This window comes from Aedes aegypti, chromosome 1 (genome assembly GCF_002204515.2).
Source record: "Aedes aegypti strain LVP_AGWG chromosome 1, AaegL5.0 Primary Assembly, whole genome shotgun sequence".
NCBI lineage: Eukaryota > Metazoa > Arthropoda > Insecta > Diptera > Culicidae > Aedes > Aedes aegypti.
This window is the reverse complement of record NC_035107.1, coordinates 211,901,344-212,034,954: the sequence shown is the minus strand read 5'-3', so window position 1 is coordinate 212,034,954 and position 133,611 is coordinate 211,901,344. Positions and strand designations below refer to the sequence as shown.

General features: G+C 38.8%; 3 protein-coding genes and 2 non-coding genes across 5 annotated transcripts; 2 read left to right on the top strand and 3 right to left on the bottom strand.

Moving 5' to 3' along the window:
* Nucleotides 1–28,720: 28,720 nt before the first annotated feature.
* Nucleotides 28,721–65,686, top strand: LOC5565239. Its single transcript, XM_001649530.2, has 3 exons — nt 28,721–29,228; nt 56,275–56,626; nt 64,680–65,686. The coding sequence occupies exons 1-3, from the start codon at nt 28,915–28,917 to the stop codon at nt 65,544–65,546; spliced, it is 1,533 nt and encodes a 510-aa protein (XP_001649580.2). The 5' UTR covers nt 28,721–28,914; the 3' UTR covers nt 65,547–65,686.
* Trnay-gua lies at nt 37,156–37,250 on the bottom strand. The gene is made up of 2 exons: nt 37,214–37,250; nt 37,156–37,191 (listed from the first exon to the last, which is right to left on the bottom strand). It is a non-coding gene; the product is annotated as a tRNA-Tyr (tRNA).
* Trnak-uuu lies at nt 56,117–56,189 on the bottom strand. The gene has a single exon. It is a non-coding gene; the product is annotated as a tRNA-Lys (tRNA).
* Nucleotides 65,602–81,840, bottom strand: LOC5565238 (TGF-beta-activated kinase 1 and MAP3K7-binding protein 1). The gene is made up of 4 exons (XM_001649528.2): nt 81,647–81,840; nt 81,502–81,570; nt 71,142–72,242; nt 65,602–65,812 (listed from the first exon to the last, which is right to left on the bottom strand). Exons 1-4 carry the CDS (start codon nt 81,763–81,765, stop codon nt 65,683–65,685), a joined length of 1,419 nt encoding a protein of 472 aa, XP_001649578.2. The 5' UTR covers nt 81,766–81,840; the 3' UTR covers nt 65,602–65,682.
* A 256-nt stretch (nt 81,841–82,096) lies between these two features.
* LOC5568723 (BTB/POZ domain-containing protein 7) lies at nt 82,097–133,206 on the top strand. The gene is made up of 3 exons (XM_021857474.1): nt 82,097–82,930; nt 128,752–131,650; nt 131,715–133,206. The coding sequence occupies exons 2-3, from the start codon at nt 128,786–128,788 to the stop codon at nt 132,036–132,038; spliced, it is 3,189 nt and encodes a 1,062-aa protein (XP_021713166.1). The 5' UTR covers nt 82,097–82,930; nt 128,752–128,785; the 3' UTR covers nt 132,039–133,206.
* Nucleotides 133,207–133,611: the final 405 nt, after the last annotated feature.

The window sequence follows — 133,611 nt, the reverse complement described above, 5'->3', positions numbered from 1 at the left end:
CATGCTCCATTTTTGGCACCCCCTCGATTTTAGCAACAAAATGGATCCGTTTTTGGCAACATTTTTGAATACCATTAAAATTTGTATTTTTTTTTTTAATATTTTCGTGTCTGTTGCTTTACTCATTTGAATAAAAGGTCAATTCCACACCAATTTCATTCCAGAGCTCCATTTTTGTCGATATTCCCCGAAATCTCAAGAACTACTAAGGGCTCCTGTATGTGCTTATTTACTTCGGGATGGTCATTGGTCTTGCATTCGCAACGTTTGATGAGGCCAATAATCTCCACTAGTATCTCAACTAGACACCATTTTTTTTTCTTAGGCATTCATACTGAGTGACCAGCCCACTTGAGCATACTGACAGGTAATACATTAAAAAAACACTTTTCTTCATATTTGGAACAGCTTGTTTTAGCACAGTACAGACCAGGGTTGTTAACGTTAATCAACGATAAACGCCGTTAACGTTGATTATGCTCTGGATCAACGTCAACGTCGTTGCGTTAATTTTCATGGTTGTTAGCGTCAACTTTAACGTGTTTGCGTTGAATCAACGTCAACGATCACCGCTAACCCAAGCGTTGATTTTATGTTCATACAGATTCTCTGAGAAAGTTTCGAAACTTCAATAAACAACACGTTTCTATGCTGACGCCCCGTATCCATGGAAAATTGATTAAAAAAATCTAAGTTCACTGTGCAGATCAATTTTGGTCAGCCTCTTTGAACGTCAGTTTGTGATTGCTTGGGAGAACTTTTACAAATTGCAAAGATTTTTTTAGCAATATTGTATCCGTATTAAGACCTCTCGCTGCCCAGCAATCCACAACAATAGGCTGAAATCGTTGCCAGAAAGCGGCTTTCTTTGCCTCCAGCCAGCACACGGTGTCCTTTTTTACTAATCCAAAAACCAAATGTTTCTGAGTGACCGCCTCCAGGATTCTCATTTTCAAATACAAGTTGCCATAATACCCTAAGTTAGGGTCCCTAATATACCATAGCAGACAAAAGTTTTCATTGCAATCGAAAGTGGCAATGGTCGTAGAGCAAATTTTCCCACTTCCGAGATTGTGGAGCTCTATTATAAACAGCATTTTCCATCAAATCTGACTAAGAGAAAGTCAGTTATCATTCCATAAAACCTGCAATGAGATCAAGCTTTTTTTGCTTCGTTTGTGAGCATGGCATGTTTCAGTGTCTCGTTTATTTTTTTTCGGATCTTCAAATCGTTAACGTTAGAAATAACGAAGTCGTTGACGTTGAATTAACGCTGTACGTTAACGTTATCGTTAAATTGTTTTTCAACGCAATCAACGCAAGCTTCGTTAATCGTTACAGGTTAACGTCAACGAATTAACGAAACGGCGTTAATCGTTGATTAACGTTAACAACCCTGGTACAGACATAAGAGAAACAAAAATTAAATAACTCACACAGAGCTATAACCACAAATTCCATCTCAACTTTTTGGCTCACTGTTTTTATTATTATGGCACTGTATATATTGCGTACCTATCTATAAAAACACACCGCAGTAATAGATATAAAACCAGCAAAATGTCGTGTATCACAACATTTAAGGTATTTCATTAAATAGATTGCGTTATTCTAGAGAATTGCAAAAGTGTCAATATATAATCAATGAAAAGAGTGCATATTTTACTACATTCTATATTAGTTTTTAGGAATTCCACCGGTACCATGACAAATGCGAACACAGTCCAAACTACACATTATTCTCAATTATTTCATTCAAGCTTGCGATAAAAGCGATTGACAGTGTTTTAACATTTTGTCTGTGGTATTGATCTTTCTGCGTCAACTATTTAAAGCTACGTTCCCTCTTTGTTAGAGATTTTGTAAAACGTTAGATTCATTAAGATTCGATCCAGAATTCTATACAAGATTTTTCATCCAGGATACGGGTCTGAACATAATCAAAATGCTTCTTACGAGCTGGATCTTTGAGAATCCTTTGGGGATTCTCGGTTCTCCGGTGACTTTTCAGATGTTTTAGCGGATTCTTGAGGATATCTGCAGATTTGTAGCAGACACTGAGGTTTTCTGGAAGGTTCCTGAGAATGTATACCGTGACCTGCTCTAATACCGTGCATTTGGGAATTATGTGGATTTCTAGCATATTATATTATTTATTTTTCTAAATGATTGTCACAAACGTTAGCACATTAAGTAGTATTTAGAAAGCCATGACAAACTTGAACTAAAGTTGCACACACAAACAAACAAAAATAATGTTAGAATGTAATCGCCTGGTGCCAACACACGCTATTAGGGCACGGTTGCTTGTGTTCCAAATACCGTGTTTCAGTTATAATTCCAAAATGGCGAAGTGAAATATATATTTTATTTCCCGAATCAATCATGCAAACCTCAATACGTTGTTTGATACAAAAGTTTTATTTTTGATGCGCTTCGTTTGTTCAATTGAGAGATGTTTTAAAATGTGACCCGACAGTCAGGGTCAGATGCACGGTATTTGGAACACTGGTATGTTTAACAACACCAATTGTAACTATGGTTAAAATTTTCAAAATGGTTCAAATCATATTTTTTATGCAAAGTATATAAAACGGTCTACTGTATAAAACATGAAAGACTTGAAAATAATCATACGTTATTTTTATTTGATCGATTGAAACTTGAGTTTTTTTAACCTCACGGTAAGAGCATGTCACGGTACTTGATTATTGGGGATTATGTCCAAAATTTGTTGATTCCTAATAAATTATTTAGAGTGCTAGGGTGTCCTGTAATTTTCTAGCGGATTTCTAGTAATATTTTGAGCATTTCTGGCGAAATCTTGGGGATTTTGAAAGGGTTTCTATAGAAATTAGAGTGCAAGTGGTAGCCTAATAATAATTAACTTTTGAAAATTTTCATTGGAGACTTGAGAATTTTCAGCAATATTACAGCGGAATCCAAAGATGCTAATTCATAGTAAAATCCTTAGCGGGATCCCGAGGATAATAGGCGAGATCCTACGGATTCAAAGCGAGATGCTTCTGAGCCCTAGCGTTTCCTGTTTCATATAAAATTTCTGTTGATCTCACAAGGTAAATGTAGAACATATATCAAGCTCAATTAGAACTCATTTCAAGTAAAAATGATATTCTACAAAATTACAAGCCGCATTTATGGATCACCTCATGATTATGTTTGTTTATGTTTGCCCTTTTGACTGCAGACAATTATTCATTATGAAATGCTTTACTTCAACAGAAACGTAAATTAAAGGAGCAATTCTAATCAGTGCGCATCGTACCTTCGTGCTGTGCGTACACGAATTCTCTCTGCTCTTGGAAGTTTTCTCAAAAACTACCTAAAGCAATAAAACAGTACTTTTCAGTGCTATATAAACAGTACTTTTCAGTGCTAAAATTAAAAACGGTACTTTTCAGTGCTACTAAAACAGTTTTTTTCAGTACTATTTTCTACTATTGATCCCTTTACGATCCTTGTTTGGACCCATGCCTTCGATTTTTCGTTGGACCCGTTGGCGAAAGCTAGCGGTGGTAATCCTTCTTGGACACCGTCTTGGGAAAAAACCTCTCGAAGGTCACGTCTTCTTTCGTTTATTAACTAAACATGGTATCAACAACAAACAAAAGGAAGGGTGAATCTCTGAATTCACAACTTGCTTCCAAAAAAGTGGGATTTATAACTGTCACTAAACGTGGCAAGAATGGAAGAAAGGACGTTTCTCCGGAATGCGAACTTTCTTCCAAGGGAGAAATGAATAATTGTATCGAAATGAGCAATCAGTTCGATGCTCTAGACAAATTTTCCGAACACCAAATCGAAGCAGCCTCTTGCCCAGGCTCTTTGATTCAAGTGAGGAAGCAAAGAGTGCCGCCTATCGTGGTCAGTTGTTCCGAATTTGCGGGATTTAGGCAGGAGATCTTGAACTCCATTAGGGGAATCAAGGTTTCCTTCCAAATCGCAAAGAAAGGAGACTGTCGCGTTTTGCCGGAAACTCTTAAAGATCGTGAACTTCTTCTCAAACATCTTGAAGAGAAGAAGCACAATTTTTTTACTTATGACGACAAAACTGAACGTTTGTTCAAAGTCGTCTTGAAAGGTCTCTCAAGTGACTATAAGTCACCTGAAGAGATCAAAAATGGAATAAATGATTTACTTGGATTTTCCCCAGTCCAAGTAATCATTATGAAAAAGAGAACCCAATCTGGCATTGTTCGGAAAGGGCTTTCTCAAGAATATTATTTAGTTCACTTTAACAAAAAAGAACTAAATAATATTAAAGCTTTAGAAAAAGCAAAACTTATGTTCGATGTCCGTGTGACATGAAATTACCAGAACCCCACTCAGTGCCGTCGGTGCCAAAATTGGGGTCATGGTACAAAAAATTGTCGCATGGATTCTAAATGCATGATTTGCGGAGATTCTTCTTACGCCAAGGACGTCTGTCCAGTGCAGGAAGATACCGATAAATTCTTTTGCGTCAATTGCAAGGGAAATCATAAGTCCAATTATTGGTCTTGCCCTTCGCGCAATAGAGTCATTGAGGCTCGTGCCAGGCAGATGAAAGATAATATCCGTTACGATAACGGTCGTTTCCGCAATTTTCCTGGTAGAGTATCGAACAATGCTCATTTTTCAGTTAACGATCGCTTGATCATGAATCATACCCATCAGGAAGATCATAATCATGCTCATTCACAAACTAATTTTAATCCGACGGGTAGCCGTTCGAATCTTTCAATTTCGAATGTATCTACCCACGGTAAATCCTTTGCCGATATCGTAGCAGGAAATTTGAACTCCTCCCCTGTTCGATCCGTGGGTACCCATTCTACTTGTTTCAAATCAAATGGAAAAAACCCTACCGCCACAGGTAATTCCGCTTCTTCGTCTACCGGAAATTCTAATGGGAAATCACATGACATGTCTGCCTCTGATTTTAATTTTCTAACTGAACAATTGAATCTAATGATTGATGTAATGTTCAAAGCCACCACTACGACTGAAGCAGTCCAAGTAGGTGTAAAATTTACAAATCAAATTGTTATTGGATTACGTTTTTCTAATGGATCCAAATAATAATTTAAATATTTTAAATTGGAATGCTCGTTCTCTGAGTGGTAAAGAGGACGAGCTGTTTAATTTTCTTACGGTTAATAACGTGCATATAGCAGTGATTACCGAAACTTATTTAAAACCTGGATCCAAACTAAAAAAAGATCCTAACTTTTTTGTTTATCGTAATGATCGACTTGATGGGGCATGTGGGGGAGTTGCAATCATCATTCATAGGCGTATAAAACATCAACTGTTTTCGTCATTTGAAACTAAAGTTTTTGAAACTTTAGGTGTTTCTGTTGAAACACAGTTTGGTAAATATACTTTCATAGCTGCCTATTTGCCTTTTCAATGCTCTGGACAGCAAGTTAATTTGCTCCAAACTGACTTGAGAAAATTGACTCACAATAATTCAATTTTTTTTGTCATTGGTGACTTTAATGCCAAACATCGGTCATGGAATAATTCTCAAAGTAATTCCAACTGCAGAATTTTATTTGATGAGTGCTCTTCAGGATATTTCTCAATTAAATACCCTGATAGCCCCACATGTTTTTCCACTTCTAGAAATCCATCTACGATTGATTTGGTCTTAACCGACTCTAGTCATCTTTGTAGCCAACTGATTACTCATGCTGATTTTGATTCTGATCATGTCCCTGTTACATTTCAAATATCCCAAGAAGCGATTCTAAATCCTATCAGCTCCACTTTCAATTATTTACGAGCCGACTGGAATATATATAAAACGTATGTTGACTCTAATCCTGATGTTAACATTTCTTTAGAAACTAAACTTGATATTGACAATGCTCTTGAAACTTTAACAAATTCCATTGTTGAAGCCCGGAGCATTGCAATTCCAAAATGTGAAGTAAAATTTGAATCCGTGATTATAGACGATGATCTTAAACTCTTGATCCGTCTTAAAAACGTGAGGAGAAGGCAATTTCAACGCACTCGCGATCCTGCTATGAAAATTATATGGCAGGATTTGCAGAAAGAAATCAAGAAACGTTTTGCTCAATTAAGAAACAAAAATTTTGAAAATAAAATTTCTCAATTGGACCCTGGCTCTAAGCCCTTTTGGAAATTATCTAAAATCTTGAAAAAACCTCAGAAGCCTATACCGGCATTGAAAGAGGAAAACAAATTATTACTAACTAATTGCGAAAAAGCTCAAAAACTTGCTATGCAGTTTGAAAGTGCGCACAATTTTAATTTAGGACTTACTAGTCCAATTGAAAATGAAGTTACTCAGCAGTTCGAAAATATTCTCAATCAAGAGAACGTTTTCGAAAATGCCTGGGAGACTGACTTGGAAGAAGTGAGAACTATTATTAAAAAATTCAAAAATATGAAAGCTCCTGGCGATGATGGAATTTTCTACATCCTCATCAAGAAACTTCCAGAAAGTAGCTTATCATTTTTAGTTGATATATTTAACAAATGTTTTCAATTAGCATATTTTCCTGACAAATGGACAAATGGTTGTTCCAATTTTAAAACCAGACAAAAATCCTGCAGAAGCTTCTAGCTATCGTCCAATCAGTTTGCTTTCCTCCATCAGTAAACTTTTTGAAAAGGTTATTTTGAACAGAATGATGGCCCACATCAACGAAAATTCAATTTTTGCCAATGAACAGTTCGGATTCCGCCATGGACATTCGACCACTCATCAACTTTTACGTGTAACAAATTTGATCCGTTCCAACAAATCTGAAGGCTATTCTACTGGTCTTGCTCTTCTAGACATAGAAAAAGCATTCGACAGTGTTTGGCATGAAGGTTTGATTGTAAAATTGAAAAACTTTAATTTTCCAACATACATTGTTAGAATAATTCAAAGTTATCTGTCAAATCGTACACTTCAGGTAAATTATCAGAACTCCAGATTTGAAAGACTTCCTGTAAGAGCTGATATTCCCCAAGGCAGCATTTTGGGACCAATATTATACAATATTTTCACATCTGACTTACCTGAGTTACCTCAGGGATTTCAAAAATCTTTTGTGTTTATTCCACGACTGGCGTGAGGGGAGAATAGTCGTCTCACTTTGAGTGAGCGATTCCGACACTCGAATGCAGTGAGAATGGTCACTATGGATGAACTCAAGTGAACTCTCGCTGTATTCCGAGAGTCGGTGTATATCGACTGTGGTCGTTGTTTCGTGACTTTTCCATCCCGACGAGAGTCGTAACGTCCTGGCCTATCGACTGGCTAAGTAATGGATGTGAAGAAGTAAGTTTCATTCAAATTATTGGAATTCAGGCATGTGCCTTACCAAGTAGGTAAATCTATTGGGGTAATCTCTTCTCTTCTTCTTTCTAACGCTACGTCCCAAATGGGACAGAGCCTGCGTCTCAGCTTAGTGTTCTTAAGAGCACTTTCACAGTTATCAACTGAAAGCTTTCTTTCCCAATTGATCATTTTTTATGTGTATTTCTTGTGGCAAGCATGAAGATATGCTATGCCCTGGAATCCTGTTGTTGACCGGTGCATATTTACCGCTACGGCTATCTGGACCCCGCACTTTTCTCATCCCGTTTACTTGATTCTTATGAGAGAATGACATTGGGGATCATTAAAAAATGACGTAGATCATTTAGGGCATGGGGTGATTTACGAAAGTGTGACAGTGCGTGTATGGGATCATTCAAATATTACGTAACACAAAATTTGCCAATTTTAGACCCCTTCCCTCCCCCACGCAACAGCTTTTGTATGGAAAATGTTATTTTTTTGTGTGGATCGTAACACTATGTAAAACCCCTTGCTTTACGTAGTATTTGAACGATCCCTATTAGCAGGTGACTGATACGGCTTTCATCCTGCATGCATTTCGGCGCTTCCTCACATAGTTTTGGTACTCCGCATTTTGGTACCCACTTTCTGGTTGGTTTGCCCTAAACTTACTCCTGATTTTCGAGTAAACGTCTCATACGCTGCTAGTGCTAGATTCTGACAATTCCACATATCGCATTGAATCGTCGAATTTGACGACGCTTTTCAGTTGTTTATCATTTTTGTAATGTTTTGCACATTAGCGAGGTATCATTGAAGTCTCCTACATATGAAAACAAATGTTTTGTCCCTCCCAAAACAATGTATTTGAAGGAACTGCTTCAAAATCCAGAGCTTGAAAGTCAAATCAAATAGATTTTTCGAAAAATAGGAAATCTCGGGAGAATTATTTCACACTATTTCAAAGCTTTTGGGATTCGAGAAACACCCGGGAATTAAAAAACTGATTTTGAATGGGCACTCTAAAAATACATCGATTTTTCCAATATTTGCTGAGATATTTCAGCCTACGTTTTGACTCATTCTCACCCCCCCTCGACGGAATATCAAATCTTCAGATATTCTCACAGGATTTTACAAAGAAATACTTCAAAGATTCTTCCTCCAGTAGAGAAAGTTTAGGGTTTCTGATAGGTATCCTGAACATATGCTGTTGAATAAAAATGTTATAATATATAATCACTGTAGATATGCTCCAGTGCAAACCCTACAATTTTTGTTGTTAGGAATTCCTCATTATATTCGTAAAGAAGTTGCTACGTGAAATTTTTGAAGAAAAAGTGAAATAGATCCAAAAGTTATTGGAAATCCCCTTGCTTTGAATAATTACAATAGAGTTTCGGTAAAAATATTCAGAATGTTCTATGCGGAGGATCCTGTATGCTCCAGATATTCCTACACAGGTTGAGTTAAATCTACGATCTAGCATACACGGAGTAGTGGATTCAAATCCCATCAGAACTGTATTCTTGATCGCAAATCTACATCTCAATTCAATAATCAATCAGTTGACATTTCTAATTCTCAAGGTATTTGTTGATTAAACTGTCAATCATTTTCACCATATTTGTTATTCATATCGTAGTATTTATATTGTTTTACTTTTACCAAATATATTTCACAAATTTATATTTTTTTCTATTATTCTAGGTGTTTGAATTGAAATAAACTATTTTTATGTTACCGATGAGCATCGATTTATATTCAAATCCTTCACTGTGTAGTCGTTACTTCGTGCCAATGGAGGAGATTCACTTGAGAATTGTTAACAAAGAAGTGTTTGAAGAATATTTGCTGCCTGATCTTACTTTTAGTCAATTTGCACCAGATTATGGATGTATTGATTAAGCAAATGGCTGATTTAACACTATCCGCCGGAAGAAAAACATCCAGTGAACGCTCTATTTGACACTCATTATTCGCCTGAACGGTTGGTGTAGCTTACCCTGCAGTCTTATTAAATTCCAAAGCCAATCAAGCGTCTGACAAATTTATTAGGTATCAATCCCTGTGGAGTTATTACTAAGATTTTAAAATAATTCGAATTGAATTGAATTGAATATTTCTGTAAAAAATTACCGGAGTCGGTGATATTTTCTAAGTGTGTAAGTTTCCAGTGAATCCTTCAAAACTTCAATATTTCTTCAGGTACTTGTCCAGGAGTATTGCCAGAAATTACTTGGGAATTCAGATGTTTTTCAGTTGGCTTAAATACGCTGCGGGGCAAGAAAGGCTCTCTCCTAATTAACATTTTTTATTTATCAATGGTTTCTCATTGACACGCATTCTATATTCTGCACCAAGCTATACACTTTCAATTTTGTTTGAGCAGAAAATTCTGGAATCATTTCACAATTTGGAGATATAAATGCATTACTTATTTTATTTTACTAGAAATGGAAGGAAATGATGAGAAACGACTGTACATCGGTTCAATTTTATGAATACCAGCTAACCAACATATGTAATAAAGCTAAGACAACTATTCCAAGCATTGCTAAACGTATTTGAATTATTTCGAATAAAAAATCTCATTTCTATATACGGGGGCTCATCTTGCCTCGACTTGTAAAACAATACTTAAACCAAGTAAGTACTGAGCTTGAACACCATCGGAAAGGAAAGGAAGGGTTGGGGTAGGGTATAGGGAATTGCAGAAGACTTGACACAGTAATGCGATTAATGCTGCAAAATGTAAATGTGCTGGTAGCAACTTAATTTGGGTTTTGAAATTTGATTTGCTTATTAAAATTTGAAATAGACTGGCAATTGTACAAGTTAAGAAGAATGAACTGATCGTTTTTCTTGAATTTTATAAACAACAAAATAATAACAATATGAGAGTGATGCTGAGGGCTGCTCTTTACGATGCTTTAGGAGTTTTTGATAATGGATGAACAATACTGTAAAGAACGCAATTCAATCGATGATGACGACTTTATAAACTTTGTCTGTTTTTATCATGTGCTGATATAAAATTTTAATTGAATGCACTAACTGACAGTACTAATTTATCATATTTTTGAGCACCCTTTTCGAAGCTATTCTGTCTAGTTATCCATGTACTGTTAACAATCCTGAAATTATTCTTATTGTACAAGCTCATGCATTTTATTAATAATGATTATAATCATGCATCAGATAAGAAGGTTAGAAAGAGAGAATATAGGGACAGTGATTAGTAATGAGTTGATTATGTAATTTTGTTAGAGAACTAAACAATGTAACAGTACTAATGAGTAGCTTCAAAAGAATGATTTCACAGCATAGCTTAGCCTTTCGGATCATAAGACCGATGTATAAAAATAATTTGTTTCGAAATTGTCCGCGTGGTCTTCTATTGCCGCTGTTTGATAAGAATCAGTCATAGACATGCACACCGAATGCAAGTATAGAAAATTGATTTTATTTCATTTATTACACCCTGGCCACGATCACAGGGTTTGACGGTGCCAAAGTAGAAGGTGCACCATAATAATATTCGTTTGTGAAACATATCACCTTCCCAATACTTTGGCACACCTCTAACGGTTCATGATTTTCGTGAAACGGCTGCATTCAGGCGGAGGATCTGTTAATATGTTTCGGCATATTATCAGGTCCTCTTCGAATGGAGGGACCGCCAGGGCTCAGTAGTTACTATCATTTCGCTGAACATAAAAACTATTGCCTAGTTCTTAACACATTCATGATAAGAGTGTTCATAATGACAGTAAGTGCAGTAAAATTTATCGTAGTGGTTTTATTTTTCTACTGCAACTTTATTAATCGTAGTGCTAAATCGTAGTTTGATTAGTTTTAATTATTTAGTTATGATGGTTAGATGGTAAATGGTAACAAAAATGAATTATTATGGAAGTAGAGTGATGTAATATTGATAAAAAAATGCAGGTGTGAAAGTGAAGTAATATAATGGAAAGTATACATATATGATGTGTATTACGAAAGTTAATGAGTGATAATTGGTGATATTAGTGAAAATGTTAAAAACAAAAGTGACGACAGCAAAAGTGTGATAATTAGGTGACAGTGACTGATGAAATGAAATGGGGAATGAGGACCTTTCAATAAAACTATTTCGTTCTTCACTTCAACCAGTTTGGCAGCATTTCAAGTCTTTTCATAGTTTTATACTAGTCTGGAATACTAGACTGCAAAACTACGGCAAGGGTTGATTGCTGCTAGGGTACACAGTGACCAATTGAGCAACATTGCTTAGGAACGTCTGTGTGATGAATGTAATAGAGGCTTATAAAAGCAAATGTTGGGAAGGAGCTTAGGGCAGATTGAAAGTGCCAGTACTACCCCTATCGCTATCGACAAAAAAAAAATCATTTATTACTACAGTTAAGCTACATTGTACTTATTAAGTATTAGGTATTATTTTATGTTTGTATTACTAATATCAATAGTAAGGTTAGAATTCCCAGTGAGTGAAGAATTTTATAGTACTAGAACACTATAGAAGATCGCTGAACATTACCTAATCAGGGAATGGCTTTTTGCTCTATGATTTTAAGTAAATGCTATCCCCTGGGCTTGGAATTATATTTTCCAGGGAGCAATGATTTTAGATATTTGATCGCTGCATTTTGTAGTGTTGATAAGAGGTTGCATGAACTTCAAAACAATGGCAAAGTTTTTATTACAATCATTTTTTTATTCTGATTTAGTGATCCTATTCAAACTACTGCATAATACGGTTATCATTTATTGAAATCATGTATACTCCAGGAGCATATAAGGTGAGAAGATTACATACTGAGGGTGGGTTAGGAGCACAATCAGACCCTTGAATGTGCAATGTGGGTTAGTATATGGGAAGTGCCATTGACGGTTTGTAATCTTCAACGAGGATTTTGAGACCCAACAGGGCGCGTGCACCAGGTTGCGGATAGGAGCAAAGGGCGATCAGTAGCATCCACTTAAATAATAAGACAAAATGCCGTTCTTTGACTAGGTGATGTTATGTGATCTCCTGTGGTGTTGTAGCACTATCCCAAGTAACACAGAAAACATCTTCTCGGTCAGAGCTCCTAAAGTGATGTTATATTTAGGTCTTAAAGATAAAATCCAATACATCTTCTGTATTAAAACCGTTCTGGTGATGTTTTAGTAAAACATAACTATTCCGCAAACGTTGAAATTGTTTTTTTGCTATATTTGTTATATCTCTGTTTATATAAAGTATTTCACTCTTTGGAAAGTCTGGTCCTGATATTAATTTTTCACTTAATAAATAGAATGAAATAATCATACTAAATAAACACAAAGCAGTTTCACTGCAGTAATAAATCTGATCCATCAATTATCTAAATTTGACAAGGTTTTGGAGAAAATCAATGAGTGAAAGAACTACTTATTAAATAAGCCACATCAGCTAAGTCCATACGATCCTATAACATTTCCCCGAATACCATTACCCCGAAAACCATGACCCCGAAAGTCAATACCCCGAATGGTCAAGTACCCCGAAAACCAATACCCCGAAAACCATTACCCCGAATAGTCCGTTACCCCGAATACCATTTCCCCGAATGGACCATAACCCCGAATTTTCTTGGCACGAAAAATTGAAGATCCGACAAATGAATCCCATATACCTATTTCATAGAATTTTGATTTTCATTTGAATTCTTGTTCTTCATGTTATCAATGATTTATTATTCTTTTAATCAACATCTATTCTTCATGAGCCAAGTGAGAACCCAAATTTTACTCACAGGCGTGTACTTGATTTTATGAGAATGATTGTGTTCACAGCAATAAATCATTTATCGAACTGATGATAATGCTGACATGTTAATATTAGAGACCTTTCCCGCCCTCTTTCAAAAGCGTTATATTACAGTGGGATTCCGTGTTTGGCAACAAAGTTGAAATTTTCAGTTGCCAAAAACAGAACCGTGCCAAAATCGGAACCCAAATTTTATTTTTCAACTATTGGTTTCAAAAGCATCATTGCAATGTTAATACATCATTTTTATGGAATCATAAGGCGTTGAGACTTCGAAAAGGTTCACCTCGAAGCATTTTCCCGAAGGGTTATACTATGCTATGAATCTATAGCTCCGTAATATTAAATCTGGCAAACGGTTTTCTGGTTGCGTTTTTGCGCCTCAACGTCTTCAATTATTTTTTAGAAGCTTTATGCATAATTTTTGTATAAGAGGGCCTTGTAAAACCAATAATCGCATAAGTGACTTTTATTGAAGAACTGGACATTTTCTTAAAACTATGAGAGAAAACGAAAACAAAAATGTTTTCTTTTAAAGACGTATTTGCGAATAAAAAGCGCTGGGTATTTCAAAACGGCATGACCTTTTTTTCTAATTAAATGACCATTTAAAATCAGTTTAACTTTTGGACTTAAGCATAAAATCTGAAAAATTCGATAAGTTTTGAATTGCTCCTTCAATTTATGTTTCTGATAAAGTAATGCATTTTATAATGAATGGTTGACTGTATCAAAAGGGCAAACATAAACATGAGAAGATGCATAAATGTATTGTAATTGTCTTCTTCTTTCTGGCATTACGTCCCCACTGGGACAGAGCAAGCTTCTCAGCTTAGTGTTCTTACGAGCATTTCCACAGTTATTGACTAAGAGCTTACTGTGCCAATGACCATTTTTGCATTCGTATATCGTGTGGCAGGTACGAAGATACTCTATGCCCTAGGAAGTCGAGAAAATTTCCAACCCGAAAAGATCCTCGGCCGGTGGGATTCGAACCCACGACCCTCAGCTTGGTCTTGCTGAATAGCGTTTACCGCTACGGCTATCTGGGCCCCTAATTGTCTTGTAATTGTGTAGAATTTAATTTTTACTTGAAATAATTTTCAATTCAGCTTGATATATGTTTTACACCTGCCTTATGAAATCAACTGAAATTTACAGGATCCTGTATGAAACCTCAAGAACCTTATAGGAATCTTCAGGTTCTCATAAGAAATCTACAGAAAAAAAACGCTTGAGCTCTGAAGCATCTTGCCAAGCACCCGTAGGATCTCGCATAGAGTTCTCAGGATCTTGCTAAGGATTTTGCTATGAATTAACATCTTGGAATTCCGCTGCGATGTTGCCGTAAATTCTCAAGTCTTCCATTAAAAATTAATAAAAGTTTATTATTATTAGGCTACCACTAGCACACCTCAAATTCCTCTGGGAACCTTTTCAAAACCCTCAAGCGTTCGCCGAAAATATTAAAAATACTACTAGAAATTCACATTATCCCGCTTAAAATTTACAAGACGCCCTAGAGTTTATTAGGAATCACCAAATTTTGGACATAATCCTCCATAACCAGTCATACACTCTAACGATCTCTCAAGAAGCTCTCAGTGTCCACTTGGAATCTAATGATATCCTCATGAATTCGTTAAAATTTCTGAAAAGTCCCACAAGAATGAAGAATCCCTTAATGATTCTCCAGGGTACAGTTAGGAAACTCATAGACTCAGCTCGTAAGGAACATTTTGATGATGTTGAGACCCATATCCTTGATTAACAATTTTTTACAGAATTCTGGATCGTCTCTTAACAAATCTAACGCCTTATAGAGTCTATAGAAAAGAGAGAACGTAGCTTTAAATAGTTTACGCAGAAAGATCAATATACACACCAATACCACAGACAAAAAGTAAAAACACTCTCAGTCGTATTTATCGCACGCTTCAATGGTATTATTGAAAATAAATTGTAGTTTGGACTGTATTTGCATTTGTCATGTTATTTAATGAAATTTATAAAAAGTTATGATACACGACATTTTGCTGAACATATTTGTATCTATTATTGCGGTGTGTTTTTACATACACAATGTATATAAATCCATAATAATAAAGACAACGAGACAAAATTTATGATTGTAACTTTCTGTGAGTCATAGATTTTTCGTTGCTCTTATGTCGGTGCTGGTGCTTTGTTCGAACAAGCTGTTCCAAATCTGAAGAACAGTGTTTTTTTATTGTATCACCTACTGGCAGACTCAAGTGGGCTGGTCACTCAATATGAATGCCTATGAAAAAAGAATGGTCTTAAGTTGAGATACTGGTGGAGATTATTGGTCTCATGAAACGTTGCCTATGTATGACCAATGACCATTCTGAAGTAAATAAGCGCATATCCGAGTCCTTAGTATTTGGTGAGATTTGGGGAAACATCGACAAAAATGGAGATGTGGAATGTAATCGGTGTGGAGTTAACATGCTATTCAAGTGACTAAAGCAACAGACACGATTATTTTTACAAAAATTTACAAATTTTAATGGTATTGAAAAATTTTGCCAAAAACGGATCCATTTTGTTGCCAAAATCGGGGGGTGCCAAAATCGGAGCATGCCAAAAACGGAATCCCACTGTATTTGGTAATGCATAATTATATTTTTATATTGCTGGAGGCAATGCGAGTTCAACATATTCTAAAATGTCATTAGACTATGGTTTGAAAAATGTCAGATGAAAATATTAACTGATATTAAACTGACCACTATTTCAAAAGTACATCGCTAAAGAACAGCCTATGATAAAAGATGAAAAAATCACTGTTGAAAGCGTCAATTATTATGATGCCAACAATCACTTTGCTATTGCAACTTCCGAAAGAATAGCCGATAACTAAAAGAAGGACAAATCTCTTGTTGGAAATTGTAATACTGACAAGATGTAATACAGACAAGTAATGCAGGGGCTTATTTTCATTTATTTATTGAAGTCAGTCGATTTTTTTTACCGCTATCGCTCAAACTTCAACTCAAACGGTACAACTCGAAAGAACAGCCTATAACTCAATGAAGAGAAAATCATTGATTAAAATTTTTACACTGCCATTATACAACCTCGAAAGAACAGCCGATGATTGAAAGAATAAAAAATCACTAATAGGAATAGTAGTAGTTACTAAGCCGAAAACTTTCAGGCTCAAATTCGCGAGCTTCCTTGAAGAATTTCTTGAAGTGCATCACTGATTTTCGGGGAAGTGTCGTATTGGGGGAACTTGTTTTCGGGGTAATTTACCATTCGGGGTAATGGTTTTCGGGGTAATGTGTCATTCGGGGTAACGTTGCATTCGGGGTAATGGTTTTCGGGGTACTGGTTTTCGGGGAGATGGTTTTCGGGGTAATGGTATTCGGGGAAGTGTTATAGGACCGTCCATACATATACATATGTTGGGCATAGGGTCATGGCGAGTGTTTGATATGTATGGTAATAGTTGAATCTTATCTAATGGGGGTATTACAAAACCACGCGGATAATTTCGAAACAAATTATTCCTATACATCGGTCTCATTAACCGAAAAGCTTAGCTATGCTGTAAAACCATTTCTTAGAAAAAAAAACTTATTAGTACCGTCATGTAACAAACGTAACGCAAGAGTGGGTGTGGTTGGGCTCTACGTTACATTAATTGTTCGCGTTTGACAATGGGGACATCAAGGTCAAGATGAACCGAGGCCGGGATTCAGTTCTGTGGCACAGATCTGGAGAGTCAAAGAATCACTCAGACTGTAGACTTGGTCGGTTGGTCACTCGTTGGTGAGCAGTCCATCAGGGTTTCGACGTGAGTGGTTGTCTGGTTCTTCAGGTTTGGGCATTTGTAGGATTGAGATTTGACCTCGGTTCATCTTCATCTTAAATTGACTTCAAGGACCTTGGGAGACACGAATCATTTCTGGGGTTCAACAATAGTTATACAGGTAGTTTACTTGATTCTTTAGGCATTTGGAAGACATTGAGGATTCTAATTTCTGTAACGACAAATATCAATTAAGATATACATAATCTGACAACTAAATTTTTAATTTGGGATTATAATACAAATGACATGACAGAGTACAATAACGACATTCAACAAAACTTCAATACACTTAGTTTCGATGAATAGTTACGCAATGATTGATTGATTGCTTTACTACTTGTTTCGCTACATACATACATACAATACATACAAGGAATTTTAAACAAAATGGTAAATTTTTATATAGGTTTAACATTTTTCCCTCGGAACAGCAACTAATATCTTTCGAATGAAGCAGAAAGATTATCTCTGTGGCTTCTCTTCATTTTTATACATCCAATTTAAAAGCTGCTTCTACCCGTTGATCCACTACTGGAACACGACGGCAACTACTGGTGCAAGGGAGCAAATTTTTTGCATAAAATTAATTATTTATATGACTTTTTGATAAAAAAAGCTGAAATTTTGTAAATCGACTAAACTAGAGACGATCTATCCACCAAAAATAGCACATGTCGTTTTTATTGAAAAATGTACGTTTTATTCCATAGTCCAATCTACTGGTACATTACAACTATTGGCACCGGCACCCTAGTTACACAACTTTTGATCAGATCTGATACGTTAAAATCACATCATGATTTTATCACCATATTTCAGCCGCTTCCCTTAGGTGCACCACTAATGGTACATTTGCCCTATGAAATTTTGTCCCTGATCGGATTAAATCAAAATTATCTGGTCACTGCTTATGATGCAACCGGCTTCATGTTAATTTCAAATTAAACAGGTACCTACTCACATTCTAATAATGGTATTAGTGATTTGAGGATTATATTGACATGCCCCAGCTTTCTTCTCTTTGGCGCCTTTAGTTTCCTGTAGTGAAGTCCGCGCAATCTTCCAGTGAATATTGGACCCCGCTCCGATTCATCTTCCACCAGGTCATCATCTGAGCACCGACATTCGACTATCTCTCCAGGATTCACTTCCGATTCCTGATCTCCCGGCGCATTTCGATTCACAAATAACACTTTCAGCATTGTCCACAAGCTGGTCCTTGACGGCAGTGGAACTACCGGTTCCGGTGCTATTGCCTTCGACCACGGATTGTGATGATTTAACAATTCGTACCGGCTTACTTTTACCAAATAGCCACTTTGCCATCAGAGAGCCGATGCTGGCTCTGTTTCTGCCACGTTTTTGACTAAATATGTTGCAAACATATAACTAAGTAATACTTTCGAAGTTACGCACTATAGCTCACTGGTATCATTACACTTTTGATACTATGTAGTTGAATATTATTAATCTAATATATAATTATTATATTAAAAAAATGTAAGCCAGAATCGAAAAACGAAAACAGGAAACGTTTCTAATTTTGAAAATCACTTTTCGATTTTCCATTGAAAACATAAACAGTATAACATGCGATTAGGGCGCATTAGGTTCCATCTTCACCCACAACAAACCATTAATTCGGAGTTATTCGAAACTGTTTTCGAAAAAATGTTGCAATTAGATTTGATTCGATATGTATTAAATTTCACATCGATAAATCTTTGCAAAAGGTGAATGGTTTACAAGGAACCAGACTTAAACGCTTAATGTTTACAAATTTGGTTTCGCCCTAATCGCAAGCGAGGCAGCTTATCATGATTGACGTTTCTGCTGATGAACACATCTAAACGTGAGGTTCATTTTGTCGCTCGCATAGAAATGAACTTCTCACCTCATTCGAGTCGACTCTCGGAATCGCAACAAGAAGTTCATTCGAGAGCGAAGTGACTGTTCTCGACTCCTCTCACCCCAGTCGTGGAATAAGCACATTTGTTTGCGGATGACACAGGCCTCTCCGCCAAAGGTCGAAGCCTGCGTGTCATCTGTAGTCGATTGCGAAAAAGTTTGGATATTTTTACTTCATACTTGCAAAAATGAAAGATATCTCCTAATGCTTCCAAAACTCAACTAATAATGTTCCCACATAAACCAAAAGCTCTTTATTTGAAACCTTCAAGAAGACATGTTGTCACGATGAGAGGGATTCCAATAAATTGGTCAGATGAAGTTAAGTATCTAGGGCTCATGCTTGATAAGAATTTAACTTTCAAAAATCACATTGAGGGCATTCAAGCCAAATGTAATAAATATGTAAAATGTCTTTATCCCCTTATTAATAGAAAATCAAAACTTTGTCTTAAGAACATGCTTTTGATATTCAAACAAATTTTCAGGCCAGCCATGTTGAATGCTGTACCAATATGGACTAGCTGTTGTAATACCAGGAAGAAAGCTCTGCAGAGAATTCAATATAAAATTTTGAAAATGATTCTGAGGCTTCCTCCCTGGTATAGTACCAATGAGTTACATAGAATATCCAATGTTGAAACATTGGAACAAATGTCAAATAAAATAATAAATAATTTCAGGCAAAAATCGTTACAATCTTCTATTGCCACGATTAATGCGTTATATGTTTAGGTTAAGTTAGGTTAAGTATATTTAAAGCGATTTTTTTTCTCTTATAAGCAGGTGAAATCAACTCACCTGTAAAAAATCTGAACTGCTACGGCAAATGAAATGTAATATGTTGTTAACAAAATGTTAATACAATCTTAAATTTGTTTTATCAAATTAGGATGATAGTGTTTTCTAATAACACAGAACACCTAGATATAAGAAATGAATGTAATGTTTGGAATGATACTAATAAAGAAATTAAAAAAAAAGTAGACGATCTTATGGTTGCTGAACGAACTTCGCCGTCTTTACCTGGATGGGTTGCGATAACTTTCCCCTTTGGCCAGCAGTTACGAGGAAATTTTGGGTCGGTTATCACTACCACGTCGCCTTCTTTAACAGGATCCGTTCGCTCGAACCACTTGGATCCTTTGGTGATTTCTGGTAAGTAGTCGCTTAGCCAACGCTTCCAGAACGTGTTGGCTAGTACCTGCGAGGCTAGGATGTTCTGACGGAGAGCAGTTTTGCTATCGTCGAGGGTGGAGAATGGTTTGATCCCGTTAGAAGAACCAAGAAGAAAGTGGTTCGGGGTCAAAGCGGGTGCGCAGTCGTTGTCTACTGGAACGTGAGTTGGAGTTGATTATGTTTTCAACCTCGATAAAAAGATTACACAAAACTTCATCGGTCGGTTTTCGAGAAGGATTGATCGTTTCAAGATTCCGCTTAACGCTACCTATCAGCCTCTCCCAGCTCCCGCCCATATGTGGCGTTAGGGGTGGGTTAAAGGACCATGCTGTATCAACGGTAACGAACTCCTTCATCACCTCATCTACGTTAACCTTCGCAACGGCCTCTTTCATTTGACGAGACGCACCGATGAAATTTGTTCCTCTATCACTGTAGATTACACTAGGCGTACCACGACGTGCAATAAAGTTTCTGATTGCCATTATCAGGGTGTCGACTACCTGGAAAAACCTGGAAAGTCAGGGAATGTCAGGGAATTCGATTTTTGACCTGGAAAGTCAGGGAAAGTCAGGGAATTTCACTAAAGGTCAGGGAAAAATATTCAATACTACAATATCGAACAAATTGATTGAGAAGATGCTTTCATGCATGTATCTCAAAACTTCAAGAGCACAAATCTGCAAGACATAATTCATGAATTTTTTATCATGTCGTTTCTGGAAACAATAAAGGTAATACCGCAAAGTGCTCTTATATTGATATTTGTCCATTTTGATATCTATTTCAATTTTGATTTTTCAATTTCAAGTTTCCAGGATTTTATGAAAATATCGTGAATTCCAAGCGTTACTTCAGTATTTTATTCAGGAGCTCACTTATAGATATGTCCAGTTTGTGTTTTGTTCTGAGAATATACAGGTAATTCTCCAAAAAATATGAAGAACATTATCTAAAATATCTTCGTGAATTCATAAAATCCATGAAAGCAGAACTTTCAGGAATTTAATTTGAAGGAATCTGCTCGGTAATCCTTTGATAGTTTCTGATATTACTTGGAAGGTTAGTCGGACATCTTCCCGTAGATGGGCTAGATCGAGCTCGAAACCGATTAAATATAAAGGTAAATTTATATCCTTTTTTAATGGTTTGTAAGAACAATATGTGTTATGTCCATTCTCGTTTTGTGAGTGTACATAAAATTCTTACGTTAGCATAAAGCCCCGAAAAAAGTACTTGGAAGATACTCATTGAATACTCATTCTTAGTGTAGTTAAATCAAGGATTGTTGGAGGCACGACACATTATAACGAACATCTGAAAACTTATTATTATCGCGTTATTCAATTCCAGAATTCATTCCGTTATAATTATTTAGATAAATTTCTGGGGAGAGCGGCTGCATGAATTAAAAAAAATAACATCGGAATTCTAAAAAATTAACTAACATAAATTACCTGTAAAGAGTCATGGTGAAGAATTTTAAGAAAAAAAATGAATACATTTTGGAAAAAGTGTATATGTGATCCCTAAACATTTTTTTGAAGTATTTCTGTAATATTCCTATGGATTCTAAATTAATTGCTAGGAAAAAAAATCATGACTGAAATACATTCTTTAATATTTTTCAGAGATTCCTGTAGGTGAATTGGTGAACAATTTCTTCAAAGAGAAGAAACTTCCTTCCATTATTCACCAGCAAGAAAATTTTCTTTTCTTCAAAGAAAATACGCGCCGGAATTCGCCTACTGGAGGTGTAATTATGAAATTGTTAAACTATTTAAAAATCTTTGGACTAGTTTATGGAGGAACAACATAAGAGTTATTAAAACATAATTCTTTGTGATATTAAAGTCATTGGATAAAACATTTGAGGAGGTTCTGGGAGAAATATTAGAAGAGTTCCTGGAGAAAGTAGTATTGGATGAATACTTGGAAAAATACATTTGAGAATTTAAATTGGAACTTCTGAGAATTTTTTGTTGAATTCCTTGATGAATTTTTACAAAGAAAGTTCTTCGACAATGGCTGCAATTTGACATGGAAAAGAAGTAGCCAAATTTCAGGAAGAAGGTCCATCTAATAAAACAGCATAGTAATGATCTTAATAGAGTGACGTCCTATGTATGAAAAATGGTATAATCAGCTTGCGGAAGGTGTCCAAAATTGTCCTTTATGCCAGAAACTTGTGAAATTATATCTGCGGTAGTTCAATATCCGAATACATCGTTTTCTACAATTTTCAAAGTAACTTTTCTGCTTGAAGATTTCAATATGATCAGTAGATGAGTCAGAATTTACTCAGCTTTTACCAAAGACAGCTCAAGTGGGACGGACCTGCTTTCACCATTTTATTAATACGAATTATGAACTTTGAAAAGTACATACCCAAGTGCTCAGTTTTATCATATCAACTTGAAGAAAATTATCGTTTAAACTATTGTTCAGTTTATTCATACGACTTAAACATAAACTCTACCAAACAAACAAATCAAGATGGTCTGGAATTTTTCTGGAAAACTACTGGAAGGTCAGGGAAAGTCAGGGAATTTTATTTATAAAATTGGGTCGACACCCTGATTATGCAGGAATCAGTACTCAATGAGTGTACGACCTCTATATGAATTGTCCGGGAATGCTCGCAACATGTCTAACAGTTCGAGGTTAGACATGTTGCGAGCATTCCCCACCCATTTTCCGTACGCCTACCAACAGCTACTTCGTATGATCCGAAATAATCGATTCCTGTGTGCGTTAAAGGGGGTGAGTACGCTGCGAGTCGAGCTTGTGGAAGATCAGCCATGATTGGCGGACGTGGATTAGCGTGATCAATTTTACATGTTTGGCAGTTCTTCTTCACCTTGGCATATGCAGCACGGATGTGTGGAATGGTGAATTCCTGTCGGAGCTCGTTGATCACTGCCTCATGATTCTGATGGTGGAATTGTCGATAATAATGCACTATTATCAGATTGGTCACGTGGTAGAATTATCGGCTGCTTGGCGTCTTCTGTTGCGTAGTGACAGGCCGCAATTCTTGTTCGCAATCGCATTAGTCCTTTGCTATCCAACCATGGAGTTAATTGGTACAGACTGCTCTGCTTCGGTATCGTTCTGAAGCTGGAGTTCTGGCGTGATTTCTCTAAATGGGCAATTTCCTCTGGATATCCATCACGTTGAGCGACTCGAAGAAGATGAGCTTCAGCAGAGATCAGTTCCGATTCCGTTAGCAATCCAATCCAATTCTGGGCCAACAAACCATCTGCTGTGTGGTGTGAGATCGGGCGTAGAGCTCCATTTGGTGCCGTCGTCTGCTACGTTCATCTTGGATGGCACCCAATGCCATTGGTTTGCTTCAGTTGTCTCCAGAATTTCACTGACCCGGAAAGCAACAAATTGTGAATATCGCCGGTGGTCAGAGTTCAGCCAACATAGTGCATCACGAGAGTCGATCCAAAAGTACTTTCAGGATATTTTCACAGACAGGGCATCTGTAATTGTATTGGCTAATCTTGCTCCAACTACTGCGGCTTGTAATTCTAGTCGGGGAATTGAAACAAACTTTAGTGGCGCAACTCTTGTCTTTGAAGCAACGATGTTACATCCGATGGTTTCATCCTTGTTAAACCGCAGAAATGCAACGGCGGACATTCCACTTTCACTAGCATCGGCAAATATGTGAAGTTCTGTTTCCTGATCGGGATCCTGGGATAGCGACCTATAACATCTGGGGACTTGAACTTGTTCTACTTGAGGCAGCAACTTCAGCCAGTGTTTCCACTTTATGTATGCATCGTCGGTTATATCTTCATCCCACTGCACACCGGACCGCCACACCTCTTGCAAAAGCACCTTCAGGAACATCAGAAAATGTCCGATCAGTCTAAGTGGTCGAATATAGACATCAATACCCGCAACACTTCTCGTTTTGTTGGTCGTTTTTGGCCCTCGAGGAGGTCACAGTCGTATCGTTTCCATCCAACCTTGTACGTGAATGTGTCTGACTTGGTACACCACCACATTCCCAAGACTTTCTCGGTGCTTATCTCTGGTGACAAGTCCAGGTCTTTCTCGTCCATCAAGTCTATTCCCTTTCTATTTATGGCTCTTAGCACTGCTGATGATTTGCTTATCCAATTACGGATTTCAAATCCACCTTGATCATGGACGTTTTTCACTTCGTTTGCCATTCGAACTGCTTCTTCTTCGGTTTCTAGACTAACCAGCATATCGTCCACGTAGTGCTTCTTCTGAATTACTTCGGCTACTTTTGGATGTTGTGTTGCATGACGCTCGACATTGATGTTTTTCACATATTGTGCGCAGCTGGTGAGCAGCACGCTCCAAAAGTCATGACTTGCATCACATAGACCACAACTTCTCCTTCTTCATTCCACCATAGAAAGCGTTGACACTGTTGATCTTCACTCAGAATGCGTACCTGGTGGAACATTTCCCGGATGTCCCCGGTAAGGCCCACTCTATTCTCTCGAAATTGGAGCAAGATAGACAGCAGCGAACACAACTGATCGGGTCCTTTAAGCAGGTTGGAATTCAACGAAACGCCGAATGAGCATGCTGCATAATTCCAAACAAGCCTCACTTTTCCTGGTTTATTAGGGTTTACAACCGGAAATACCGGAAGGTACCAGATTCTAGGAAACCGCTGACTGAGTTCAGCTTCAGAAAGCTGTCGAACATAGCCCTTGGAGACGTAATCCATCATCATTGTTTGCAAAGTCGTCGCTAATTCTGGTTCTTTGGTAAGGCGCTTTTGTAAGCACTGGTGTCTTCTTAATGCCATGGTGTAGCTTTCCGGTAAGCGGACGTTATCGTGACGCCACAGCAGTCCGGTCGTGTATCGCTCTCCATCGTAGGTAGTCAGTTGCTTCCAGAGGTCCTGAGATCGCTGATCATCAACGGAGAGGAGAAGATTTTCTGGTTTGGTGATGCCGACGCTATCCAGCGCAAAATGATTTTTCACGGCCTGATGCAGCTCATCATCTCGCGTCCGCTCACATGAGCATACGTGGAAAGTACAGTGTACAAGGTTGTCGATGGTATCTGCATTTGCATTACCTCCAGCACATACTGTCCAACCTGATCGTGTTTTAACAGCTACTGGCTCACCAATGTTTCTCTCTCTGCTTTTTAAGACAAGGCTGACTTGTACGTGCTTCATGCCGATGAGTATTCTTGGCGAGCATCGTAGTAGGAATCGATAGGGAGTCCTTCCAGATGCGGATATTGCTGTTCCAAATCCTCTACCTTGAGGGTTTGATGTGGCAGCAGTAGCTCTTCAACGGTTCTCACTCCAGCTAGTTGATAGTTTTTGGCCGCTCTGCTTGTTCCGGATATATCAATAGTAACAGACTGCGAATCTCGTTCGCATCTCTGCGTTCCCCCCGTCCAACGGAGACATAGAGGTATCGTGGCACCTTTGAGCTTAAGTTGGTCCGCCAATTCTTGATCTATCAGGCTAAGATGGGAACCTTCATCCAAGAACGCATAAGTATGGATGGAACCTTGAGGTCCACTGAGCACCACGGGCAGATAGCGGAATAGCACGGCATTAGACTTCGCTTGGTGAGTGTTGCAGTCGTGCGTTGGTACTTCCGCAACGGATGCCGGAGGTCTGGGAACCTTTTCTGGAGACGTAGATGGTAATTGCGTTGTTTGGTTGAGGAATTGATAGTTTGTCTTATCGTTATGGAGCAGTTCATGAGGTTTGTAAGTGCATCCATTCCGACCGCATAGTTTAGCGTCGCATCCCCCTTTGTGCCGGCGTAAACAATTTCGGCAGAGTTTGAATTCTTTAACTGCGGCCCATCTGGATTCACGAGATAACTCCAGAAAATGTTTGCATTTGGAAGCAATTTTGCATTCTCCTCCACAGACAACACAGACATCGGATTGCTGCTTCGAGACTGACGCTTGGCTACTTCCACAGGGTACTGAACTGTACGTCATGGATTTTTGACGGCTTGTTGCTTCCGAGAGTGTCTCAGAATGCGCATTAAGGAATGCATTTGATTTCTTACTCCCCCGTCCTTCATTGTGTGATGGCTTTGATTCGTTTGAATCGACAGGGATTACGACGGTATTTGCCGCATCGGCCAGAGAATATACCCAATTCCCAAAGGTCGCCAGGTTGACCCGCTGAAGCGTTTGTCGATGTCTAGCCCAGTCTAGCTTTAAAATCGCCGGAAGCTTGCTAACCAACTGGTGCAGAAATTTTGCACGTTCACTGCAAACTCCACTAACGTCTCCAGCCGGTCCTCTCTTATCGCTGGAAGAGCGTTAACCTTTTGAATCAGAGAGTGGACAACGGCTTCGGGTTGCCCGAACCTCATTTTCAGAGTGCGCATAATTGCTGGAACATTCGACGGATGCATTAATAGACTCCGTGCTGTTTCATACGCCTTTCCTTCTAAGGATTTTTGGAGACGAATCAGATTTTCTTCGTTCGTAAAGCCGCACATATTTGTCGTGCTATTGTCCTGAAGGAAGTACTAAAGGTGGTATTCCATACGGCTGTATGTACCAGTTTCGCTTGGGAAAGGTAAAAATCCCAAGCTCCCACCTGGCACCCCTTCACTCTAGCTGATGTCAGAGGACAACAGTGCCCAGGTTGCACTACCAGCTAAGTACGCAACCCTTAGCTGGCAGTATTTGTGAACCTTAGACCCGTGGAAGCGTGAGGTAGGGGCTTGTGAGGATCAGAGCTATGTTGGACGCTCCTTCCTGGTTGTCGACTCACCATTTTGCAACCCAATACTGCTATAGGCTCTCTTTACGCTCATGCGTATTACAGTGCCCTTTTTAGTACGCTGTTTGAACCTATTGTGGTATGAAGCTACACACTTAGAATAATATGCCGAATCTCGGCTTTCGGAAACCGAGATTCGCACAGCCGAGCGCTCGGCATTCATCTCGGTTAAATAGTTGTAACTGATTATCTCGGTTTGCCGGAGAGATTTTAGCCACTGTGTTCAACCGAAAATCTCGGCACCGCACAAACTGAGATCTCAGCAAAAATGAAAAACAATCACTATTAATGCACTTTTCAATATTTTTCATTAGTATTTTTGATTCTTGACATCTATAAGGCTGTCCATACATCATATACGGATATGATTACAATCATGCCTTAGGAATATTACACAGAATTCCATGATCACTTCTCGACAGAAAAGACACACCAAATACCCGACATGTCGCGACATTGAGCACTAAAACTAATAAAAAATATCATTGAACGTACTTACTGAAGATTTGCTTCCATCTCACTTCTTTCTGCTTCATCATACCCAGCGTTCAACATATTTTACAAAACTTTTACACGATAAGTCCACCTTTTTTTCGTACATACAAGACCAATGCACTTTTCCGGATGTGTAAGAAAACAATATGACAGACTGTCAAACGAAATGCTGAGATTCTCGGTAAACTTAGATGGAAAACCGATAAATCAGCTTTCAAAAAAACTGAGTTCGGTGGAAACGTAGTTAACGTTGGTGCTCGGCACACAGTGTAGCCGAGTTTCGGGTAAAAAATAGAGTTAACCGAGAATTCAGTTTCACGAGTTGCCAAAACTCGGTTAACTCTGTTTTTTAGCTGAGTTTTCAGCAAAATGTGCGGAAGCCGAGTTAACTCAGCTTTTTCAAATGCCGAGCTCGCGAACAAATTTTAAGTGTGTACATGCTTCCATGTCGCTTATCCGATTTTCCCTTTTCAAGAGACCCCACTCCTATATCCTCCCATTTTTCACTTCCCTTTCCTCTCCCATCGGGTAGATAATGAAATAGGCTGAAATATGACACAAATCTCACAGTTGGCGGGGAACGTGCCTTTGGAGCCGGCTTTTTGATACTTGATAACATTGTGCTTCGAAGTTGTATGTATACTTGTGCGCCGCACCATTCCTATGTGCCATGATCTAGAAAAGTTTGGGAATCTCTGTGTTATCGCATTCAAAAGTGGATCATATGTGACCTCAATCTCGCCTTAATTGCTAAATCAAAATCTTTCACATCCAACAATCAAGGGTCTACGATCTTCCGATCTGAGAATGCGAAACCCCGTTAATTTGGCTAATACTTGGCTAAAGAAACGTTTATTCACAATTCATTCCAACGCCTGTTGTACCTAAAATAAAAACTTGTACACCCACCACAGCCAATATAAATCGAACCCGTAATAAAATCGATTCGCTCCTGTACCACTTGGTCATTCCAACAATGCTCTGGTCTGCATTTTTCGCGTGCATAAATATGCCCACTAATCACCATAAAGCTGTTGTTTGATTCTTTCTTTTCCTCTGCCTCCAGCTGGTCTTCCAAGCCAAGCAACATTTAAATTAGAATATTCAATTTTTCAAGCTTCTGTTTGCCTTTTAACCGTTCGGATTGGGTATCTATCTACCTGTCTGCTTTCATTGAACATTGAACAATGCGGTGGGATTCACGCTCGATTTCACATATTCAAACACGCTGTCGTCGCGTCGTTCCTTTTCGTGTGCTCTTTCTTCTCGCGCCTGGTGATAAATATTCTGCCTCTATCTGGATCTACCGGTCGACGCCGCGGGGCGTCTCCAACAGGGCGTCGGTCTCTCAAACAGGTGAGTACCCGCTAGGCATCGTCAGCGTCACCGGCTCGCGAACCGCATACGCGTGATGAGAATCACACACGCGTCGCGCCAGCTGTAAACTGGCCGGACCAGACCAGAACAACCACCGCGACGTTTGATGCGTTTCATCAGTCCGTGCTGTGATTCCGTCGCGAGAGCATCGCCGCCGCCGTCCAAAGTTTGAGGTTCTGAACCGCGAGGAAAAGGTGCGTGTGAGTGAATAACATCAACAGCTAGGCGAAAGACAATTTAAGATGGCGCCACGGTTTCCGTGGCAACGACGTCGTCGTCCGCTGCTATTAGCGGTACTTTTGGTCCTACTCGGCGGATCTCCCGGAATCTGTCTTGGTATGTCAGTCGATCAGGATGCCACCTGTAGTCATCTGGATCGGCGACAGTACAGCACAGACCAGAACCCATCCGAACCGATGATCGAGGAAGAGTTCCGTGGCCAAGTCACCGTACTGTATAGTGTCGCTCCGCCAAAGCCCTTCCTGACGAGGCGTATCTTCATGGATCGGGATCCAGTTTACTACAACAAAATCAACTACGACGAGCAGATTCAATTGTGAGTGGAAAATATGTCTTTCCTTCCCGGAATAAATGAGACCGACGTGGGTTCCCAAGCAGAGCGTTGCGGTCCATCCAAAGACGAAATGAAGACGTAGTAGCGGACAAAGCTATGCTGAAAGTATTTGGGTTCGATTCCTGGTCGGCTCTGGATCTTTTCGGTCTGGGTGGCGTCTGGGTTCGAATCCCGGTCGGTCCAGGATCTTTTCATAATGGAAATTTCCTTGACTTCCTTGGCAAAGAAAGCTCTCAGTTAATAACTGTGGAAGTGCTCATAAGAACACTAATCTGAGAAGCAGGCTCTGTCCCAGTGAGGACGTTAATGCCATGAAGAAGAAGAAGAATATTGTCTTGTGGGCAAACAATGTTGATGATACTGTAATAAAAGATTGAGCATTTATGCATGCATCTTTAATATAAACATTAATTGGTGCTTGAATTTCAGAGGGAACATTTTTATCGTATATTTGTACTTCTATATGTTAGCTTTTCTTTCGAAATATCTTGTTGACAACTATCTTCTTCTTCTTTCTGGGGCAGGGCATGTTTCTCAGCTTAGTGAGTACTTTCACAGTTATTGGCCCCTTAGCAAAGAGTAAATTAGGAAATTAGAACATAAATGCAATTTTTCGTAGCAACATATATGTTGTTTTGTTTCTCCAAAATAATGTTACGGACTGATTGAAAACATTTAAATTTACGAAACTGTTATTGTTTATTATAAATATCATTCGAAAACCTGTTCAGAACTCTTCGTAACATTTCAAGAAATTTTTTATTGACAAGTGATCAATTTGCTGTTCAATTATTTTCTGTCAATTTTGATGAAACTTATAGAAGATATTGCTGTTTGCGTTTGACGTGCAAATCCAGTTCAACTGAGCTTCAAATGCGGTAACACAAAGTGACCAAAGGATACTTAGCAACCATGATCGATATCACCGATAACCTAGCAAAGAAAACCAATCTTTGACTTCGCCTTCCTTGTTACAAATTTTACCGCGTTTGGTGTTCCCGTATTTGATATTTGCATTTCAAACGCACACAGCAATATCTTGGCAAAATTTCCTTAGAAATCTTATTTTGATCTCTTTGAGTATTTCCTGAAAATAAAATTTCCTCTCCTTCTTCACACAAATTCTTTACGCTGCAATAACAAATATTCCTAAAATTATGGTATGATTGGAGACGAAAATATTCGACAAATTCTTGATTATTGAAGGAGTTGATCAAGAAATTCCTTAAATATATTCTGCAGCTGTCTTCTCGAATGAACATTGGACGCGTTGGTTCAGGCGGTTTCGTACTCTCCTTGTTCAAACCGAAACACTTCAATCTGAACCTAAACCCAAACAAGTATAAAGTGAACATCGGTTTGTATTGCAACCGTGGTCCAAATGTTGCTACAAATCAGTTGCATCCATGCATTTAGTGCTAACTTTATGAAAAAACGAAGGATTTAACTATATAATTTTCAACTGTCTTCTGTCTTTCTGTTCCGATTCCGTTTCCGTTGCCGTTCTGCTGATCATTGCGTTTGGGCCTTCACTCTAACAGAGTTTCGGAGACCTCTACATTAGGTTGCCCCTTGACAATGACCTTTCATCATTATGGCCAGTACGGTGATCATAAGTACTGTGCAAAAGGATATGTGTAGGTGCTGAGGTCCCTTTTGCTGAGACCAATGAGTTTTTGTGTTTGTTTCGAATTAATTGTGACGAATCTTTTGGACTGATTCACATAGCAAACTGTTTTCCAATTGGATATAGTTTGACTGGACAACCAGCTGTTCAGTTTAATATTTAGTGAGCAGTTTGATATGCCAAAGAATGGCATAGGACCAATGAATGTATTGACCGATCCATTCCTTGCTAGCTCATCGGCAATTTCATTACCCTCTAGACCCGTATGTCCCGGGATCCAATATAGTTTAACTCGATTGCGGATGGCTAGGGTTTTTAGAGCAAGAACACATTCCCACACTAATTTTGAGTTAAACGTGTAAGCTTTCAGAGCATGAAGAGTTGCTTGGCTGTCGGAGAAAATACAGATTGTGGCATTTCTGTAATTCCTCTTTACGCTGAGCTGCGCACATTCAATGATAGCATACACTTTAGCCTGAAAAACTGTAGGCCACTGTCCGAGAGGGAAAGAGATTTTAGTTCTTGGTCCGTGCACTCCAGATCCAGAACAATTGTTCATTCTCGATCCATCAGTGTAGAATTTGATTGAGCCTAGAGGAATACTCGGTTCACCTTCTTGCCACTCTTGGCGAGAAGGAATGAACACCGTATATGGTATGTCATAATTCACAACCATTTCCATCCAGTCACTGCATTTTTCTACAACTGGATTTATAGAAAATTCGTTTAGTATGCTTAGGTGACCGGTTAAATCATCTGGCAGAAGGTTTTTTGATCGTTTTAGCCTCATAGCGCTTTTCTCAGCATCCAGTTTTGTTAATTGATCTAGCCGGGCAGATTAAGCATTGCATCTAGGGCGAATGAAGGGGCGCTGCGAACTGCACCAGTAATGGCGACGCACGCAGCGCGTTGGGTTTTGTTCAGCTTGGCTCTAGCCGTAACCTCGCTTGTTTTTGGCCACCAAACAAGGGAAGCGTGGGCTATTCTAGGCCGAACGATGGTTTTTGTATATCCACATGATCATATTAGGTTTTAGGCCCCACTTCTTTCCACAGGTCTTTGAGCAGACCCATAGAGAATTGAGGCCCTTATTTACCATGTTTTGAAGATGTGTGTTCCAATTGAGTTTAGCATCAAGCGTAATGCCAAGGTAGTTGACTTCATTTGAGTAAACCAATTGTGTTTGATTAAGGAAAAGATGCTGCAGCTGTACCTTTCTGCGCTTTGTGAAAGGAACAATCGTAGTTTTCGAAGGATTTATCCCCAGTTTCTCTTTCAGACACCAGAAGAGCGTGCAATCGAGAGCTGATGAATTGAATTGAATTGAATTACTTTTTATTGAAGGGATTTTCTGCCGTAGGCAGGTTCATCCCCACTCGAGAGCTGATTACAGCTTGCAAAAGCTTTAAAATTTGCCGCCTACAATGATGACAACATCATCAGCGTAGTCAACAACCTCGAATCCTCTTTTTTCCACGCTATTGAGAAGATCATCCACCACTGGAGACCATAGCAAAGGTGAAAGTACCCCTAATTGAGGACACCCCTTTGTGGCCATGACAGTGGCGCACGATCCGCTCAACTCGGATGATATTAGGCGATTTGCTAGCATAGCATGTACCCAGGTAGCAATGCATGGATAAAATTTTCTCCTATGCATTGCTGACACTATAGACGAATAGGAAGCGTTATCGAATGCACCCTCAAGAAATGCCACGATGCCTTTGCATGAAAAGTTTTCTCGATCTCGTTGACTAGCATGTGTAGTGCTGAGATCGTAGATTTTCTACTTTGGTAAACGAATTGGTATTTGGAAAGAGGCATTGCTTCCATAAATTTTGAATTTATGAACTCTCCTAAGACCTTTTCCATTATTTTAAGCATAACTGACGACAGATTTATCGGTTTGTAAGCTTTGGGATTGGTCTTGTCTTTTTTTTCGCCTTCGGGATTAAGACAACTCGAACTTGACGCCAGTCATATGTCCTAAGACTAAACTGGCCTCAAAAATCTCTATCATGGGAGCATGCTTGATAGAAACTCCTCTGCGATGCAAAGAGGAGGTGATTTTGCCGTTTTTCTGAGGAGAAAAAACTGAACTCAAAATTTTCAACACAGATCCTCAAGCGATTCGAGTGAGAGTTCAAAAAATGCGAGGATTTTTTCAGGTACTCTCTCTCTCTCTCTCTCTCTCTCTCTCTCTCTCTCTCTCTCTCTCTCTCTCTCTCTCTCTCTCTCTCTCTCTCTCTCTCTCTCTCTCTCTCTCTCTCTCTCTCTCTCTCTCTCTCTCTCTCTCTCTTGTTGTGATGTTTACCTTTACTCACACTTCAAAAGCACTCTTTAGTCTGCCACCCGAACAAAGCAGTCCACGGGGAGTTGTGAGAGCACCCTTTTTTGATGGAATTTTACTCTGTTGTGTTTTGTGCTGCATCTTCCTCGCTCATTTTTCGTTGCCTCTCTGCTTACCTTTTTTTCGCTCCCTCGCAAAGAGGCAAAGGCCGCACGCTGCTCTAGAGTATTTCACCAAACTCTAATGATGTTGAGAAGAATTATCAAGCCTGCATGGGAGAAATAAGCGTTTGCTCCTCTTTCTGGATAAACGGTGGAAAAATTCTATCCATGCCAGCAGATTTAAATGGCTCAAAGGATCTCACTGCCCTTTCCACCCTTGCTCGCTTAAAGGCATCTTTGGCAACCTTCAATGCGTCTCTTTTGGTACTTGAGTCCCATGACAGGAGCTCTTGTTGACCAGAGACGCCATGTTTGTCGCCATTAGCGTTCACGCTCGCTGCAGGGATTGAATCAGGGAAGTGAGTCCTCAGCATTTCACTCGGTGTTCCACAGTGAGCGAACCGTCAGTCTTTCGGAGAGTTCCCAGACCATTGAAGTGGTCTTTCGATAGAGTTTTATGAAGTCTGGCAGCTACGGGAGTCTTCTCAATGCTTTCACAAATGAGGACCTATGATTTCCGCTTAGCTAGCCTTACTTCCTTGTTGTAGTCTGTCAGAGTCTTTCGTTATAGGCTCCAATCAGTAGCGCGTTTGGCACGGTTGAACTCCCTCCGTGCAGTTTTCCTAAGCTTTTCAAGATAGTTGTTCCACCAAGGAACATCTCTGGTCGACCTAACAGTTTTAGTCGGACAGCTTTCTTGATATGCATTAAGAATTTTGGTTTTTATAGAGTCAGAAGCCATTTATAACTCTAGTACTGTTTTGATATTAGGATTTATGATGTAGTCTTCGGATCGGAGAGTGGCTGAATAGGTTTCCCAATCAGTTTTCTTAGGATCTTTAAGGTGAAGATGAATCGAAGCCAAATTTAAAATTTTCAAGAGCACGGATCTGGAGCACCAAACATCCGTTTAAGCTGAAAACTTAAACGATTAGTCACCAATCGATTAAGTTTTCAGCTTAAGCGGATGTTTGGTTCTCCAGAACCGTGCTCTTGAAAATTTGAACTTTGGCTTCGATTCATCTTCACCTTAAGCGATTTTGCAATAGTTAGACCCCCTTCCCATTCAAAGACTATGTGTTTGTGGTCTGACATATATTTCATCAGAAACATGCCAGTTTGTTATTTTGTGGGAGATGAACTGACTACATAAAGTCAGATCCAGCACTTTCTGTCGTATGGCGTTTTCATATGTAGGCTTGTCACCTGTGTTACATATATCAATGTTTTTTTCACACAAGTGTAGGTCAATGGTCAATGGATCAATCATAATATGGTCTCCGCATCAGCATATCCAGCTTTTTACGCTAGCTATAAAAATGCAGGGGATGATGTGAATTTGACATTTCTTGCCTTACAATTTTATAGTTTAGTCTTAGTAAGCCATGCTTTTCGATTGTTGATTGAAATGTCAATTATTTTCACTGCATCTGTTTTGCATCTGCGGTGTTTTATATAAAGCTATCTCATTTTTCACAAACTTATTTTTTTCCATTTTAGGCATCGACATGAGAAAAACGTTTGGCCTAGAAAAGATAAATAGAGATAGAGATTTTTAAGAGAACAATTGTACAATTAGTAAATACCACCAAACCCAGCTCGGCCGGTATATATTTTATAATCTCCCGTAAACCTCATGTACCTCATGAAAGAAAGGGAAATTTAAACTTATATCTCATTATCAAATCAATCGCGAATCATCAATCGTCTATAGGTTGTGGTCCTAGATCTTCTTTGACGATCCCAGATGTTTTCGACAATGACAATGTCGTGCATCAACAGCTCCATGATCCATACATGCCATTACATGCCTTTAACTGGGGAATAAGTCGGTTCAAACTATAGGTCCATCGTTTGTGGGAGGCAATCAATGTATTGGATGTAGAAAACATGACCCAGGGTGGAGGTGTGGTAAAGATTCGAACAAAAAAAAGGAAGCTGAACCGTTACGGCCACAATTTGAACTATTTCATTGAACGGGAATATTTCCCGAAATCCTTAAATTCGATCACCGGTCGCCCAAGTCTTGCTGAAAAGCTCAAACAAAATAAGTGGTTTTTAATCTTTGAACTAATCGTTTTGGCATTAAATTTTCCGTATAGTTCATAACACTTATTCACGATGTTCAGTTGAAAGAATATCAAGAACTAACAGGAACCAAAATCCAATCCTTAAATCTCAAACCTAAAATTGCAAAAATATAGTGTAAATAAAGAAAATTAGCAAAATACCTACTAAAAGTTTTCATTTTCTAAAATGAAAGATTTGTTTTTTGACGTGTCTTTGTATCAACAATCAAAAATTTCAAACTCGCAAGGTTTGCTTTGATAAAACCATAAACATATTATAGTGTTATCAAGACATGTCAGAAAGGGGTGAATCAAAGATTATAGCAAGCTAGCGTAAAATCTGGATAGTCAATTCTCCTCTACTCGATAATTAGTATTGCTGTGTGCATTTGAAATGCAAATATCAAATGCGGGAACACCAAATACGGTAAGATTATTCACAAGAAATGCGATGTCAAAGATAGATTTTCCTTGCTAGGGCGGCGGTGATTTATATAACCGTTGCTAGGTGTCCTTTGATTGTTTTGTGTTACCGTATTCGGAGGACGTTTGGTCAAGATTTGCATCTCAAATGCAAACAGCAATATCTAATCATCATTAATCAAATAAATCAAATATCGATTTATGGAGAGCTAACTGTACCTGGAAAATAAACTTTTCCATAGAATATTATGAGAAAGTGTAATTAGGTTCACCTTTTCCATAGTGATTTCTGTATGAAAATTGAATGACGTGTGAACATCATAAAAACTTGTCAGTCATTTTTCTCAATGCCTACTTTTTACATATCGTCATTCACGGCAGTACCAGGTCCGTCACACTCGGGCTCAGATTGGGTACCACTTCTAGTACTGCATTTCGTCCCTCGGTAGTACAAAAGGTACCCAAGCTTGACAGATCGCAGTACACTTTTCACGGCATTCTAGATTACCTTATGAGCCATAAAATTTTGGGCAACTGCAAGGGACATGGAGGTCTTTAATTTGTCTTTGGCAGTACAGTGGACCAAAAACATCGCAACATGTTTTGAGACACGAACCGAAAATACATGGGGGAACCCCTGTCCTATGAGGTTAATTGAACCGTGCACAGCCTTCGCACCGCGACGTCATACCCACCAACAGTCACCCATAGTGAAAGACCGTCATTTCCCCATACTTCCGTTTATTGCAACGCGGGCGACGAGACGACAGGACAGATCGCAGCAGGCCGTCAGCGGTCGTTGTGGTGGTGGTGCATTGATGAATAGTAATCAATGACAATTAATCTAGAGCACTCTCGGTTCAATTGCAACTAGCTAGCTACCGATTGACCGGCCGATAGACTGTGTGTGCTCGCATCGCACTTGTCGCGCTCGATTGCTATTAAAAATTTACATTAAAAAAAACTGTAACAACACAAACCGCTTGCTTGAGTGTTGTTTGCTTTGAGAAAAATTGCAGTTATTTTTCGCTCGCGTTCGTCTTGTGAGCACCGCAGCACATCTCGCGACGCCAATGCATCGGGGATCGAATGTTTCTCCGACGCAAAAAAAAGAGAGTGAGACCTTCCAGCGTCGTCTACGCAACTTCAAAACAATAATATTGACTTGTGTCGCATGCGTTGCTCTGACGACGCGTCGTTGCGTAATGTTTAATCATAGCAGGCGCGCAGTTTTTTGCTCCATTGCAAACAAGAGAACTGCACAGCACGCAGCAACAACAAACAGCTGATCGTAATGATCACTCACCACAACCGTGGTAATAAAAAAATCATCCACACTTCCTTCGAGCCGGATTTGAACCAGCGACCTATGGATTTCTATTATGAATCGTGATCAACTACAGTCCACCGCTCTACCAACTGAGCTATCGAAGGTTGTTGATTACTGCGTAGCACGTGCTATTTGCGTTCGAATTTGCTTGACATGGAATGTTGTACCATTTCAGGCTGCTGTAATAACAAGCGGAATGGAGAAAAGAAAAGATCGCAAAACAAAATCAATCTGTTTCGGTCGATGGTACGGTTCCTAGGAGCGTTCAACGTTCGTTAGCAGCATAGCATCAATTTGGCGAAGGAGGCATTGATGTTGATTGTTTAACGCTTTTTGATGAAGTCTATCTCGTTCAGAATTTTATGAGTTTAGTAAAATAGGCAGTTGTTTTTCGTATGATCTAGGATAAACATGTTATCCTATAGTGGACTATGTGCTCATCCATTTACGCGGGAAACTACAACTGGGAGGCATTAGATAATGTCCCTAGGTACCGTTATGAGCTTTCATCTTGATCAACCCCGTTACACTCCGTCCACGCTATTCGCTATGAATGGTGTGAACGGAATTTGGTGTTGTAATAAGGTGATGGGAATTACAGGGCACAAACAGCAAGCAGTACCTCCGTTCAATAAAGGGCAGACAAAACTCAATTAAACAATTTTGCTATTATAAATGCGACACACCAGATTGACACAAATTTGATGCTTAGCCATTTTGTAAAGACCTCGAGAAAAGAAGGTAATACAGTGGGATTCCGTTATTGGCATGCTCCATTTTTTTCCCATAGTATTGCATGTATAAAAACAATATACGTTATACGGCTAGAGAGACACCATAATTTTCTCCTATAAAACCACATGAAATTTTGTTTTTCTTGTATAATGATGATGCTTACTAGATGATGATGGTGAAAACTGGACGATGGGTTTTAAAGAAATTTGTTTTTAAGTGTAACGTTTCTTTGACTATGCCAATTTTTTTCTAAATAGTTTTACTATTTTTTCCGATGGCCAAAATAAGATGATAACTAAACTTTTTTTTCGTAAAATTACGGTTTACTATAAAGTTAACTTTTATACGGCTGTTGTTATCTATACTTACTATAGAAAGTACAGTTTAGGTGAGGAATTGATAATGTATAACATAGTTTCCCAAACTGTGGGTCGCGAAAAAAAATCCAAAATATGAATTTATTTGTGGGTGGAACATATTTATCATATTCTTACTTACTATACTATTCTAAGCCTAAGATCTAAGGTTAAAACATTTGAATTATTTTTAAAGAAAAGGTCGTCAACAATAGAACCACTAACAGCCTTCTATAGTTGTTCTTTCTAAATAAACCATGTTAATTCTACAGTTGATCTTCGATGATTCAAAACTAAGACAAGACGTGACAGGTCGATGTACAAAAATGAAACCAATTGCCTGTCAAAAAAGACCACTTCTCATTGGTCGGTTTGGCAAAGGCCTACTTTCACATCGTTGAGTTGGATTGCAACAGGGCACTTTGTTACTAGTCCGGCCGTGTTGCTAGTTCGTACATTAGGATTTTCATCAAAAGTTTAATTATTTTTTCATGAAATCTTTTTGTTTCAAATCTTTTTATATTCATTGTTAAGTTTACCCCACGTGCTTCTACAATGCTAAAATAAATAAAACATACTCAATTGAGTGCAATATAATGAAAATGGTTTAAATTTTTTTGAAAAACATCTCCGTTTTTGAATATTACCCTAATATTAAAAAAGTATAGCACCCTCTATTGCACTAAATGAATGAAGCGTGCAAGAAACAACCAAAATGTGAGCTATGTTTTTTAAATTTTTTGACAAGATTTGCTTAAAAAGATACTGATAGCACTGGCTTTTGTATCATCAAGGTTATCGACTGAAAAACAACCGGGCAGTCTTAGTTGAGCTGTCACGTCCTGTCCTAGATTCAAAAGGATTATCGGCCCATGGAAATATCGAGTTACGGAGCCAATAATTTTTGGAAAGCTGTTTGAGAGGAGGCACTCAATTTTTTTTAAATTTTTAGTTTTGTTCACGGTGTCAAAATCTCGTTTAGCATTCAAGCTAAGATGAACAGTTCACGACTGTTTCACTGGAAAATGCCTCTAATGGGATCATTGACCAAATGGTCTCATCTTATCATGCTAGCTGTCCTATTCAACAAAGGTCATCTAACAGGGATGTGCTTTGGTGGAATGACAAGCTGGCAGGATTGAGGAAGAAATCCAGGCGGTTGTTCAATAGAGCAAAGATCACTTTAGAATGGGTTGAATACAAAAAAGCCCTAACAGAATACAACAGAGAACTAAGGCACGCCAAACGTAAGGACTGGAGACGGGTATGCGAAAGCATCAACAACGCTCCAGCAGCTGCAAGGCTGCACAAAGTCCTTTCAAAAGACCATTCAAATGGTCTAGGTAGCCTTGAAAAAGAAGACGGCAGTTATACTGTTGACTCTTCTGAAACACTGGAAGTAATGATGAGAACTCATTTCCCTGAATCGATCCCATATTCGGATGAAGAACAGGCCTCAGATGAGGCAAGACATGTATGGTCGATAAATGCCTATCAGAAAGCTTGTGAAATCTTCACGCCTTCGAGGGTCGAATGGGCATTGAGTTCTTTTCAGCCTTTCAAATCTGCCGGGAAAGATTATATTTTCCCAGGCTTACTGCAACAAGGAAAAGAGACGCTTTGTCCGCTCTTAACCGAAATATTCAAAGCAAGTGTTGCGCTTTCATGTAGGGTAGATGTACCAATAGTGGAGGTACTAAGCGCGAATTAACTTCATTTAACCGCCTTAATTCAAGAAGCGCAATTAATGCACATGTTGATGTTGTAACGGGAAGTAACGACCATTGACTTAATGAGAAAAATGATTTCATCGTAGTAATCCACGGCATGTCACCTCCACTATTGGTACACTGTTCCTTTAGTTGCGGTATATTTTTAATTTGTGTTCCTATAGTTGCGGTATCCGTTGTTTTCTTATGGGATCCTCCACTATAGGAACACTTTACCGCAACTATTGGTACAAGCAAGAACAGGTTTAGCAAATTTAGTGATTTTTCATCAGTTTTCAAGCAATTTTGATGCTCTTTTCAACTATTCCGTGTATCAACAAGTCAATACGTCGTTGGCAGTATCGGTCCTGTGGCTAATGCAATAAAATCAGTGAAAAGGGCACTACCGCAACTATAGGAACACCCACAACTAAGGGAACACTTACCCTACAGTCATACCTCGATATAACGTAACCTCTTTATAACGTAACTCGATACAACGTAACTTTTACCTCGATATAACGTAACTTTTTTAGGCTCCCATTTATTTTTCCAATTTTTATTAAACCCTCCTGACATGCATGTATAAATCTCAAAACATGTTCTTTAACTTATTCCGACAGGTATCTCCCATAAATTCCACTAGTTAATCCTTCTGGTATTATAGGGTGTCCCAGAAAGTATGGGCACGACTTCACCATACTGCCATTTCGAGACTAATGCAGATAAAAATCTGATTTTCACACATTTTATTATTTTATTTATCAAGAGTAGATTTTGAATTTTGAGCAGTGAATCAAATTATCATCAAAATAGACGAAAAACAAACAACAAAGCAAGCTCGCTCACAACCGTTTATCGCAACTGTTGCGGAAAAGGACACAATCAAAAGCAAAATTGTCATGACAATCACAGAGCGCAACATTGTTGCAACCTTTTCAACTCGCGATTAATCAGTCATTTCAAACACAAAACCAAATTTGTTTTGTGGATGCTGTTTGATAATGTGTCAATGTTTACCAACACGGAGAAAGTTCTCGAAAATTGCAATGCGAAGCCCAGAAAATCGCTGCGCACGTGGTGATCGATCTTTGTCATATTCTGTTCAAGTGATGATAAACTCATGTTGCGGAATAAAATTGTTGCAACAAGAATAGGAGGTGACAATGTCTTTGTTTCTGCGTGTTGGGTGACAATTGATTCACTGATTTTGAGCGATTTTTTCGCTACCTGTTTGTTGATGGTGTTACATTTTCTGGAAGCTCTTCTTATCAGTTTTGCGTTATTTCTGAGCGACTTTGTTTTACGAAATTTGTGCTGGCTCATAAAAACCGTGCAAAAATCTGAAAAAATATATTAATCATTGTCGATACGATAAAGGATCAGACTTTCACTAATATTATTCGAAATTATAAACTTAAGTACCGTAAATTCGGGTGAAATTGATCATTTTTAACGATTTTTATTGTCTGTTTTCTATGATTTTGACAATGTCAAACAACTGAATGCAGGAAAACAAGTACGAAGGAGAGCCTTATTGGCTCATGTATCGAAATTATCTAACAAATGTCATTTTAGTGCTAGAAATATCTCTAAAATAAAAAATCGGGGAATTTCATTTCGGGGTGAAATTGATCACTCGTCAATGCGATTATTGATAGCTTTCAGAACAACTCAACATAAGAAATTTGAGCTCCTTGAATCCGAATATGCTTGCCAAATTCTTAACAATAAAATATTTATAGAAATAATGAAAAATTAATGTTAAATTTTAAGAATTACGCGCAAAACGCCTTAATGTATGCAATTTCCTAAGGAATTTCCGAATATCTAACAGAAAATTGATTATTTCAACCGAATAAGCAAAATGGTACAAATTTTGATGATGAAATCTGGTTTGGGAATATATTTCAAGCATCCTCACAAACTTTCAGGTTTATATCATGATCAAATCCTTGTTTAGAGCTAGAAGTTTATGCCTGTTTGTCAATACTGCACCGTACATGATTTTGAATTTTTACATTATTTTCATAGAAATAAACATGCTTTAACGCAAAAAACTCCACAACACACAATTCAACAATAGTTGCGACAAACAACGTTCATTCACTGCAGGTTACATTAATATTTGCGCTCCATTAGGAAGAAACAAAATCGTGTGACAAGGTGATCAATTTCACCCTACTGATCAATTTGACCCGAATTTACGGTATATGAAATGTAAATGGGAACTAAAAATCAGATTTCAGCTGTGGTCAAAATCAAATCTGTGTATATCCAAAAAAATATGTGAAAACCTAAAATTGTTGTTGCCTATCCATCCATATTGGAAATACCTGAAAAACTGTGACTTCGTGAAGTTATCGTGTGTGGAGAGAAAAACTTGCGATTTTTTTTATTTTTAGCATTTTGACAAATGTCTTTTTAGCAAAGCCAAAAATTCTTGTGGAATGTCTAAGATACAATGTACTTGAACTCACCACATTGAAGGATTTTTTGCAAATCTCAATTACTAGTTAAGTTCCAATAAAACACAAAAGTAGGGTCTGGCTAGATAAGAATTGATTTTCTAAAATCAAACATTTCAATGTAAAAGTTTATTTATTCAAACAAAAATTTCACAGGCAGCATTTAAACTGCCTCAAGGTAATATACAAAAATATAAAAATATTGATTTGTTTGAAAAAATATTTTGATTCTCGTTATCAATGTCGTGCCCATACTTTCTGGGACATCCTATAATGTTTCAAAACTTCTGAGATTTTCTTCAGAAACGATACCGGACTTTGGGGCAAGTGTGCCACCCCTGGTTTTTATAAAACCTATAAAATTTATTTTCTCTTTGAGCTTAACAATATGTTCCCTTATAGTTCACAATACAATGATCAAAATATGACGAAAATTGCTCTATTTTTCACGTATTTACATCGACTTGTACAAAGACAACCAAATTTGAGTGAATTTTTATAAGATTTCGTTGTTTTAAAATAGCATGGTGGAGAGTAAATTATTACCAGATTTTTCTAACGTTCTGTACATCGTGAAACTATTCAAATGTGTAAGTTATTGTGGCATTTGAACGAAAAAATAATTTAGTTTTACATACGAAATCCAGTTTGGTTGAAATGTATACTTATTGGGGCAAGTGTGCCACCTATTTGGTAAGCAAAAACTGTTGGAGTGTTGGATTTATAAAAATGTAAACGTCATCAACATAATCATAATAATAAACCAAAATGAGGCACCAATAGTAGTTTCTGAAGTATAGTAGGGGAATAACTGACATTTTTGCCCCTAAAGTGATTTTTTCTCAAAATATTTAATAATAACATGTTTTTCAGCTTATTAAGTACCATTTTACATAACTTCATCAATATTTTACCGTTATTCAGTGCTGATCTAGTTTAATATTATACATATTCACCGTAATATTAAGGTAATACATACATTGTATTAAATGGATACAAAAATAAACATTTTAGTTATTCGAATTGAGTAATAGGGAGTTGCGCATGTTTTGAACCTTGTTATAAAGCATCCCCTTATTACGGTAAACTTAAAATTATTTTTTAAACTATCGATTAGCGTCTGCTTTGTAAGTAATATTAATATGAAATAAAGAAAATTTCATTACAAGTAGAATTACATGCGATGTTCATTCGGTGGCCGTCTTGCCCCATATGGGTGGCACACTTGCCCCATAGTGTCGAAAAATAGGATATTTCGGATAATGTTTGAGAAGCTCCAAAACTAATACTTTTTGAAATAATTTTCTTTTTAAATGGCATAGTGGTTATGAAAAGATGTGAAACTAACATCATGAGGCTAAATTGGTGGATTTTATAAGCTTTAGACAAAGTTAGAGATCAATTTGCTTAAGGTGGCACACTTGCCCCAAATTCCGCTACCAGGGATTCCAGCAGATTTTTATTTCAAAGGGATTTCGGAAATTTCTCTATGAATTTCTAGGAACATTGGATCAGTATTGACTTAACGGTTTCCCGGATAACTAGGGAAGACTTAAGGATAACTAGGGAATTTCATCAGAAAATTCTCATTGAATTTCACCAAAAATTGTTTCAAACATTGCTCCAGGAATTTCTTAGAATGTTCAAGAACTGTTTTCAAGGAATTCTAAACTTAATGAATTTTTTATTCTAATTCTAATAATAATTCTAATTTCTCCAATAGTTTTTTTTTAATATGTCTGTGAATTCTATACTGTATCTTTAATTAAAAATTTCATCAAATAATTTCTCCAGGATATAAAGTGAGAGTGTTCTAGAATGTATTTCAAAAAATCTTACAGGTATTCTTCCAAAAACTTTGAAACAATCCTCTCGGAATATCTCCAGCAATTTGATTATAAATTTCTACAGAATTTTCTCTAAATATTTATGAAAGAACCATTCTATGCACTACTTAAGTGTTTTCATGATTTCTATGTCGAACAACATTTTTCACTGGTTCCATCAGGAATTTCTTAAGGAAGTTCTCGATTTTTTTTTCAGCGAGTTCTTCAAACAATTCTAGAGATTTTTATATGATTTTTTTTTTCATTACAAAAATATATTCAGGGATTCGTCCAAAAACTGATCAAGTTCCGCAGATCCTCCAGAGAATTCTCCTAGAATACTGCCGATAATCGTTCAGAAACTTTCTTATGAAAAATCCCTCAAAGATAATTTTTGATTTTAATGGAGTTTCTTGTGTTTTTTTTTAGAATTCTCGTATATATATTTTAAAATAATTCTTGGGAAATTTATTCTTAAATTGAAGAAATTGCAAAAGGATTTGTTTTAAGAATTTTACCACGAGTTTATCACAACAATTTTTTTGAAGTTCCATAATTGCCTGCTAGAATGTTCATGGACTGCTCAACATAAACTTTTCAAAGATATTTGAAAGATCTCATTTATAAATTTCTTTAAATGTTTCTTCAAGGGTTTAAGGATTTCTCAAAAGATTTTTTCGGCAATACGTTTCCTTAAGAATTACTGCAATTGATTTGAAAATAGAAAAAAAAATAATTAAAAGGAGAATATGTAAAACTGAAAAAAAGACTAATATCGAAAAAAAATATGTAAGAAAGGCTGAAAACTCCTGCTAGGTCAAGAAAATCAATTTTTGATCCACTTTCTCATCAAACCGTAAATTTTGAACGAAAATTAGAAAAAAAATATTTTGCTTCGATCGTGGCAAAAGGTTCGAGTTTTTTTCATTCCAAAAGCCTTTAGACCTATCAGCCTTTCCTCTGTTCTTTTAAATACAATGGAAAAAATAATTGATGACTTCAACAAGTCAACAAGTTTAATAGAAATGCCTCTTTGTAAATACCAATTTGCGTATCAATTAGGTAGATCTACCATTACGGCGCTGCAGTCGCCGATAAATAAAATCGAGAAATCTCTTGAAGCCAAAGAAATAGCCGTGATTGCTTTTCTCGATATTGAAGGAGCATACGATAATGCATCCTATAGCTCTATGAGTTCAGCCGTGGTAGCAAGGAGTTTGGATAAAAGTGTTATCGAATGGGTTATGACTATGCTCAATTTCTACTGATCTAGGAGATGCGCAAATATCTATAAGATCTACGAAGAAGGAGTGTTATCGCCCTTACTGTGGTCTCTTGTAGTACACAAACTCCTTAGAAATTTAATAGGTTTTGAGGTAATTGGATATGCCCATGATGTGGCCATCTTGGTTCGTAGAAAGTTTGATAACACGATTTCCGATCGGTTGCAAACTGCGTTAAACATTACTCTCAAATGGTGTAGGAAAGAGGGTTTAAACGTAAACCCTTTAAAAACTATTATCGTGCCTTTTACCAGAAGGAAAAAGGTAAAGCTTATACAGCCTTCTTTGAATGGAGTTCAAGTTCAATTTTCGGAAAAAGTTAAACACCTTGGGGTTACTTTGGATAAGAAATTGAACTGGAACTGTCATCTGAGCAAGGCCATAAGTAAGGGTACTAATGCCCTATGGGTCTGCAATAAAGCCCTAGGAAAAACTTGGGGACTGCGACCTAATATGGTAAACTGGATTTATTCAGCAATAGTCCAACCAAAAATTAGTTATGTTTCACTGGTATGGTGGCCCAAGACAAATGAGGTAACCGCTCAGAAGAAGCTGTCTAAGTTGCAAAGACTTGCTTCTAAAGTAAAAAGTTGCAAATGTATTGGACAAAACATTTGCAACTTTTTCGATTTTCCATACAAAATGACCAACTTCGGTGTGCTAGATCTCAGTTATTTATGGACCGATTCGAATGAAACTTTCACAGAACATCAGAAATAACTTGAATTTTAACATATATTTTTGAAATTTTTTTCCAATCACGAGTTTATAAGTAATAACGGTTTGACTAAAGTGTAATTTTCGACGAAAAATTCAAAACTTTTTATCTCTAAATCTGATAGCCCTACACAAAAACTATCTTCAGCAAACTTATTCATCTCGTCAAAATTTACAACTTTGCTGAAGATACCATGGAGCTATTCCTTCAATATGTTTCATTGTCAATACTAAAAAATCGTCAAAAAATTCACTTTAGTCAAACCGTTACTGCTTTTCAACTGGCGATTGGAAAAATCAATCAAAAATATATGTTAAAATTCAAGTTATGTCTGATAGTCTGTGAAAATTTCATTCAAATCGGTCCATAAATAACTGAGATATAGTTTATCAAAGTTGGTCATTTTGTATAGAAAATCGAAAAAGTTGCAAATGTTTTGTACAATACTGTATATCAACGACAAGGGCAATGAAAAGTACACCATCGGTTGCCTTGGATGCCCTTCTTAATATACTGCCTTCATTAAACTGCAAGCTGCAAAAAATGCCTTGCAGTTTATTCGTTATAATAAAATACTAGATGGTTAATTTGATTGGTCACATGAAGATCATCAAGAAATTCAATTTGAATTCAGATATGAAAGAAGATTTTATGACAACGAAGACCAACTATGATGTTCCCTTTAAAGTGGTTAAACCAAGCCGCTATATTTGGGATTCTGGTGGGTCAAGTTTACGTCTCGGTTCTATTGTATTTTATACCGACGGGTCAAAGATGGGTGACAATACTGGAGCTGGAGTTTTCGGCCCTGGTATCATCAAGGTAATCGCTATGGAGCGCAGTCCCACTGTGTTCCAAGCTGAAATACAAGCCATCATTGACTGTACAAATGTAGTTAAAAGTAGTTAAACGAGTAAAGATTAAAAATTAGTCAAGATATTAAAATGAATTCGAATTCCATATAATTGTAGAAATAAATAAGGAGAAGTCCTTACTCTACATGTATTGAAGCAAATAAATAAATAAATAAATAAATGTTTGTCTCAAAAGAAACTATAGGTTTGCAAAGATCTGTATTTTCTCGGACAGTCAAGCAGCTTTGAATGCTCTAAAGGCAGTCACATGTAGATCAAAGTTAACAGTGCACATCGTACCTTCGTGCTGTGCGTACACGAATTCTCTCTGCTCTTGGAAGTTTTCTTAAAAACTACCTAAAGCAATAAAACAGTACTTTTCAGTGCTACAAAAACAGTACTTTTCAGTGCTAAAATTAAAAACGGTACTTTTCAGTGCTACTAAAACAGTACTTTTCAGTACTATTTTTTCTACTATTGATCCCTTTACGATCCTTGTTTGGACCCGTGCCTTCGATTTTTCGTTGGACCCGTTGGCGAAAGCTAGCGGTGGTAATCCTTCTTGGACACCGTCTTGGGAAAAAACCTCTCGAAGGTCACGTCTTCTTATTCACTAAACATGGTTGCAACAACAAATAACAGGAAGGGTGAATCTCTGAATTCACAACTTCCTTCCAAAAAAGTGGGTTTTAAAACTGTCACTACACGTGGCAAGAATGGAAGAAAGGACGTTTCTCCGGAATGCGAACTTTCTTCCAAGGGTGAAATAAATAATTGTATCGAAATGAGCAATCAGTTCGATGCTCTAGACAAATTTTCCGAACACTAAATCGAAGCAAACTCTATCCCAGGCTCTTTGATTCAAGTGAGGAAGCAAAGAGTGCCGCCTATCGTGGTCAGTTGTTCCGAATTTGGGGGATTTAGGCAGGAGATCTTGAACTCCATTAGGGGAATCAAGGTTTCCTTCCAAATCGCAAAGAAAGGAGACTGTCGCGTTTTGCCGGAAACTCTTAAAGATCGTGAACTTCTTCTCAAACATCTTGAAGAGAAGAAGCACAAATTTTTTACTTATGACGACAAAACTGAACGTTTGTTCAAAGTTGTCTTGAAAGGTCTCTCAAGTGACTATAAATCACCTGAAGAGATCAAAAATGTAAAAAATGATTTACTTGGATTTTCCCCAGTCCAAGTAATCATTATGAAGAAGAGAACCCAATCTGGCATTGTTCGAAAAGTGCTTTCTCAAGAATATCATTTAATTCACGTTAATAAAAAAGATCTAAATAATATAAAAGCTTTAGAAAAAGCTAAACTTAAGTTCGATGTCCGTGTGACATGGGAACATTTCCAGAAACCTGGAGGAAATTTCCAGAACCCCACTCAGTGCCGTCGGTGCCAAAAGTGGTTCAAGGAAGAAAACTATGACGCATGGATGCTAAATGCATGATTTGCCGAAGTTCTTCTCACGCTAAGGATGTCTGTCCAGTGAAGGAAGATACCGATAAGTTCATACCCCTTTCGGGACGGACCATATTTAAGTGCTTATTTCAAAATTTACCTTATAAACTCATGATCTCGTAGAACAAAACTTTCTTTATTTTGGCTATTCTATCACTCCATGAACTTTTTAGGGTCAAATTTAGACCAGCACAATTGTGCTGGTCCGTCCCCAAAGCGCTCGATGTTCGACAAAAAAATATATTTTTTTAAATTTTTTTTAGAAAATTGTTCCAGTTATGCCTTTAAAAAAAATGAACCCGTATTTTTTTATTTCGTCATTAGGGTGCTCTTTCGTGGGATAGGGTGACCCAAAAATTCAGAAATAATTTTGTTTTTTTATGTATGTATGTTTATTTGTTTTTGACGATAATGTTTTTTTAATGAACATTCAAATTTAAAAAAAATAATATACGTTGATTTATATGATCTTTTAATAAATGTAATGAAAACAATGTACGAGAAATAAAAATACTTCATATTCTCTCTTAGATCCAAAGAATAAGGTGACGATGACGTTTATCGAGATTATTCAAGAACTAGTCCACGTCATATAAAAATGGGTTAACATATATGTGTGAATAACATGAAAACTAACTGTCTCAATCAAATTGTCTTGATTTTGCTATGTTTGTTTACATCATCAAAAATTATTTGGGATTTTATTCTCAAAAATATTTATGCACACTTAAGGCCCAAGTAAAAATGGAGCAAATGTCAAAAGTGAAAAAGCAGTTTTCTTCGTTAAAATCGACAAATCGAAAAAAAAACACTCAGCTGTTTTACTTTCAAAATAAAAAGGTGTGTGTTTCTATTTTTTCGATTTGTTGATTTTAACGACGAAAACTGCTTTTTCACTTTTGACATTTGCTCCATTTTTTATTGCACCTTAAATCAGAATGCCGATCTCAGCTGTGCAAATCTCGGTTAAAGTTCGTTTGCTGACAGCTCAGCAAAAAAGACGTTTGATGTCAGCGGCACCCACAGGTGGCCGTTATCAGAGTCGTATACTAGACTCAAAAATTAAGTCATTTTTACTTACTTTACCTATCACTTTTGAAATCGCATAGCCCTCCTTCAAATGATGCTCTACGATGTTTTTGTAAAGGTTGGTAACATGGAACTGATTAATTTTCAATAACTGGAATCATTCATTTTATTCCTAGAACTTAAATGGAAACGTCAAAATATTCAGTCTGCGTAAGCAGCTTCACTAAAAATTCATGTAAATTTACGTCATATGTGCCCGACAACTTGGACGTTAATTAACAAGAATGACGCATTTTTAAGTGCAAATAATTACCTTCAAATTTCTTCTTCTTTTTTTCTGACGTTACAGAAGCCTGCTTCTTAACTTCTCATAAGCACTTCCACAGTTATTAACTGACAGCTTTCTTAGTCAATCGACCAATTTTGCATGTGTGTATCGTGTGTCAGGTACGATCATACTTTACGCTCAGGGAAGTGGAGAAAATTTCCTTTACGAAAAGATCTTCGATAGGCGGGACTCGAACCCACGACCCTCAGCTTGGTCTTGCTGAGAAGCTGCGCGTTCTGGCCCCCAATATCAAATTGACTTTGTTTTATTTTTTACATCGAGTATTTGCTTGAAATGGAATTTACGTCATTGTAATATTAGTTTTTAGTAGTGTGTAGAACTGAAAGAACTTTGACGGACAACTCACATATTACAAGGAATTTAAAAACTCGTTCAAAAAGGATTGTAAAAATCAGGTCAATAATTATATTAAAGCATGAATTTGATTTATGAAATTGTTACATACATATATTCCAGCTACTTGAAAAATGACATAAAACAATGTGGCTAAGTATTTGGAAACTATCAGATTTGAAAATGAAGACACTGACAATGCTTCTAATATGACAATCCATAAGACAGCTGCGATCAGCAGGCTTTTTGGTTTGCCATGAGTTTTTAAAGTTTCGCAATCGTTGTGACCGTTAGAGTACAAAGGAAAATGTAAAGCTCGACCATACTTGTAAGTTTTGTTTTCTCTTTCGGTATGGTTGCATGGATACTTTTAACTGTCAAATCTACCGTGGAAAGTTTCCTGGAAAGCATTATGTACGATCATGGCCTTTAAAGGGAGCATCACACGAATCAACGGACTAGCATGCAACGCCAAATGGCACAATCGTAATACGTTTCTGACGGAAAAATACTGCGGCGGGAATTGAACCTTAACTTCTTTGGTCGATACAGCTAGTTACTTTGCACTACTATACGCACGGTAATGAAGTCCAGATTTAATTCTCAAAATTCAAGATTTTGTCAATATATTTTTTAAGATAAAAGGAACGAAACGATATTTTTTTATATGAGCGGATAATCTAGACTCCAGAACTTCATACATTGCTTAATAGTTTAGTAGAGTATTTCATAGTACTTTAAAAGCTAAAAATTCCCTAGTTAAGAGCGCATTTCGTACATCAACATCATAAACTAAATTTTTGCGAGTAATACCAGCAGGGGCCTTCCTTAACCGAGTGATTAGAGTCCGCGGCTACAAAGCAAAGCCATGCTGAAGGTGTCTGGGTTCAATTCTCGGTCGGTTCAGGGTCTTTTCGTTATGGAAGTTTCCTTGTCTTCTCTGGGCATAGAGTATCATCGTACTTGCCACATGATATACGAATGTGAAAATGGCAAATTTGGCAATGAAAGCTCTCAAGTAATAACTATGAAAGTGCTCATTGAACACTAAGCTGAGAAGCAGGTTCTGTTCCAGTAATGTCAAGAGGAAGAAGACTAGCATGGGCTGCATACATCAATAGTATGCCATGTGAAAGACTCTGCAGTTCAGAAGCAAAAAGTAAGTGAAGGTTTTCAGCTTCAGTTGTCCAACCTCATAAATATTATAGCAGATATTGAACCAGCATACATTGTAGAACAACAAAATGGATTATCGCGTCAACATGGTATTGACAAATTGTCAAAGCAATGGGACATTCAAATATTACGTCTATTGTTTTTAAGTCTATCTAAATCCTACCTATGCTCACTATCACGCTTTTTACCACGCCCCTAGTGCATGCACTGTCACACTTTCGTACACCCCCACTCCCCTAAATGATTGACGTAATTTTCGAACGTTCCTTAAAAATTATACTGTTTCTTAAACTTTACTATAGGAGATTTAAAACATTTAATGTGGTTCCCAATCTATTTCAAATACGGACGTATAAAAAAATAAATGTTTTTAAACCAAAGCTATGAGTTTCTGTTACATCGTTTTTGTACGGTACATCATTTTTATGATTCGTATGTAATCACTCATTCATGTTAAAATACAATATTATGCACTATTGTGCACATTAGAACCAGATTCAGCCACTTAACTTGATCAAAATACTGAAAATGAAAATAGGTAGTCCACAACGAACATCGACCGGGTAAGTGCCGGCACCAGCACAATTGTGCTGGTCCCACTTAGTCCCTCCAGAAATATTTGCTGTGTGAATCAATTCTCATTTAGTCTTCACCATTTCAAAGAATGACTCTTTCACTCTCGATTCGTATCTGTGCATACTTAAAAAAAAACGAATAGTTGAAAAGTTGCGACAGATAAAACTTTTTCAATTCTTACGGTGTTTGTTTAAATTTTGTTTACCCTGAGCTGGTGTTTTCTAAACACGATATAAACAAAAGTTTTTGCGCCTAATTACAAGTATCAATGATAATTCAATAATCGAAGTCAAAAAAGTTTGGTAAAACAATGATTTATTGGCTTAAAGAATCATTCAATGTCATGGGTGCCGAACAGCACAATTGTGCTGGTTCGCCCCGAAAGGGATATGCGTCAATTGTGGAGGCTAATCATAAGTCAAATTTTTGGCAGTTTTACTGAAACCTTTTGAAACCTGGATCCAAACTCAAAAGAGATCCAAACTTTTTTGTTTATCGTAATGATCGACTTGATGGGGCATTCATATGAGTATAAAATATCAACTGTTTTCGTCATTTGAAACTAAAGTTTTTGAAACTTTAGGTGTTTCTGTTGAAACACAGTTTGGTAAACACACTTTCATAGCTGCCTTTTTGCTTTTTCAATGCTCTGGACAGCAAGTTAATTTGCTCCAAACTGACTTGCGAAAATTGACTCGCAATAAGTCAAAATTTGGTGACTTTAATGCCAAACATCGGTCATGGAATAATTCTCAAAGTAATTCCAACGGCAGAATTTTATTTGATGAGTGCTTGAGGTTACCATATTTGCTCTCACCGGAAAGAGTACATTTTTCCAACTCTATAAACGAGTACTAAAGAGTACACTTAGCCTATCCTGAAAACAATGAAAATGCACTTCTCGCTAACGTGTTTGTTTTAATTTTCTTAATTTTACCATATATGTTTTGCTCAATTCCGAATTCGTCAGTCGAATTAATCGTATTGACGATCAGTAGGTCAGGGCTGGTAGCAGGGCATTTTTTAGTGACTTGGTCACTGTTTTCGACCTGGTCACTAAAAAGTCACTATTTGCAACAAAAAGTCATTAAAGTCATTAATGATTTTGGTTATTCTGATAAAACAAATTTTGATCTGAATATCAAAGTGCCGAGAAAAAAGGCATTCTTTGCTAACTTTCTGGATGGATTCAGGATAAAATTGCTATAGAATGCTTGAAATTTATTCGTTGGGTTATGTGTGGAATCTATGATAATAGTTTTGGCAAAACTTCCAAATATTAATGTCGGCTGAGTTTACTGGCGAAGGAGTTGGACAGAAAACCTTGACGAATTCCTGACAAACCAACTAAATTTATGAACAAAGTTGTTCTTAAGCAAATGAACGAGGCTGGAAACAAAGTGATGCGAATGACAATGTGGCCCCTCAAACATAGAATATTATTTGTTTGTAAGAAAACCGGAATTGAGAAGAGTGAATTTTTAAACCTTGAATCTGAAAAGAATTCCAAGCATTATTTCAATTTAAGTTTTATTAATGACTTGTGTAAATACTATAAAAGATAGCTTGATTGTTCTACCGTTCTACGCATATTTGTCCCGCGGTCCATAAGGTTTACATAGAACATGGGACAAGTATGCGTAAAAGGACAGTGCATCACTTAATAGTTTATCATTGTTTGTTTTCGTAACTGCGTTTTAAAGCCGTAATCATTCGTTCCCACAGCTTTGTTCATCCATTGGATACAACGTTTTTAGAAAGAAAGATTGAGCACAAGTTGTAGACTTTAACAATTTTCAACTGAAAAGCAACAATTAGTTGATTGTTGAGCAATATTTTTAACTTTTGGGCACTAATTTCTATACTTAGGGAGATTAATGATCGGAAAACTCTTTTTAATTAATATTGAGTACCGATTCGAGTCACCTAGTGTTTGTCACAAATCGATTAATCACCCGTGTTACCTGGGGAAATAAATTAATCTGGTTAAGCTCATTTGATTTGTTCGGTAGTCATCAGTAACATCAGTTAAAGAATACTCTTTAGCCCATTTACCATAAAAGAATAGTACACCAATTTTTAAGGCACATGTACCGTTTTGATTCATATTACGGACACTTAAGGACTCAGGGAAATATAACCCAGCATAGAGCATACAAAATAAATCATTCTGTATGATTCTTTAGCGCTATCGAGCGTCGGAAGCCCTTTACTTTCGAACGGTCGGTGAAGAATACGCTTCCGCAACTTCAATAATTTTAAATAAATGAAAATGTGTGGCCTTTTCATGATTCTTATTCCGGACGCTTCCTCACTTTTGCCTCATATTCCGGACACTTTGAATCGAATTCCGGACAGCTCATGATAATCATTAATGAAACAGTCAAATCATCAATCGAAATCGTTAAACCACCAAAGAGACATCTTAGGTAGTTGCGCATTATAAATTTTCAAAGCTATTTATGGAAAAAGTTTACTAAAACGAGCCTTGAAATTGAGAACTTTTGAACAGCAAAAATTGAAACATTTCGCGTGAAATGTTTCCCATACAAAGTAGAGTGTCCGGAATTTAAAGCTGTCTGTAATATGAATCAAAACGGTACTCTAAAAACATTACGTATGGTAACCCTATGAGTGCTCTTCAGGATATTTCTCAATTCAATACCCTGATAGACCTAAATGTTTTTCCTCTTCTAAAAATCCATCTACGATTAGCTTGGTCGTAACCGTTTCTAGTCATCTTTGTTGCCAATTAGTTACTCAAGCTGATTTTGATTCTGATCATGTCCATGTTACATGGTCATGTTACATTTCAAATATCCCATGAAACGATTCTCAATCCTATCAGCTCCACTTTCAGTTGACCTGACAAATGGAAAAATGCTAAGGTTGTTCCAATTTTAAAACCAGACAAAAATCCTGCAGAAGCTTCTAGCTATCGTCTAATCAGTTTGCTTTCCTCCATAAGAAAACTTTTTGAAAAGGTCATTTTGAACAGAATGATGGTCCACATAAACGAAAATTTAAGTTTTGCCAATGAACAGTTCGGATTCCGCCATGGACATTCGACCACTCATCAACTTTTACGTGTAACAAATTTGATCCGTTCCAACAAATCTGAAGGCTATTCTACTGGTTTTGCTCTTCTAGACATAGAAAAAGCATTCGACAGTGTTTGGCATGAACGCTTGATCGTAAAATTAAAACATTGTTAACATTACTAGAACAATTCAAAGTTATCTCTCAAATCGTACACTTCAGGTTAATTATCAGAACTCTAGGTCTGAAAGAATTCCTGCAAGAGCTGGTGTTCCCCAAGGCAGCATTTTGGCACCAATATTATACAATATTTTCACATCTGAGTTACTTGAGTTACCTCAGGGATGTCAAAAATCCTTGTTTGCGGATGACACAGGCCATAGGACGAAGCCTGCGTGTCATCTGTAGTCGATTGCAAAAAAGTTTGGAAATATTTTCTTCATACTTGCAAAAATGGAAGGTTTCTCCTAATGCTTCCAAAACTCAACAAATAATATTCCCACATAAACCAAAAGCTCTTTATTGGAAACCTTCAAGTAGACATGTTGTCACGATGAGAGGGGTTCCAATAAATTGGTCAGATGAAGTTAAGTATTTAGGGCTCATGCTAGATAAGAATTTATCCCTTTATTAATAGGAAATCAAAACTTTGTCTTAAGAACAAGCTTTTGATATTCAAACAAATTTTCAGGCCAGCCATGTTGTATGCTGTACCAATATGGACTGGCTGTTGTAATACCAGGATGAAAGCTCTGCAGAGCCTTCAAAATAAAATTTTGAAGATGATTCTGAAGCTTCCTCCCTGGTATAGTTACACAGAATATCCAACATTGAAAAATAAAATCTTAAATTTGTTTTACCAAATTAGGATGATAGTGTTGTCTAATAACAAAGAACACCTAGATATATAAAAAAAAGAATGTAATGTTTGAAATGATACTTATAAACAAATAAAAAAAAATGATGGACATTCAACACGAAAAATGTTGAAAAAAAAAATCAAATTCATTGAAGTATCAATAACATATAGAATTCAAATAATTTATAAAAAAAACATCACCCGCCCGAATAGGGACTTGAACCCTAGACCGTTGGATTAAAAGTCCAACGCTCTACCGACTGAGCTATCCGGGCTCTTGATTCTCCGCTCGCTTACAATAAATCACATTCCGTAGACCTTCCCCTTGCTCATCATCGCTTCTTCTTCCCTTCCCCGCAGATTTCACAACCTCTTCAACCGCTTCGAGCACAACGGCTATCGCAACGTGCAGTTCATTCTGGGTGCAGCGCCCAGTCGCCATCCAGACGAAACCGAATTCACAGAATTTGAAGATTTTCTGGACAACGTGACGAGCGTCGCCGCCGGTTACAACATTTCCGTATATCCGAACCCGTTGAACGAGAACGGCACCTTCGCCATGTTCGGCCTCAAGGAGTTTCAAGTCTACGTTGTGGACCGTTGCTCGCGGATATCCTACATCATCGAACCGCCCTGGAGTCTGATCCAGTACTCGTACGTGAAAGCGGCCGTACTGTCCACGATGTACGATCGACCTTGCGGCGAGTGTGATGTAAGTGCATGGTGTGTCTGGAACCGTTATTAACAGAAAAAATGACCAGTTTATAGAGATTCGAAAATTGGACAAATTTCAAATTTGTTTGGTTGAATGGAACGCCTTTTATGTTGATAAATCTTTTAGCTGTTGAGTTGAATATCTATAAATGAAAATTGAATTTAGTACATTACCATAGGCATCCATTTGCCAATATTAGTCGTACAACTGTTATGTATATCCATTTGATATACTAGGATTAGAGGCAAAGCGTTAATGATTAACGGGTACCAATGATTTATTAGGTGATCAATGGTTAAATTTGATTTTACCATGATTAATCTTCTATCTTCTATATAAATAAAAATGGAATGGTGTTTGTATGTCACGAAATGGCTTCCGAACGGGTCAACGGATTTAAATGATTATATTTCCGGTTTGTTCGTCAAGTGTTCCGACGTGTTTGTGAGTTTAAAAATCCCAGGATATTCACCGGGAAAGTCGGAAAAACGAGCGTAGAAGGAACTGTCATTTCGTATGGGACGATTCATCATGATTTTTAACAGCCTACTTGATGGCAAGACGAAGTTTGCCGGGACCACTAGTGATTAATATTTTTGAAGTCAAGATTAATTATTGTGATTGATCATTAAACCAAAGAATGAATTATGATTAATGATTAAACTCACTACGATTAGTGATTATGATTATTGATCATGATTAACTCTTATGTGCCAAAATTGATAAAAAAATCTATTTTAAAACAATTTTCAACAAATTCCGTCATTCACAAAAATCTAGTTTTTGAAAAAGAAAATTTTGTATGAATATCCATGAAATCTCTGCAAAAATGGAGACATATTTTTGAAATGAATGATTAACGGATATCAATGATTGATTAAGTGATTAATGATGGAATTCGGTTTTACCATGATTAATGATTCATTTTTGAAGCCGTGATTAATGATTAAACTAAAGTATGATTAATGATTATAAAGATTAGTGATTATGATTAACCCGTAATGCCTGATGTCAAAATTAAACAAAATTTTCAATTTCTAAACAATTTCGAACAAACGGGTAAAACTATTCTAAAACTATTTAAAATGAATTTCCTTTTTAAAATTTTTTTACCGTGTATATCGCTTAAATTTTGCATGCAATCAGCTCGCGTTAAAACACTAGGTAGTTTCTATCATTTCCCACAAAAATTGTATGACAAAATGATAAGCCGTTTCAATCAGTTACTTACGACGTTTTTGTACCAGTGTAAAATCGACCCAAGTAGTTTTTTGTTTTGATTCGTGGTTAAGTCACTTTGTCTCCCATACAACGGAGCGGCGAAAGTAGCGGTTAGGTTGCGAAAGTGGAGAATCTTACTTTCGTCGTTTTGTAAATCCGGAAATTAAACGTTCTAAAAGTAAAAAAATCGAGTTGGTTTAGAGTGGAACGTGTAGAATTTCGTCTTCGAAACACGAACGATATAGTAAGTTTGTTAACTTTTCTGACTTGAGTCTGTTTGAATCAGTCTTCGAGAATTGGTCACCACCAGCGTGTGACCAATCGATTAGGTTTTCAGCTCAAACCGCTGCGCTGTCTGGTTCTCTAGATTTGTGCTCTTGAAAATTTGAGGTTTGGCTTCGATGCATATTCACCTTAATCATTTCAGACTGATTTCACTTTGTGTAAATAAACATTATTTTTGACCATCATTGACATACATTTTCTCACTGTGCGCTAAAAATAGCCGACTGAAGTCAGCTTGGATCAGCACTAAACAGCAGCTGAATAATATGCTTGTTCAGTTTTTGATTAGCGTACCATGTGTTGATTAGACGATGTCGAATAGAAGCTTAAACATCAAGACCAACAATTGAAAAGGCCTCAAGCCCAAAATGTAAAAAAATCGGTTTTCTGCTGATTTCAGTGTATAAGAGCCTATTCTTACTAAAACATACAATAGTCATTTAAAAATATGTTGAAAAAGTATCATTTTTCTAAAAGGCCCCATCTCATTTTCCGCTAACCAGGATATTCATCGCAAATCCGGCCTTTTCTCAAAAAGGCCTGTTAAATAAACATCAAAATTGCAATGTAGATTGCGAAAAACGTTCCAAATTCACTAAGTAGATGCAGGTCATACTACGGAGCGACTGCTCCTTGTATAATTTTATACAGTGGTTGTCTAAACGGCGAACATTATCGGGTTCCTGTAAAGACTGATGTATTTTGTATCATACTACCTAATAATACCTGTGTCAGCCTGTCTGTACTTCACAAATTATCAACAAAAACACGATTTGGTTTCAATTGCATGAAAAATAACGTTCAATTGCAATATTATTTCAATTGAACCAATATTTCTATACATTTTCTCGACGACAAACTCGCGTAGCACATACATAATGTTCATGGATGAGGAAGGGTTCAATCAATCACATATTTAATCGACCGCACGAATCTTCTCTTGCTGATTTTTGGATCAGTCGTATAAAAGCTGAACTAAATGCTTGTAAAAAGTTTTAAAAGCTGAAAAATAAAGTTGGAATTCAACGACATGCTTTATAAAGTTCGTGTTCCTCCAAATTTGTGTGAACAACGTCTGAACAAAGGTTGGCCATGAAAATTATTAAAATGTTATTAAACATGATGCTGAATAAAACTACCATAATGGTGTTTGTTAAATGTGTGCATGTTAGTTGGGAAACCACACACTTTTTTGGTAAATGTTATCGATTAGTCAGTAAATTTTATAGCTGTCGCTTCTACTCTTGTTTGCAGACGTTTCGGTATTTTTTTTCGTTTACCGAATTACCGAAATCGGTGTTTTGTTCTAAGTGTGTATAACAGCACGCAGGGCGAATTTTAGTGCTATTTTGATTACACCCGATTCCGTTTTTGCACGGGGGATGCGTACCGTGCAAAGAAAGTTTTCAGTTCAAAATTTCATAAACCGTGCAAAAAAAAAGTAAGGTACCGCGGGGCAAGTGGGGTAAACGGGGTAAGTGAATATAATTGGTATATTTTACTGAATATGTATGTAATAATAAAACGTTAATATTTTAAACTTATGCGTAAACCTTTGAGGCCATTGAGAACATTACGATATGTAAGAAATTTCTGAGATTTTTCAGTCTTACTTACTTACTTATTTGGCTTTACATCAATTATCTTTATAAAGCCTCGCCAACGATAATTCGCCAATTCACGCGGTTCATGGCCGCTTCTTTCCATCCTCGACTGTGACCCACGCTCTCCAGGTCCTGGTGCACCTGGTCAATCCACCTAGCTCGCTGCGCCCCACGCCTTCTTGTTCCGACCGGATTCGTGGCGAACACCATCTTTACAGGGTTGTTGTCCGGCATTCTTGCAACATGCCCTGCCCAGCGTATCCTTCCAGCTTTAGCTACCTTCACGGTACTGGGTTCGCCGTAGAGTTGAGCGAGCTCGTGGTTCATCCTGCGCCGCCACACGCCGTTCTCCTGTACGCCGCCGAAGATCGTCCTTAGCACTCGGCGTTCGAAAACCCCAAGAGCTTGCAAGTCCTCCTCGAGCATAGTCCACGCTTCATGCCCATAGAGGACTACCGGTCTTATGAGCGTTTTGTACATCGTACATTTGGTGCGGGGGTGAATCTTTCTTGACCACAATTTCTTCTGGAGCCCATAGTAGGCACGACTTTCGCTGATGATGCGCCTTCGTATTTCCCGACTAACATTGTTGTCAGCCGTCAACAAGGATCCGAGGTAGACGAACTCATCTACCACCTCGAAGGTATCTCCGTCTATCGTAACACTGCTTCCTAGGCGGATCCTGTCGCGCTCAGTTCCGCCAACCAGCATGTACTTTGTTTTCGACGCATTCACCATTAGCCCGACTCTTGTTGCATCGCGTTTTAGGCGGGTGAACAAATCTGCCACCGTTTCAAATTTTCTCCCAATAATATCCATGTCGTCCGCGAAGCAAACAAATTGTCCGGATCTCGTGAAAATCGTGCCTCGACTGTTAAGTCCGGCTCCCCGCATAACACCTTCTAGCGCAATATTGAACAACAAGCACGAAAGTCCGTCGCCCTGTCGTAGTCCCCGCCGAGGCTCGAACGAACTGGAGTGTTCGCCCGAGATCTTCACGCAGTTTTGCATACCGTCCATAGTTGCTCTGATCAATCTTGTGAGCTTCCCGGGAAAGCTGTTCTCGTCCATGATTATCCATAGCTCTACGCGGTCGATACTATCGTATGCCGCCTAGAAATCGATGAACAAATGGTGCGTAGGGACCTGGTACTCACGGCATTTCTGGAGGATTTGCCGCACGGAAAAGATCTGGTCCGTTGTCGAGCGGCCGTCGATGAAACCTGCTTGATAACTTCTCACGAACTCGTTTGCTATAGGTGATAGTCGACGGAAGAGAATCTGGGATAGCACTTTGTAGGCGGCGTTTAGGATGGTGATTGCACGATAATTTTCACACTCCAGTTTGTCGCCCTTTTTGTAGATATGGCATATAGCGCCTTGCTTCCACTCCTCCGGTAGTTGTTCCGTTTCCCAGATTCTGACTATCAACCGATGCAGACGAGCGGCCAACCTGTCCGGGCCCATTTTGATGAGTTCGGCTCCGATACCATCCTTGCCAGCGGCCTTGTTGTTCTTGAGCTGTTGAATGGCATCCTTAACTTCTCCCATCGTGGGAGCTGGTTGGTTTCCGCTGTCCGCTGTGCTGACGTAGCCATCGCCTTCGTTGTCCTGACCTTCCGTGCCTGTGTTCTCTGCACCATTCAGTTGTTCATCGTAGTGCTGCTTCCACCTTTCTATCACCTCGCGTCCGTCCGTCAAGATGCTCCCATCCTTATCCCGGCACATCTCAGCTCGCGGCACGAAGCCTTTGCGGGATGTGCAACTCCATCTCTTGGCATTCCACCTCTTCCAGGCGACGCTTTTTGTCCCGGAATAGGCGGGTTTGCTGTTTCCGCTTCAGTCTGTATCGTTCCACGTTTTGCCGCGTACCATGCTGCAGCATTGCAGCCCGCGCTGCATTCTTCTCCTCTAAAACCTCCTGGCACTCCTCGTCGAACCAATCGTTTCTTGAGCTCCGTTCTACATATCCGACAATGCTTTCGGCAGCGTCGTTAATGACTTGTTTGACTGTCCTCCAGCAGTCCTCAAGAGGGGCCCTATCGAGCTCGCCCTCATCCGGCAACGCTGCCTCAAGATGCTGCGCGTACGCATTGGCGACATCCGGTTGTTTCAGCCGCTCGAGATTGTACCGGGGCGGGCGTCGGTACCGTATATCATTGATGACGGATAGTTTTGGGCGCAGTTTCACCATCACCAGGTAGTGGTCGGAGTCAATGTTAGCGCCACGATAGGTTCTGACGTCGGTTATGTCGGAGAAGTGCCGTCCATCGATCAATGGTCGATTTGCGATTCTGTCTGCTGAGGTGATCTCCAGGTGTACCGATATGGGAGGCTGTGCTGGAAATAGGTGCTACGAATGGGCATATTCTTGGAGGCGGCAAAATCTATCAGTCGTAGGCCGTTCTCGTTCGTCAGCCGGTGGGCGCTGAACTTTCCAATCGTCGGTCTGAACTCCTCCTCCTGGCCAACCTGAGCGTTCAAATCTCCTATGATGATCTTGACGTCGTGGCTTGGGCAGCGGTCGTACTCGCGTTCGAGCTGTGCGTAAAATCGTGACAAGGACGCCTTGTCATCATCAGTGCTTCCGGAGTGTGGGCTATGCACGTTGATTATGCTGATTAAAGAATCGGCCTTTGATTCTTAACTTGCACATTCGTTCATTGATCGGCCACCACCCGATCACGCGCCTTTGCATATCACCCATCACTATGAAAGCTGTTCCCAGCTCGCGTGTGTTGCCGCAGCTCTGGTAGATGGTATGATTACCTCTAAACGTTCGCACCAATGCTCCTGTCCAGCACACCTCCTGCAGCGCTACGATTTCGAAACCGCGGATCTTCAGTACATCGGAGAGTATGCGTGTGCTTCCGATGAAGTTGAGAGATTTGCAGTTCCACGTACCGAGTTTCCAATCGCTAGTCCTTTTTCGTCGCTGTGGTCTTTGCTGATTGTTCCGGTCCGTATTCTCTCGTTGACGTTCCTGTGCTGATGTGTTTTTACGGTTGGCTTGCAGGGCCTGACACCAACCCCCTAGATTTCCGGAGGACCATTCCCCCTAAATGTTCGGAGGGCCATAGTGCGCAGTTTAGCTTAGAGTCCTTCTCTGGCACTCGGACGATGATCAGCCGCCCCTGACATGGGAAACAGACGCTGTTGTGAGCCGCTCCTAACATGGAGTACAGACGCTCCAGGTTTGCAAAGGCAAAAGCAAAAGCAAACCCCCCCTTCCCTGTCGGCATACGACCAAAGTTCCCACCGGGGGTTGGTTACCCGATATTCCCCAAGGTTACTCGTACCCCGGCCAGTACCACGAGGAGGTAGGGATAGGAGTTGCTGGGCAAGAGGCTAAGGACCGCACAAAGGGGTCTATTTTATTCCTGCAGGTACGCGAGGTACCAATGGTACGCCATGCCCAGCCATTTACCGCGCCGCCTTTGATAGGGTGATGAAAGCTTGTGGATCAAAGGCGTCACATGCGAAATTGATCCATAAGCTTTCATCACAGTTTATGTTTTCTAGATCTGCTGTTCGTTTAGTTCAAGCTTATTTAACTGGTCGATCTCAAGATGTACACGTCAATGGTGAACTTTCAGATAACATTGATATTATATCAGGTGTGCCTCAAGGCTCAATTTTGGGCCCTTTACTTTTTACTATGTTCATCAACGATTTGCCAAGTGTCCTGAAACATTGCAAAATTCACATGTTTGCGGATGATGTCCAAATATATTTATATGCTACTGATCTTTCCGTTTCAGAGATGTCGCTATTACTAAACGAAGATTTATCTAGGATATTTTCATGGTCAACTAGGAATTTGCTTCCTATAAATGCTGCAAAGACCAAAGTAGAGCTAATAACAAGGAACCGTGGCACGACTCATTATCCACATATTGTGATGGGTGATGCAATAATCGACTATGTGCACAAAATAACAGTTCTGGGTTTCGTTATTCAGAACAACCTTGAATGGGAAAGTCATATTAAAATGCAGTGTTCTAAAATTTATAATTCCCTCCGTGTTCTTAGGCTTACCTCAAGGAATCTTCCAATCTCTATCAAACTAAGTCTGTTCAAGTCATTAATTTTACCAAACTTTTTATATGGAGATGTGTTTTGTTTGCATCGTCTATGGCGTTTGCGTGTAGCATTGAATTCTTGCGTGCGATATATATTTAATCTCTCAAGATATTCAAGAGTTTCACATCTACAACACCAGCTTTTAGGTTGTCAGTTTTGTGATTTCTACAAACTCCGAAGTTGCATAACCCTGTTTAAAATTATTTCTAAAGCAAGTCCTGAATATTTACATGATAAATTAAATCCTTTTCTTAGCAACCGACACCGTAAGGCGGCATCCACAAATTTTATATGAGTCGTAACGCTCGAACCTACCCCCTCCCCCGTTACGGAGGGGGAGGGAGGGGGTCGATAATTTCGAATTTTAGCGTTACGTAATAAATGGATGCCGCCTAACTACCAATTGCAACGAATCTATACAACACATTACAGGAATACTTTATTTGTTCAGGGCATAATATTTTGGAATCAGCTTCCTTGTTCTTACAAATGAATTCATCTTCTATAGTAATTTAAAAGGGTTTTCCTTACGCTACATTATTATATGGAAAAAAATAAATAAATAAATAATTAAATAAAATATAAAGGATTTTTTTCCTGGACAGCAAATAATGCTACGTACGGGTGTTACTTTAAACATGAAAATATTCCTTTAAAATTACTCTCTTTAGCTCGTCCTAACTTTTATTTGCTTCGATGAAACAGATTCCCTGAGAGAATTCTTATCTTCCAAATGGTGGGTGCCGAATTGATGCTCATTTTTTCGTTAATAACGCTTTTACATACACCGTGATTGATGATGCAGGCGCTGTCGGTGCGGATTGTGGACTAATTATTGGCTTTTCTCCTCTTTCAAGGTGGATAATTTTCTTAACGCGTCGCTACCGGAGAAGAAACTCGATCAATTCATCATGCTGCCGGCATTGAACGTGACCGAGACTGCGAGTGGTTCCTCCAAGGCACCAGCCATTTTGAACATAACGGAAATGGTATCGGGTACGAAGGGAACGACCACTTTGGCACCTACGACACCGATGGCTTCGGATGTTTCCCCGTATGATGAATCCACCGAAAGCGAGGAAGTGTCCGTAGAGGAGTACTCTGAAGTGGTGTCGACAACCGACGAGCCTACCGTAGTGCAACAGTCATCGAACATAACCGAGGTCAATGCAACGGACAGCGAAGAAGACTACCCGTTTGCGAATTTTAACCCATCCGGTCCGGAATTGGTTCTTCCGTTAAAGATCATCATTCCTGCGATCCACATCCACTACGATCAACCCAAGGAGAACAACTCGTACGAAAAATATTCGTACGTAGTGTTCCAAAGCGATAATCCTTCCGTGCATCAGCACGGAGTTGGGAATGATTCCCCCGTGGAACAGTCTTCGCTTCGGGAAGTCTCCCTAACAAACGAAACCACAGCAAATAGCACCCTGCGGGTGATTGGTGTCGATTGGCCACTGGCACAACTCTACGAAATACTCAACACAACAACTGTATTCTACGACGAACGAACTACGCAGGTGTACCAAAAGCTGGCCCGGTACAATGCCTCCGGGTTCGATGAACTGGAAGAGATCTCGGTCAGCAGCCAATATGCCGCTTGGAAGCGTCGCCAAGCCGATCTGGCAGAGCAAGCCAAGACCGAAAAGCGCCATTTCATTCGCAAACACTACGAACGGCTGATACAGTGGCTCAGCTGGCAGTTTGACAAGTCCTGATGATGGTCCGGCCGACCGGGAGTTCGGTGAAATTCAAACAACTACATCCTAGTGCTATATTGCTTATACACATAGATATATTTACTATTATATTACAAACTATAGATACGTAGAACAATAAATGACAAATCCTGTGTTAATCGAAGTCTATGTTCGGTGGCAGTTTGCCGAGCTTCCTAGCCTCCGCTACACGGCGATAATAGTCCGAAAAGTCCACGTAGGATTTGACGGGCTCCAGCGGCTTTTTGAAGTTGTCGTTTTCGGTTCTAAAAATAGATCAGAAATTTGAACACGTTTCGTTCATTAACCTTTACGTTACCAACCTCCGACCTGCCATTTTGCCAATTTCTAATCGATTTTTTTGAAACCACCCTAAGTTTACTATAAAAAGGTTTCAAATATTTGTCATAAATGGACAATGCGGAATTCGGAACCATGCCGGAGATATTCCGGGTTGTACTGGGTGCCAAATTTGGGAAATGTGATTATTTTTTTTATTTATTGCAGTTACAACACTGAAGTTTTTATGTAAAACGTAAGATAATGATCGATTGTCATCATTCAAACATAATTTGAATAAGTGGACCGATCCGGAACATCATAGCCGGTTCCGCCATGGCCCGTTTGGGGACATTTCCGTTTCATGCCCAAAACATACCGTGCGACATCTCAATCTTCGTGAATTCAAAAGAACATGGCAATACAGGAAGAATAAACTAAATATCGACAGATTTGGCCACTCCAGAGTTCCTAACACAGGTTCCGCCAGGGCCTCTTTGGGGACATTTCTGATTTATGTCCAAAACATAGCGTGCGACGTCTCAATCTTCATGATTTCGAGGGAACTTGTCAAGAAATGGAGAATCAATTAATTATCAACTGATTTGGCCACTCCAGAGCGATATAATTTAAATTGAGGCGAATGAACTGGCTTATTAAGTATAAAGCTTAAAAAAATGCATGCAGAATTTGTAAACAAAACCTTTGAGGATAATACGCGTGAGCATAGATGAACGCTTCGTAGTTGCACTGCGTGATTGTCCAGATCAGTCTAAGTTGCACGGAGATTTAGTGGATGGGGTTTGGAATTAGCAAACCATGCTTAAAGTGCACGAATCGAGAGTTCAAAGACCGAATATACCTCTGCATCTCCATAGTTGTCTTGGAATGGACATTGGGTTAGTGGGAAAAGGTGGTGATAATGGTGATGCGATCCATGATATAATCACGCTTAACCGAACTCGCGATATTACTCGATCCCATCGCTCGTTCCCGCCGGAGTAAGCAACACAATAGATGGACCGAACACTATAATCTGTAGGAAAAATCCTTGCGGATAATAGGTGAAATCTCGAATCGGTTCCAAATTAGATAATTGCTGGCTATATTATTGATAAATTTCTGATGAAGTCCTTAACATATTCTAAGCAAAATTTGTGTTTCGTTACACGAATTCCTTCATTCGAGAATAAGCGGTACGATTGACGGAATCAACGTATGGTCGAATTTACTCTTCTTGAAATGGGCAATAGGTTGTTTTTTTTTATATTTTTTTATACTGTTAAAATAACTAATGGCAGTAAATATGCCAAAGAGCTGTCAGCAAAAGGCACGTCATTAAGCATAAGAGTGTTTTTATGGTGTATTTATGTGGAGTTCCTTCCCTTCTAAGTTTTTTTTAACAAATTTATTGAGAACTCTGAGTAACTAATAGAGAAAGTTGACATTGAAAAATTCTCCCGAAACATCACTAGAGGACCTACGTGAAAATGGGAGGCTACCTTTGTTTACTTTCTCTTTGATCAACAACTGAGTCACATTAAACTTTTCTGTTGCGTTTTTTTGTATGAAACGCTAGTAAAGGAAATTGCCTTTCGATCTGTAGTGAAAAACTTCCCAAAAGCTTTAGTATTCCACTGTTATAATCGAAAGAGGAGAGAATCTCTCATATGTACATAGATCCTTTAGTAATGTTTCGCGAGAATTCCTTGCAGTTTACAACAGATTGTTGATAACATTGTAGCCAAAACCTTTTTAGGATTTTTGTTGGATTTCTGATGATTTCTTGTTAGTTTTCTTTTCAGCTTTCTGCTGAGTTTAACTAGTTGCACAGTGCATTTCTGGCGTATTTATGAAGATCTGCATAACAGATTTACCAAAAATTATGGAAAGCATCTGTTCTGAAAGATCCTGCCATCAGTGAAGAGAAGCCACATCAGTTTGTTTGTATTTTATCCTAGATTCATTTGAATATTTTTCAGAATTTTCCTTATGCTAAACATGTAGCACAACATGTTTTGTGTATACAGTCATCTCTCCCTTACTCGATATTGAAGGGACCATCGAGTTAGGGTATCGAGTTCTAGAACACAAAAGTAGTGCAACTGCGTTCCAAGGGACCATCGAGTTAGCCATGAAAATCAACTTTTACTATAGTTCTCTAACTCGATATCGAGATACGGAATATCGAGTAAGGGAGAGTTAACTGTATAACGAAAAAGTTTCAAAAAAGTTTTCAGTGGGACTTGTTCCTTATGCTCTGGAGTGGCCAGATCTGTTGGTAGCGAGGTCATTCTTCATTTATTGACATATTTAACAAATAACGGAAAAGTCATAAATTAGGCCTTCCTGGAACCTGGTGCTCAGGACTGGCAAGACAGGGTCTATTCCTCATTTATTGACAAGTTCTGTCGCACTCATAAAGATTGACACGTTGTCCAATAGGTTTTGAACATGAAACTGAAATGTCTCCTAAGAGGCCTTGGCGGAACCAGTATCAGGTGCTCAGGAGTGACTTAATTAGTTGATGCCTAGTTCGTTCTTCATTAATTGACACATTCTTTGAAATTCACGAAAATTTACACGTCACACGGTTTGTTTTGGATATAAAACAGAAATATCCCCAAGGATGCCCTTGCCGAACCTGTGCTTGGAGCTATGGCGTGGCCACATCAGTTGATTCTTCTTCTATTGACATGTTCTTTCCAATTCACAAAGATTGAGACGTCGCACGGTATGTTTTGTACAAACAGCAGAAATGTCCTCAAAGGGGCCCTCGTGGAACATGTGCCAGTAGCTCTTAAGTGACCAAGTCATCCATTACCGTGTTTAATTTTTATCATTTGACAAGTTCTTCAGAATTCATGAAGATTGAGACGTCGCACGGTTTGTTTTTGGACATAAAACGGAAATGTTCCCCAAGAAGCCCTCATGGAACCTCTGCCAGGACATCTGGAGTGGCCATATCCAGTGTTGACCAAACTCATTTCCCCGAAATTCGAATTGTGAAGCCATGAACTGTTATAACTGTGCGTTGTATTCCTGAGATGGAGGGGGAGGTGGTTGGGCTTGAGTGTTGCACATGGGATCCGACAGTTTCGATCTCGGTGGGCCGCCATTCAAGTTTGGTTAAATGATTCGCACTCACTCACTCACTCATTTCATTTCACCGAAACTTGAATTGTGGCTCTCTGGGATCAAAATTGATCGATTTTGTGTGCAGTACTCAAGCTTAACCATCTGCTTTTCTATCTTAGGAGGTTAGAGCATGGTTGTAGTAGTTCGTGGCTTCGTAGTTCGGAAAATGTTATTTTTGAAATTTCTCATCGTAATAGGCTGATTTTCATCACGCCAATCTGTCATGAAACGGCCTACTTTCCTGCACTGAAGTATTCAGTGCGAGAATAGTCATTACGCAACTGAAACCAGAGCTGTAATGATTCATTACACAACGCATTCTCATTACGCAACTGTTTTGAGTTGCGTAATGAATCATTACAAAACCATTTTTCAGAAATTGTAAAATGGTGGCGAATGCATTCCGATATTATTTCTGATACCCTCAAGTGGTCTTCTACGAAATTGCAAAAAATGTTGTACGTAACTCGTTGCAGAACTCGATTTTTACAGCACTCGTCGTAATTATCCTACTCGGCAAGCCTCGTAGGATAAATTTACGACTTGTGCTGTAAAAATCATCATTCTGCAACTTGTTCCGTAAACTACTATTTCGGGGAAATGAGTCTGAACAACACTGGCCACATCTGTTCGTACCGTGTTTTTCTTTATTTACTGACAAGTTCTTTAGAATTCACGAAGATGGAGACGTCGCACGGTATGTTTCCGACAAAAAACGGAAATGTCGTCAAAGAGACCCTAGTGGAACCAGCGTCAGGTGCTTTGGAGTGGCCAAAACTATTGCTATTTAGTTCATTCTTCCTTTATAGACATGTTCTTTCGAATTCAAGAAGATTGAGACGTCGCACGGTATGTTTTGGACATGAAAACGGAAATGTCCCCAAAGAGCCCTCGTGGAACCTGTGCCAGGAGATCTGCAGTGGCCACATCTGCACCGAGGTTTTTCTTCTTTTATTGATATGTTCTCCCGAATTCATGAAGATTGAGACGTCGCAGGGTATGTTTTGAACATGAAACGGAAATGTCCCCAAACGGGCCTTGGCGGAACCGGCTACAATGTTCTAGATCGGTCCACTTATTCAAATTATGTTTAAATGATGACACGGGGCCATCCTTAGTCGTGTGGTTGAAGTCCGCGACTGCAAAGCAAAACCATGCTGAAGGTGTCTGGGTTCGATTCCCGGTCTGTCCAGGATCTTTTCGGTATGGAAATTTCCTTGACTTCCATGGGCATAGAGTATAATCGTACCTGCCACACGATATACGAATGCTAAAATGGCAACATTGGCAAAGAAAACTCTCAGTTAATAACTGTGGAAGTGCTCATAAGAACACTAAGCTGAGAAGCAGACTCTGTCCCAGTGAGGACGTTAATGCCAAGAAGAAGATGAAGAAGTTAAATGATGACAATCGATCATTATCTGACGTTTTACATAAAAACTTTAGTGTTGTAACTGCAATAAATAAAAAAATATTCACATTTCCTAAATTTGGCACCCTCGAGACCCCAGTACAACCCATAATATCTCCGGAATGGTTCCGAATTCAGCATTGTTCATTTATGACAAAACATTGGATGGTTTAAAAAAAATCGACTGGAAAGTGATGAAATGGCAGCTATTTGAAAATGCCATATCGGAGGTTGATAACGTAAAGGTTAACCTTCCAGTCGTCGCGTGGTTGGCCACCGTCAGAACCACCACGCGGCTGTTGTGAACGAAAAGCGAGTTTTTTTCTCCAGTGTTGTACAGAATACAACAGCGCGACGACTGAAGTGTTACTAGCAAACTTGATTGAAGAGATAGAGTCAAGACGTCTTCAGCTGAACTGATCTGTAGGATATTTTTGACGGCTCCATCCCGTTACCCCGAACGCTACTACCCCGAATATATCACTACGCTGAAGACCACTACTCCGAAGAATACTATCTAGAATGAGCAATTACTTCGAATCAATGTGCTTCAGATTTGCGGTTAAAGCAGTGGAACCCAAAGTGGGCGAATTAGCCCACCTGGGGGTATTTTCAGGTCAAAACGAGCGAAATTTCATCAAACAGACAAAGGATGAAGGGGTTTTGCTGAATATGTGATGACTTTATCTCTTCAATTCAGCGAACTATAAATAAAGAGCGTAAAAATGGCGTTTTAAACCTATATGGCAATGAAAGAAAGTCCTTACTGTTCGGTACTGCAGACGGAGACCATCGTTCCTAAGCCGGCGCAATCCGTTTCGTTTCCAGGGCTTTGGTTGGCCGGCGCGGCGTTCGTAATGGTCGATGACGGAGATGTGAAGCTGGTGCTCGTGTTCGATTGATTGCTTATTTTCCGATTGTTGAACGCATTCGGGAGGGGGTAGTCGAAATTGCGAATCAGTAGAGTTATGTCGTCCCGATTGGAAAAGGCCGTAGCTTTGCCGCCGCCTTCGTCTACTTGCTGCATGAAGGCATCGTGGTGCAGTTGAACCACTCTGTGTACCACTGATTGTGCCACACCTGCGAGGGTGGATTGCGCCTGAAACTCTTCAGCGATCATCTGCACCAGATTTCGGTTGCCGTAGCTAGTATCGCCCGGATAGAGGTCGTGCAGGGCGCGACATAGGCCACTGGACATCAATACGAGAAACTTGCAGGCCGAAGTAATGGGAACCGAACCAACTATTTCAGGTTGGAATATGACCGGTTCCGAGGAGGCGTCGGACAGAAAATCGCAGTCTTTGTAGCCATTTTTGCCGAGGTAGTTTCCGATGCATCGGGTGCTGTACAGAGGGCGATTTTCAAAGTTCTGAGCTTCCAAACCGAGTCGGAACAGTCGAAGAACTTCTTCCTCGTTGTACAGATTGTGATCGACGCTAAGTTGCGTCACGGTGAGCGTATCGAACTCGTCCGTTTTGCACAGCAATGCCCGGCAGTTACCGATGTTTCCTATGTAGAGCTTCGATTGATAGATCAATGCCAATACGGCGCTACAACCCACCGCCAGCTCGTTCTTGATTTTGTCCAACTTTTGCAGTACGTTGTTGACCTCCGGCGAGTACTGGTACTGGCGGAGGTCAATGTCCGTGAGTTGTAGCTGGAGATCCGTCCGCGTTGCAAGCTCTAAGTCGATGGAATCGATGTAGCCTTTCTCGACGGCATGGAACGCCTGTCGAATCACATCCATAACGGCTTCATCCGTAGAGCGCCCGTTCAGCTGTCCCAGAAGCAAGTCCGCGGCCATCTTTTGAAGGGCAAAGTCTGCCACGCGGACCCCATTATGGCCGGAGTAAATCGCGTAGAGGAGGCTAAAATGAAGGGTTGGGGTCATTTTTTAGCAGGGAGTTTAATTGACTTTTGTGTTTAATTGAGGTCATATAATATTACACATGGCTGGTAACGGTGATAGTGTCTTGGACTCTATTTCAAGCATCTAAAAAGACCTATGAGTAATTCTCACTGAGGCTGACCAGCTATTAACACTTGGTCTTCCAAAATGTTCAAATTTATGCCCATTCGAAAGCTCCTGTCGAGTGAGTAAAGAAAATGCATTCGGTTGGACACATTGATAGACCCCTCGGTAGTTATAATTGAAACAGTTTTTGAGGATCCCTCGATTTTTGACAATTGGGTTGTTTAACGATAAACAAGTTGCATTTTTTGAAGCTTGGTCGAAAGAGCCCATTTTTCTAAGTGTAACATAATTTTATTGCGCTTCAATATCTCAATTTTCATATTATAAATTATTAACAAAGATTTCAATCTGTAGACTCAATATTGACGTGCGTCCCGTAGTAAAATTTACCGAGAGGAATTTTAAATCTAAAAGAGATTTCCATACTAATTTCAAACAAGTTTTAAAAGTAGTTCCAGGGCACGTATAATTTTGAAATTTTCGAATCTTGTTTAAATTTTAAAGTAGAATCAGAATATGTAAAAAATTATATAACCTTAAACAAGCCAATTCTCTACTCACTCAAACTGCCATAACTCAGAAATTTCTTCAACAACACCTTCACAAAAACAGGGTTTAGAGAAAACATAGGAGCTTCATTTGCAAAAAATAGTAGGCGGCCATGTTGAATTTTATCAGAAAACTGAATTTTCATGGTGTTCGTAATTACCGATTTTGAAAGTTTTTGCATCATTAGAAAGCTGAGCTAGTTTCACACGATTATATAAAACATTTCAAGCGCGATTTGTGTAATTTGCGGTCAAGTAATGGAGCTATTGCGATTTACGCTTGCTGTGATGTATTTGAATTGTAAAAAGATCTCTACGATGTTTTACGTGAGATATTATAGACATTGAAGCCAATTTAATTTCCGACATCCTCAAGGAACGTATAATGAATCGAAAAATAGTAATTTACGCAACAAGTTGCGGAATGGTGATTTCTACACCACGAGTCCAACATTAATAATAATAATGGATAATTGAGAGACGAGTGCTGTGAATTCCGAGTTCTGTAACTTGTTGAGTACATTGTTTTTTACAATTTCGTAGAAGGTCACTTAAAGCTATTAGAAAGTATATCTGTTTGCGTCCCAACTATCTAAAATACCCCCTTTTCACTTACACTTTACACTTTGAATATATGTATAACAGTTCAATCGTTCTCCTCTCATCACAACTATTGACGATCTTACACGATCAGCTCAGTAGGTACAAGATATATGGACAGGAGGCTCGGTAGCAAGAGAATTTGAAATACAAATTAGTGTATTACTAAACTCGGTCGAATACAGTGTCTTTTTAAGGGGGCAGGATCCGTCATTGATTTCAGAATTTTCAAAAGCAGTTTTTTCGTTCAAAATCAAGAAAATTTACAGGAAAATGTATTCACTGTATTCTATTCTCCAACCGAAACGCAGTGAACACATTTTCATCGAATAATTTTTAGATTTGGACAGAAAAACTGCTTTTGAAGTTTCGATGATGACGATGATTACGATGACGGAGCGTTGAGCGTTCAACTATCGCAGAACGAGTGATTTTCTATCCGGTTTCCGAAAAGTGCAGTGACCGATGACCTGATGAAGTGGCTCTGGACTTGCATCTTTTTAATTATACAGTCCACTAGAGCGGCAGTCCAGAACATGATCCTTTGAGCCGGATATTAACCGGCGGACACTGGAAAACTTGCGCGGTCGTCGAAAGTAACCGCGTGGTGAAGTGGTGGAAATACTCCACAGAAGACTATTGGCGTCATTTTGTGCAGATAACGTCGGCATTGTCCGACATGCCAATAGGAGCATGAGCATGAGCATAGATGACCGTACATTTCGTAGTTGCTACTCCGTGATTGACCAGAACAATCGAAGTTGCACAGGGAATTAATGAATGGGGCTTGGGATTAGCTTACCATTCTTCAATGTACACAAATCGAGAGCCCAAATATTAAAAGTCAATAACGGCGCCGGCCACCTCCCTACGGTCATCGGGGAAGGGAAGGAATATTAGTTAGAGAACCGTTGTTACTAGAGACCGAGTATACCTCTGCATCTCCACAGTTGTCATGGAAAGGATATTGGGTTAGTGGGATAAGGTAAAGACTTGGTAGTTACCAATAGTTGGTGATGCGATCCATGATATAATCACGCCTAATCGGAATCGCGAAATAATTCTATTATCGCATTGTACGCCGACCAAGTGTTCAACACTCGCCCACACAGAAGCAAGCGACGCGATAAATAGATCAAACACTGCTGACTACTATGATTTGCGGTGTTTTTTTTTTTCATTTCAGTACGCGAACAACGCGTGACATGTTTGATCATGCCCTCATCGCCCGCCCCCGCAGGAACAAGCGTCAAGGTCGAAGGATCAAACACAATTCCATGTGCCGAAGAAAGATTCGTCGTAGCCCTGCCGATTAAAGAGAATGTAATGGAAAAGCTGAGAGAATTCAAAAATTTTGCCATCCGACGATTCCTGAGCCTCGAGAGATGACTAGATAGCGACCTTCAACTCAAAGCGATGTACACCGAATTCATTCTTGAATATCTGCTGATGGGTCACATGAAGACAGTTCCGGAGGAAATAACAAGCGAAGGGCCGGTATATTATTTGCCGCATCATGCAGTGTTGCGTCCAGATAGCACGACCACGAAACTTCGTGTTGTCTTTGATGCTCCGTGCCGTACATCAACGGGAATTTCACTCAATGAGACATTGATGGTGGGGCCAGTCGTTCAGGATCCGCTCCTGGCCATTTTACTTCGATTTCGCTTACGTCGGATTGCTGTCGTCTCGGATGTTGCTAAAATGTACCGGATGGTACTTACTCAACAAAAAGATCACACTCTCCACAAAATCGTGTGGCGTGATTCGAAGGAGCAGTCCTTGATTCAGCAGGATTTAACCTCCGAAAATGGAACTCGAACTCGAAGGAAGTGCTCCGTAGCATCCCAAAATATCTGTGAGATGAGCGTTCTATGCTTGACTTCGATTCGTCGAATACAACTGTAAAGGCCTTGGGTTCGCGATGGAACGTAACCTCTGACGAATGTCACTTCTCGTTTCCCCAATAGAAGAGTGCATGGTGACGTCACGAAATTTTTTTCTTCTCTGTCCCTCTTTCATCACGCTCAATTAACTGTCCTGCTCTTTGACTCTCACTGCTGGAATTGTTGACATTTTTTTATATGGAGTTTCAAGGTTAGGTCAGGCGTGCAACGATCTATGAAGGTCGGATTCTTCAACCATCGCTAAGCGAAGCATACATATACTCCGACGCAGCATGCCTGTTCGATCCACTGGGACTTGTTGGTCCGATCATCGTACAAGCAAAAATCTTCATACTTCAGCTCTGGCGACTGAAATGCGACTGGGACGATCCCCTGGATCAGTCGATACAAGAAATGTGGAGAGAATCCAGACAAAATCTAATGGCGCTTGAAACTCTTACTATCCCTCGCTGGGTTGGATTCAGCGATGCGTCTTTTAAATACAGATATTTTATTGGCTTCAGGAGTTACAGTAACTTGAGCTCATCATAGTTCAATAGAAAATAACAACACTCAAACAATTCAAAGTTTATTTTTGACTGTCCTTTTAGGGATTTATTTTTCAATTATAGCGTATGGAGCGTGTCTCTATTTTCGTTGCGTTGCCACAAATGGAACCGTTACGTCGAAGTCTAGAGTGGCACCGCTAGGAAGGAATAAGGAAAGACCATTTCTCGTCTCGAACTGTCAGCTGGACTCCTATTGAGTCATCTCTACGAGAAGTTCATCCTGGTAAAGTCTATACCTGTGGCGTTTTCCTGGACAGACTCCACTATTGTGAATTACTGGCTACAATCACCTCCGTCTCGTTGGCAAGTCTTTGTTGCCAATCGAGTATCCGAGATACTACATATATATCACCCAAGGCGGAACTTGGAGTCACGTGGGGGAATCGAAAATCCTGCAGACCTAATTTCTCGTGGGATGTCACCAGCCCAACTTCAATATGAAAAGCGCTGGTTTGAATGTCCTCAATGGTTATGGCAGGATCAATGTTACTGGCCGCAAACAAGTCTCGTCCCAGAAGATCAGATCGACACCGCACTCCTAGAAGAGCGATATTCACAAGCGTTTCTCGCGCAAGGAACCTTTCCTAGTGTGATGTTTGGACTACGATAGTCATACCAGGAGCTTCAGCGTATTGTGGCACTTTTGCTACGCTTCAAAGATAGTGATAGAACGAAATCAAAACGCAAGTCACTAGCAGAATTGGAGGCGGCGCTGCTAGTACTGGTGCGTTAGGCACAAAAAACAGCTTTCCAGAGGAGCTCGCAGACCTGAGGAAACATGGCGCAGTAAATTCATCGTCCAGAATTAAAACGCTACATCCAGCATTTATGGCAAATATCGTGTGCGTCGGCGGTCGGCTTCCCAATGCGCCAGTGTCGGAAACTCGTAAGCATCCCTTCATTTTGGATCGTCACCATTATTTGGCACTGTCGTTGGCAATGCATTACCATCACAAATTTTATCATGCCGGACAGCAACTTTTAGTAGCAGTCCTTCGTGAAAGATTCTGGTCAACTAATGTCAACAGTTTGGCCAGAAAGGTTATACCCAGACAACCAGAAATCGCATCAATGTTCACGTTATAACTCGTTTATTCATTCAAATTACACCAAACCCGCAAAACACGGTGTATGAAATCGTCAGATTGATGAGTTTCCTCGCATAAAACGCTTTTCTTCTGTGTTCATTCGTACATTTTGTTTCGTCCCGTACACTCGTACAAAGTAAGTCGAATCAATTCGTAGCAGCTGTCAAATCAACATTTGTTATCATAAGATAAATCGCATAATATTACAGGTTATTTCGGTAGGATATTTAAACACTCGTATTGTCGTTTCGTGACATCTTGTGAGTGAAATTTTGCACATACAAAGCCTCCAGGTGATTTCGCTATACGTACATTTTGGTTGTCTGGGTACACAGTGTAGTGTACATAACGAAATCATTGAATCATTTTAAAATATTTAAAATATAAAACAAAGGACAGCTTTGGTGAAATGAGAAAGACGATTCCAATGAATCTTCGGCTTGTGAAAAATCACGGATGAAGCGAGTGAGCTGAAGGAGCACAGATATGTGTGGCTCGTTGGTTTGAGAGAGAAAGAACTACATACCATAGGGCGCGTGGTGCTTTGTCGATCTGATTGGAAGATTCCTTGGATAGATTTTGAGACGAACAGACGTGTTTTAAATGACGTTCGTTCAAGTAATTTTAATGGTGCTATTTTGTGTTTGAGTTTGATGACCGAAATTTCCCAGTGATCGGATTATGGATTTACGACACACAGGTGTATTCCGTGTTTCCGAAAAAACCGAAGGTCGTCGAACAGCTGATGGCTGACTTCCCAGTGGAGCGTGTTATTCCTTCGGCACCATTTCTAAAGGTCGGCGTAGATTACTGCGGACCTTTCCACATAAGTTATCCCAATCGGAAAAGCAGTCCGGTGAAGTGCTACGTCGCGGTGTGCAGTGAAAGCTATACATCTAGAACTCGTCATGGATTTGACAACACAGGCATTCATTGCAGCTCTTCGGCGCTTCGTTGCAATACGAGGCCGACCTCAAATTATTATGTGTGATAACGCTACTACTTTTGTTGGGGCTAATCGAGAGCTGAAAGAGCTACTCAAGCAGCTTAAAAGTAGCCAATTTCAAGATCTAGTAATCAAGGAAGCAGCTAACGATGGCATCGAATTCAAATTCATCCTACCCCGAACGCCGAACTTCGGTGGCCTGTGGGAGGCCCAAGTGAAATCGTTCAAAACCCACTTCAAAAAGGCAGTAGGGGTTAGAACTCTGAAGGTTGAAGAAATGTTGACAGCCTCGAGTAGTGATCCAGCCGACTACGAGGCTCTTACTCCAGGACACTTCCTTGTGCAGCGTCCGATAACTGCAATAGCGGATCACAATTTCGATGATGTTCCCGTCGGCCAACTGAAGATGTGGGAGCAAGCACAGAGTCTCACTCAGCAGTTCTGGAAATAGTACAGGACCCATTATTTTCCGACATGCAGAATCGGGTAAATGGAATAAGCAGAACAAAAACATTGATGTGGGTACAGTGGCTCTGCTCAAAGAAGAAAATACACCTCCTCTGGCCACTCGGCAGAGTGATCAAAACATTTCCTGGTACCGATGGAAACATCCGTGTTGTCACAGTACGTACTAAGGATGGTAGCTTCGATAGAGGCATATCAAAAGTCTGTCCCTTGCCTATTTGGTACAATGAAATTCTGTAATAAACAACCAGTCATTAACGTTGCCAGCCAAACTTCGCACGCGTCGGACGTACTTCTTTGCCTTTCTCGCTTTCGTTTGCAGTTTGTGGAAAATGTGCAGTGCTCGGAATAACACTCTAGTGGTTGACTTCAGTGTTCTCCCCATTCGCCCTGATGTGGCAAATGTACAGCAATTTTTGGAGAATGAAATAAAGCTCCAGCTTTCTGATGTGGAAAGCATACAGTTACATCACGAAATAAAAAAAAAGTCATTAAGCACTCCTTGGAGTGCGTCAACTGTGACCAAAAGGTCACCACCTCTACGATGCTAAAAGATCAATCCGTCAGTCAGTCTACAATTGGTGAAAGGTCAAGTCTCGTCGAGTATCGTTTGTATGTGTCTGTTCAAGTCTCTTGTCTTGGTAAAGGGTAACACTGAAGCCATTCAGTTCAGCATAGGAGATGGCATCCACTCCTACTCCGGTGCAATGGGCACCTTCGGTGGCCACTGGGTCATCGCCACGCTAAGTTCAACATTAATTACTTATCTGTGTCTTTGGTAGCACTATCACCTGCTACCACTCTATCACCTGGAGACAGGCATGGTACCCCTCCAGCATCAACTCTTCCGTTCGTTTGGCAATGGTCCCGGCCAGCTCTGCCGTTAATCGCTACGATCGAGGACAAGTTGCAAGCCTTCCGTTGGAACCACTACCCGCCAAGGTGAACTCTTAGGCACCACTACTGCCTGTGTGGGGAAAGTTGTTCCGTTTTCGAAATAAAAACTACACACAAATTACTACATCCATCCTTTTTTGAGGAAATCGCTACTACAATTCAACCACCAACCGGTGAATGGCACATACGACGATGTCAACCAAGAAGATATCCACCACGCTGAAGCAAGTGCATCGCCCGATGCATTCCACTGAGAAGATCAATCACCGATGTTCTATAGACTCCCAGACGCAAACCCACCATATGAAGCGAAGAAGCTGCAGTCCGCAGTATCCAGTCGCAGGCGTACTCTGCAACCGCAGTACCATACGCTGCGATTCATCCAAGCAAGGCTTTCAATTGCGGTCAACAACCATACCGCAGAAGTAGCCAACCCGAAGAACTAATATACCATCGACAGTGGAGATGCCATCAAGATAGAGGCGAAGTCCAGTAGGAGCAGCGCTTCCTGCACATTCGAATTAACAGTGAACCATAAGTTAAGTCAGTTGAATTTCATTCCAATTTGTCAATTCGAAATAGTAATATGCATTTGAACTCTAATATCTATAACTGTAGCTAAAAGTAGGATCGTTTGAAACCAATTGGTTTCAATGGGGGCGGCATGTTTGCGACCTAACTATCTAAAATTCATAGTTGCACTATGAATATGTGTATAACAGTTCAATCGCTCTCGTCTCATCACAACTATCGACGATCTTACACGATCAGCTCAGTAGGTACAAAATAGATGGACATGAGGCTCGGTAGCAAAATAATTTGAAATACAAATTAGTGTATCATTATTATGAAAATTTATTGGCTTTTTTCGGTGAATACAATACCTATACTCAAAGTGAAAGGGAGTAACGAAAGTAATGAAATGACAAGATGGATAGAATCACAAGCGAGCGACGAGAGAAATGAATAGAAGTTGAACATTTGTTTTAACAGAGGGCCATATGTGTGAACAACACAATCGAAACGACAAATCATTGCCTAACGTTCTGGTCTTGAACGGCTAGATGTTGTAGTGTTGGTCACTACTAACACTAGACAGGCAAAAATTTGTCGCCTCGACCTGTTAACTATATTGTTCGGCGTATGTAACAGTTCTATCGATCATTGGCATATTTTCGGAGATTGATACAAAAAAAATAGTGTATCACTAAACTCGGTCGAATACAGTGTCTTTTTAAACTACCGCAGTACGAGTGATTTCCCAAAAAGTTTCCGAAAAGTGCAGTGACCGATGATCTGATGAAGTGGCTCTGAACTTGCATCTTTTTAATTATACAGTCCACTAGTGCGGCAGTCCAGAACAATATAGTAAGGCGTTCAACAGTATTATCGTGGTGGAATTTTCAAATTATATAGGAAAATTATAAAAACCATCGAGTGGTCTCCGGCGAAAAGGTAACTAAGAGTAGCTCAATGTACCTTCGACAGCTGTTTGTTACGACCAATCTCGATTGTCATTGAACATCCTTATTGTCATACTGTCGACATACCCTATATCCAGGCATTGCAGAAATCACTCTCATTTGATTTTGAAGTACGATCAAAGCAAGCGAAGAAAAACATCATAAACATCCGTATCGGCCCACGATCCATGATCGACAATGTTTCGCAAGTTGAAACAAGCTTGATCAATAATGGCAGTAAATGAGAGGCTCAAAGAGAGAGCAATGATAAAACCCATTTTTCATTTACAATGAGGGTAGGCGTTTTATTGTACCGATGAACAATCCTCAAACATACGATAGCATTACTGTTTCCCAGATTTGGAGCTTGTTTAGATGGGTTTTAACATGCACTTTTAACCCTCTGATCTAATAATGATGTGCTGCGGATCGTGATAGTTACAGATAGCGATAAGTGAAAGATACTCTCAATTTTCTCAGCATTCAAACCCTGTATATATCAACTGCAGTGATTGACATTACACTGGATGACCCAATCCATCTGAAACATAAACTATTGCACTTATCGAAATTATACTGTACTGAGTACGATCAGATTGTCAAATGACATTAACATTTGATGGATATTTTAAAAGTAAGGAATTTTTGATCAAACATATGTTAGAATCGGACAACTGATTCCAAACTTACGTATCTTCCACCATGCAAAGGCACTTCTTGTCTCGAGATTTGTATTCCTCGATTCGGCTTCCATCATTCCTAAAATAGAAAAACAGCTGATCATCTGTAACTAGAAACTTATGAATTCGTTTCAACTTGAAAGCGTTTAGATTACCTGTACGCTTGATTGGTCGCTTCCCCAACGCCCGTGTGGGGACAAACCTTCAAGTCGTCTGTCCACGGCCGAGTCTGGACACTAGCCGCCGCTTCAACCGAATCCATTCCGGCTCTCATCCTGCCTTGGCTGTCGTCGCAAATTCCAATGCTGACTGAATCTGACTCACTTTTCCAATCAGATTCCCTCTTCAGCTTCGAACATATACATAAGCGGAAGAGCGTAATCAAAACAAAACCAGAAAATTTGACAATCAAGCAGCAGCGCCGCTTCGGCTGATCGGTGAGCAAAGTGGTAACTAGACCGAGACTGCCCTGCTGAAACTTTCCACCTTGTCATAGCAAAGCGAGGGCACACACACCGTTTCAAATTAGGAGAAAACACTGTGCCCACAATAAACATGGGCCCAAATGTGTGCGTATATTTACTCGGGCTCTCTTCTTTTGCGGAGTCGTGTCAAAAAACTTGAAAATAAAATTTTTCTTAGGCGGATCGACACGGCACAGGGGAAAAGTTTTTCTCGGAAAGTGTTTCCCGAGCGTTCGGTCCCGGTCGAAAAATAGTGCAAGTGGCGTGCGAAGGTTCGACGAATAGAGTTGCGATCAAGTTGACCGGAAACGGTCTAGATCGGGGCGGAAAAGTGCATTTCAAATCCTTTGGGTTTCGATTCGGTCGACGACGGACGGTCCCATTGCTGTCCTCTGTTGCAAGATTAAGGTGGCTCCCTCTGTTGGTGCCGTTGTGAAAGTGTATATGTATGTGCGCTGATTGGTGCATTTGTGTATAGTGTTGTATATTGGGCCCATAATAATGGCAGATAGATGAAAGTGCTGTTCCCATCATCAGTGCTCGTTGGCTTGTTGTGTTGGGAAAGAGGGTGCTACTGCTGGAATGTGCCAGTGTGAGTGTATTATTACGGCCACGGATCCACAAAAGGTTACTGGAGGAGCACCATCGTCGTCGAGTTTGGAGTATGGTAAAATGTAAACATGGCCGAATGACAAGAGCCAAAAAGACGGAAATGAAAATATCCAAGTGTGCTGGAAAATAGTTCGGGAGTTGCTGAAGATTAGTTCCGCGTGGCAGTAGGCTTTGCTGCCAATCGAAAAGTGGACCCAGCCTACTACGGTGCGAATATATTGTGCAATATTGTTACCGCATAGCGAGACATCAGCCTTAGTATCGAGGCAATCCACGACTGAAAGATTCCAACATCAGACGAAAATCAAGTTATCAGGTTTTTCGCGAAACTCCATCTCAAAATGGTTTTTCATTTGTATTCAGGTAAGTTTCTCTTCTAACAAAAAAGACTCCTTTCACGCATCCTTCAAATAAACTAGTTTTCCTTTTCTTTGTACATTCCGCATATTCATTTTGAGGCGTGGGAGAATGCCTTTAATTTATCTGAAAGGCTTGTTGGTAGGTTCTTTCACCCAACCCACCACCAGAGCCTTCTTCATTCGCACAATCGCATCTCTTTCTCTCGTTTCGTTTGCACCACACACATTTATTTTCTTGGCCTCCTCCGCACACGGCCTTCTTGTCTATCTCCTCTGTTTGATGGGGCCAGTCATGCCAAATGTTCGCATACTCCCCGATCGAAACTATTGATTAGATTAGAATATACAATTTGGGTGCTCCCTACCCATCGCTCTGTTTTCTCCGAACAAATTCGCTAATCTAAGTTTTCGAACTGTTCACTCTTCTAAATGTGTTGTCGCTTGATCTTCAGTTCGATGTACTCTATATCATCAGAGGTACATAATTTGCATACTCTTCAGTTGCAATCGAACGTCTATTATTTTGGTAGTTCGTCACGCAAGGATGCGTCCACAGCAAACATGCTGTTCGTCGAATGTAAAACTCTTGGTAAAGCACTTGGTGCCAGCTTTGGTGAGACACCTTGCTCGCTGAAGCGTTTTTCCTGTGCAGTAAACACTTCCTCCATCAGGTCATTATAACAAATTGTGGCTATTCTTACAGGTGTATTGCATTTCAAACTGTTTGGTATATTGGCCTGATAGCTGTGCAAGTTTGCTACATTTTGCGAAGTGATCGGAAATTTCAAAAACACAGCGTCAAACTCCTGCATTTAGACAATTTCATAATACCCCACGAGAACTTAATTATCTAAATTAAATTAGCGAAATCGTACAAATTTTGACGATTATATCTGTTTTGTGGCACTGCTTCAAGTAGGTAGGTGTACCAATTATGAATGCAATATATCAACAGTATGGATTAAAATCAGATTTTAGCCGCGTTTTTAAAACGGAAGCATGATTTGTTGATGTTAATTACTTGTTTGAAGCCTTGCGAAACAATTTATATGAACAGGTTTAGTATTAAAATGACTAAAAGCTTTTAAACATTGTTTTTTTATCATTGTCTTTGTAACAATTATGGCAATACTGTTCCTGGTCCATAAAAGTGTACCAATCATAGACTATCGATTATTTTCACTAGTTGAATTTAAATACCATCCAGTGTGATTGATAACCCAGACAACCAAAATGTACGCATAACGAAATCACCTGGAGGCTTTGTACGTGCAAAATTTCACTTATAAGATGTCGCGAAAAGGCCTTCTACGTACAAAAGTGGAGGCGTGCATATATTATGTGATGATTAATAACATACAATGCGAGTGTATAAATATTCTCCCGAACTAACCTGTTATCTTATGGGACTTAACTTATGATAACAAATGTTGATTTGACAGCTGCTACGAATTGATTCGACTTACTTTGTACAAATGTACGGGACGAAACAAAATGTACAAATGAACTCAGAAAAAAGTGTTTTATGCGAGGAAACTCATCAACTTGACGAGTTTATCCACGGTGCTTTGCGGGTTTGATGTAATTAGTATGAATAAACGAGTTTTAACGTAAACTTTAATGCGATTTCTGGTTGTCTGGGAAAGCAACACTAATAAAAAATGAAGTGATTAATCATAACATTTCTCAGAAGTGTTGTGTTAAATTGATATTAAGTGAATTTATCGCAATGCGTTGATGGGAGTCAATAAATTTTCGAGAAGGTGTCGAAATGTTGTGAAATTCATGACATGGCACAAAACAACATATAGGATAATACTTTACCACAGATAAACTTTATCAAATCGTCTCGTCAAGGTAGACACCCGTAAAATAGCTTTACTTATTGTATTTCACTGGACCGCATTCAGGGTATCGCCATAATTGGGTTCTCATACACCCTTTGTACCGTAATCTGGGGGCAAATTGATCACAATTTAACAACTTTTTGTTGTGTTATCCTTCAAATATTGTCAAATAAATTTCGACAAAATCAGTACTTCATTGATCTTTATCAGTTTATGATATTGATTTTTCACGAAATAATATTTAACATGTCATAAAAATAATTTTAATATCCAAGAATTAAATGACAATTTGGGGCGAATCACCATAGCACAGAGCAGATTTTGAAATTAAAAATTTCCTCATCTACTAAATTTGGGTCTCTTTAATCTGAAAACGATGTCAAAACTCTAACAACTCGAGTATTTTATCAGTTTACTGCAAAATTAAGGTTTGCAAATATGACTAATGCGCCTAAATGTAGGCAATTTCCCTTGAAATAAGCACCTTACTCGATATTAAACGGTATTATTAAAAACTACATATTCTATGATGTATGGTATCAAAAATAAGTTCAGTAGTTCATACTTAAGCTTACACAACATTTTAAATACTCAAAATTAACATGTAGGCCTAGCACCAGTGGAATGTTTAGTACAGACATTTCCAACAGTATTGCTTACACCTTCATAAAGTGTGAATATTTCAATGCAAAACTGACCCTATTAAAAATAAAATAGTTCAAAATCATCATTAGACATCTATAAACTAGGAAACATGGATTGCCAATGAAACCTTCAGCATCCTTGAAAGGAAATGTTTATTGGTACGTACTAATAAATAACAATAACAGCTTTTTTATAAGCGGAAATTAATTTTATTCAATTAATGATTCAACTAAATATTTGTTCAGCAATGGTTGCTACTATACAGCTTGTATTAAACACGTAAGTATCTTAAAAGCTACCAATTGTTCCTTGGGATCGACCTGATCAAATTCGCCTCAGTGATCAATTAGCCCCCGGATTACGGTACCAGTAATCGCCATAGTGGATATAACATGATTTACAACTCTTTAATGAATGTTCGAATCCTCTGAGCAGAATCTCAAATAGAGAAACCTAAAAGTAGACCCACTTTCGCCAGTGGATACGAGTAACTGACACTGAAGAAGACTGCAAGTGGTAGTCGAAATACGCGTATCTGTCAAAGATAAGCATTTAGGAGCGGAATTAAAAGGTACACGGTACTCCATATACTTTTAAGCTTCTCTATGATTTACAACTTAAAACGCTAAATTTGACTGCTCATTATCTAAGTTTGTTGATTTGTTCACAATAGACAACAACCATTCATTAATTGAAGTAGTTGTACCGGACGAAAACATAAATTTCGGTGTACAAACACTGATAGCGTCACTATATATATAAGTCCTCTAGTATGAAATTGAAACTGAATGTTTGTTACTAAGACCCCGAACATGATTTAGTAATTTTATGTTATTTTAGTACACGCAGAGAAAACTATTTTGAAATCAAATATATTCTTGAAATGATTACAATATTTCTGCATTATTTGCCGGCTTAAAATTGCGTTTTATTATTTTAATAACTACTAGAGATTTGGTTCAAAAATATTTCTTGTTGAATTTGACAGCTGGGTTCAATATAGCCCCTCAAAAATTTTTTTTGATTTAAAAATTTATTTCTTTGGAACTACAATATTTTTGTATTAAAATAAAAAATATCGTTTTTGAAACAATGTTCTGTACTTTTTTGATTTAATAATATTTTTATTTGAAATAAACCCTTTTTACTGTTCCCAGCTCCTAACACTTCATTTTCCTTTATTTTGAAACGAAAAAAAAACGATCATATGTAGCTTTAAAAGGCTTAGTATATTTTCTATTTGCATGTGCTAAAATTCACTAGAATATGCAGATAAAAAATGGCATTTCCAAATCTCTAGTGAATTTGTTATGCACTGCAAGCGACGGGGTTGGACTCGTCAGTCCAATTCCGCTTTCCGAATTATGTTCAGCGGTTCGATTAGGAGTTAACTGCAATTATGTAAAATTGCTTATTTGATTAAAAAATAAGGAAAATAATGGTCATGGCCTGCCCAACCTTTTAGAACCGCGGGCAGAAACAATTTCGTGTTGCGGGCCACATTTTTAAACGCCCAAATATTAGCATGAAATCTGACAAAAGTCATCAAATGAAATTCATAAAATCTGACAAACTTCTGTGAATAAAGTAAATTTTATTTTAAGTAATCGAAAAACAGATAATTTATGCTAAGAATTATGCAGAATATTGTAGGCATTCCTTTCAAAATTCAATAATAATCCAGTTCTGAATATTTGGAATAATCTAGAATTTTGGATCTTGTGTGAGAATGCCCAGGATTTTCTAAAAATCATACCTTTAATTATATCATAATCCGACCTAGGGTTCATTCACAAATTTCATAGCGCCGAAAATGACCAATAATCATTTAGAAAGCTTGAAATCTTTGAGAGTGGTAAACAGTAATTCAAAAGAAACCTGCTCAAAATTGTATTACAAATTCGCTTAAGTTTTTAAACAAAAGTTACATAGCGTTATATAGTAATCTAGCCCAGAATTTTAGAAAATTATTTATTTAATTCGTTGAAAATCTTGGCTAGATGTCTTTGTAATCCTGGTGGAATTTCTGTGAGAATCTTGCCAGTGTTTTCCATCAAAGTCGAATCCAGAATTCTTATTAAAATCCTGTTCAAGGTTTTGAAAAAAGCCCGTATTGCTTATAATACTTTTCAAGGATTCTGCGTGAATTACACCAGGATTCTGTGAGAATATTAGCCTATGAATCAATGCAATCATGTATGAAAATTTAGCCTTTTGCCCATAAGTTTTGTACAAGCTAGGGGAAAAGCACTAATTTTCTACCCAAAAGAAATCTGTGCAAATTTTCGGATTTCCATACAAAGTAGGCCAAAATCGTATGAATGGGTCGAAAATTAGTGCTAGGTCGAAAATTGGTGCTTTTCCCCTACATATTTTTTATGTCAAAGAAAATCATGGTAAAAACATTCCCAGAATTTGAGATTTAGAGTTTGAATCATGCATAAAATTAAATATATAAACTAAACAATCAAACAAAACAATTCAAATAATTACCTAGCTAAAATATTAGGTTGAAACTGAATTGAAAACTAAATAGCCCTGGTATTTTGTAACTTGAGGTTTGTAGAATAGTCAACGGGCCAAATATGAGAAGAATTTTGAAACCCACCGCGGGCCGTACGTTGGGCAGCCCTGGTTTAGAGCGAGAAACAAAATGGCAGCTCAGGACTTCAGCTATGAACAACACTGAGTTGAACTTATATTAAAATCAAAAATGGAAGAAATGAAATGAACTTCGCAAATCAATAATAGTAAAACAGGCAACGCCCATGATCATGTGCTACTGCTTACATTGGCATTTGTGTAAAATTGTAAACAAAAAATGAAATCGAGTGACAGGGTAATCAATTTCACCTGAATTTGGTAGTAGGCATTGTTTTAGAACATGATATTAAGTATGTCATAATCTGTCATAATTATTATAATTATGTGCATAGGAAATTAACCATCATTGTTTCCCTAGCTGTCAACCAATCAAGATGTCGGTACTTAATATGTCACGATGGCAACGAAGACGGGATTTGAACTCGAAAATAAGCTCTATACAAGTTTTCACATTATGGAAGAAGAGCAGAACATTTGGAAGAAAAATGAAGCATTGTTCAAGTAGGATTACAAGTTGATTCAATTAGAGTCTAAGTGGGAATGAGAAGATTGATAAGCCAATGAAAATGTAATTGAGGCTGTGAACCGTTTCACCAATTAACTATTACAGTTAACTCTCCCTTACTCGATATTCCGTATCTCGATATCGAGTTAGAGAACCATAGTAAAAATTGGTTTTCATGGCTAACTCGATGGTCCCTTGGAACGCAATTACACTGCTTTTGTGTTCTGTAAATCGATACCTCCCTAACTCGATGGTCCCTTCAATATCGAGTAAGGGAGAGATGACTGTAGTTAAAATTTGACATATCGATAGTTATTTTTCCTTCAAATGGTTAAATTGAACTTCGCCGTTGACCCATTTGATCTTTGACAGTCGAGTAGTTATTTCAGAACAAAGTTGACAGATGGTTAGTTATTCTCAAGTTAACGGGAGCAGAAAATAACTTTCGAACTGTCAAGTTTAACCATGCTCCAGAGCAGGGTTATTTTCAACCAGAGGGGAAATAACTATCGAACTGTCAAATTTCAACTAAAAGTTAAACGAATTAGTGAAACGGTTCACAGCCTGAGTGAAGGAAAATGTTTCAAGAGAAACCAAAAAAGTTATCTGGATGTACATGGTAACAAGGTATTCACAAATCCACACTTGATTGAAACAAACCCATAGATGAGCTCTTGCACGAAAAAAACATCTGATTCCCAAATCATGATTTACAAGTCATGAAATTCATGATTTGGTTAGGTCATGATACCAGGACCACAAATCATGGTTCCTGGAGTCATACTCATGATTTCTCATAAGCGTAACATCTAGAGTGACAACACTAAACGGGGTGCATTGTATCATTTCATTCGATTCGATCTCCTTCATTACATCATGATACAGTAGTAGTGTGGTGTAATACGGGACTCTTAATTAGAAGGTGCTTGGTTCGAATCTCGTTCTAGCTTATTTATTTTTTTTACGTTGTCGATTATAAACGGATGCGCGGCTCATGATTTTAGGCATGTGATTCATGATTCCGAGCAATCCGCAATTTCTACCCGTGTGGTGTTGGTAAAATGGTTCAATGTTGTTATGAAATATGCATTTGGTTTTCAAAGAGATACTAAATGAAGGGATTCTCAGAGACGTGGTTGGTGGTCTAATGGCTACCGCTTCTGCTTCATAAGCAGGAGGTCATGGGTTCAATCCCAGGTCCGTTCTTTTCCTCGTACTTTGAAGTTGTACTTTCAACTTGCTTCTATCTACCACTCTTAAGGTGAAACAGCTTGAAATCAACTTCTGAGATTGCACTAAAACTTCAAAGGCACAAATCTTGCAAAGCAGGCCTCCAACAACAGTGCACTTTTTATGTTGGCTTTGTGCACTAGCAGAAAGCTTAAAAAAAAGAAGATCAGGCCATCTTTGGATTCCGAGATGTTTCACCTTAATATCACAGTTGATGTATCTATCACAGTTCCTAGCATTTCCTAGAACCCGAGACGGACAGAAATAAACCGTTTCCCTACGCTTCCATTTGTTCATCATTATAGCATGCCTTCCTTTACGCCTGATACGCAGGCAGTCTGCTAACCAAACCAGTAAGCCTCTCTGCCACAAAAAAATTACCCCATCCTTTCACCCTTCCCGCATGAACTGTCGTTGACACAGTGGTATATACGGTCAACCGTGGGAGCCAGTTGAATGCATTATCAATTCCTTCCCCTTCCCCTAATTGGTCTGCATTCTGACGTGGCAGGCACCATTGTTGCCTAAAAATAGAAGTACACCAACACTTACACACTGAGGGTGCCTTTGTTAATCTCAAGCAGTTGGTTCCTTGTGTAAGTGCAGCTGATCTGGCGATACTGGAGTTGCAACCACGGGCGGCCAATCAAGCTCAAGCTCAAGCTCAAGATACTAAATTAAGGGATTCTCAAAATCTAGGCCATTTATAAGCGGTTTCTTCACCACCGCTTAGGCCTTAAACCTGGTTTAATCGTATGGGTAAACGTGGTTTACGGCGTAAGCGGAGGTGAAGAAATCGGCCCTTAGTAAGATAAATGTAGGGAACAGGCCATTTATCTGAAGACCCACCTGAATGAGGTTACTATGTTGACTCTAAGTGATGGAAACAAATTTCAGGTCATTTAGAGGGTCAAATGAAGTGAACAATGATTCCAGGCTATTTTGACTGATCCAGGATTGGATGATAAAAGCGGAAGGAAATTGACATTCCAGTCTGCTATGCCAATTGTGAATATATAATATAAAATGTTGTAAAACATGTCATGTTCATATTGAGTTCACATTTCACATGAAGCATAGAAATGGTAAGAAAAAAACTGATATTTATGGTAAAATAGGTTAAATTTAAAAAATTAACCATGAAAAGTGTGTTTTTAAGTATGTTCAGCAAAGTTGTTGCAAATAAAAAGATCTAAAGCTTTGCTAAAGTACTGATCGCCCTATTTTTTTTTTTCAAAAAAACTATTTTTTTCTCGCGTGCTTTATTCAGTATAATTTAAAAATTATTTTTTATTATTACTCGGGATGCTAATTCAAAACAATGCCCCAAAGACACCTTTGGGCTAAAACGCCTCTGAGAGGTTTTGACCGTCAATTTTCAGTTTCGTCCCACTGTGCGCCGTTTAACTGCATGGATCAGTCATTCAAGTCGGCTCGCAAGGCTTACAAGAAGGCCCTTCGATCTGCTGAACGATCCGGCTAGAGAAACCTTTGTACAAATGTGTCCATAGTTTGAGTAAAAATAGTCGGCTGAACAAAATCCTTGCAAAATCTAAAGATTTCTAAGTGAACGAAAGGTGTTGTTTACGGAGTCTAGTCAGATCGAAATTCCACCATGGGGTATCTCTTGTAGTCTTCACAGACCGCAGAGGACATGCTGTATCAACGGCATCATTCAAATCACTTGGATTTTTAATTGACGGAGAGTATCCATAGAATTTGATCGCAACAAATTCAATATAGAGTCCCCAGAGTGTTGACCGAAGATTCCTAAAACGCAAAGTCTGCGAAGTTACATTCGAATGTTCAAAGAAGATCTAGCGATGATCAGAAAATGATTCCTCATCTGATACATGCCAATTCGTCAACTCATGTCTGATTCTGTTCGAGCAGAGCGTTATGTCATAACACTTCTTCTCTAGTAGACACAATGAAGGTTGGGCGATTGTTAATATTAAGTAATCCAAGATCTGTAGTACTTAAGTATTCCATCAGACTGGAGCCTCTCAAATGGATATCTGAGCTGCCCGAGATGATGTGATGAGCATTGGCATCTCTGGTCACAATCAGCGCAACGCCTTTTTCCGTTAAAGATCGTTCATCGGGTGGTAAATAAATCGAACAATAGAAGTATTTCCTTTTGATGTCACCATCAGAAAATCCAATTGTGACAGCACAGCTCTATACGAGTACGCATGTACGAGGCATGCGAGTTAAGCATTTAATGTTTACTGAAAGTAGCAAAAACTGGGCCCACAAGGTTACCTAGATAGAAGTTCCCCTTACGAAAGTAAGGTTCTTGACCTAGCGCCACTTGAGCTGCATGAGTATGCAAAGATTGATCGTTGGTGTACTTTTATGCTGAAGATTTATCTGAGCTATCTTAACCGTAGCCACTTTTGGGTAGTGGCAGGATGAATCTTTTTGCAATCTCTCACGAAAAAGACGAGCAACGAAAACCAACCAGATTGATATCTATTGAAAGTCGCCAAAGATGAAAAAGCACAGAATACACTTTACACAGTGTAATTCACATAATGCGAATCCGTATACGTGATAATTTAAACTAAATAACAACATATCCATAGTCTCACCCTTATTTAGCCTCAGGCTTGAGACTGTAGAAGGACAGCCGATTATCTCGAACAAACACAAGGCCACCTGCACTATTGCTCCGGGTAGCATAGAAAAGGCACAATACTGTGGAGTAAGAGGGCCTCCGCAGGCTCCGTTAGCGGTTAGGTTTTATTTAATTCCTAGACACGGTACGCATGAAGCCGCTTCACATAATGAATAGGGGTCACCTACTGGAGCAGGCAGTCCGTAGTGTTAATTCTTAGCCAATTGAAACAATCGCTTCGCGGATATGTACGCTGATCGGGAAAAGGAAGTTAATATTGATGATTAACTCCTGACTTGTCCAACCAGCCAAACTTTAGATAGTAAGATAACTATTTTATACAAAAAGTGATCTTACATGAAAGTATTCCTGTATTAAGTATTTCCTGTACAAAAATACACATGATTTTAGAACTGTTTTGTCTAGAAAACTTGTAATTTGTTGTAGTTCTGCTAGCTTTACTATCTTGAAAAGTGTCTTCGTTATAGGAGTCTTCAAAAACTTATTGGCTAAGGTGTAGGTACCTATCCTGAGAAATCGGGAAAGCATTTACAATTTGATTAGCTTTTTCGCTCTGATTTAATAATGTCGTCTGGGAAAAATATGGCACAAGCCTCTTACAGGGTGTCTACTCCCTGGAAAACCCTGGAATTATCAGGGGATTTTATTCAACCTGGAAAAAGCCTGGAATTCTCAGGGAATTTAGATTACAATCACGGAAAATATTTTGAGGCAGTAATTCATGGTAGAATATGTTCAATGCAAATGATTTTTGCGTCAAATTCCAGAGATAATCATTATTTACCAGAAAACTCTTCTATAATAGAGAAAAAAAATTCGGCTGCGCCGCTTTCAAAACGCTACTTAAGCTATGAGCAATGAGGATCTTTTCGGATAAGGTCCATTGGCTTATCAGAACATCAAATATCTCTAGGTATATTTGATCAGTAAAGGATTCACGTATATAAGGCTGATAGCAGATTTCTCTTTAGAGACTTGGTCTCTATTTTTATGCAAATCTCTTAAAGATCTCTATTTTTGATGAAAGGTCTCTAAGGTCTCAATTTTAACCAAAATGGTCTCGGAAGGATGTCTTTTCTTGCTATCTTGCTATTTTGCTTGCAGTGAATCCTGATGCAAAATTCTACAGAAGCATTCTGAAAAAGTTTCAATAATTATCCTAGTGGTTTCTCCAGATATTTCATCTAGAATACTTTCAGGGAATAATACAGGTTTCTTTCCAGAAATTCTTCAAGAAATTCCTCTTCCAATTCTACCTGCAAGATTTCAAAGGATGCTTAATGGAATGTTTCCAGAATGTGGTTCAGAAAATCCTTGAGCACTTCAACTTTATCTCTAGTAATTTTCTCAGGGATTACTTTGGAAAAAAAATCCAAAGACTTTTCTAGGACTTCCTCGAGATATTTTTTCACTAACTCTTCAACCGAATTCTCCAGCTGTTACTCTAATAGATCTTCCAAAGATTGGCACAGAAGGAGGATGAAGAAATATCTGAAATTATATATGAAGTAATTCTTGGATGAATCTCTGAGATAATTCCTGTGGCTATTTTTGGAAAAATCCAGGTTGTATTTTGAGATATCCAAAACAAAATTCTTGAAGGAATTCCTTAGGACGATCTTTGAAGTAATTTCATGAGAACTATGAATTATTTGAACTCCTGAAGAAAAATGCAAATCTCTGAAATTAAAATATCTATCCTTGGGCAATCAACTGAGATAATTTCCTATGGAATTCCTTGAGAAAATCATTGAAAATGCATACAGAAATACAAACAGTATTATTTATCGTAGTGTCTCAAGGAATGAAAAAAGCTATAATATCAGGTCTGATTTCATAAAGAATCAAACTCTTTTCTCCTGGTTCCTTCTAGGTTTCGTTTCGTTTTTTTAATTGCTGTTTAGTCTCTCTTTTCAAGCAAGAGGTTTCTGAATTTCCTATTTTCAATAAACTCAGTCCCTACCAGTCCTGCTTCATGAACAACTTTCAAAATTATTAGAAAATATAAAATCCCAGAGTTGTCTGTCTGTCAGTAACGCTTTGAAATGTTTCATCGAAAAGTTTCGTTGAGCTTTACAATAGCGATTTAAGAGCACTACAACGGTCAATTTTAATATTAGAACATTACAACTGCGAATTGTGGAGCACTACAATAGCTCTTTGACAGAATATTCTGGAGTTTTCTGGAACATTGTTCATTCCAATTCGTAGAATATTCCGAGCCCTTCACCATTGTCGTCTATTTAGGAATCAACTTCAAGCAAATTGTAATTCTGTCGAACTTGAATCGGGTGTGAGTTGAAATGTGAAACGGGTTTCTTCAGTTCCAAGTCAGGTTCAAAAAACGAGTTCGACATATGTAGAAGCAAGATAAACATGAATGAGATGAATGTGCGCCATATATTCGAGTTTTATTAATTTATAGTGAAACCTCCATTAGTCGACGTTCAATGACTCCGAATCGACTCATGGATGCATACTTGAAACAAAATTTCATGCTTACTATGATGATCCCCTAAAACAGCTTTCCAAAACATTCCTGTTCCATGACTCGATATTTCCCTGAGTCGATGGTCTTTTCACCACAACTGAGATTTTGAAAAATGACAATGACATCAGCTATTCGGGAGAATATGCTAGACATTTTAGTAAGATAATTTATAGAAACTTCTGGAACTTTTGAAATGCTTCACAACATAAGGAACACTACAACAGCATATTAGGCTATAATTGTTTCAGATGAGAACACTACAACAGTATTGGAGCCAACGTGGCTAGCTACGTCGAGTAAGCTAGTTAGAAAATATTTTTTATAGGCTGAGTTCTGAATTTTCGTCTCAATGATGAAAACTCGAACGATTTTTCGCACGTAAGGAGAATGCTTTTTCGCTTCTTCACGTGAACATTTTTGTTTTGCTCACACTTACCACACATTTATCAACTACTCCCGAGAATTATCACTGTGGATAAACAAAAAATGGTGCCGGCGATGGGATGCGAGCCTATAACATTGCTAAAAACAACCGCGATGCGTGCACGCTATCCATGCTACCACATCAACTTGACAAAAACTGTAGTGCATAAAAGCAACTTCGGCTCGTGGCTATAAACACAGGGAAAATGGATAGGAGAGAGAGAAAACAAACTTCTCACAACTGTGGAAGTGTGCGATTATCTTTTTTCGCTTTGTTTTGTTGACGGATATGTAATTTCGCAAGGTAGCTTTTCGATGAAAATAGTTTTGAGAGAGAAATCCATTATCGTGAGAGTGAGTGTGAATTCGGAGCCTTGAATATAGGAAAAACCGATTCCGGAAAAGAAATCTGGAATTCAAATAACTATCAATTTAAAATTTCTTCACGATCATGATTCATTTGGAGCTCTTGAACGTTTTGAATGAAATGCAAACAATTCATCATTTATATAAATTAGAAGCCGAATCCTATTCTTGGCACTTTTGGTTCACTTCGACAATGCGGTTTTTTGAAAAATACTGAGCTTATTTTTGGCCACCATATGCGTCAAGTTGAAGTGCTTCTTATTGCAAAGTTTCTGACAATTCGGCCCGAGTAGCTCTGCACCCTACCACATTTAAATGTTATATAGGTCGGATTTGATTAACCGGGAGCTTGACAATCAGTGTTCTGAACAGGATGATGGACAGAGCAAAAAAAATAAAAGAAGAAATACCATGACCCCACAGTTATGGATCAAATAGTGTGGTGTCCAACCTATAAAATTCAATAAAACGACATAGAAAACGTAAAATTGTAATTTAAAAAGCACGAATTGAATCGTTTCAAATTGTAACCTCGGTTAGTAAACTGTTTTGAGTGTAATATTTACAAAGGAATGCATAACAATTAAGAATTGTATCGGTTTCTGAAAACCATATTATGGATCAATTTTTATATTGTGGATCAAATTGTGACATATTACGGATCAGTGCACAAAATCAAGAGATTTTCAACTCAATGCATCTGTAATGTATGATTTGGCGAAAATTAACAATGTGTCACATATTACTGCAAAAACAATAGCCGTGTTAGAGCTGGCAACAAGGGTAAAATGCCCTTTTTTGTGATACTGTATTGTAGTAACTGAGACATGACCTGTTTTCGCTCCACACCAAGTTTTCCACTCATTTTTGTCTGCTAAAAAATGAAATTCACAAACCTTGATGTTTTATTAGTTTAATCCTTAGTGCTATTGTCTGAAAATGTCAAATGCAATGCTTAAAATGGCAGAAATCTACATTCTTTCGAAGTGATCCATAACCGTGATAAACAATCGTTTCCTGGTCCATATTATGGATCACTAGTTATAAGTGCTAATAATCGGTATTTAGAATCAACAATCAAGAAAATTGTTTTCCAAAGATGAATTCATACTAAATCGAAGCGAACGAGCATGTTTTATGCTATAACATTTGAATTTTATCACCTGTGAGAGCTTATGAATGCTGACGGCACTTCTTACAGAAAACGACCATATAATGATAGCTGTGTGGTACCAACTGAACATTTGTCAGAAACACCGTTATTTAGCGGTTGAATGTTGTGCTTAATATTACAAATGGTAGAAGACAAATAGTATGACATGGGAAAAATATGTTTTACGTCAACGTTTATGTTTTGAGCGAGTTATCCGATGTTGAACGCCAGAGTGATCCGTCACTGTGGGTGATCCGTAACTGTGTGGGCATGGTAAATAATGATGGATTAAATACAATTCATTTGAGCAGAACGTAAACTTTGATATTGTTTGCACATTGCTTTAAAACGTCAAGAAGAGTGAATACACTTTAGAACACTTTAAAAATTGTCATTAGTTTGTTTTGGTCACATAAAATTAGAGTATTTCTCGAACCTGGAATTATTTTCTAAAACCTGGAAATATCAGGGAATTTCATTTCGGTAAACGAGTAGACACCCTGACAAAGGATACAGCATTAACTGTAATTGGGTACAAGTTGATTTGTTCAAGGACGGTATCGAACCGCATATCTACATATTGAATGTTCGACTACACGGTGGTAACAACCACCGTCGATTGACGTAGGTGATTCACATTGAATAGCTTCTAAAATTACCAATGTTTCCAATGAGTTTTGTTCTTCTGGGTTTGTCAGTTACAGACACGGTTCGACTGGTGTATCAACCACGACACAGCCATCCTTCCGTTCCAGTTACTCCGTACGACCTTCGCTAATCTATTTAGGCGCAGGGGGCATTAGCATTTCCCAAATTTCCTTCGTCAGCTGTTCGCCTTCCCATACCGCGAAGCGCAACAGAGAGAACGAACAACTTTCGCATTGTATTCAGGCCCGGAAAATCCGCCACGGACATCTCTCCCTTTCTGGCAATAAATCGTCACTCGGATTCATTGTGTCCCTCGTGCAGCATTCCCGCCTCCGCTTTCGTGCACAAGTAATAGAATTATGTGGCCCAGTTCCCTACATTATTGGCTTTTAAATCCGCTCACTGGCTTTTCCAACTCTGCATTCTGTACTTTTCTCGCTTGGCTGCCACTGTTCTGCACACCACCACCACTACCAGCAGCACAGAGCATGGACTGGCCAAACTGACTGAAATGCCCGGTTTCGTGATGACGCTGATGCCGAAACACAGTCAGAGACCGACATCGCGGCGCAGATGACAAAGACACTACGGGTACGGTTCGTCAGCGAAGTCAGTTGGTTTGGTAGTTCATATCGCTATGACACGCGAGCCTAGGCACGGAATGAAGTGCTATACATCGGAAGTACAGTGACCATTCGTTCATTGCAACATGTGTACGTTTCAATTATGACATACTGCAAAGTATTCACGTGAATATGACAGTTATTGTTTAATATCAGCACAATGGTCGGGCTCCATATAAAGGAGCGGCCAAAACTACTAAAACACATTTTTGAGATTTTTATGGTTTTTATGATTTTAAAATATACATCATGTACATATACATTATATTATTATGATTCTTAATTGGAATTGAACTAAAATTTAAATTTCTTCTTCGTCAAACTGACTGGAGTCAAAAAATTGAAAAATATAGCAATAGAATAAAGTACAAAATTCATATTTAAGGAATGCAATATTTTCCCAAAGTTACTTTCTCACTTGTTTTATTAATCCAACGGACTTTACTGGTCTAATTGAATTTTTACTAACATAATATAATATTGATAATAAAAACAAAATACGACAATTATAGCTAAAGCATTCATATTGAAATATTGAAGAATATAAACAGTAACTAAATGACAATTTAACAATGAATTGAAATACAACATACAACATACAACTTTTGATCAAAACGAAAAAAAAAACGCACTATCTGAAAGCTTATGGTTCAACACTTTTATCGAGCATGAGAATGGAAAAAATATTTTGTTGCAGCTTTAATACTGTTCAATATTACACTTCAGTAATTTTGATGATTTTGAACATGAAAAACAACTCTTGTCGCGTCATATCGCCGCCATTTCGAATATTGCACTTTAAAATGCATCCTTAGATCTTACAAAAAACGTTTAAATTTTTTGCAGAAATTTGCTGATTTGTAAGTTAGATCTATTTGAATAATTCAATATTTTCATTCATGACGATATTTTACATACAAAATTGATATAAAATATATTTACCCACTCTTCATACATATTTTGATCAAACTCGTTAAAATAAAAACAAAATTTGTGATTTCAGCCAAATTTGATTACATTTCTAATAAAAATACTTTTTTATAAAAAGTTACGTAATATGTGAATAACCCGTTCTGAAACAATAAAAACGGCAAGTAACATATTCAGATTACATATTTCATCGGTTAAAGCGATAAAACTAGTTTTGGCCAAACTTCGTTTTTTTTCGACCATTGTGCGATGATCCGAGGTACACTGAACGAAAAATCCAGCCTTACATTGAATGATTTGTAATACACATGGCTGAAAATATTCATCATCCTTATTTTGAATGACTATTAAGTCATTGAATGACTATTAAGTCATATTCATCCACATGCATCTGAACAAAAATCATCCAATTCTGAAATGATAGTAAAGGTCATTTCCGTATGACAATGAGTAGACAGTTGAATCGTTGAATTAAGACAACACAAATGAACTGCCGTTATACGCATAATTGTCCCATGTTGCTTTTTGTGTTTTTAGACTTTTTGTCATCAAGCAGTCTATTTTTACGTATAGTTTTAGAAAACACTTACCAAAAGTAAACTTTGTTCGGAAACTCAATGGAATGCAAACCAAGTCAAATTGTCCCATTGTTGAGTTTCCACGCATAACTGTCCCACTACTGTATTTCGACGCATAAATGTCACACTACACAATTCGCTGCGCTGATCTCGAACAAAATGTTCAGTAGGCAGTTTTTAATTAGCTGGTGTTTGGGAAAATCGTTTTGAACATCTTCTTACGTTGGCTTTACGTCCCATGTGAAACACACCCTGTTTTATGTGTTAGCAATTCTAAAAAAAAATAGTTCGACCGTTTCTGGATGACTTGGCCACATGCTGGGTTGTTCCGAATACCGGTTCACTGGTGGAAGTGGCCATTATATTGGCGAATCTGAAACCTGGCTTGCGACAAATCAATTTTCTTGAATTTGCAAATTAAGTCTTAAGGTGGTTGAGACGGGGTTGGTGGTCTGATGGCTACCGCTTCTGCTTCATATGCAGAAGGTCATGGGTTCAATCCCAGGCCCGTCCCTTTCCTCGTACTTTGTAATTGTATATCTCTCACATGCTTCTATCTTCCATTCTAAATATATCACACTCAAACTATTCGTTCATAGCAAACGCTAGAACCAGAGACGGACAAGAAACCGTTTCCCTAACGCTTCCTACTTCCACGCGCACGCCTTTCTTACGCCTGATACATAGGCAGTCTGCTAACCACAAAAGCAAACCTCTCTGCCATGCCTTTCCCCCAATCCATACACTCCCGCACAGGGATGAGAAAAGTACTGGAGCAAACATTTACCGCCTCTACATTTACATCTTTCTACACGACCATCAAAATCCAAAGCAAACCATGACGGTTCAAAACAAAAAAATGTCACGGCTCTTCAAAAATGTAATCTTCTTCTTCCTAACGTGTTTCAACCCCGAATGCGAAATGACTCGAGCACAGTGGTGACACGATTTTTGCGGTTTTCGGGGTTTTGCATTTTTGCTCGATAAAGGCAGTATGAAATTGAACTTGTTTATATGTATCGTAACGGAATGATTGTGGTCTTTCTGTTAGAGCTAATAGATTTCAATTAGTTGAAAACACAAGCAAAATATTAGCGATTGAATGATTTAACACTTTTTTCAATCATTCAGCTTGGAATGGCTGCCCGAAAATGGTCATAGTGGAGAGACAAAAACAGTCAAGCAGTGTGTGACCCGTTGGCAGCGCAACGCCTGATGGTATTGATGCTGCTGCTGCTTTGTGTTTTGGTGGAATGGCAGAATCGATGAACTGTGGTGAATTGTGGTCACAGTTCCCAAGACTGCTCCCGCATGAACTGACGTGGATGCAGTGGAATATACGGTCTACGTGGGAGTCAGTTCAATGCATCATCAATTCCTCCCCCTTCCCCTCATTGGTCTGCATTCTGACGTGACAGATGCCATTGTTGCCTAAAAATAGAAGATCACCAGCACTTATACACTGAGGATGCCTGTTAGTCCCAAGCAGTCATTCGGTTGGTTCCTTGTGTAAGTGCAGCTGATCTGGCGATACTGGAGTGCATCCACGGGCGGCCAATCAAGCTCAAGCTCAAGCTCATTAAGTCTTAAGGTGGTTCAAATATATTTGAATGACTTGACCACATGTCGGATTGTTCCGAATTCTTGGTTTCCTGGAGAAAATGGCCATTGAATTTGTATACCCTGCCCCCAGAGGAAATGGCCATTATATTGGCCGTTCTGAGACCTATCTTGCGACACATCAAACTACATGAATTTGCAAATCAAGTCAAAAGAAGAATATATCAAGAGGTTTTGGATGACCTGGCGACATACATATATTCCGGATAACTGGTTCTTCGGTGCTAGTGGCAAATATGTTGACGGTTCTAAAACTTAATATGCGATGTACCAAAAATCATGATTTTGCAAACCAAATCCAAAGAAATGTCAAATCAAGTGAAGATTTGTGTTGTGCATTTTGAGTCAAATATTTACTCCGCAGAACAACCTTGCATTCGTAGATGAGTTTCTGTCAAGCCTGTAACTGGAAGAGTCGATATACTCTTCATCCACTCTCATCCACTCTTTCTTTCACTAAACTCATACATTTTCTCATTATCACACATACAGAAAACTTTGATTTCCATCCCAAACTATAAAATCAAATTTCTTAACTTCCTCACACGTGGCTCCGTTTGGCAAATGTCACTTGAGCCTTCATTAGGTGCCTTATCATAGTCTTGAAGATAAACGTCCTCTACATTTAGTACACTCTGTACGTAAGAACGATCATCTACAGCTGTGTGCTTAGCACATAATTGGTCACTATTATCAGTGGGACTGTTATGCATAGAAACTCACCAAAAATCCCGTATTTATAGGCATAACAGTCCCATTTTGATTTTCAAAGCTAAATTTACTTTATTCCCATGATAGAAACTCTTGACTCAAATGAACACGCTATTCTTTATACTATTGTGAAGGTTTTAATTTAATTTACCACACACCTGGGCAATGCGAGGCCAAAATGTGTTAAAATCTTCAAACGCGTTTTTCTCGATTGCATATTTTGGAACATGGGACAATTATGCGTATAACGGCAGTGAATACCATGCGACAACTGACGGATTTTAGTTTCTACCATGCTCCTAATCAAAAATCATTCAACTATTGTGTAAAACATCATACGGAAAACTAACGATCCTAAACGTCAAATTGTTCTTGGAATGTTTACCTAAAAATGGTTGAAGCAGCGTGGTGTTCCTAATTTTGCCTTTTGGATTTCACAGATAATTTCATTTCATAAAGGATTTTTCCAGAATTATTTCTATAGAAACTATGTTTATTACTTTCAAGTGTACAAAAACCACAAATCGTGCATCCCAAGGGCGTTAGTTACACTCAGGCAAAAATACTATGAATATCCATTATTTTCCCTTATGTTTGTTTGCCACAAGGAATCGGTAAGTATTTCATTGATTCGCCTTATGAATTGATCTGAATCATGCCAATGGGGTGTCTTGCTTATTTCATAAAACAGCATTATGAAAATTGAAATGATAATTTAAGAATTTCTTCTATTAGCAGTATAAACTACATTAGTTTTTATGACACTAATTATTATTCCACAGTTCGTTTTTTATGCCTCGTGGACAATACATTTCATTCTGAATATTTACAGAATTTCCTATGTGTTCATCTACTTAATATTATGATTTCTTACCGTGTGGAAATCGAATTTCCACCTACTTTGTCGTGTTACTACTCGATTTACAACAATATGTAGTAAAGTACTGATGCATATTGAGCTGCGACGCGACGAAGGATAAAAATTCGATTTTTACACGTTTTTACAGCCATTTTCTAAAGCAAAACAGATAATAATGAAATATGCAATACATCAGAACCCTCATTCTCCTTTTATTAAACTAATTTTCCTTTTTCTATGTTTTTTTACAATTTCCAAGACAATTTCCACCTTTGTTCATTGCCGTACTTCCTTCCCCCGTAACTAGACAACTTATTACCTTTGAAAACATCCAAACAAATTGATGGTGCTTCCGTACATAAATCCGTAATCAGCGTTCAATACAATCAGGTCCGTCACACTCGGGCTCAGATTGGGTACCACTTCTAGTACTGCATTTCGTCCCTCGGTAGTACAAAAGGTACCCAAGTTTGACAGATCGCAGTACACTTTTCACGGCATTCTAGATTACCTTATGAGCCATAAAATTTTGGACAACTGCAAGGGACATGGAGGTCTTTAATTTGTCTTTGATACAATGCTTCCAATTGCAATTTTTCATAATAACAACCTTATGAGTTTTTCACACTAGTCACAGCTATGTGAATCATAAGGTGGCCTAATGAAATTGATACACTTTAATGAGGTCTATCATGCTTCGCAATTATGCTTTTCATCGAACTAATATGAAATCCATAATAGCCTTATGAAAGATGGTATCATTGAGGAAATGACTAATGACGGCAATGGAAATCATAAGGCGCGCAATTAAATTTGTAAATGTTCATTATATTTAACTATTTTCTCAATTATGATTACCATTTTAACGATATGAAATCCATATTAGCCTTGTGAAATAGGTTTTTATAGATTTTTCAATGCTTCATAAGGGAAAATTTATGAAATTCGTTAATTAATTTGCCTGAGTGTAAAATTCTGGAGTCACACCAGCAGCCGCTTCATGCAGGTGTCGACGCTTATGCGGCTATGAGATCCATAATTCATGGATTAATGTGAATTTACAATAAAATATAATGTGTATAAAATTATTAACGTTCGGTTATTGTTTGAAGTCGATTTGTATTATTTTTATTATTACTGAGATGGAAAACCAACTGGCAAGCATGAATCCCGTCTTCTCAAACCGAAAGGAGCGCAAGGATGTATCGTTCATCAGACCAAGGCCACCTGTTCTAAACGTGAATGCGCGAGCAGCTCAAGTGCAAGGGAAATGCCCTCTATGCAGTTCAAACGATCACCGAAGTCTAGCCAAGTGTGAACAGTTCACCAAACTGTCGGTAAATCAACGACGTTCTGCTGCAAGATCCTGCAAAGTTTGTTACATATGCTTAAGGCAGGATCATTCTCGTCGTGAATGTCGGTCCGATAAAACCAGTTCGGTATGCGACAAGAACCATCACGATCTGGTACATTCGGATGAAGAGTACAAGAAGCCAGTTAACACGTTTGAGAAGAAGCCATCACAGAAGTTGACATCACAAAGGTCCTCAGCTTGCTTCTTCTCAAACGTGTTAACTGGCTTCTTGTACTCTTCATCCGAATGTACCAGATCGTGATGGTTCTTGTCGCATACCGAACTGGTTTTATCGGACCGACATTCACGACGAGAATGATCCTGCCTTAAGCATATGTAACAAACTTTGCAGGATCTTGCAGCAGAACGTCGTTGATTTACCGACAGTTTGGTGAACTGTTCACACTTGGTTAGACTTCGGTGATCGTTTGAACTGCATAGAGGGCATTTCCCTTGCACTTGAGCTGCTCGCGCATTCACGTTTAGAACAGGTGGCCTTGGTCTGATGAACGATACATCCTTGCGCTCCTTCCGGTTTGAGAAGACGGGATTCATGTTTGCCAGTTGGTTTTCCATCTCATCCTCCAACCACCGCGAAATCTCCTGGAATCCGACGATCAGATCCTGCTTCAATAGAAACGCTTTGTGACGCACCCACATTTGCTTACTGAAAACAGGCAGCTTCTCGGCAAGTTGGGAAATCAGTTCAGGATTCATCAGGTACGCTTCTGCTTTTACATTTTTAAGCGCCACCGCTGTTCCGATGACGGCATTGTAGAAAGAACGGAAAGATTCGATGTTTCCATCCTTAACATAATCCAGGTTACGTAGTAGCTCCAGTCTATTAGCTACGACCCACTCAGTGCGTCCGAAATTGGATTTCAGCATTCGCATAATCAGTTCGACATTTTCATGGGCAGACAGCAGACACTCCACAGTTTTGCGAGCTTTTCCCTGCAATGCGTTGTTCAATCGTCTGAGGTTCTCCCTGTCCGTCAGCTTGTACTCGGCGGTAGACGTCTTGAACTCATTTTCAAATATCGGCCAGTCCATTATGTTTCCGGAAAACTGCGGTAGATCTCTGATATTCCGGCTATGGAGGGCCTTGAGAACATGACACAATGCCTCATTCACGGCGGTACCGGTAGCAGCTGCACCGCGCGGCGCATTTCCAGTGGCGCCGTTATCAACATCATCATTGGCAGTATTCTCGTTTTCGTTCAACCATGCTTGAACACGTTGCGTTGAGCCGCAACTCGATGCACCAGAACACGAACGCAACTCACTAATCTGCATTGCACGTTCACGCTTCTTCCTGATGAATTCGGCCTTTTTCTGCTCCCTCTTGAGCTCCAAATCTTTCTGGATTTTGAGAGCTTCAAGTCGCTGCTCCGCTTCAATCCTATCCTGCTCTAGGGAGACACGCAGTTCCTCTTCCTCCGGCTCGAAGGACCAAATGTTTCAGGATTCGCTCGCTCGGATTCACCGACAGGGACGGGCTCACCTGGGAAACGGAGAAGGACCAAATGTTTCAGGATTCGCTCGCTCGGATTCACCGACAGGGACGGGCTCACCTGGGAAACGGAGAAGGACCAAATGCGACGGGAACGTCTTCTCGGGAGCTCTTCTTGCTTCTGCACAGAGGCTGGCACGTTTCGCTCACCTGCAAATGGTCGGAAACAATCCGACGGAACACTTCTTCCTTTTTCTTCGGGAAATCTCCGCAATGGAGAATGAAATAACAATTTAAACGGTTTCTAATTTGGAGGTTTTTGCTTTATTGCACTAATCTAACACGCGGTTTGACAAGTAATGAAATTTTTTTTCTTCCTTCTTTTTCATGGCCTACTGCTCTCCAACAATTACCAAGCATGTAATGACGGTTGTTTACATTGCTGTATGAAAATCATTCAAACTCGAGCATCTTTTGAAAGGATGAAAATACTTTCAAGATAGGATGATTTCCATACAGTGCGATTTGTAAACAGATGATTTCACCGGAGATGAAAATCATCTTGAATGTGTCTGAAAATAGGTATGGGGCTCGGATGAGGCAAAAATCATTCAATCTATGGCGGGAGATTTCGTTCAGTGTACACAAATTCATCTACCACCTCGAATTCATTTCTGTCGATCGCGTCTGTCACACTTCTGCCAATGTAAGCTCTATCGCATTCGGTTCCTCCAGCCATCACCAGAGCTGGCATCAACTCGCACAATGCGCGCAAAGAGAAGAATTCAACCACTGCACAAAGAGTACAGACGCGCGCAAAGTGTAACAACACGAACACAATGAGGGCGCGCAGTAGGGAAGAGAGTGTGAGCGATTACGCAAAGAGGGATGCTGACGGAGTGTGTTGGCAAAACAGGCTCAAAGTGTATACAATTTGGCTCGTTTTACCTTATAACATGAATATTTTTAAAACGAGACAAACGAGTAGATGACGGAAATCGATGACCGACGTCATTTCGGAATCCAAGATGGCGACTTGCGGTTTGTGAAAATCACTTCAAACCCGTGCAGTATGGGTATTTTTGGAAAGGGACTGACGAGTAGATGACGGAAATCGATGCACGATGTCGTTTTGAAACCCATGATGGCGACTTCCGGTTTGTGAAAATTACGTGACACCCACGCAATATAAGTTTTTTTGGAACGTTTCTAATTATGTGTCTTGTACAAACTGGCAGTCGCCTTCGAGGATTCCAAAACAACGTCCGACATCGATTTCCGTCATCTACTCGTCAGTCCCTTTCCATAAATACCCATACTGCACGGGTTTGAAGTGATTTTCACAAACCGCAAGTCGCCATCTCGGATACTCGTCGGTCCCGTACCGAAAATACCCATTGCATGGGTTTGAAAGGATTTTCACTAACAGGAAGTCGCCATCTTGGGTTCCAAAATGACACCGGACATCGATTTCCGTTACCGACAACGGAAATCGATGTCCGGTGTAATTTTGTCCCGTTCGGACAGTTCTCCCATATTTTCCAATCGAAGCTCGCCCCATGAAGTGGGTACTCAATGAGCCACACAAAGAGTGTGTGTTCATCAATTTCCATCAACACTTTGTGTCGAAGGAGGCATTGCAGCGAGAGCAGAAAACAAAGAGGCCTCTAAGAGGTGAACCAGTGAGAAAGTGTAGTGTCGCACTGCACTCACATTCATGATCACCACAAAGTGCAAACTCTTTGTGTTTCCCTATTTGCACTGAGGAGATGCCAGCCCTGACCATCACATACTTCGCCTTCGACGTATTTACATTCAACCCGTATGTTAGAAGATCGTGACCCACATTTTAGAAACCGAACTTTTCATAACACCTTCCAGTATAATGTTGAGCAAGAGTTAGGAAAGCCCTGGGAGGGAGGCACCGATACTACACACGAAATATAAGACAACGTTATTTTGAACTGCAAGATAATTCCAGCTTGCCAACAACAATCAAGGCAGGCTTCGAGAAAATCGGTAGTTTCGATTTGTTGTGCACCTTCGATCTTTCCTGACAAACATGAAAAAAGGGCCACAGTTTTCTATGCACTAAATATTAATTTTCATTGAATAAAGTAGAACGGTGCGTTTTTCAATGCTTTATGTTCAATCAGATTAAATGGTGCTCACGTGACATTACTTGCGTTATGTGCATGAAATGATTTTCATTCGATTTTTTACACTTTTGAAAAAATACGAAAATGTGTTTTAATAAGTTACGCGCTTTTTTCATGTTAGTCCAATGTTTGAGATCTGGGCTCACAGTGACAGTTCGTGACAGCGGAATCTCGGCTCACTATGACGTACAGAAATTTTGTATTGGTTTCTCCCTCCCAGGGAAAGCCTATCGCATTTTGGCAAGTCCTTTGCTTATTTCAAAAGAGTCCCGATATCTTCACCCAGCACTGTACACTATCTATCGTTGCCTTGATCAGTCTATCAAGTAGAAGCATTTACCTAAGAATGCTAATGTCGCTACTATTCGTGTTACCAACATCTAGTTTGCCACGCGTCTATTGTTAAACTAAATCAGTTTTGTGAGAACAGCGCCATTAGCGTTCTACTACTAATATTTCTATTGTCTATCATAAGCTGGAATCGATGAATAGGTGGTGCGTAGGAACTTGATATTTTCGACACTTTTGGAGGGTCTGACCCAACGTTAAGGGTGTAGTCGATCGTTCGTTAAACCTTTGTCGAAAGATATGGTATTCAAGCATTTTCTCCGTGATTTTCAAAATATTGTAACGAGGGAATCGAAAGTTATTGTGATTTGAACATTTTGAGCGGTTTTGGAAGGGATATTCACATGCTTCAAAATGTGACCCAACGGTGCATCATTATTAATTTGTAAACCAGCCAAGTAATCATCAGCTTTGCATTAAGCATTCAAAACATGTGATACCCAAGCATCTTCTCCGTAAATTTGAAATTATTTCTTCGAGAAAATCAGAAGTTACAGTGATTTGTATATTTACTATTATTTCTATGAAGTTTGAATTAGAGCTCATTTACATGGCTTTGTTATATCAATGTACATAATTTATAAACAAAAATGTCCATAGAACTGACACTCAGCATTCAAAAGATAGAAGAGTCAAATATCTTCGCAGTTAGTTTGAGAATACTTTATCTAAAGACAACATAACTAGAGTACTTTGGTGTTTGGACCAAATTTTGGATATTAAATTGGCACGTTCAAGGTTTTTACCATTACTGAATGCAACCAATTCTTGTGAATATGTAAATCTCCGTTATTACAAGAGCAACTATCCTAGCACAAGGAAACAACGGATGCTACTTAGGATTAGTTGCACCACCCTCAGTGTGTAAGTAACGGAATTCTCATTCCTTGTAATAAGCAATACCGGCGCCGGCTGCGTCCGTATACAGGTCAATTTGGGTCATGGAAGGAATGTTTACGTGATATCTCTGCACTTCCACGAAAAATCACTGGGAGTTTATAATAAATTTTCGAGCTGTTTAGTAGAATACATATAAGTAGATGAAAAAAAAAACGAATTTAGTACTATGCCATTTAATTCCACTAGAGTTTGTATCCTTTGAAATATGCGTATTTCGACCTCAACTTCGAGTCTAGTACACGACACTGAAGACGGCCTTACAGTTGAGGTCGAAATACGCGTATCTGTCAAAGGATACAAACTCTAGTGGAATTAAATGGTATACTACTAAATTCGGTTTTTTCATCTACTTACTGGGAGTTTCGAAAATCGGAATATTTTACAGGAATTGTTTAGGTAAACAAAATGCTGAATTACAACAATCCTAGGGATTTTCACATCATTTTCACCGGTTACACCTGTCTCCAAACATAATAAAGTAATAATGAAGAAAATGAAGTAACAAGAAATCCCTTCGAACCATTCAAAGAATTTGCATGATGCGAATCATGCAACGTCAATGCAAAAAGTATCTAGCAGTACCTTAGGGAAAAGTCGACATATTATCGAACAATTCATGGATATTGTTTTGTTATGTAAAATTAAACCAAATATGATGCTTGTTGCATTTTGATATTTTGCAAAACATGAAACAAGGTTTAATTCGACAATATTTGACTACTAACTATTTATTGAACAAATATATAAACGTATACCTTTCATGGTCAAGAGTGAAATGGGCATCATATTTAGCCTATTTAGAATAGTAGCATAAAACGATCTCACCAGTTGATAATCCATCCTCGACTGAGCAACAAGGAATAGCTTTCAATTTTTTTCAGATTTACTAATATGCTTATTTGGGCCATAACGAAACACTGACCAGCAAAATGCGCAAAAACGAATCAAAATTTTCAAAACTGACCCATTAGCTTATGCTGTAACGAAGCACTGTATTACTTCAATGAAAGATACAAGCAAATATGTTAAAGATACAAACAAATATGTTAAGCTAATTTGTGTCGAAACGACAAAATGCGTGTTGCGAAAACTATTTTAGACGATTGAAAAATATATCTTAAAGACAGATCCAAAATTTCAAAGTACTCCGATTATGTTGTCTTTCGATAAAGTATTCTCAAACTAACTGAGACGAATTAATAATGATGTATTGTTTTGGAATATTTTGAAGCATGTGAATATTCCTTCCAAAAAAGCTCAGAACCTTTAAATCACGATAACTTTCGATTCCCTCGTTAGAATATTTTGAAATTCACAGTGAAGATGCTCGAATGGTAGGTGTCAAATTCTTGCACAATTTTTGTGTTAATAACGGTTTCTGGCACACCGTGGCCCCGAACCAAACGAATAACTTTGATGGCATCATTTGTTATCTAAGTGTTCTGCGTCGTGAGATATACGCCAAAATATTTGACGCTTACTGGCGAGCTTATTTATGATTACTAGCGCCTACAAGTGGTAGATTATCGAACTAACCAAGCATGCAGCACATAGTACTAAACCTAACAAATTTAACATATTTGTAGCTCACTAGCACTAGTTGAAGAATGTTGAAGTAAGCAAAGCATAATTTTATATAGAACTGTTAACAAAGTTTCAAAAAATTCTCTGTTTTAAAACCTCTTTCAAAATAATTCCTTCCCGAGATGATATTTTTTTTTTAATTTTCTTGTCCTCTTTTTGTCAAACTCATTTAAATTTTCTTTCCAAAACTGCGGAAAAGTCGAAAATGCGTTCCAATTTAGTGAAGTTATCGCAATTCGCGAATACTAGCATAGAAAACGTAACTTTTTTTTTTCGAAACAGACAGAAGTCAACGAAACCAGCTTGATCCCACATGATTCCCACAAATATGCTTGTTAGCGGCGCACAATTGGGCAGATTGCTGTTTTCGACGGCCAAAACCTCTAGTACTTTAGTTATGCACCCTAGAGGTTTGGTGTCTTCGACAAAGTGTTTTGGAATAACTTGTACTATATTTTGACACATTCAGATTTGATCTAGATAAGTGAAAACTGATCTAGATCACTTTTATCTTTTGATAGGAACGTCCTAGCAAAAAACTATCTTCTGCAAAGTTGTTCATTGAGGCATTTTTGACATTTCTTCGGAAGACACTTACACTCTATCACTGACGTGGATTACGATATATGACAATTTAGTAAAAACAGTCAAAAAATCGATTTTGACCATTTTTTCATACAAAAAAAATTAAAAAATGTTTCGTCATCAAGTATCAGGAGCTTCACTATAACAAAGTAAATTTACATCATTTACTAGCAAAATTTTCAGATTTAATTATGTTTTTGATGAAAACAGTCTAAAAATAGTGTTTTACAAAATCGAGGATAACTCATGAAGCGGCAGATGGCGGCAGCTAATTTTTTGTATACGACTAGCCAAGAACATAAGTTTCATTGTCCCGAAGAAAGAAAAGTGGGGCCACGTGGGGCTTTTTTGTTGTGGTGGTTTGAAAACTTGATGAAAATATGTTAAAAAATGCTTATATATGAGAAACTTTTCATGAATTTATATTTTTCAAATGTATTTCTAAAACATATTGCGTGTTGACGAAGTGATTTGAAAAAGTTATCACCAAACTGGTATCATATAATATGGCTTTTATTAAACACAATACTATTATTGTAAATTTTGCACCTTATCGGACGCGACGATTTGTAATCGTCGCCGGTGAAACCGTCGCCAAAATCATCGCCAGCCAACCAGCCAGTGCGAATTTGACGTTTCACCAGTCTTATCAACATAACGACAAATCACCTCCTTTGATTCGTTTGCTAGCGACGATTTTGTCGGTTTGTTTGAAAGTTGGCGGCGCGTTTCGTTGTCAATGAAACAGACCATACTCTAATAAAAATCAAAGGATAGATAGATAGGTAGATACACATATGGGACAAATTATCTTGTATTCCGTTTAAAAGTTTATTGGAATACCAGTTTAGAGATGACTTCTTCAAAACACTTTGTCAACATGCAATATGTTTCAGAAACACATTTGAAAAATATAAATTCATGAAAAGTTTCTCAAATATGAGCATTTTTTAACATATTTTCATCAAGTTTTCAAACCACCACAACAAAAAAGCCCCACGTGACCCCACTTTTCTTTCTTCGCGACAATGAAACTTATGTTCTTGGCTAGTCGTTTACAAAAAATTAGCTGCCGCCATCTGCCGCTTCATGAGTTATCTTGTATTTTGTAAAACACTATTTTTAGACTGTTTTTACAAAAATTTAATTAAATCTGAAAATTTTGCTAGTGAATGATGTAAATTTACTTTGTTAGAGTTAAGCTTCTAATACTTGATGACAAAAAATGTTTCAATAATTTTTTTATGAAAAAAATGGTAAAAATCGATTTTTTGACTGTTTTTATTAAATTGTCATATATCGTAATCCACGTCAATGATAGAGTGTAAGAGTCTTCCGAAGAAATGTCAAAAATGCCTCAATGAACAACTTTGCAGAAGATAGTTTTTTGCTAGGACGTTCCTATCAAAAGATAAAAGTGATCTAGATCAGTTTTCACTTATCTAGATCAAATCTGAATGTGTCAAAATATAGTACAAGTTATTCCAAAACACTTTGTCGAAGACATCAAACCTCTAGGGTGCATATCTAGAGTACTAGAGGTTTTGGCCGTCGAAAACAGCGATCTGCCCCAGTGTGCGGCGATAGCCGATGGAAGATGAGAAGATGAGAAAACACTTCATAGGATGCGTTAAGAATAGTGATCGCTCGATAGTTCTCATATTCTAACATGCCCCTCTTTTAATATCTTCTTCTTCTTATTTTGAAATTACGTCCCCATTGGAATAGAACTGACTTTCAGCTTTTCAGTTTTATAAAAGCCCCTCCAGTGTTATTAACTGAGACCTTTCTTTGCCAAAGTTATTATTATGGCAGGTACAATGATAGGGGAAGGGGTGGTAAAATGAACACCTTAAGGAAATCATCTTGTTTCCGATAGAAAAACGATGAATTTGTATAGTTCTATCCCACAACATCAAAAACAGGGATGTTATCTATAACAGTGACACGAATTCAGACTAAAATGGCTGAATTTTCACATATTTTTGTCGCTAGCAAAAAACGATGTAAATGTTCATTTTACCTGCACTATGTGGCTAAAATGAACAGCTATTGGTGGTAAAATGAACATCATGCAAAAAACGTGAGCAAAACAAATATATCTGAAAATTTGTATTGCCCTACCGAAAATATATCCATTTATGATCGTAACCCATTCAAAAAGATTTCTAAAGGTATCAGATTTGACCTCATATCATAACGATATTCACCTGACTGAAAAACCTCTCGTCTTCCGAGCTAAAAGTTACGTCAGTTCTAATTTTCAAACGTGGTTTTCTAAAATCTTAGTTTTCGTTGATATTTTCACTTCAATCGACCTACGTATCAACTCGAACACTCTGACTTATGCTATAAATCGTCCGTGCGTGATAAAAAATCGTCGAAATTTGTTTTTTCTCGATAAAAGGCAAGGTGTTCATTTTACCACCCCTGTTCATTTTACCACCAATTCCCCTACTCTAAACCTAGGAAATTTCAGGAAATTTTCACTACGAAAAGATCCTGGACCGACCGTAAATAGGACGTTACCACTAGGCTAAGGAAGGCCCTGCCCTTTTAGTATATTTGGTATATCACTCCTTCCTTCCTTTCCTCCGATAGATGTTCTGAATCCCAGGTCCGCTCCAATACTATCCTTCCCAGCTACCTTGTTGTTCTGAAGCTGTTTCATTGCATCCTTAACTCTACTTATTGTGGGTGATGGCATTGTGGGTAACCGCCGTACCGATGAAGCTATTCCTCCTGATGACTTGGTGTTCCGCCTCTGTGCCATTCTGGAGTTATTCGTATTGCTGCTTCCACCTTTCAATCGCCTCTCGTTCGCCCGTCAAGATATTATGATTTTAGAGATAACTTACCGTTTTAGTTGAACAGAAAGCTACCACAGCTGTCAAATAACTGATTTTTACAAAAAAAAAAATATATTGAAAGACATGGTGAAGGAACTTTTAAAGGAATGTCTATAGTGACCCCTAGAGAAGTCCTCGAATTTTTTTCAAATCTATTGCATGGAAAAGCGACCAGGTCACTAAAATCCCGACCTGACCTTCACCCAGCCCTGAACGGCCCCTATGCCCCCTCTGGTTAAACCCATGACTTTTGTTGTAATTAGAGGATTTGCAATTGGCGAAATTGCAACGCACGAACGTTAACTGTAGCTTCCATCGTTGGTCGCCTTTCATTGCTGGAAGGATTAGTGGAGATTGAAAAATTCGTGCAGGCTTGTTAAACCAAACTACGTACCTAGCAATATAAATATGTGTCATACACGCAAAGTTGTTGCTCATCGTGTTTGATGGCACACGAATCGTCCAAGTAGAGCGGAAACCCTTTATCCTTGAATTTCCTCTTTCTTTCCGTTGTCTATCGTGGTCGATCACATGACAAATCAAACGGCAAAAAAAACGGCTGAAACAGCACTATCGCCCGTTGCTCAGTCAGACAGCTGAGTGAACAAAACATGCAGTACCTAGAGCAGGGCTGTCCAACGTACGCTTCGTGGGCCACATCCGGCCCGTTTCCTCGATGATTCCTCGATGATTTGCGGGCCGCAATGAAGTTGAAGACTTTTCCCATATCTGCCCCGTAGCAGCTGATTTGGATCTGCTAACTTTAGTTTAGAACATGCTAACAATCTCATTCCTATGATATTCTTCAGTATTTGATAGACAAAACTGATTTTTTATCAAGCAAGAACAAAAGTTTTTGTAAAAAGAATAATTAACAAATCACAATCTCACTTATAGACTAATCACTAATAGACTGAATTTTAAAAATCTTCAGTTTTAATTTCACACAATTTTGGGAAGGATTTCGGGAGATTTGCAGGTAAACTTGAGCTTTAGTCTTCAAATATGTTGTGCGGAATTTTCACTAATTCCACAGAATTCTAGCTAAGTTTATCGAATCCAGCATATAATTATCACAAAATGTCAGCAAACAAAGTATATATTTGGTAGGAGTTTAATGGAATCCTGACACAATTTTCACAAAATCTTGAGCAGTATTTTTGCACAATCTTTGGCAAGATTGTCACAAAGTTCTGGAAATGATATTCAATGAACCTTTACATCAATGTTACAGAGTCAAGGGCATGATTTTTAGATGGTTCTTAATAAGGCATAAGGAACGTTTAATTTAACGAAAATGTTGGAATTTCTTTTGAACTCCACCAAAACTATTTGTGAAATTTGGCCCGCCTCTCGAAAAGGTTGAGCAAGCCTGACCTAAAGATTGGTCTTCTGGAGCAGTTTGATGGTAGGCGATGAGCTCGACCTACGAGGATGGGCAAAAGATAAAAAAAAAACGAAGCGTGTCAGAAAACTATCGAATCTCGGAAATCATTGCCACTGCTGCCGCCCACATCACATGCGTTGATTTTTCGTCTGCAATTCACCTTGCCCTAATTCAGTCGTCCGCTGCTATCATCGAAGCTGTGTGCTGCTCTCCCTATAGCTATAGCTATCAGTAAGATAGGCCATAGTTTGCCCTTGGCAGCATTTTCATTACGAATCGGAGATTTGCTTTATGCCTCCCGCTGTTCACCACAGTCTGCGCCCGAAATGGGTGGTGCTTGGAATGGGAACGAGTCTCTCAGGAAGTCATGTGTACTGACGACGATGGTGGTTGTAAATTTTCATTTTATTTGATTTTAATCTTTAAAATTTCTATTCATGCACCACGTAGATCATGTTTTGGACAAGGGGATTTTTTTTATTTCCGTACAAAGTGGACCGAAGGATCTCAGATTTTCATGAAACTTTTTCCACAGGCAGGGCTCATCAATATATGAATAAAAAAAATTGAGAAAAATTCAGGGTCGCTTATTTTCCCGAAAAATTCAGTTGGATTTTTTTTTTGTTTTCCTCTGACACTACCTACTTTGAAAAATCATAACTCAAGAACGAAGCATCGTAGAAACAAAGTTTTTTATGAAAATGAAAGCAAATTTTCTCAGGAACAAAAAAAAATATTAACTGGAAACAGTTTTCCACAAAATTTTCCACCGTTGAGAAAATTCGTAAAGAAGAGCCGGAAAAACTATTAGCAAACTATTAGTTTTTCCACAAAATTTTCTACCGTTGAGAAAATTCGTAAAGAAAAGCCGGAAAAACTATGCTCCAACTCGTGGAAAATTTTCAAAAAAATATTTTTGAGTAGATAATTTCATAAGCTTTAATCGCTGAAATTTTTGAAATGTACTTTTTTTTTCGTTTTTGAGTTATGGCCAATTTTGTGGAAAATGAAAACCCATATTTCAATCGAAGCATCGGAAAAACAAAGATTTTTTATCAAAGCAATTGCAAATTTTCTAAAACATCTGAAAAAAAGATATGGGATTAGTTTTAATGAAGTATAAGTCGGAATGGATGATATTTTTCATGAAAAATTACACCGCTAAGAAAAACCGAAAAAAATAATGTTTCTGCCTCAATTTTTCATTACACTGAATAGGGATTCTTTCTTTTCTATGGAACAAATAAGATTATTATTATTATTTTTTAATTTTATTTATTCAATTATTCAGTATATAACTTACATTTTCATCTTAATACTATCTATTTTTTCAACCGGGAAGATTGTCTTTGGTTGCTATCACCAGAAGATTTTCGTTTCTTTGTATTATTGAGAACAAAGCATGCTGTATATTCTTGGTTTTCATGTGCATCTGAGAATTCACTAGCAAAAATGCTTTGTTCGTCTTTTTTTTTGTTCCAGGAATTTAAACAAATTTTGAAAATCCTGAAAAAAATTTCAGCCTCTGAATAGTCATTTTCAGTTGCATAGATAAATTCCCAATCTTTTTTAAATTGGTCTTTCACCTTTTGCGACACAGCCCAGTCGAAAAATTGTTTGGCGTTATTAATTTCTGCTGACTTTCTAATACTAGCATCTCTAGCCATTTGCTTAATGTCAATGTAACCATGAAAATGAGTTTAAAATTAAAGCAGAATGGCACTTTTTCCCAACCTCACATGGAAAAGGTCCTTGTGATGGTATCGATGGCAACATTAAGCCATTAATTTCTGTCAAAGTGTGAGCCAATCGAGCAGCGAGAGCTGTCAAAGTGTGAGCCAAACGAACATGCGTTATGTTTGTTTTGAACTTTTCTTGAGGAGTAATGTAATCCGCTTGAAATTATTTCGGTAAAAGTAATTTTGCATGAAGCAAAACAATGAAATGTTTTTATTTTTTAAATTTTTGTCAATGCGATTTTTAGTTGTTGATTTTTTTTGGCTGTTTATTAGTTTGGATATGTAGCTCAAAGATCTATAACGAAACAAAATACACATTTTAGCAATAAGGAAGTCATGTCCGTGTTACAACATTATTCTCGACGCCGAGCAAAATCAGCACTGCTGGTCTGTTGCCAAATCATTCCATTTTATTTCCGCTTATCTCTCTATAAAGGATCAATAGTTTCAAGCCCCATCTTCTGCCAAAATTGTTGGAACATGCCCAAAGCGAAATTGTAACTTTATTAGTCACATATTTGTATTTGTATTTGTATTTATTTGTTTAATTCAACTGACATTACAGTCTTATTGAATATCTTAATCCTATTTCAACAATCAAAGCAAATGAAACGCTACAAAACATTACAAAAAATTTCTTGACAATACTTAGTCCATTCAAACATATCAAATACAATCACTAATCAACAGTATCAAACTCAAATTCACTTTGACAAAATACACATTTTAAACGAAGGATAACAAACACATCCACTGAATGAATTCAACATTTGAAAAATTACATTTACACCGGAGGTCGCCAAGTATCATTGTGCTTACAGACAAATTCCCTAAATTTAACATTAACAGGCCACGTTGAAGGATTAAGCGCTCGACTCTTCCATTTACTTCTTAAAACAACTTTGAATGAAACAAAATCTATTATCCTATGATTGCTATTTCTCGTCAGCTTAACAACATCCATGCAATCGGGTTCAAGAGTGCCTAGTGCACGAGCTACCATTCGATGAACGTCCCACTCAGTTGCACTTGGATCGATGTTCGAGAGAAACAAAGCAAAGCAATCGTCATCTGTCGTACGCTCATCTCTTGGTCGATAGGGGCTCCTGGGGTAATATGCACTGCCGGGGCAAAACGCACCTTGTCAATTTCTCTGAAATAATCGAGTTTTGAGAGAAAAACGCTATGCGAATTGATGAAACGTTGCAAATTGTTGACACCCTGAGAATTTGATGCATTTTGACAAACTTAACAGGGAGATAGAACAATAAACTCGAAAAACACGATTCTGATGTAACTTTCCCGATCATTTCATTTGTTGTTTCGAAGGCGATGAATTGAGATTTTTACAACCTTTCACCATAAAACAGATGATTAAACACTGGGTAAGTTGTTGATGACATGATTTGGCGAAAAAACACAACGATTTCTATTTTCCATAACATTTTCTGTTAAGCGCCCGGTTGGGGCAACATGCACTCCTTTGATCGGGGCAGAACGATCCATTCTAAAATAAACTACAATCATAAAAGTTGGGTCATTTGAAGTCTTTATTAGCATATTTTTGCGCAATTGTATCATCTTGTAGACGAAAATCATCCAAAACTCGTGTTTTTACGATAAATAAAATTACGTTCAAAACACGATAGTGCATCTTGCCTCATTGTTGTAGTGCATCATGCCCCTTTGTTTAGGTGCGTCGTGCCTCAATGTTGTGGTGCGTTCTGCCCCAAAAAGCGGTGCATCGTGCCCCGCATCAATCTTAATTCACGCAAAAGTAGTGTTTGAAAAAACTTCAATTATCCAACAATCTAATGTAATTATGATGGAAATTCCTTCAACACCATGTAGGGTGCACCCAAAACAACTGGATTCGTGTATTAAAACACTACATACATGTCGTTAAGTGTTCATTTCGGGACATTTTCCTTAAGTGGTGCATATTACCCTAGGAGCCCCTACATCTTTTCTTCATTGCCTGCGATAGCCTCGTTTCCATTTGTCCCATCGAAAAGCGTATATGACGAAACAGGAGTTGACTGTGAAATATTCAGTGCGATCGACGAGGCAGCAGGCACGATGTTCGAAAGAGTATCCAAAATGCCTTTCACAGCAATCTTCAACTCATTCACATCTTTTTCAATCGTTTTTCTTTCGGTGTCATCAGCAGATGTTGAGTTACGATTAGATGGGATACCGTCTCTCAATCTTCGGAACGCACCCATGCATACATCACACATCCATAGGATGTTTTGCGATCGCGAGAGTAAGTTGAAATCTCCTTCTTTTAGATTCACACAGTCGGCATGGAAAAATCCCGCACAATCACCTTCACAAACAGTGTATAGATCAACACGACTGTTAATACACACAGAACATTTCTTGCAGCTCATGTCTTTCTCCATTGCAAGATGATAAAGTCGGTGATTGCGTCGAAATCAAAACCAATTTTGAAGGATTTAATCGGTACTGGTTCTATGTCTACCGCACGCACATTAACGAGAACGATTAATATTAAACGTTGAGGAATAGCTGTTCACTTTTACGATTGATTAACAGTGGATAACACGATAAACGGTCAGAGCATCATCAACGACGGGTACACGTAGCACGATCAAGCAACAGAGTGATATTAAATATGAGCATTCCAATTCAGTTTAGAATCCAAAATAACTCCTAAGTATTTGACCTGTTCAATAAGGTGCATGTGTACTCCTCCAAGCTTCAAAGCTTTTAGGATGAGCTTCCTTTTGAAAGGGATAATTTCTACTTTTGTAGGATTTATGTTAAGGCCCTCCTGAATACACCAAGAACTGGTTAAGTTTAGGGCCAGTTCCAAGCTTCTAAGAAAATCGTCAACTACTGAAGACCACAATAGAGGTGAGAGGACTCCTCCGTGTGGACATCCTTTTGTAGTCCTTACTGTTATAGACGAACTTCTCAGCTCGGAAGTGATTTCTCTTTTTGCAAGCATATTATTGATCCAGTTAATGATATTCTTGTTCAAATTCCTTTTCTTCATTGCACGAGTCATTGAAGAATAGGAAGCGTTGTCAAAGGCTCCTTCAATGTCCAAGAATGAGCAAAGATCTATTTCTTTCACTGAAAGAGTTTTTTTACAGTTTTGTTACCAATGCATAAAGTGCCGTAACTGTTGACTTACCAGATTGATAAGCAAACTGCGAGTCAGATAATGGACACTTCAGCATGTATGTTGAAATGACGTAACCATGCAACACTTTTTCCATACACAGTTCGAACGAAACGTGTAAATTTCTGAGACATATAATGTACATCAGGAATTTACATGATTGGAAAATCAAGGATATTTACATGATATGAGCATGAGCATGAGCATGATTGACCGCCCGCAGTTGCTACTCCGTTATTGCAAGAACAGCTGTACTTACACAGGGAACCAACAGATGCTACTCAGGATCAGTAACATCTTTAATGTGTAAGTTCTGGTTCAAGGATATTTACATGATATGTCATGTAAACTTCAATTATATGTCATGTAATCCAGCAGGATCCTGAGTGGTTACATGACATCAAGTTTACATCGCATAAGTGAAGTTTACAGGACGTGTATTCTTCATTATTTTTAACAGTGTAGTCTTTAACAAAATTGATGAGAGACTAATAGGTCTATATGACTTTGGATGCATTTTATCTCGTTTTCCTATTTTAGGAATAAATATAATCTTCACTGCACTCCAACCAGATGGAACATAGTTTAATCTTAAGCTCGCCTTCAACATCTCAGTAAGAGGCGAAATCAGCACTCCTTCTCCGTTTTGAATCAGTGCTGAGAATATTCCGTCCACTCCTGCAGATTTGTAAGGCTGAAAAGATCTTATAGTGTGTTTCACTCTTGCATTTGTAAATATTACGTCTGCAAGATCTGATTCAGAGATTATTGTTCTATCAGATGACAAATCTTCGACAAAACACCTTTCATACTTGATTGGTTCAGAGCTGTTTGAATTCACACAAGACCCAGGATAATGAGTTTTGATTGAAATTTAAGGTTTCATCTGGAGTTTTCGTAGAAACTCCGTCTTCTAGTTTCAACGACCCTAGCTTAAACGTGTGATCTTTGGCCAGCGCTTTCTGTAGTCTTGCGATTACAAGTGTAGAACTTATATTTTCACATGTTTGAACCCAAGATCTTCTTTTAGATTATATAGCAATATTTCCCTGTTATATTCAGTCAAAGCTCTCCTGTATTGAGCCCAGTCTGGAGTTTGTTTCACTTTATTAAAAAGTTTACGAGAGAGTTTTCGTAACCTTTCATGTTTAGTGTTCCTTGCCCTATGGCCTTCGGTGCCACATTTTCTGCACATCTTACTTCTGTCGGGACCATTGCAATTCCACGACTTATGGCCCTTTTCGAAACACTTGAAGCAAACTTCAGGAGGCTGTTGTATGCTCAGTCGGCAAACCGACCAGCCTACTTTGAGTATGCCGAAGTTCTTCGTTTTGTTGGCCTCTGCAATCGGCAGCCCGATCGCCGTCACCTGGGTGCTCTACGGACTCTTTCCATGATGGATGGCCTTACTGGCTACGTCGATGTCATAATGATAACTTCTCCGTGCTTCGCATCGCCTTCAGAACCTCGGCGTTTTTCGCTTCCTCTATTTTGTCTGCTATAGCTGATCCCAGTCGATTGTGTCGTAGGTTCATTTGAAGTCAATGAATAGGTGCAGCTATCCCCCGATGTAGATCTACGCGGTTTCCAGTGGCGTAGCTAGGGTTTCGGGGCCCGGTGCGGAGTCAAATTTGGGAACCCTTCTAAATAATGGTATGCTAACACACAATTATTGACATGTGACTAGTAAACAGGGCAGGTAGCGGCTAAGTATTTTAGAATATTACCTTAGAGTCCTCATGCCTGAAAAATCAAAAAGAGACTGATCAGGAACCACGTTTTAATAAGGATTCCTCGAAGAATCCAATCAATCATCTCTCAGAAGGTGTTCAAAAAAAGAACTTAAAAAAAACTCATTTTGTAATTTTGGAGTTCCTTGGAGACAGCTCAACCGATTTGTATGAGAGGAACTCCTTATAACCTTTACATTTTATTTTTTACAAGGGATGGTACACAAATTATGTCACGCTAAATTTCAACTTTTTTGACCCCCTCCCCCCCCTCGTCACGTTTTTTGTATGAGCCTTTCGAAATTTTTGTAACACTTGGCTTGGAAATTTTTGTCACACTTGGCTTGACCCCCTCCCCCCCTCGGAGCGCGACGTAATTTGTGCATGACCCCCAATCTGACTTAAACAAAATGGCGGCCAGAGAAATTTAATATGGGAAATGTTGATTCTTCAAAGAAATATAGAAACATCTTCGAAACCAGATGACTGACAGTCAATATCGACAATGATTCTGAAAATTGAAGAGTTTTTTGAGAACTTGTGAAAAAAAGGTGCAAAAATATTGAGAAACAATAAAGCTATCACTAATTCTGGTAAAATAGATGATACACTTCTACAAGAGAGAAGCTTTTTAAAGATCTCCTGGTTCATTCCAGCCTCTTGAGAAAGTCTTGGATAAGTATTCCGAAAAATGTAAAAAGCAGTTATTGGAAAATTTATCAAACGAAACCCTGAATAGTTTGCTGCAGGCTTTTTTAGAGGAAATCCCAGAAAAAAAAACTCGAATGAAACTCTTTAAGAAATTACAGTAATAATTGCTGTAGCTTTTTGTGATCTTAAACCCTAAATGAACTAATTGGAGAATCTATTGAGAATTTCAAAAATTATTCAAGTAATGTTTGGAAGAACTCAACATTTCTGGAGACATGTACGAGGGATTCCCGGTTCAATCTTTTGTAAAATTTCTGGAGCCACTGGTTTAACTCTTGTTCAGCAAAAATGTTCGTTGGGAATCTCTGACAGAATTAATGTAACAATTCCTGTGAGAATCTATGGAACTGAAGAAGTGGTTCTAAAATGAATCAAAATTACAAAAATAACATAAAAGCTTTTCTTGTTTGATTTTCTACAAAAAAATTCTAGCGGGTTTATTCAACCCGACAATAAACCTAAGAATAATTTCTCGGAAGTTTTCTTGTAGCAATATTTCTTTGGTTATTACTCTGAGATGGTAATTACTGAAAAAATCGGAAGAACTGAGAAAAAAAACTTTTGAAATAATCCTACTAGAATTTCTGGGAGAATTAATCGGCTAATTATTAATCTGGGAGAATTAGCCGATTAGTAGAGAATCATAGTAATAGTTGGTTGTCATGGCTATCTTGATGGCCCCTTGGATCGCATTTTCAATGGTTTTATGTTCTACGTAGGGTAAACAGGTATAATACGCCCCCCCCCCTCCCCTAAGGAATAACTGCTCTATCGCAGTAGCAAATACATTACTTCTATAGATTTTGGTGTCGAAGCGTTATTTACTTAGTTCAGTTGTTCTCAACCTTGTTGTAGCTGCGACCCCCTTTGAAGTTCTACAAACATCCCGCGGACCCCTAAAATATGATATGATATCGGAAATATATGAATTTTATGGAAGCTTTCCAAAGATCTCATTATGAACCTGCAGATACCCTTGGCAGACACACCCAAAAGTCACGTCTGTAATTCATTAAAAATAGCATTAAACTAAGCAATTCGCATAAATTTATAAGTGGTACATTTTTGGACGTTGATGTATGAAAGTTGCCTTTTTTTCTACCGTTACTTAAGGGGGCAGAATCCGTCATTGATTTCGGAATTTTCAATTTTAAAAGTTCTTGCTGGTTTGTTAAAAATATTTACAATAGTACAACGAAAATTTGTTCGAAATTCAAAAGATTTTCAATTAATTTGAAGGATCTCTTTAGGTACCGTCAAACGGCGGGGTGACTTGCAACACATTGTAATTTACAGCTAAATTTCACTATAAAACCCAAATTTCAAAAGAAAATTTGTTTCAAATCGGTGCTCCATACGTGTGACTCACAATTCAAGTAACGGCCAAGCTGTTATTATAAATATGTTTATACATTAAACATAATTCTTTTAAATGTCTTGAAAACTTATACTTGATACAGATTCAAAATCGTGACCTGAAAACATGAGATAGATATAATTTACAAAAGTAATACTCTACATGGTGTTTCTATAACTAATAAGTGATAATATGACAAATTTTATTTAACAAAATTGTAACAATAACTTTTTAATAAAAATCCTTTTCATATAAATGTACCTATACGGGGTGACTTGCAACACATTATTTCTAAGCAATTAAGAGTTTTATAAAAGTTAAAAACTTTTGTGTTAGGTCTACTTTATAATTATAAGAGTAATAATTCATTAATCAAATACAAACACTCGTTAAAAATGTTATTCAGTTATGATATTGGACCTTGATGATTTAACGCCTCTTTTTTTCATACAAAAAATAGCTCAATTATTTTCTTACTAAAAGGTATTCAAAATGCTCTTGTACTGGTTCGAATGCTTTAAACACATGAATAACAATACTTAACAAGTGTGACTAATAAAAAATATCAACATTTTGTTGGCAAAAACTAAATTAGCATTGAGTGTTACAAGTCACCCCGCACAAGGACATTTAAAAAAATTCAATGACGTTTAGATGGTTGATTGAAGTTGAAAAGTGTTGCAAGTCACTCCGTTTGACGGTATTCTCAAGCTTTCCATCATAATCTTTGAAAAAAAAAGGTTAGGTATCCTCCATGCAAGCTGCTTGGAATAATTTCATAAACTTGCAATAAGCTTTTATGAAACCAATTGAATGCCGTTGCAGGAGTTCGTCAACATTTCGCCAGGAATTCTTCAAAGGTCTTGTCCGATCAAGAATCATTGCAGAACTCTTTATATGATCACTACGGCAGATGTAAATCAAAAATCTCACTCAAATTATGCCAATAGATTCGAGAAGAATGGTATGATTGTTTAGAAATTGATTAAAATTTCAAATTACTTCAAATCCTTCAATAGTTTGCTAAGAAACTTTCAAGAAATTTTCCGGGGGTCTTACCAGCAAGCAGGAAAAAACCTGGCAATGGTTAAGCTAATACTATGTCACAAATTTCCTATGGATACCTCTAGGAACGCGATTAGGTTCGTTGTCGCACTTGAAAAAAAAAAACATGTGAAGTAGTGAGGTAAAATTGGGATTGTAATCTCTATTTGGCAGAAATACATTGCTAGTATTGATTAGTCATTGTGTATATAATAATTGAACAAGCTCATTTTTCAATATTTGAATACAACGAGGCTTGCCAATCGGACCCCACATTTTACGCCAAAAAGCTGATTTTCGATATTTTTGGTATTTCTATTGGTTGTTTATACTTCCCAAAGATCAAATATGCGCAACATCATTTTTTCGAGAATATTAATGTGTTAAAGAAGCCTCAATCCATTGAAAATAAAGTGGGGCGTATTGCCTGGTTGGGGCGCATTATACCGATTTACCCTTGGTCCCTTCAATATGGAGCTATGGAGAGTTGACTGTAGTTCAAATAAAATATATATTCTAAAGCGCAGATCCGTTAATTTGTTTCCTTTGCGTTTGATGCACACATTGTTGGTCGAACATATGATAACCTGGCCCTTCAGATGTGACGCAGGACTTTATCTCGAAAGTTAAATTAAAGCTTACTTCTGAAAATGATGAAAAAATCCCGGACAATAATCTTCCGGTTAGAACAAGAACTACAATCGAATTTCGTTCGTTGCACTATGTTTAATTGCACTTCGTTCTAATGGGGCTCCCGTTAGAAGGGCTACAGCCTACCTAAAGCGAAGGCAAACGTCACATTCTGACATAAACAGCAGTTTGTCAATGTTGGTAGACCTGAATTTCTTTTGTAATACTGTAATATATAATTTGACTTCAGGGGCCCAGATCGCCGTAGCGGTAAACGCGCAGCTATTCAGCATGAACAAACTGAGGGTCGTGGGTTCGAATCCCACCGGTCGAGGATCTTTTCGGGTTGGAAATTTTCTCGACTTCCCAGGGCATAGAGTATCTTCGTACCTGCCACACGATATACACACACACTTGGAAAAAACTACCGACTTCGGTAATTCATTTACCGAAATCTCAACAGCTGAACGGTCGGTAATGAGTTCGGTAATCAACAAAATTACCGATCGATCAGTAATTTGGATCAGCAGGACCAACTGTCAAAATTGCTGATTGATCGGTAAATTTTACCGAATCAATTGAGCTTGGAATGTAATTCAATTTACCGAAAATCTGTAATTTCAAATCAATACGGATCCCTGGAATAACCGAAAAACTGTAATTTTTCAAGCCACAGAATTTTTTGTGATATTTTTAAATATATATTCGATATAGAAAAGACATGATATTCTGTTGAGACGGCAAAATTTTTATTTTTCACTTAAAGATTCAGTTCAATAAATTCTCAATCTGCTGGTGCTTGTACCCCTGCGATGAACAGAAAGAAATCTTTGTCGGAAGGGTTTGACGGCACATTGAAGACATTGAAACATTGTACAAATATGCCATATGCCTAGCCAAACCCAGTTCTCAAGCCATCTTCAACGGGAATAACTATCGGACCTCAGCAGACCGCACATCCAACAAACAGATCCGGCAAATTTCCTCCCACTACTAGCGACGGGGGCTCCTTACGAATGCGATCATCCTCCTCTCGTACATATTTCAGCTCTTGCTCCATTTGAAATTACACTTTCCTCACTTTAAATTTTTGGAAATGACTACAGGATTTGCAGTCAGTTGAAAAAATGATTATGGCGGATTTGACAGTTCGTGCTGCTACGTTACCGAATTCGGTAATCAGCGCTTTGTTTACCGAAAAGTCAGCTTTATATTTCACCGACTTCCGTTCTTTGACTCATTTACTGATTTGTCTGTGAAAAATTTTACCGTATTCGTCAAATCTTAATAGAATCACCGACAGACGGCAATTTTATTCACAGCCTTCGCTAAACAGGCTGTTGTTTACCGAAACATCTGTATTTTATAAGATCACCGAATATTTGATTTGTAAAAAAATCACCGAACTCAGAGAGTCTGTTTAAGTGTGCATGCAAAAATGGTCATTGGCATAGTAAGCTCTCAGTGAATAACTGTGGAAGTGCTCATAAGAACACTAAGCTGAGAAGCAGGCTCTGTCCCAAAGGGGACGTAACGCCAGAAAGAAGAAGAATTTGACTTCTCAAAACTTAGCTAGATTAGTGGAGGTCTTTCACTAGGTGGGTTACAGCTTTAGTGCAAAGAAAGAAAGTACTGTATTTGGCAAGCGTTACTAGGCCGCCACCGAGGATATGAAAATATATTGGCTAAAATTAAAAAGCCTTTCCGAAGAAATTTCAGAAGTAGTCATTTGTTTATTAATCCTTACATGACAGAATTCTTTCGAAAATCAGGAAGGTTTTTAATTGTTATATTCGAGAATCTATTTATCTTAATATAAGTAGCACTTCTGTTGAAATCAGCATTTCCCCCCAAGGATGATTTCTCCAGAATTCGTGAGAACGTATCTTCCAAAAACCAATGCCTGTATTGAGGAATAATTGCCATGGAATTCGAGCATACCTGAATAGGTGTTTTACATAGTAACTGATGTAAATCTCAGAAAAGACTTTCTGTTAATAAGTAAAAAATATCTGGAAGGAATTTCTCTCTTGATTTTAGAAAGGGTTTTATCCTCTAAACCTAAAATAATCCGTAAGTGATCTGATCATTGGTGAAAATTTGTCTATTTTTATATGGAACTTCTAAGAGTGTGCACATAAACTATCTTCACGCATAAGGCATATGAACTCTGCGAGATAGATAAAAAAAATATATATGCTGTAGCATACATATGTATTGAACAAGCATCAAGGAACGGTAGGCCCATTTCGCATAAGGACGTTTGGAATAATGGAAATGGATGTTTCGCATAAAGCAGTTTCATACTGTAAAGAAGGCATATTATTCTCATTATGCCAAACATCCTTATGCGAAATGCGCCACCCCCTAAACTGATGACGATTATTCTTCTTAGTGTAGAGTAGATTGACCATGAGTGGGGATTTCTTCATGAATCTGAGAAAAATGTCGTCTTTTCAAATTGATAATCATATTGAACATGCTCCTTAAGGATTGGCTTTTTAAGCTAAGTAGCCCGTCATTCGTTTTGGCATAAGGATGACTTTTCCGCTTGCATTCCAAAGTGATAAAACTCAGTCTTGATAGTTTATGTTGACTTGAAAAAGAATCACTATACGCGCTAACATGCATAAAGTATGCTGATAATTTTTCAGTTGTGTCAGTGCAAAACCAACGGATTTTCTTTGATTCGAAATCGTGAGATGAGTTAGTTGTTCAACAACCTTAGAAGAATTTCTTTGGGAATTGAAGATATCGTTGCTCTACCGAATTCATAGACAATCCTTTGATATACACTTTAGGGAAAATCAGTGAGCCTGCTGAACAGAACGTGCGAAAGCAATGAAACTATAAATTTATATTTTTTCTTGACAAATAAAACTATATTGAACATAGTCGTATTTTATTATCGTATCAACAAAATTTCATATAATTTCTTACATACTGCTCCCTTTTCCGTTTCTTCCGCAGATCAACCGCTACTAGCCGCATTTGCCGCTAGAAAATGAATCTCGGTCTATGGGGATGCTTGGTGCCCTGTGGACTGCAATACTGGTGCGAGAGTAAAAGCGATACATGCATTACGGAGATGGGGGCGACGGCATCAACTGATTGTCCCGGTGCCGGAGGTCCCGGCGGAATTCCGGGCCTGACCGGTGCTATCACGACTGCGGCTGGTGCTACGACTACGACACCTCTCACAGCCGGTGGCATTGGTGGCTCAGGTGCTGGGATGCTGGGAGCGTACGGACCCGTTGGTGGACCACCCGTTATCGTACGGGAGCGGCGGAAGAAGGTCACCGGGTTTGCCACACTGAAGAAGAAACTTATTCGACGGAGACGATCGTCGAAAGCATGCGATCATGGCCGGGTGCTGCGGGAATTCGTGTCCAGCTGGAGTCCGATGGAACTGTCGGCACTGTTGGAAGAGTACGAATCGCTGGCAGCACTGAAGGACCTTTCGGTTCAGGCTGAGCTGGCACGGCCACCGGCAACCACGTTCAAACAGGATCTCGCCAGTTTGTACGACTACAAACATTGCACCGACTGTGATCTAGTGTTCCGGGGAACCGTCTTCCCGGTTCACCGTGCACTACTATCCGCACGTTGTCCGTACTTCCGGGACCTGCTAGCCGGCTGCCCGGGCTACGGTGCCCGAATCTGTTTGGAATTACGCTCCTCGCCGGTGGACGTTCCAATGTTTTCGTCGCTGCTAAGATATCTGTATACAGGAGATTTATGTACACACGATCCGACCATAGATGTAAGTCTGCTACGTAGATTAGGAGAAGATTTCGGCACACCGAATCCGCTAGAAAATGACCTGCGCTACCTGCTCGAAACCGGGGACTACGCAGATGCCGCCATAGTGTTCACCTCCGAGGGTGGCGACTACCATCGGCCCGATTCTGGCAGCTCGGAGTACGGTTTTCGACCGAAGCTAGAACTACCTTGCCATAAGGCGATCCTCAGTGCACGATCACCATTCTTCAAGAATATGATCCAGCGACGGACCCGTAACATTAACGAAGAACACCAACTTCATGGCACAGACCGATCGTTACATGTTCCGACACGCATCGTGCTGGATGAAACCGTAATTCCGAAACGTTACGCTCGTGTTCTACTGCACGCGATCTACCTGGACACCGTGGATCTATCGTTGATCTTACGCGGAAATGGATGCGGCAACGGAGCAGGAAGTCTCGGAGAGGTGCAAGCTCTTACCCACACAGGGAGAACCAGGCCGTCACCTTTGGAAGAAGCCATGGAGCTGTATCAAATCGGACGCTTCCTCGAACTGGACATTCTGGCACAAGGCTGTGAAGATCTGATCCTTGAATGGCTAACTTTGGATACGCTAGCTACGGTTTTACGATGGGGTGGGCAACCACACGGGTCTGCCTGGGTTTATCGCCAAGCTTGCCACTACTTGCGCGAAGAGTTCTCGGCTATTGTCGGATCTCCGGTGCTCTTCCAGCTTGATAAATCTCAGCTGATAGAAGCACTTCAAAACAACTTCCTTCAGGCATCAGAGCTGGAGGTGCTGCAGGCTGTTTTGAAGTGGGGCGAGCAGGAGCTGATCCGACGGATGGAAGATCGGGAGCCAAATTTGCTTAGTCACACTGCACACTCGGTTACCCGGAAGGGAATCAAAAAGCGTGATTTGAGCGACGTAGAGTTGAGGGAAATTCTATCGGAGTTACTGCCGCATGTTCGAATGGACCACGTACTGCCACCGAGCAACGAGATATTGAACCAAGCAATCCGACGGGGTTTGGTTAGCACTCCACCATCGCACATGATCGGAGACGATCGTGAGAGTCTGAGGATCAATGCGTGGATTCGCGGTGGAAAGAACCATGGTTTGTTTGTACGACCTCGGCTGTTCATGCCGTACTATGAGGAGGTTAAGGTGCTGCTTGAGGATCACATTGCGTCGCAACAGATCGAAATGTTGCGCATGCGACGATCGCGCCACATGCCGGACATTCCGGACACGTTGTACATGGTGTCTCGACTTAATAGTAACACTAGTGGGAACATGGGTGGCGGAGGCACGTCAGGTGTGGATGTTGTTGCGGCAGCGGCCGCTTCGATTCCAGCACCAGATCCAAGCGCCATGGAAGCTATGCAAAAGAGGGAACAAAAGCTTAGGCAAGCACCTAGCTGTCAACGAGCGTTGACGCTTCCGCTGTCAAGCCGGAACGAAATCAATCGTCAGATCAGGTTGCGGGTTGTTCGGGAATTCAATTTTCCGGATGAGGTGGCAGAGTTGTTGGAGAACTCCAATTGCTACTGCCTGGACGCAGATGGCTCCACACCGAAAGCTCAGGGCGACGATATCCATGCGAGCAATCATTCATTGGACGATGACACAACTCCGCCCCCTTCGCCGGCACTGCCAAGTGATATTATTCCACAAAACGTTGCCTGCTTTGGGCGCAACATGACATTCCCCCGGCAACAACCTCAACCACCACCACAAGTGATCGCGCATGGGGCTGGAGGAGGAGGAGGAGATATGGGAGGTGGAGTTGGAGGACGACTACATCATCCCTCGGGTGGTATGTTAGGACCGAGTTCAAGTATTATAGGTACCCATCGACGCCAAGAACTGCCATCGTTGATCCCCGGAGGGGATGTAGTTGCTTATAGGCTGTCAGCACCGGCCGGAGATCATTCCGGGGAGGCCGGAGCCTGTTCGGAGGGACATCTTTCGGATATAATGCCGGACGTGGCCATGGCGACGGCATCTATGGGACAGTTGCAACTTGGAGACATGCCCGAGAGTCTTCATCTAGATCTGGGCGATGGACCAAGTCACATGATCGGAGCAGCAGGATCTCTAGGATTACATAATCTTCCGGTAGGTGGCACTGCAGTGCAAAGCAGGCTCAAATGTTTAATGTATTTTGATTTTTTGGTTTCAGCATCATCGAATAGCGACACCTTCGCCGAGCAATTTCCATCACTACATGACCCGGAGCCATCCTCCGTCCGGTTCACTGAGTAGTAGTGGTGTCGGTGGCGGCCACGGGGAAGGCGCAGCGGAACGTGGCATGATGGGTGGTGGAAGGCTACCCAGTTCCCTCGGTGGATCCTCCCAGTCGGGTCAGCCGGGAGTATCAGCTGCTTCGGCGGCAGCAGCCGGGTCTTCGTCGTCATACTCGCAGCGGTCCAACTCACCGTACACCTTACACCGAGCGAGTCCGGGCCTGCCGCATAGCTCATATCACACCGGCCCCCGATTATAGAGACGGCTGCAAGTATTTCCCGACAAACGTCAGCTGTTCAGTATGCCTTTCTGAAAGGAACACACTGAGGAGAATGAGGAGCGGATGTGTGTGCGTGAGACTGTCTGTAAGGGTGTGTGACGGAGAGGAATGGAGTGCGACCCGGGGCGTAGAGGTTTAGTTAAACGAATTAACTAAATTAAAACACAAGTAGCAGAAAAAAGAAGCAAAAACAAATACAAACTACTACACAGTAAAAAAGGAAGGTAATTAATTGCAACAAATACATAGATATTTGAATTAAGAGTTAAGTATTTCATTAATAAACTCAAGAAGAAGAACAACACTACAATGGCAAGGATATAAAAGTAATAATAGTACTAAAATAAACACAAAACAAAGCAGTAAGAATAATAATCGAAGACTTTTATATTTAACAAACTACAAAACAAACATAGGAGCAAACCCACAGAATACAAGTCGACGGTGTAAACGAGAAGCGAATTGATAGCAAAGAGGAATGAGGCATAAAACACACAAACACCAGGAGAGCGACGAACCGCGGTTTGTGTGGAGGTAGCAGTAGTGTGTAATCGAGTTTTTGAGTTCGCTTCTTCGGCGTACGAAGCGAAGCGAGATAAAGCAATCGTTCACACATACGAATGAATGACCAAGCGATCGCGTGCGTAAATCAACCCGAATATATGAACACACACACACAAACAATCGTACGGATTTTTCCTTGGTTTAGAAACTAGGCCGTGCCTTTAATTTATTCTCTTTTACATTTTTTAGCAAACTTTAGCGCCCCTTCCTTTCGGATCCCTCAAACTCTCGAGGGACAGTATGATAATCAGATGTGTTTTTTAATATGAGATGAAGTTTTAACGCTATTTATTTATCTTTTTTTCGCGATCTGTTTTTTTTTTACACTAGGTTATGTAGGACATTTTTTCTCAATTGGGAAACAAGGCAAACCAATAAAACAAATGTTATTACGATTGTGTTTAGATTTGCCCTTGGTTTCCGCGTTATACGGCAACGGTAGAAGTAGTAAAGGAAATTCGAGTGAATGAGTGAGAATGCGAGATAAATGAAGCAAAAAACAATTTCATGTTTTCGAATAATCGTAACATCAAGAAGAAGCAAACAAAAATGCATCGTTCGTGTATGTAAAATGACTTATTATTACTAATAATCGAGAGAAAGCAAAGTTTCAATCCAGCAAAACGTAAACCGACGACAGAACTAGGACAGCAACGGCTTTTGACGATCAACAACCAGACAGATGGGTCAACAACCAGCTCGGGAAAATCCTGATACAAAAATATTGTTCAGAATCAGCTCAAAAAGATAGAGTTTTCAATAAGAGATACACAGTTTAACTCAAGAGCGGTCGCACATTCAGCCATGACTAGCGCCACCTCGCTCGAGCTGTGTATGAAAAGCGAGCTTCAGGGTGCGTGTACTCAGTACACACATGCGACCGGTCTTGGGTTAAAATGACAGGTGATGTCATTTTCGCTGCATCACTTCTTTTTTCTTGCGTTATAATTCGGTTCGAAGGCGCATTTTTTCATCCTCGGTGCCAGAC

What these genes read in the sequence shown, in the direction of transcription:
- LOC5568723 (XM_021857474.1), top strand. Translation starts at nt 128,786, where the DNA reads ATGAATCTCGGTCTATGGGGATGCTTGGTGCCCTGTGGACTGCAATAC. An exon ending in TAGGATTACATAATCTTCCG is followed by an intron (nt 131,651 to 131,714) that starts GTAGGTGGCACT and finishes TTTTGGTTTCAG; the next exon opens with CATCATCGAATAGCGACACC.
- LOC5565239 (XM_001649530.2), top strand. Translation starts at nt 28,915, where the DNA reads ATGGCGCCACGGTTTCCGTGGCAACGACGTCGTCGTCCGCTGCTATTA. An exon ending in TACGACGAGCAGATTCAATT is followed by an intron (nt 29,229 to 56,274) that starts GTGAGTGGAAAA and finishes CCTTCCCCGCAG; the next exon opens with ATTTCACAACCTCTTCAACC. An exon ending in GACCTTGCGGCGAGTGTGAT is followed by an intron (nt 56,627 to 64,679) that starts GTAAGTGCATGG and finishes TCCTCTTTCAAG; the next exon opens with GTGGATAATTTTCTTAACGC.
- LOC5565238 (XM_001649528.2), bottom strand. Translation starts at nt 81,765, where the DNA reads ATGAGAGCCGGAATGGATTCGGTTGAAGCGGCGGCTAGTGTCCAGACT. An exon ending in GCGACCAATCAAGCGTACAG is followed by an intron (nt 81,571 to 81,646) that starts GTAATCTAAACG and finishes TTTCTATTTTAG; the next exon opens with GAATGATGGAAGCCGAATCG. An exon ending in CTTTGCATGGTGGAAGATAC is followed by an intron (nt 72,243 to 81,501) that starts GTAAGTTTGGAA and finishes CCTTCATTTTAG; the next exon opens with CCTCCTCTACGCGATTTACT.